This window comes from Amaranthus tricolor, chromosome 17 (assembly GCF_026212465.1).
Source record: "Amaranthus tricolor cultivar Red isolate AtriRed21 chromosome 17, ASM2621246v1, whole genome shotgun sequence".
NCBI classification, from domain to species: Eukaryota; Viridiplantae; Streptophyta; class Magnoliopsida; order Caryophyllales; family Amaranthaceae; genus Amaranthus; species Amaranthus tricolor.
The window spans coordinates 16,696,594-16,808,075 of record NC_080063.1 but is presented as its reverse complement, the minus strand read 5'-3'; the positions used below and the strand labels follow the sequence as shown (position 1 = coordinate 16,808,075).

At 32.2% G+C, this 111,482-nt stretch overlaps 15 protein-coding genes across 16 annotated transcripts; 7 read left to right on the top strand and 8 right to left on the bottom strand.

The window, feature by feature from the left end:
* Positions 1-4,998: 4,998 nt before the first annotated feature.
* On the bottom strand, positions 4,999-9,864 carry LOC130804007 (PRA1 family protein B3-like). Its single transcript, XM_057668289.1, has one exon. The coding sequence runs from the start codon at positions 9,721-9,723 to the stop codon at positions 9,118-9,120; it is 606 nt and encodes a 201-aa protein (XP_057524272.1). The 5' UTR covers positions 9,724-9,864; the 3' UTR covers positions 4,999-9,117.
* A 4,974-nt stretch (positions 9,865-14,838) lies between these two features.
* On the top strand, positions 14,839-20,662 carry LOC130804006 (presenilin-like protein At1g08700). The gene is made up of 3 exons (XM_057668288.1): positions 14,839-14,977; positions 15,071-15,148; positions 18,430-20,662. Exon 3 carries the CDS (start codon positions 18,648-18,650, stop codon positions 19,920-19,922), a length of 1,275 nt encoding a protein of 424 aa, XP_057524271.1. The 5' UTR covers positions 14,839-14,977; positions 15,071-15,148; positions 18,430-18,647; the 3' UTR covers positions 19,923-20,662.
* Positions 20,663-23,993: 3,331 nt separating this feature from the next.
* LOC130804675 (uncharacterized) lies at positions 23,994-27,109 on the top strand. Its single transcript, XM_057669204.1, has 2 exons — positions 23,994-25,115; positions 25,863-27,109. The coding sequence occupies exons 1-2, from the start codon at positions 24,262-24,264 to the stop codon at positions 26,500-26,502; spliced, it is 1,494 nt and encodes a 497-aa protein (XP_057525187.1). The 5' UTR covers positions 23,994-24,261; the 3' UTR covers positions 26,503-27,109.
* A 190-nt stretch (positions 27,110-27,299) lies between these two features.
* LOC130804317 (uncharacterized) lies at positions 27,300-34,420 on the top strand. The gene is made up of 9 exons (XM_057668710.1): positions 27,300-27,537; positions 30,328-30,516; positions 31,229-31,302; positions 31,754-31,807; positions 32,833-33,078; positions 33,153-33,215; positions 33,786-33,854; positions 33,951-33,996; positions 34,110-34,420. The coding sequence occupies exons 1-9, from the start codon at positions 27,516-27,518 to the stop codon at positions 34,169-34,171; spliced, it is 825 nt and encodes a 274-aa protein (XP_057524693.1). The 5' UTR covers positions 27,300-27,515; the 3' UTR covers positions 34,172-34,420.
* An 88-nt stretch (positions 34,421-34,508) lies between these two features.
* On the bottom strand, positions 34,509-41,261 carry LOC130804316 (uncharacterized). Of its 2 annotated transcripts, none has more exons than XM_057668708.1 (11): positions 41,131-41,261; positions 40,090-40,265; positions 39,794-39,975; positions 38,996-39,670; positions 38,826-38,903; positions 38,116-38,437; positions 37,796-37,995; positions 37,133-37,209; positions 36,406-36,507; positions 34,929-35,115; positions 34,509-34,815 (listed from the first exon to the last, which is right to left on the bottom strand). In XM_057668708.1, exons 2-11 carry the CDS (start codon positions 40,262-40,264, stop codon positions 34,726-34,728), a joined length of 2,088 nt encoding a protein of 695 aa, XP_057524691.1. In that variant the 5' UTR covers position 40,265; positions 41,131-41,261; the 3' UTR covers positions 34,509-34,725. The 2 variants fall into 2 exon arrangements, with proteins under 2 accessions (XP_057524691.1, XP_057524692.1); XM_057668709.1 differs by lacking the exon at positions 41,131-41,261 and adding an exon at positions 40,687-40,800.
* Positions 41,262-43,839: 2,578 nt separating this feature from the next.
* LOC130804160 (cation/H(+) antiporter 15-like) lies at positions 43,840-46,449 on the bottom strand. The gene is made up of 2 exons (XM_057668508.1): positions 45,877-46,449; positions 43,840-45,192 (listed from the first exon to the last, which is right to left on the bottom strand). Exons 1-2 carry the CDS (start codon positions 46,408-46,410, stop codon positions 43,951-43,953), a joined length of 1,776 nt encoding a protein of 591 aa, XP_057524491.1. The 5' UTR covers positions 46,411-46,449; the 3' UTR covers positions 43,840-43,950.
* LOC130803808 (cation/H(+) antiporter 15-like) lies at positions 46,428-47,772 on the bottom strand. The gene is made up of 3 exons (XM_057668010.1): positions 47,339-47,772; positions 46,474-46,905; positions 46,428-46,439 (listed from the first exon to the last, which is right to left on the bottom strand). Exons 1-3 carry the CDS (start codon positions 47,549-47,551, stop codon positions 46,428-46,430), a joined length of 657 nt encoding a protein of 218 aa, XP_057523993.1. The 5' UTR covers positions 47,552-47,772.
* Positions 47,773-55,036: 7,264 nt separating this feature from the next.
* LOC130804212 (staphylococcal-like nuclease CAN2) lies at positions 55,037-57,551 on the top strand. The gene is made up of 9 exons (XM_057668578.1): positions 55,037-55,304; positions 55,454-55,509; positions 55,813-55,927; positions 56,027-56,137; positions 56,228-56,415; positions 56,484-56,540; positions 56,626-56,785; positions 56,861-56,929; positions 57,021-57,551. The coding sequence occupies exons 1-9, from the start codon at positions 55,155-55,157 to the stop codon at positions 57,117-57,119; spliced, it is 1,005 nt and encodes a 334-aa protein (XP_057524561.1). The 5' UTR covers positions 55,037-55,154; the 3' UTR covers positions 57,120-57,551.
* Positions 57,552-63,892: 6,341 nt separating this feature from the next.
* Positions 63,893-65,997, bottom strand: LOC130804442 (antiviral protein MAP-like). Its single transcript, XM_057668874.1, has 2 exons — positions 65,888-65,997; positions 63,893-64,854 (listed from the first exon to the last, which is right to left on the bottom strand). The coding sequence occupies exon 2, from the start codon at positions 64,837-64,839 to the stop codon at positions 63,982-63,984; it is 858 nt and encodes a 285-aa protein (XP_057524857.1). The 5' UTR covers positions 64,840-64,854; positions 65,888-65,997; the 3' UTR covers positions 63,893-63,981.
* A 2,237-nt stretch (positions 65,998-68,234) lies between these two features.
* LOC130804437 (antiviral protein MAP-like) lies at positions 68,235-70,317 on the bottom strand. Its single transcript, XM_057668868.1, has 2 exons — positions 70,208-70,317; positions 68,235-69,196 (listed from the first exon to the last, which is right to left on the bottom strand). The coding sequence occupies exon 2, from the start codon at positions 69,179-69,181 to the stop codon at positions 68,324-68,326; it is 858 nt and encodes a 285-aa protein (XP_057524851.1). The 5' UTR covers positions 69,182-69,196; positions 70,208-70,317; the 3' UTR covers positions 68,235-68,323.
* A 2,237-nt stretch (positions 70,318-72,554) lies between these two features.
* Positions 72,555-74,651, bottom strand: LOC130804431 (antiviral protein MAP-like). The gene is made up of 2 exons (XM_057668859.1): positions 74,542-74,651; positions 72,555-73,516 (listed from the first exon to the last, which is right to left on the bottom strand). Exon 2 carries the CDS (start codon positions 73,499-73,501, stop codon positions 72,644-72,646), a length of 858 nt encoding a protein of 285 aa, XP_057524842.1. The 5' UTR covers positions 73,502-73,516; positions 74,542-74,651; the 3' UTR covers positions 72,555-72,643.
* A 2,234-nt stretch (positions 74,652-76,885) lies between these two features.
* Positions 76,886-79,036, bottom strand: LOC130804114 (antiviral protein MAP-like). Its single transcript, XM_057668445.1, has 2 exons — positions 78,937-79,036; positions 76,886-77,844 (listed from the first exon to the last, which is right to left on the bottom strand). Exon 2 carries the CDS (start codon positions 77,827-77,829, stop codon positions 76,975-76,977), a length of 855 nt encoding a protein of 284 aa, XP_057524428.1. The 5' UTR covers positions 77,830-77,844; positions 78,937-79,036; the 3' UTR covers positions 76,886-76,974.
* A 16,005-nt stretch (positions 79,037-95,041) lies between these two features.
* On the top strand, positions 95,042-99,131 carry LOC130804363 (amino acid transporter AVT6C-like). Its single transcript, XM_057668777.1, has 5 exons — positions 95,042-95,690; positions 96,583-96,735; positions 97,342-97,545; positions 97,620-98,076; positions 98,686-99,131. Exons 1-5 carry the CDS (start codon positions 95,303-95,305, stop codon positions 98,801-98,803), a joined length of 1,320 nt encoding a protein of 439 aa, XP_057524760.1. The 5' UTR covers positions 95,042-95,302; the 3' UTR covers positions 98,804-99,131.
* A 2,488-nt stretch (positions 99,132-101,619) lies between these two features.
* Positions 101,620-104,496, top strand: LOC130804378 (amino acid transporter AVT6C-like). The gene is made up of 5 exons (XM_057668793.1): positions 101,620-102,145; positions 102,963-103,115; positions 103,216-103,419; positions 103,518-103,974; positions 104,070-104,496. Exons 1-5 carry the CDS (start codon positions 101,758-101,760, stop codon positions 104,188-104,190), a joined length of 1,323 nt encoding a protein of 440 aa, XP_057524776.1. The 5' UTR covers positions 101,620-101,757; the 3' UTR covers positions 104,191-104,496.
* Positions 104,497-109,112: 4,616 nt separating this feature from the next.
* LOC130804663 (40S ribosomal protein S21-like) lies at positions 109,113-110,509 on the top strand. Its single transcript, XM_057669188.1, has 4 exons — positions 109,113-109,223; positions 109,817-109,907; positions 110,008-110,140; positions 110,229-110,509. The coding sequence occupies exons 2-4, from the start codon at positions 109,858-109,860 to the stop codon at positions 110,289-110,291; spliced, it is 246 nt and encodes an 81-aa protein (XP_057525171.1). The 5' UTR covers positions 109,113-109,223; positions 109,817-109,857; the 3' UTR covers positions 110,292-110,509.
* The last annotated feature ends 973 nt before the right edge of the window (positions 110,510-111,482 follow it).

Here is a 111,482-nt window from a genome sequence, read left to right as displayed (position 1 = left end):
GATAGAGGAAGTTTTGATTACAAAGAGGGTCGTGCTTGACCCTAGACAAGGTAAACATTTGTCTAGGGTTCAGAACTAAAAAGGGGCTTAATATCCCAATTTAGCAATGTTATCGTAAAACATCGCTTGTAAAATTCTAACTGAACTTTTGTCAAACAACGATTAAAGACAAAAGTCGACCCTCTAAAGAAACGACTCACTTGTTTTATTTTGTCTAGGACCCATAAATATCATAAACGACACTGATTAGAAACTTTATTTCTTTTAAATACTTCTATTTGCTTAAACTCAAAAAAAAAATAGTATTAAGAAATGGGCAATTCTTTCATTTTGTATAGATTCTAACGGCTACTTATTTGGAGATTAATAGCTATGTAATGTTTGATTAAAATAAATAAATAATTAATTAATTAAAATGACATTGTTAAATACATTACCAAGAGCTAAAAAGGGAACTTTTGGAGAGGATGAATCAAAGAGCTTTCTTGTGTCATTTAGGTGTTTGTAAATAGAATAAGTAGTTAAGACTTAAAAGAAATTAGTTAGTGTTGTTAACAAACTTTCAAAGTCCAAGAATAGACGTTGAGATTTGGGGATAATGACATTTATTTAAGGTTAATTCAGGTGCTTCAAAGGATGCTTTCAATCAAAATAAGACTTGGAAAGTATAAGCTATGCCTATTGCACTAAATACCTGGAAACTTGAGTTTGGAGGGTCGTTATCTTTGTTTGTACATTGTACTACTCATTTCTAAGCTTGTTTTTAAATGTGTGAATTTTAATATTAAGAAATATGGTAGCGAGATTTTTCTGAAAATTATTTTTTCTTCATTTTATTATATTTGTTATATTTTTTTATTTAATCATTTTAAATTATTTGCTATATTATTATTTTTGTTCTTTACTATACCTCATAAATTATACCTTTAAAATTGAACCTTCAATAAGATTATCATGAATACCATTATAGCCTTCAAAATTGGTTTTTATGTTAAAAACGACATTATAACCTTCAATAGTCAATTTTGTCCCGTTTTCTCTACCTATACCTCATCAACTATTACACATATTTTTTAGGCTATAATGGTCTTTTTAGCACAAAGATACCAATTTCTTAATTCTTATGAAAAACTCTTATCATCGTCATCATCCTACTCAGTATATCCCGCTCATAAAAAAAACTATGAATAGGGTCTGGGGAGGGAAGGATGACGGCAACTCATACCCATAAAAGAAAGAGCGCGACCAAAAGAGTCCCCCGGCTCGAGAAAGATAAGGAGACGTAGCTACACGGGAAAGATAAATTAAATGCATATAAATAAAATAAATAAGTAGAACCAACTACAAAATAAAAGAAAACAAAAAAACTAATAATAAAAGAAACGAGAGAAGCAAGATGGCAAGAACACCAAAAGGTAATCTAAGAGGACATCAGTAGTCTAAAACATGGATATGACGCCTCCAACTACCCCTATCCCTAGTCAGGCCCTTATAGAGGTTTAACTCATATAATTCAACTTTTATTTGCTCATCCCAAGTTCTCCTAAGTCTTCCTCAACTCATTTTACCCTCTACTATAATGCTTTCTATCCTCCTCACAGGAGCGACAAAAATTTTTCTTTGTATATGTCCAAACCACCTCAATTAATTTTTGCGCATTTTTTCAGAAATAAGGACTATCCCTATTTTTTCCCTAAAGTCTTGCTTCCTAAACTCTTATATAGCAGGTAAAATAGAATGTATGATGTACTTAAATAGCGAATGTTGCAACAAAATAAAACGGACGCCAAATATTAAAAGTACGTTAAGTTTTGAACTGTTTTAACATGTTTAATCAAAGTGGATGATATGAGTTCAATTGTTAAATAGTTGAGCGGGTTTAATGTTAAAGGTTTTTAGCATGTATATTTTCTATTAATTCTAAATATCACATTATTTTAATTTATTATATTAAATTTTCTTGTTCTAAATATCATTTATGGCCGAGACGGAGGAGTGTTTATACTTCTAAATTCACCATCATATTTACAATATTTTTTTGAAAGGACCATCTTATTTACAATCAATTTGTAATAAATGGTGTACTTTGTTTGAGCATTAATTTGTAGGGGTGGTGCATAACTAACATAATCATTTATAGTGTAGAGAAAATTTTATTGGACTCTAATGTTAAGGGTTGTTTGGCAAAAAAATTGTTCGCCATTGACTATATAAGTTTTTTAGTTGGTTGTTGGAGTTGTTAGTTTTTTTAGTTGAATAAGTCAATTAATTATAAAAATGTTTGATAAAATTTTATATTAGCTGTTGGTTGTTTATTATAAAATAAGTAGATCAACAAGACAAAAGACAATAAAAAAGTCAATCAAATTAGCTTTTTTATTTTTAACTAAAATCAATTTTTTATTCTACTAAAAAATCATTTATCAAATAAATTTTAAAGTTTTTTAACTAAATAAAAAAACTAAAAAACCAAACAAAAAATCAACTTACTTAATACTTACCAAACACCCCTAAATACAATGTCATGATGAAGGAACATTAAAAAGCAAGCTTTTGTAAGAACAGATTAGAACGTGAATTTATACGCCACAGCTGGACCGTACTATATTAGTTGCTCAATTCAAAACCCCCACCCCCACTGTTTATCTACCTGCAAAAAATAATCAATTTTGTTATTAAGTTTTGTATAAGACCATTTTATTACTAGATAAATTTTTTTAATTAGCCTATTTTTCTAAGTGGTCCTTTTAGTATCATAAGTGACCACTTTAAATTTATAAGTGATCAGTGATCACTTTAAGACTATAAAAAATAATCATTTTAAAGCTGTAAATAATCACTTTAATACGATAAATGTACATTAGACCAACCCAACAGTTTAAGTCTCACAGTTAAAACATTTCATTAAAAATTTGTGTTTTTTTATTACAAAATTAACTGATAAAAAAGAATATTAGATGAATCAAATTTTAAATCTTTTTCTAAAGAAATAATATTTATTCTCCAGCTCGGTCAAAATTCAATCCTTAAAGCAATCCAAATTTTGAAACATGATACATTTCTAAACTTGCAAGCCCAAATTTCTGACCATTTATTGATGGTATATGGAGATTTAGGGGCACAAAATGCAAGCCTATGATACAGACATACAGTTATACTGTACATCCTGGCTTGCCTATTTGACAATTTCAGGTCACCAGAAGTTGAATTCGAACTCGAATAGTTTATAATTCAATTAGAGTTCGTTTGCTATAAAGATTGAAAAAAAACACTAAATAGGCATAATTGATATTAACCCCTATTCTTATGAAATAGGGACAAATAAAGCTGTTTAAAAGTGACCCGACCCGAAAATTTGATCCGAAATCGAAAGTAAACCGACCTGAAAATGTGTTTCTTTTTTAGGTTTATCGAACCGATATTACTCGATCCGAAGCTATACCCAAACCGGTTGACAAATGAAAATGAGAAAACTGAACCCAAGCTGTAACCAATTTTTCTAACCGACACGTAATTATTAACTGAGATTACCCGAACTTAATAGTGACCGACTTGAGTCATATACGACCTGAATTATGCTCAAAACCGAACTCGATCCGGCTAAAGCCGACTTAACCCGAACGAAGTTTAGATCGAACAGCTGTAAATCTGAACCAACTTTTTACATAGAAGTATGATTGACTCATATTCAATCATCTTATTAGTTATTCTAATAAAGTCATAAATATTTTAATAAAATAAATTTTATAAATATATAATTTCATATATTTAGAGTTAATAATCAATGGTCAATGTTTATTTAACTACTTTTAATCGAATTATATGAAAATTGATAGAACTTTATAATTTTAATTTCCGGTTAAACAAGTAAAAGTAACAATGTAATAATGATCACTAATTGATTTGCATTTTCACTATTTTGCTTTAAGTAAAGGAACTTATCATCAATTAAAAAATGACTAACAACTTAATCTGATACTGACTCGATCAATAGTAATTAGTAATTCGCAATTCGTAGCCGAATTCTACTTGAAAAATACCCGAACCCAATTTGCATCCGGAAAAATCGAACCAATTATTAACCGATGACAACTTGAGACCGATTGAAACTCGACACGAACTTCAACCGACATCGAACTAATGCTAACCCGATAGCTCGAATAACTGATCTTCAACTGAACCATGACTAACCGACCCGACCCGAGTATGACCCGTCGCAACACGCATCCGAAATATAATCGATCGAAATACAACCGAATCGAATGATACCCGTTCGAAACTGACCCGATTACCTGAATGAACACTCTAGGGACAAACCACAAGGCACTATTTCACAATAATTAAGAAAATAGTGGGTACAATTTATTTGTGCAGAAAGCAGTGTGAATTAGTCTAAAAAGCAGTGGAGATATTATCCAAAACAAGAATAATGTAAATAAAAGAAAACTTAATAGGGACATAGAAAGTAATTATTTGAAAACACTAGAAATACAAAATAATAGCTCTTGGGAGTAGAGATGATGAAAAGAGGGACACAATGAAAAACAAAGAGAAGAAAAAGATTAGTATATTGTAACCATTGACGAAAGTTAATGAATAAAAATAAAAGGTATCAATTTGCATTTCGCTATAAAATTAGTTATTAATGTTAGAAAACAAATAATCAATAATGAATATATTTTCTTGAATACGTTTTCAATCTTAATTTTTAGTAAATCAAACATGCTCTTAGCTGTTACTATAAGTAGTAAGTACTTCCCCACTATTAAAAGTTTAAGAAATTCTGTTAAGATTAACGCATGACCAAAAGATAATTTTTTGCATTTGCTTTTCCCCTCAGCAACAAATTGGGCATTGCATCTTTTTTGAGTGCACGCAGTACTCTTTGTCCTTTACTTGAACGGATACAGAGATGGTCTATCTACTTCCTTCTTCCCTCCCAAACCCTAACTTATGTGGAATACTGGGTTATAAGTTAGGACTATGAGTGTATGACTATTTTCTTTCTTTCTTTCTCTCTTTTATAAAACATATCAATATATTCATAATCCAAGCACATAATTACATTGCAAATAGAAGTATTGCTCTCCATTCAGAAAGTAGAAAGCAAGTTCGGCAGACTAGAGCTTTATGATTACTCAAAATTAGTACTGCAGAAGGAAAACCAGGTCTATCATCACATCTATTGAAACTACAGTAGCTTAAAGCCAACACATTATCCAATTTTTTGATATCATAAACTTTGGATGATGGAAAAAGAAATCTTCGCAAAGAGAAGATAAGATAAATTATAAATCCCGATAACTGAAAGGAAGCAACCACTATCATTATTCACTACTCCATTTTACTTGTTTTCCCCATCTGATTGAGAAAGGGCGCGGCGCATCTATGCACGCCAACTCTAACCCGAGGATTTTAGGAAAAGCAATGAGTCTATTTCTAGGACCGTTCTCGAGCAAACGGACTCTTTAACCACATCCTCTTTATGGATATAGAATGTCATCTTCCTTCCCTCCGCACTACGATGATGATGAATAGAGTTCCTAACATCTAAAACTCAAACCCAGTCACTACCCAAGTGTCTCAACATATAAGCAAAGCAACTAGCCATTATGCTAACCTCATAAAACGACCATCTTCAGTAGCCAAATTGCATATAAGAAATATCTCATGTCACTCTTATGTATGCTTTACCTCGAACTCTAAAGCTCCTCTTTTTCACATAACCAAAAGCATCAACATAGCTTACTTAACCTTTAAAAGTCAAATTTGCAGCTTAACCTATGTAGCTAAAATCCTCTTGAACCTCTACACCCCTTCCCCCTCAAACAAAGACAAAAATCTTCTTAGGTGGTGCATGATTATGGATAATGCATGAAAAATCGACAACCAACAAATAACAACACCAACAACGCTAGAAAAAATTATTTCAGGGTCAAAGAAGGAACCGGGCTTAGCTAAGGAAACAACAACCAAACACTTCTATCGTACCACATTCCGTAGATTTCAAGACAAAGAGTAAGCCACGAATCCTACAACATTCAAGCAATCTATGAGGTAAATTGTTACATCATGTTCATATAATCAATTGTAAAACCCACATATCTTTTTAAATAGACTTCGATCAAAAAATATCAAATCCAAGCAAATAAACTATAATCAAGACCCACGTTAATCGATCAATCAATCAATTAAACAAAACATCGCAACAAAAACTTCCATCAAAAACTAAATTCACAATGTTACTACTAACTCAAACTACAACCCTTATCACAACTTACCAAAAATAACATCAAAACTTGTGAAAACTCCACCAAAACAAAATTGAAAATAAGCGGAGAAAAAGTCATGTATGAAAGACTCCTCAATTATTACCATCACCAATCTTCTCTCAGAGTCTTGAGAGAGCACTTAAATCCTCCGATTTCTCTAATAGGTTTACTATTCATCTAAGAGAAGATTGACAATCTTCCAGAATAGTAATGAACATCTCAATATGATACTACCTTGCTAGAAAAAAAACCATCAAATTAACCCAAAGCACAACATTCCGATTCTTCTTAACTACTTGTATTTAATGAAAGCAAAACTCCCTAAGGTGCGTTCCAATCTGTAAAGCCCTAAGACCAACAAATTTATCCTCAATAAATTCCCTGCTAAAAAAAGGACACAACTGTCAACTACGCATGCCACCGAGGTTTGAACAAAATAATTCAAAGAGAATCAGAGTGGAGAGGTAGAGGGTTTTGCGGGAGATTAATACTAAAAGAGGGGATAGATTATAAAAAAGTAGAGACAAATCTTGAGTAAGGAAAGAAAATTACAATTCCCATCCATTTTCTAAAAGCCCAATAAACACTCCAACAAAATTTTCCTGTTTCTACAGCTGCCTTAGATTGTTACTTTTCATTTCTATTCTATCAAAAGAAAAAGTTCCTCACCTACAAACATCAAACACACCCAGCACAAAGCATCATGGAGCTAAAAGAAAGGAACTGACATGCATCACAAGATAAAAAGGAAGAACTCCTCTTCAGTATGATTGAGCATCTCGTGCAATGGGTTGGAAAACAATTCTCCTACACTTAACTTCTCCACTTCAGCGACCTCTTTTAAGGTTGAGTCTTGCATTATAACTCTACCAACTTATCCTGTCAACTAAACTAATTCCCAATAACTCATAACTCTACCAAGCATCATGGAGCTAAAAGAGAGGAGCTGACATACATTACAAGAAAAAAGGAAGAACTCCTCTTCAGTCTGATTTACCACCTCGTGCAATAGGTTGAAAAACAATTATCCTACGCTTAACTTCTCCACTTCAGCAACCTCTTTTGAGTTGAGTTTTGTATTATAACTCTACCAATTGTGTATTCCCTAGTCTGTCAACTAAACTAATTCCTAATACCAACCCTTGTACCCAAAAAATCAATAAGGTTCATGCTACATGTCATCAATGATCCACAAAAGAATTGATAGCAGCAACAAATTCAAGAACTAACCTTAACAGAAAAATCTTGAGCACATGACATCACAATGTATTAACTTAGTTCATAAAAAAAAAACCAATTAATATGACGTGCAAGTTTCAACACAAAGCATAACAGATAACCTAAAATTGGCAAACCATCTATGCAACACTTCGTAAACCAACTCTCCCACCAAAAATATCTGGCTCAAACAAATTCACAATAACTAAGACCTGAATCAATCAAGTATGTGACAATCAGCACATCCTTTTCAATCAGCGCAACCTAATCTGTGTTTTAAGTAACACTAATTCACTAGTCTCTAACAGTCAAAATCACATATGCTTCTAACACTTGTTTCCCACATCACATCTTATGCAAGCCATGAAAATCAAGTCAAAAGAACTTTGTTGCTGCATAAATGTTGGAAACTGCATATGCCCTTGCAGCACTATTTGGTAGTCATTGTCGGTTTACAACGAAAAAAAATTACACATATGCAAATATCAAACACGTTAGCCACCATGCATCTTGTGAATTAGGGACTCCAAGTGTTACTAGCCAATTCTAATAACAACAAATACACACGAATCAATGGAAAGTATGCTCCAAATATAGATTTACCAACAAAAGTTGGCCAAATCTCAAAATGCATATCATTTATCAATTAATCATGCAAAATCTAGCATCACTCTATGCAAGCTTTACCTTGAATTCAAAAGCACCAACTTTTCATGAGAAATATCTAACGAAATTCCTTCCTAAACTCCCCCCTCCCTTCCCTTCCAAAAACAGACCAATTCACAATACATAAAAAAATCTGTTTAACTAATGGCACCAACAATGCATAAAACAACTCAAAACACTTTCACAAAACTTTCTCAACAAACAATACTTTACAGTGATGATGATTAAAAATGGACTCCTTGCCATCAAGTAAAACTACAATGAATAAACTACAACGGGTACAAGGTTCAACTACGGAAGCAACTTCAATATACTATCAGTCTAAGAAAGTGCAAGTTTTAAGGCAACGAGCACAAGTTACCTACAATGTTAGAGCAATCTACGAGGTGCAATGTCATCAACCAAAACTTCTTCAATCATAAAAAGCACATGATTATTTATATTGACTGAGTTCAAAACTCCACTTGGTAAACTATACTACAAGTATCCAATTCAAGACTTCACGAATGAACATTGATCAAAACCTGATTGAATCAATTGAACTGAAAATCACAACAAAAAATTCCATCTGAAAGTAAACTCACAGTGTTAATGGTTACTACTTCATTCCTCATCCAAAATCCACCAATTCTAATCAAATCATTCTTCAATAGAACTCCTATAAGCTAAATAAAGAATATACTTCATAATTTAATATTTAATACGAGTACAAAGCTCAAAATCGTCAAATTAAACTGTAACAATATCACATCAACATCATAACTAAAGAAATACACTTCATTACTATAAAGAAATTCAAACAAAAATGAATGGAAAATTAAACGATCTAGATCCCAATTATGACTCAAGATCAGCAGGACTAGCTAAGCCTACACAAAACAATACAATGATACGAAAAATACCTAAATTCCCCAGATTTGAACATCATGATCTCAAAATATCTAGAAAGCCAGATTTAACGTCAAACAGGGATGGAAGCCCCAGCAGAGGAAGCAGCACCACCAAGGAATGACAAAAATCCAGAATTAGGTCCAGTATCTTGATCATCCAAAAATAGATCTTCAGGAACTCTAAAAGCGCCATGAACCGCTACAATTCCAGCACCAATCAAAACCGCAGAAATCAATAAAGATCCAACACTAGTCAAGAAAACAACAACAATCGTCAAAACGACAAGAATCATGAGCGTTTCACGGCTAGAGAAAGTGCGACCAAAGATAACGACAGGTTGATCGGATGGACGGAATAAGTAGAGGAAGAACCAAGAAGCGAGGAGAGAGCAGAGGACGAGTAGAGAGAAAGGGTGAGAGATGAGAGAGAAAGCGAGGACAAGAAAGAGGAGAACAAGGTAGTTGACGCGGAAGTAAGTGGCGTTTTTACGGATGCGAGAAAAAGCGTCGGAAAGGTTTTCCGGCCGAGAGAAAGCGGTACGATCGATGAGTTCGGTCCATGGGCGGCTTTGAGCGAGGGATTGACGGAGGGACGTTGAGAGACGAGAGAGGAAACTGCGGAGTGCCGGAGTTGAGATAGGAGGAGTTTCGATAGGAAGCGTCGCCGGCGATGACATTGCCGACGGTTATGGTGGAGAGAGAAATATGGGTGTTGGAGAAGCGACGGTTTAGGGAGACGATGTGATTTCAGATGTGTGTTTGTCTGTGGCTTTTTCCAGTATGTGGGGGTTAATTAGATGGTGGAGAATGGAATGGGCATTGTGCAGATTTGAATGTGTAGTCGGTTTGGGTCCCACTTGCATAAACGGTGTCCTTTAATGGTATGATTGGGTGATGATTTTATTTTGAGGTGGGAAATCTTATTAAGTGCATTGTTATATATCGTCACCCTTTTCATTTTACCGTCACTCTCTAATAAAATTATGAATTTGCCCCCAGACTTAAAAACTTATTTAACAAATGTAAATTACATTTAATATCACTATTATCACTTTAAAAACATTAAATTTAAAGTTTAAACGTAATCTCGAACTTTTTTATCGCGACCCTATATATATTGAACTTTCAGACGCGCCCTTGTATGATATATGAATTCAAACACGGTACTATCTCTCTAAAAACACTCTAAAAACGTTAATCGATTTTAAACAAGCTGTTAGTTGGAGTCAATTAATTATGGCTAACGAAAGCGACTATGAATCGAATCCGGTACGTACTTTAATCGATTTGAATCGGTGTATTTTTTTTTAAAAAAAAGTCGCAAAAACTGGGCAAGTGAACCATGGTGGAGTCGCACAAGACGTGCGACTGGACCGTGGTCCACTCGCACAAATCGTGCGACTCCACCGTGGTATGCTCGCGGTTTTTATGCGACTTTTTTTTTCTTTTTTTTATTATTTACATTATTATTTAAATTATTATATGTTTTAGTAAATTATTATTATTATTATCATTATTATTATTATTATTATATTATTATTATTATTATTTTTTTATTATTGTCGTTATTATTATTATTATTATTATTATTATTATTATTATTATTATTATTATTATTATTATTATTATTATTATTTTTAGTATTATTATTATTATTATTAATTTTTGTTATTATTATTATTATTATTATTATTATTATTATTATTATTATTATTATTATTATTATAATTAATGTAAGTAATTTATATTATTAACATTACTATTATTTTGTTATTATTTATTTAAATAATTTATAATTATATGTTATTATTATTATTTTCTTATTATTTAATATTAATTTGTTTTATTATTATTACAATTATTTTATTATATTTTTTGTATTGTTATTATTTTAATATTAATTATTAAATTAATTTATAATTTTTATTTATTATTGAATGTTTTTATTATTAATGTTTGTATGTATAATTTTTTAATGACCTAATGTATGGTTTGTTTCATATTTCAAATTTGCAGGACTTTGAAAACTTAGGAGACAACGTAGATTACTCCGGTAGATTTGTTACGGATAGGAAATTTGATTCCTTAGATGAATTACATAGTCGGGCCTCCGGACAACAGTCCAGTCCACTAGGCGAAGATCAGGACCTTGGAACTGAACATCATCAGCATCATTATCATCATCACCAGAACCCCCCCCCCCCCCCCAACTACTCTAGAAGCTGCTAGCCTGGTCATCAAAACGAGTACGCACCTGGTTCAGCGTACTCGACCGTTGGGCTTCACTGTGTCTGGCAACCTCTTTCTGCCTAGCCCTCATAGTACTGTCACCCCCCTCTCATGAGGGTCCCCTCTGAGCAGGGTAGGCCTAAAACTATTCCCGCTCAGCAAGTTTCTAAATAAACCCTTTCCTTTTCCGTGAGTACCAGCCATTTACTACAATTTTTGATAATTTAATTAACTATTGTTAATAAATAAACATAATCAAACGTTACGTTAAATTAACCACAACAACAATATTTAACTAATCATTATCAACAAATATAATGTAAGAACATATTTATTATTATTATTAATATTATTGTAATTAATTTTCTAAATTAACAATAATGATAATAATAACAATAATATTAACAAAAATAATAATATTAATAATAATCATAACAATAATAACACAAACAATAATAATAATCATAACACTAATAACAAAAACAATATTTAAAAATAAAATTAAAGAAAAATTTACTAACAATAACAATAACAACAACAACAACATCACCAACAAAAATAATAAAAATAATATTTAAAAGAATATAAAAAAGTTAATAATAATAATAATAATAATAATAATAATAATAATAATAATAAATATATATATTTAAAAAAAATAAATTAAATATAATAATTAAAACAAAAATAAAAATTTAATAATAATAATAATAACAATCACAATAATAATAATAATAATAATAATAATAATAATAATAATAATAATAATAATAATAATAATAATAATAAATATATATATTTAAAAAAATAAATGAAATATAATAATTATAACAAAAATAAAAATTTAATAATAATAATAATAACTATCACAATAATAATAATGATAATAATAATAATAATAATAATAATAATAATAATAACAATAATAATATAAATAAAATTAATAATAATTATTCATAAAAAAACCGAAAAAAAAAAACAAATTGAGCCAGTCGCAGGAAATTCGCGAGCCCACCGCGGGTCAGTCGCAGGAAACCCGCCACTCGACCGCGGCTCAGTTGCACCCATTTTTTAATTTTTTTTTCGTTTATTTTTTAAATTTAAAATAATACGATTCGAATAAAAATTACCTCGATTAATTGTTAGCGGATTGAATTTCTTAGTTTTTGCTCCTAAAATTTTATGTTGTAATTTTGTTTTTTAAGTGTGATAAAAGAGTTATTTAGTGAGGTTGGAGTATATAAGAAATTTTAAGTCCAGTGGCAAATTCGTAATTTTTTAAAGTCTAGGGGCAAATTCGTAATTTCATTGGGAGGGGGTGGCGATAAAATGAAAAGGATGGCGATGTTTAAGGATTGGGTCTTACTAATTATCCGTAAAGTAAACAAATCATCTGGCAAGATTTGATATAGTGGGATTTTGTAATTTTAATTTACCTTTTTAATTTGTTTATAGTACTAATTTTTGTCTTTTTGTCTTTTTGGAGTAATTTACATATCACAGTGGTTGTTTAGGAAATTATGTTTAGAATGCAGTTATAATATCTGACGGCTGACATCTAGCTCTGACTAATACAAGCAAAAACTGACACAATCTGCTAATTTGCCCTAAACTTAACTCAAAATAAATGGTTTTAGGTTGAGACTTTTGACCTTATTAATTAAGTAGGTTAGGTTCAGGTCAAAATTCTAAACCTGAAATAAACATGTATAACTCATTTAATTAAAGTTAATTTCAAGTTAATTCAATATGTATAACTTAAACTTAACTCAATTAATATTTTTCTATCTTTTATAGTAAATACAGAATAAACAATTAAAAAAAAAGATAAATTTTAAAATTAAGGCCTAAAAAAGTAGGTATAATCAATGTTTAAAATCTTAAAATGAAAACAAAAAAGTCTAAACAGGTTAAGTGGGAATTCATAAACAGGTTAGGGTTGTGATTTTTCGACCCATAAACGGGTTAGATTTAAGTCAACAAGTTTTTGTCCAATTTATATATGACTCGAATTCTACCTAACCTGATATGTATGACAGACCTAACTCTTACTTTGTTCAAATATTTATATTTCTAGTGTATTTTAGACAAACTTGTATTTTTATCATTGATATAAGCATTAAATGTGTCTATTTTAATTATTGTTTATATATTTATGATTGGTGGTAGAGTTATTAGACTCCATCACAGAAAGAATTTTCCCAAGGCTTCAGCATTCTTAAAACTTTGATGTACCCATTTGAAATGCATGTTGTGAATTTGTGTTTTGATATTAAGTGGAATTTAGGCAAATCTTAGCATATTCGAATCATTAAATTGAATTGGTCGGACTATATTTATTTGTTGTATTGAATTTGGGCAAATTATAGTCTATTTGAAAAACATTATTTTTACAAGTTTGCATATTATTAAACAAATTTGATTTTTGAACAAGATGTCATCATTTGATTTTGTTGGAAGCCTATGAGCTCAAATTGAAGCAAAGTCAGAGGACATATATCCGAATTTTTCGAAGCCAAGTTTGAGTCTGAGATGAATGTGAAAATTTTTTGACTTGTATTTGAAGCAAAGTCAAAGCGTTTATAATCCGATCCTAATCCAACTTACTGTCAACCCTAAATGTAAGTATATTGTCAAAACATTTTGAGTAAAGTGTAAAGTTATTTCCGATCAAATTATTTTTGAGGTGAGTTATTTCGTGGTCAGATCGAACTGAGTCAATCTCACCATTAAATTTTTTTTTTAAAAAAAATTCTTATCATAGTTCACAAAAAAAATAATTAAATATTCTTTCTATTTTTAACAAAAAATAATTTCTTCTTCCTGAATCAATATAATGATTTTAATTTCATCAAAAAATTATTTACTCAAAATAATGCCTCAACAAAGAAATATGGCGGCATCATTTCTAACCTGAATTCATTGAAACTTTTTCTCAAAAGTAAATAAAAATTTGCTAAATGTAAAATTATCTAAAATACTAGATGAATACAAAATCAACTAATATAATAGGCTACAAATTAATTGTTCTTTGAATAAAATCTTACGTGATGTTAGTTAGAGTATGTATTGATTTTATTCATAACTAACCTGAGTTTGATTATCCTTCCCCTTTCTTAACCCCTTATACATACTCCTACCATAATTTCTTTAACTTTTTAACGCCTATAAATTTTGCTATAATTCCAATTTTGACTACATCTCACACTATTTTTTATATTTAACCCACACACTTATTTCATTTATATATATCTCACTTTTTCATAAATTTTAATTTTTAGATTTTTAATTAACTTAAAATTTATACTTGTAGCAAAAACTATGAAATAGGGGAGAAAGTCTTAGTAAATAATGATAGTTTGTGAAATTAGTAAATCACCTTTATGTGGTAGAATTTAATAGAATGAGAATTTTATAATTTTAATTTATTTTTTTAATTTTATTTATTTTATTATTATTTTTTACTTTTTTATTGTAATTTTCAAATTATGGTTATTGATCAGGACTTATTGAAAGAGGATGAGAGAGTGGGCAACAAATAGCCAAATAGCAACTCTTGGGCTCTTCAATCTCACTACTATTAGAATTTACAAGACGCGGTAGACTTCAACTAGACTATGCCCCTCTTTTCAGAACCTGCTAGTCTCATCTTTTCTAAAAATCAAAACTTTTCGACAAACTTGATTTCTACTGCTTTGTGTGGTAAACCATTGACGATCATTTATGGATCATGATATATCTATCTGTTTTTGATATCCGTATTTCTTTTAATTTGATCTTTTGTTTCAATTGCAGAATTGACTTTAAAATGGCGGAAGAACTCTTTATTTTAACCTCATATTGATGTTGGTTTTGCATCGAGAATCGTTAAAGGTAAGGTTTACATCTATAGGAATTCTTATTATTGAAGTTCTTTATCGATTTTTGATGGGTTTTTGGATTGACTGAGAGTTTGGTGAAAATAATTTTGTAAAGATAATAACTTATAATTAGGGGTTATTGATGATTCATTTGATGCTGTAAATGTTTTAGATATGCATTTGGTTAATCCATGTCCCTTTTTTCTATTGGAATTGCTTGAAATTTAGGTTAATGGCGTGTTGGGCTTGCGGTTTGCGGATTTAAGTAGTTGAACTTGAGAGTGGTCTAATGACTCAGAGGGTTCAAAATAGACCCAACAATCCAATATTCAATCGACATTATAATCGAATTCAACTTGACCCGACTTCAAAATGAATTTAAAACTATGTGAAAACCTCCTATGGGAATATGGACATAAGATCCCATTTTGAATCGCTCCAATAAAACCTAACTCGAAATCAACCCGATAGTCTCGACTAACGACTAATGAGTTTTTTTTTTGAGATATAATGACTAATGAGTTACAACACTACTTTTTTAAAAAATTATCAATTTTCAGTAAAATAGCAACTTAAGTAGCATTCCAAAATAAAAAAGTAGTTGTTTAAGATTTTCTTGCCGAATTCTAATAATTGACGCCATGTCAAATTAAACAATTGAATTTCAATCAGTTATCCACAACTATATCTACTTAGATATCTAACATCTACGCACAACTACCTTGCCCTGGACATTCCCTAAATGAATATTGTTGAGATGGGTTTTCTAATTTTGGTGGTTGTTTTAGTTTAAAGGGTTTGTTCAATTGGGTGGAATATACCATGGACTTAAACTACAGCTTTTTAATATTAAAATTAGAGAAGTGATGGAATGCTTCTGTGAAGGTTTGTTGTTCTTCTGCAAATGTTAGAATTTAAAAGTAGTTTTACGTATTCTCGATGAGGATTAGTATTTGTGGTTCTAAGTTTAGTTTTGCAAAAAAAATGTGAGAATAATCATGAATAGGCAAATATCTAAGAGGTGTTAAATACTTATTGGCATATAGGAGTTGAAATATGTTGAGTATTGGAGTGTTGAAATAGTCATTATCCCAATGTTGTTTTGTGTAATGGCCACGAGCTCGTTAGACTTCAAGTTACATGAAAATAATGGAATTTTCTTATCATTGTGGTGACATTTACAACCCGTTTGGTTTCTTGTATTAAATGGGGGGAATGTTAATGAAAATTTAATGTAATTTAGCTTAGAAAAACTATTTGATAAGGTATAGGATCATGCTTGTTTTACTCTAAATCATTTTTTTCCGTAACAAAATCCTTTCCATTTATTGCCATTTCTAAATGGGATGTTAGGTGGTTATGGAAAATTATGAGGAAAACACATGCTTAAGGGTGAGACCTTGTTAAAGCAAAATGCTCTTCTAATGAGGATTCTAACTACAAAGAATAAGAAAGATTGCAAAATGTAAAAAAAGTCAAACAAATACACCAAGATTGGAAGGTGGGAAAATTCTAATATCAAATTGATATTAGACTATAAAACCCACCCAAAAAATGAAGGCAATTGTATCGATTAGTTCTTGATTACACACACTAATCAATTCTAACAACGGAGATGAAAAACTATAGAGATTACAAGAGTAAATTGAAAACCCCCATTTTCACTCAAGAACCCTAATTTGTGGTGCTCTCTCTATCTAGATCAATCTCCCTTACAAGAGAATTACAATGTATTCCTCTCTCAATGCCATCTCTAAATGATGTATAACATGAGTATATATAGGCTATGATCACAATGGACAGCAAGTAAAATCACGTGCAAAACAGAACAAAAAACTTGCAACTGGCTGCAGCTTGCTCGACCAGGTCGAGCCAAACTGCTCGGGTCGAGTGGCCTCCAGATCTGGTCAAGCCACTTTGCTCTAGTCAGTCGAGCCAGAAGCCCTTTTGCTTCTGATCTTGCAACGACAATAGCTACTGTTTAGTACTTACAAAACAACCTTCATACTTATCCAAGCACTATATAATCCACTCAACATCAAGCTGCACATTGAGATCATGAGTCACACACCTAACAGACCTCCACTATCATGGTAACATCATAACACATTTTGTGAAAACTAAATCTAGAAATGATTTACATGATCACTATCTGATACCAATAACTAAACGCCCCCTTATTCACTTGTGTATCTTTGCTTACAGTTGGGTGGTGAGGAGATATGAGTTAGACTTCTTTTAATTTACCAGTCAAGCAAATGGGCAATCAGTTATTGCTTTGTCTACCATTTTATTAAAATAAGTTCATTGTGTTTTTAGATATGCTTCGTGTATAATAAGCCAACTAGTTAGCGGTAATTGCAGGTTTCTATATTTTATTTTTATTTTTATTTTTTTTTTGTTTGGGAAAAGAAGAGTTTTCATATTGATCTATCGTGATTTTCATTTCTTTGTCCGAGTGTAATATAGAGCTTCTAAGGTTAAGTGAATGTTTTGAAATGCACATGATTGCCGCTTGTTCTGTCAAGATTGGATATCATGATTTTACAGTGCCTCTTTCACTAGAATATATTGCTTAAGTTTCTATCAGTTATTGTAAATCTAGCCAGTTTATTGCAAGCTTTCTAAGATTAAACCAGTGAATTTGAAAGATAGTTAAGACGAAGTTTTGTTACTTTTTATTTGAATCTTGGGTTCTGGAAGGTCATTACTGGACACTGGCATTTGATGACTCATCATCATCTCACTTTATCTTGATTCTTGAAGTGCTGATGTGGTGATTTGCATCTGTCTAGAATGTGTTACTGAATGCGGTCGGCATCAGGATTTTTTTGCTAATCTTTAAGCTAATTTTTTTATCACAAAATTACTGGACACTTTCATTTTTCAGCTTCTCTAGTATGCTCATCTTCAGAATTCGTTAAGAAATTAGCAAATTTGCAAATAAAAAAGAACAAAGAAGCAAATTTCCAATAAAAACGAAAAAAATAGGCAAATTTTTTATGTATTTTCCTTGATCAAGTTTAAATTGTGACCATGATTTGGAGAAATTCATTTTGGCTTTACTCTTTATTCTACTTATCTAGGGTCCATAGGTTTCATGTTGCAAGTTATGAAGGCTTATTTATTCTTGGTGGTGATTTGTATGTTTGCAATGATTATAATTGAATTAGTGTATTATAAATTATTCCGCCTTTGATTTGATTTTGAAGGAGTACATTCGTAAGTCTAGGAAGATATCACTAACATAGATTTGAGTCTTGTGCTAAACATTTGGATTGTTATCCTTTGCAGATCCATGTACGACTCCATTGGAGGTTGGGACGTTTTCTCAGTGTTGTCACAACTTTGTTCATGGGAACATAACTCAATAAGTACAACTTATCACTTTTTGCTTGTAATTCATGTTGGTCTATTTATATAGCACTTATTCATATCTCTGTTAGAAACTTCAATGGCGTGTTTTGGACCTTCAAGCCTCCATCTCTTCTCATAAACATAAACCATCCGCCATGGAGGGCAGCATACTAGATTTCCTTGGCTCGGAGCTAATCGGGGTAATGTCCCCAGTCTCGTTCTGTATGCTCTTAGTTGTTCTATTAGTCTCCACTCTCTCTCCTTCTTCTCTTCCTTCTTCTCCTTCCCAAACCCCCATCATCACTGCTGCTAATCTTGTCTACTCTGAAAACCCATCTGATTCGGTGGTTCAAAAACTTGAAGGCGCTCTTCTAAATGCTGCTGTTTTTGTCCTTCTCATTGCTGCAGTCACCTTACTCCTCGTCCTCCTCTACTACTATAAATTCACCAATTTTCTCAAACATTATATGCGCTTTTCTGCTTTCCTCATCCTCACCACGATGGGAGGTGCTATTTTTCTCTCTCTTGTTCGCCATTTCTCTCTTCCCCTTGATGCCCCGACTTATTTCCTATTCCTCTTGAACTTTTCCATCCTCGGGGTTGTCTCAGTATTTGGAAGAGTGGTTCCCATCATCATTACCCAATCTTATACTGTGATATTGGGAATAATTACTGCTGCTTGGTTCACTCAATTGCCTGAATGGACTACCTGGGTTTTACTGGTTGCTTTGGCAATTTATGATCTGGTGGCCGTTCTAGCTCCTGGTGGTCCATTAAAGATTCTTGTGGAGTTAGCTCGGTCGAGAGATGATGATCTCCCGGCATTGATTTATGAGGCTAGGCCTACTATTTCTCGATCTGATGGCGGTGGACAAAGATCTAGAACTCTCGATGTTTTAGTTAGTGGGGTTTCAGATAATTCCTCAGTCGAGCTTCAGAATATGTCAAGAAATGTTGAAAATATTCCCAACGAGGAGGTAATTGATACCGAATATGGGAGACAAAGGACCGATGATGAGATTAGTGATCAAGGAGAAGTAACACCGTTGATGGTACCGAATATGAGTGAGATTGCCGAGGTGGATGAAGAGCGTGCAAACCTTGTGGAAATGCTTGCTAGAGAGAGGAGAGACGGAGGTGACGTTAATGAGGTAACCGTGACTCAAGGTATTAAACTTGGACTTGGGGATTTTGTTTTTTACAGTGTGCTCGTGGGTAGAGCTGCAATGTATGATCTAATGACGGTATATGCTTGTTACCTTGCTATCATATCAGGACTTGCTTGCACTCTCATTTTGTTATCTGTATATCGTCGTGCTCTACCCGCCTTACCAATTTCCATCACTTTAGGGATTACTTTTTACTTTTTGACTCGATTGTTGATGGAACCATTTATTGTTCATATGTCAACGAATTTGATGATGTTTTAACTGCACTTAACCTCCATTGTTAAATATTCGGAAGTGCTTTGCTCTCTGATCTACGACTATCAGGCAACAAATTTTTGTTCGAGATATTTTCCCTGTATTGAAGCGTCGATTCTTGATTCCTTGTGTCGATATAGAAGGATTGTACAGAAACGCATTCATCGGGTCAGGTAACTTTTACTATAACGAAAATTTATTTTTGACTTGATGACGTTTTGTATCAATGCTATCTTTCTTCATATTGTTGCAATTTTCTTTTATTCTCTAATTGTTCATCTTAACTAGTATTAGTAACAGGTTAGGTATGGCAGAAATTCAACTACTAGTACATATGTTTCTTTGAATTTGCTACATTATGCCAACTAAAGTGTGAGTTTTTTAGATATAGTGTAAACATTCAGGAGTAATTTTCTTATTTCTTATCTTTCGTTTTTCTTTTATGTCTTGTGTGGAAAGTGGAAACTATTTCCTTGTAGGAGTACTCCTTGTTTCTTGTAAAATATTCCAACCTATTTATATATTTCAGCCTTTTGCTTGTGCTGGCTGAGTTTTTGTTATTTTAGTAAACTATCTTCTTCTTTCTTATAGTTAAGTAATGTTGAATAAGGGCTATCTAGTTGGTCTACAATGAGTTGGTACCAAATACAATAATACTAAGAGGTTGTTTGGTATGAATAGTGAAAACACTTGAAAAATGAAAATGGTAACACTTGAGAATAGAGATGAATGGGAGGAAGACACAATGAGGTGTTTCTCAATTAGTTTTTTTTTTTTTTTTTTTTTTTTTTTTTTTTTTTTTTTTTCTTTATAATTGAATTTTAACTTTTGCTTTTTAGTTGGTCAAACAAAAATAAAAAGCGTTTCGTAAATAACTTTTCTTTAATAAATGGTCAATAATCATCAAATTTTTGCCAAATATCTTCGTAACAGTTTATTTACTTTTAGTTGGTCAAATTAACTAACAGTTTCAATCAATAACCGTTTGCCAAACAAACTTCATGTAAAACATAGGGAGGAAATAGATCAATTGTCACAGATAGTGGAGAAGAGGTAACAAATGAAAGAAATTAGTTTTCTTATAATGGAATTGATTATTGATATTTGAAAATTAACAATCAGTAATTGGTTTACTTTCTTGATACTGTTTTGAATTTTAATTTTTTGGCACTATCACAAAGAAAGAAATATTGTTCTTAATAAACTTTGAGAGTGCCAAAATCATCTACTTTTGGGTGCATTTAACCGGTCGGGTTATATTTTAACATGTCATTAGCAGATTGGATTAATGATGGATCGGGTCATTAACGGATCTTTATGTGAAGGGCTGGGTTAGGTCGGATAATTATAGGAATTGGTTGTAAAAAATATTTTATCATTTTTTTATACTTTTATATGATATTGCTATATATATAGTTGAATTGACCCAACATATCATAAAGTATAATAAAAAAACTATTTTGTGAATTTTTAAAAACGGGTTAAAGTGAATTGTATTTAAACGTATTTTAACCCGCTCTGTTTAAGATTTGACATGACCCGCCTTGATCGGGCGCGTTTAACGATTTGGAGTAAATTTGAGATGTATAATTACATTACTTAAATAAAAAGGGAATAAGTAATGGGGTCAAGCTAATGCGGAAGAGAAGTGCATGTAAACGATTTGGAGTCAATTTGGCCAAACTATCTTTTTAGCTCTTCACTTAGGAGTAAATTTATACTTTTCCTTTATGTAGTTGAACTTGTTAGAATTAAACCGAAATAAAAAAGAATTTCGTAAAAATTATTTAATGTGGTGAAAATAAAAAACGTAAGTGCATATTCAGTTTTTAGGGTATATATTCTTAGAGGTATTTGTATATTTTCAACTATGAAAAAAAATACATATTCATTCTCCAAGACACCAATTTTTGGTAACATTTTTGTAAATATTTAAAAAAAGTTCTTAATGTTAAAAAAAATATACATATATGTACCTCTTTAACAAGATATGTATTTATTTAGTCTATTTTACGATTTTTACCAATTTATAAATATTCATTGGATACTTAAACAATTGTAAAGCATCAGCACACCAATTTGCTTTTTGAAAGAATTTTGTGTTCACAAAAGTCAAAATTAGTTGAAAAAGATTATTCAAATTCTAAGTAGAAAGTGGTGTATATTACTCAAGAAACAAACCAATGAAAGAAATTAGTGCAATATTCTCTCTTATCCTACAAATAACCTAAGCCAAGCTAAGCTAAGATAGACTTAAATAAAAAATCTTATTAAATATTATTGTAAAATGCGTCTTATATATAAATTAAATAACCCAATTATATTATAAATTAAATAACCCAATTATATTATGATTAATACAAATATTTTATTCTAAAAGAAAATTTTTGAGAAAAATAACTATAAATTCATTAGGAAGGAGAATGACCTAACTAACATATTAAGAAGTTGTAAACGATAACCATAAAAAGTAATGTGTAGTTTTAAATGTCGTAGAAGGTTATTTTCCGTGAGAATAAATTGTTGCATATATATTTAATTGGCTACACGATGATTTAAAAGATTGAATTATAATAATTGTTAAGTACATATATGTTAGCTTGGACCAGAATCGTTGCCTAACCCTATTAGACTATTTAACCTTTGACTCACATTTTGACTAACTAATAGGGACGGAGTAAAGATTTTGAAGACTCTATTTATTTTTACATGTCTTTTAAAATGGGGCCTTTTATTATATGAAAAGATAAAATTTTTTCCTCTTCAAGAAAAACCATTCAAGACAAAATATATTGTAACATTATATTACTTCAAATATAAAAAAAGGGTTTACAAACAAATCACTTAAAAAGTATTGTTCGAATGCTGGCCTGAAGAGCACCATTTAATATTTAAAGCCTCTTATTTCTGGGGCCCTAAGCTGGCCATGCTAATTAACGTCTAATCTTCATAACGGATGATTAATTTGGTATTAAATTTATACACAACAAAACTCACAAAAGAAAAAGAAAATTGACTACAAACAAATCCAAAACTTAAAATGGACAATGCAAAATATAAGCACAATTGTAAACAGTATAGTATAAACAAAAAAGGAATAATGTTATTCTAACTTTAAAATAAGTTTATTATCTGCCAAATGAGTTTGTATTAACAAGCAAGCAGAAATTTGATATCAAAGAAGCCATGACATTTGAGATGATCACAAAATAGCTGCTGTTGTCATACATTACTATTGTTAGCAATTAGCAAGGCATGCTAAAAATTTGCTAAATTTGCTTATATAACACATTCCTATTTATATACATGTAAAAAAACTTTCATAAAACTTTAAAATTTAACTGTAGGGACGAATATAAAATATTATTTAGAGTAAGTTGAACGCGTATCTATGCATGTGTATGAAATCAACTAAATAACTTTTTTTTAATTTTTTTTATATGTGTTACGCAATTTAATATTAAAAGAATTTTTAATCAAATAACACACATTATTGTTTGAGCAGACGAGCTAAACCTAGATTTTAACAGCATATTAACTAATGACCTTAATCCTTAGTCAAAATTTGTGACTTGGACGCAATTAATTATCATTTCATTAATAGTTATTGTATCAAATTAGTTATGAGATGTCAGCATTACAATCTCAGAAGAAACTTAGAGAAGATGTTATAATTGGTTAAATAATTGGTTCAATGTTGGAATAACTTGAGCTAGAAGAATTTGTCAAAATTGGGTCTATTCATTGACCAACATTATTGAAAGCATCTCATTCTTGTATTATATCCTAATTTCTAATAATCACTCTTGTATTAGTTCGTCTCAATAAGTTACCTTTATTTGCTTTTGACAGGAAGATTAAAAAGTAAATCGAGCCGCATGTAGGACATGACATGGGGCTCTTAATATTTGGTTGCCGACACGACACGCTATACCTATCATTTTATATACAGTTTGGGATCAAATTATTAATAAAAATGTGTGTGACATGTGCCATGGAACAACATAATGTCACAGGTTATTGTTTGAAGATGGTTAGCACAACACGATACAACCCGATCATTAACATTTGTAACCTATCAAGGCACGTCACACTTACACTGACCCACTTTAACACGACCCGCAATGATTCACCACAACACGAATTTCATATCTTATTAAAAAAACTATATATGCAAAAGTTGAACTATTCTCATGTAAAGGGAACGTCTTTTAGACTTGTGCACCTTGTTGGAATCTTAGCTACACAACTTTCTTCCCCTTAAATCATTATCTCCATGTCTATAAATACACCTAAAACTCATCCTTAAACTCAAACCCAATATAAACCTAAGAAAGCACCAAAAATGGCTTCAAGTTCTTGCAAAAACACAAACATATGGGCATGGATACAAAACCTTCCACCATTAACTCAATGGAAAAAAGATACCATGTCAATATGTATATGCTCATCAAACACATCATTAGCAACCCTTAGTCTAAACATAACAAAACACACTCCAACCCAATCAATCTCCTTGGCCATTATTGTAAATTTTAACCTCCCAATATCACTTTGGATATCAAAACCAATTTATATACCAAATACATCCTTAAACATTGTAAGTGATCAAAACACAATACACAATCTCATTTCAATATTCATCCATGATGTGCTCAAATATGGGCCCACAAAACAAACTTACCCTATAAAACTACCCATAATTAGTCCTCAATCTAACATCAAACATATCTTCAATATAACCATTCTTTCACTAGTTTTTATTGTTTGTGTCTATGAAGCTCCTACAGATCTTCGTTTTAATTGTCTTAAATCTATAAAAGATGAGTTATCAACTTATCAATCTCGAGCAGCCTCAAAGCTACTCATAAGGCTTTTAGGATCGAATAATGAAGATTTATGGATGAGATCCATAAATCTTGGTATTACAAATTGGAAAATGGAACTAAAAGCAGCTAATTGTATACTTAAAGGACCTTCTCCTTTGTTTTCTTATGGATTTTCTACTCCTGGGTTGTGGAAAGTTCAATTGTATTGTCCTATTACAACCATGGAAATCGAAAACTCAAGTTCTTTAGCTGATGATCGTTTAGCCTTTTCTCTTAACTATCATCACCTTGAGGGTGTCATACAACTTAATCATAAGGTCATTGTAAGAGATAAATGGATTGAAGTGATGGTAAACATTGATAATATAAGGTATGCATATACACATGACACAGCATAAAGTAACCACTACCAAGTAACAACACAAATATTATATCTTTTCGGTTTTTTAAGATACACTTATTTCAAAAAGCTCTCACATGAAAGGCGGAGATTTAGCTATTAAAATGAAATGGATGATAGTATACTAATGAAAATTGTAGTGCACATTTAGGTTTTGGGAGAAGATTCTATAAATTTAATCTTCAATACTATGAACTTTGAAGTAGTGAGTAGTGATGCTCATTTGGTGTCAAAACATTTATCAATCTTAATTTTTTAGTTCTAAAGTTTTTATATAAACTTCCAACAACTATTATCAAACATGTCTGTAACTAGAGTCGGTCGATTTCGATTCAGGTGTTTTAGGTAGGTTTAAAATCGGCTCTTGTGTCGACATTGGTTTTTACATAATTGAATATCCATTTTAAGTCAGGTCAAATCGAGTTCGATTACAAAGTCGGATGAAAATTAAGTCGCCGGCTCTGTTTTAAACACCTCTATCCGTAACAGTTGGCTTAAACAGGTAAAACAATTGGTGATTCCGGCTGGTCAAACCAACCAACAACTCCATCTCAATATTTAAAGATTAAGTTTACTTTGAGTTGAGATTTCTACAATTAGGCTCATTCATTTATTCAGTTGGGTTTTAAAAGGTCTAAATAATAAACTTATGGATCATTCTCTCATCTTACGAAATTAAGGCTTTGACGTTGCTGTTGTTGTTCTGTTATGTCGCAGGCTAGATGTCATTCGACTTGTAAGCGAGAAACTCCTGCACGATCGAGGTGCAGGGGCATCAGAAAAGCACTTCCCATCAAGAATCTCACTACAACTCACACCATCACCTGACATAGACATTCTAAGCATTTCAGTAAGCAAATCTTCGGAGAATCCGAAGAAGGAAATCGGCATAGAGAAGACAATCGAAGGCTCGTTCGAGCCTCCTAACAAAGTCGGGCTTCAACTATCAGCAGGAGAAACAACAACAACAGTCTTCACACCATGGAAATTCGAGGAAACAGCAAAGGGTGACAGTGGTGGTTTGAGCTGGTTTCTACATGACAGCAGTGATGGCAGAGAGGTTTTTTCATCTAAGCCTTCACCAAAGAAATTGTTTCAACCAAAAGCTTGGTTTAGAAACCGGTATTCGAGTGCATACCGGCCTTTTACTAGGCAAGGAGGGGTTGTATTTGCAAGAGATCAGTATGGGGAGACTGTATGTTGGAAGGTGGATAAATCAGCAATTGGGAAGAAATCTATGGAATGGGAGCTTGCTGGTTGTATTGGGTTGACATATTGGCCGAATAAGTATAGGACATTGTATAATGAAACTAGGAGGGCTGAGTTTAGGGAAACTTTGCACCTTACTCTTGTGTAGATAGATCAATGTAAAGTATTTACTGGTCTGTTTTACTCATTTTGCATCGTTTAGAGAAAAAGTTCTTACATTGTAATCTGAAATGATGCAAAATGAGTGGGAGAAAAAGGTAGTCATGATTGAAGTTTAATTTGTGTTTAATGATGCCGTCCATTTTGCATTATTTTAGGAGGAAATATTTTTACATCGTAATTTAAATTAATGCAAATTGAGTGGAAGAAAAGAGCAACTATGATTGAAGTTTGATTTGCGAGTAATGATATGTTATGTAAATTAGTAAGTATATTCGTACATGATGAGAAAGTATATTATAGTAGTATAATATCGTGCTTTACTTGAGATTTACACTTTATTTGGATGGTTTAATACCCATGATCCATGTGCTTCTGTTTAGTTAACATATTATCTTTGTTTACAACTCTAAGAAGGAAACTTGGAAGAGCATCGAAGGATCTATAACATATCCCCTCTTCGGTGACTTTCGCTCCAGTCTCAGCGTCTGCAAACCTTCTGATTCGACTGCGGGGGTGTGCTAGAATATTATCATTACTAGAATAGAATTATTAAGAATATTTTGTAAATATTCATATCTTAGATATTATTGTGCAAATATTTAGTTTTCTAAAATTCTTGATTGTATTTTGTATATATTCTATTCTCATGAAATGAAATGGCAAGCAACATCATTTCCAATAGCTATTTTAGGTAGATATTAAATCAATAATCATGACTATGACTATAACTATAAAAAATTGTGAACTAAAAATTTATTTTTATGATAAAAAACTCATTAGTAAATAAGAATTTTTGTTGCACAATTTCCCAACCATGGGAGGAGAACAAAGACTTGACATTGAGAAAGAGTAGGCGGACATTTCTAAGAATATTTGGGCATTTCATTCATTCATCCATCCTAACTTCACCTTCTCTCTTTAGTCTTTACCCAACTTTCTATAGATCTCCCTTTCTTTCACATTTTCCTGCATTTTCTCCATCTTGTTTGATTCATTTCCATGGATACTGTTGCTTTCCGTTGTAAGTCTTGCTCTTCCTTTGTTGCAGCTATGTTCTTTTACATTTTGCTGAATTTTAGTAGAGTTCTTATAATGGGTTCATTGATTATGCTTTATATGGTGTATATTACAGCTCATGTAGTTCAATTATCAATCTTTGATAATTTAATCCTCTCCCCACTATTTTTTGATTGAAAAGTATGATACTTTTTGGTGGGTTTTTGGTGTTGAGTTGTGGAATGTGGATGCTAGCTAACTCAGAACACTGGAAATTTATGCACCCAATACTGGGTTTTTGGTGTTCATTTCTCAGAATACTGGGTTTTTGTTGTTGATTGAGAAGAATGATTCTTTTCTGGCTCTTTATACACTACATTCTCTCTGCTAATCAATTTATATGTACATTTAGTTGATGTTGAATTAGTTTATAATTTATCTTCATTTGGATGAATGTTGGGTTTTTGATTCATAATTGGACATTGATAAATCATGACCTCTTATTGATACAATTTGGGAAAACTAGAATGACAATGTATATGAATTGGGAGTTCTTTTGAGGTGATTTCAAGTATTTGAGAGAAACAATCTGGGAGTTGATAGGAGGTCGAATACTCTCTAGAGGGGGTGAATAGAGAATATGGGCGTTTAAAATATTTGTCTGAAGCTTATCTCAAGAGATTGAGGAGTCTTGTAAAATTGTTATCTGGGACAGTTTTGAGTCAATTCGTAAAACAATAACGTATGTGCGGAAAACAAACTTTAAAGAATAACACACGATATGTTAACAAGGTTCGGTTCTAAACAACCTACCCCCGCCTATGGGTTCTCTTTTAACCCGTAGGATTTCAACGCCTTTTATTAATCCGACTTTAATACAAACAAGAAGATCTCACTATCTCCTCACACCACATTCTTCCCCTTAAAGAACCGTATTACAAGTACCTTTAATAAAAGTAAATCCCAATCTCTCAATAGAGATTACAAGTTGAACACTTTGAAATGTATTCTAAGTTAGGCGTATTAAACTATGAAAATAATCTAACTCTTTTTAACACTTAAGCCTATTATAAATTGTAAGAGTTAGATGAATTAAGAATTACAACTATTTTGAATACTTAGAGAATACTAGATCTTAAGTCAAGAGAGAAAATTGTAAGAGGTGCATAGAGGTGTATGCCGAAATGAAGCCTTGTATTTATAGATGTTACGCCTCAACATCTCCTTGTAGAGCAAGAAAAGCTTCATCCGTTAAATTCTGTTGATCTGGATATTCTGTGCCAGTCTTCAAGACCTTGAGCTTTATTTCAAACTGATGTGTACTGACAGCTTATATAAAATTGTATGTGTGCTGTAATTTGTCTTTGATAACCAATGCTGTGCTGCCACGTTAGAACTCATACAAGATATTGAAAACTCAGCAAAAATCAGATTAATCAACGTGTAAACACTAATTCAAATTAATTCCTATTTTTAGCGTTAATTCAAATAGTTATTTCTTATTTTTAGTATCAATTTAAATTACCATCTTATTTATAGGAAACTCTTTAATTAGCTTAACAACTAATTTAAATTCAAATATAACCGTGTACTATAATTAACAAAACGTGTCTACCTTGTACTTTAACATTTAATCATTCAAATATCTTAAACATATATTTTAAATTCAAATTCAAATATAAAATATCCAAACGTTTAAAATAAGACGTGTTATAATATATTCAAACTTAACTTCAGATAATATCAAAGTAAATTTTAATGAACCTTGACCTATTAAAATATTTCAAATATAATTTTAATGAACCGTGACCTATTAAAATATTTCAAATATATATATACGAAACTAAACTTATTATAAACATAATTATCTTCAAGACATTGAAACTAACTTCAAGACTTATAAATTTAACCATAAGATAAACTTAAGTTATTTAAACATATTCCAATAAATCAAGCTTAAACATATATATCAAATATTCAGTTTATATCCAATATGATTTTAGATTAACATAAACAACTAAATGTAATTACTTAATTTATTTGTTTAATCAATATGTGTTTTGAATTATCATCATCTAAGGGAGTTGAGTCTTTACAATTTTCTTTTTTTTGGTTTCATTTGAGAGGATTGTACACATGGGTTATTGATTTATGGATGTTTTTCATCATCTGGTTAAGTATCTGTTGCGTTAAGCAGGTATATAATGTTCGCAAAATACTCCACTTTTGGGGTTGCATTTAAAATCATGGCTAAAAGCTCAAGGTGATCTATTTGGTTGTAGGGTGTTATCTATGAACATGTAAGTTATACTTCTGTTAGAGGACTTTGGTGATCGGTGATTGTACTTTGCAAAAAATGAGTTATACTGCATTAGAGCCTGAATCCAAATAGATGGGATTGGCAACATTAACTAAGATGTCACCATTTCGGATAAGAGATGTCGGATATTGTTAGGCAGTATTTTTCTTTTTCCCTTTAGTATATTAATATCAAGTGACGATTCATTGTCTTTCTCCCTCTCTTTGTAGTTTGGACGTACGCCCATTTTATTAACCAAAGCATATATGTGGCTTTGTTATGTACTTAATGATTATTCTTTGTTTAATCCGATGCCAGATTAATGCTCTTTTTATGGATTTCTAGTTTGTATGTGTTTTGGAGCAATGCTTATTATACTTATTTTGCCTTTGGTGGCTGGGGCTCATTTGATGAATGTTTGTTTCCATTAACGTTCTAGAATTGCATGATAGTTCATGATAGTTCCTGTTCCACACTCAAATGACACAGCTTTGACTGTTTTTTTTTGGATCCTAGTGTCTGCTGGCCGCATTTTACACGTGTGTTCTTCACTTGAAAAGCCTGCTCCGGCTGAACGGCCAGCTATAGTTCAGTCCCATTGCCAAGTTCTCACCGTTGGAAGGCTAAATTCTTCCCCAAGGCCCGCAAGATTAGTAGTATCATGTGCAAAGACACTTGAAACAACTGTGTCTTCCAAGTCCGATGGTGAGTTATACTCTTAATAGTTGCTATCTTAAAACTTCCATCCCCTTTTTTCCTTTGGGTATGATGTTCCACTTTCAACAATTGCAACTTTTCAAGTTGTTGTACGTGTCGGTAAAAAACATACTTCTTTTGGTTGGAATTAATTGGTACACTTCTTGCTTACACGCTATCAAATGCATTATTTTCATCTTTAATATTTTTAATTGCGCATATATAAAAATCATAAAAAGTTGATATTATTAAAATATGCGTTGTTGACAAAACCTACAAGATCTTATTGACTATGTGTTTTTTTTTTATACATACAAAATAAAATGTAAAACAATATCGAATGATGAATAGTAGTTACTCTGCAAGTGTGGCAACTAATCCCCACCAAAGGTAGTAGATTGCTTTATAGCATCAATGTGCAATTCTGCATTACCAATGTAAATTCAACTAAAACTAACTAATATTTAATATGCATACAAAACGGTTAGATGCCGTATATCAAATGAAGGGAACAAGTCTAAGTTAAATTTGCGAACTTGTGACGCAATTGTTACGATTCAAAATGGACATATTGATTGGTGCAAAGGATGCATAAGGTTTGCAGTTTTGCAACTATTTGTTGCCGTTCTTTTGCAGTTTTCTTGATATATATGTCTGGTAGTCACCATTACACTACGCTTTCTATTGAATTGCTTAAAATGTAGTGATCTCATTGGGACAGTTCCACTCAATGATAAATCAAAAGGCTCAATCGAGAAGCAGGCTTTACGCACCACTTTCCCCAATGCATTGGAGGTATTCTAGTCTTCTTCAAACATACTATATGATGCATGTTAGCTCGGAAACATCTTGCTATTGATGAATGTTACATTCGTGATACGTGTACAATAGATGATCTTTTAATTAGCCATTTTTCAATATCCGGTGGTTAGAACTAGCTTCATAAACTACAAGTCTACAATACTAATCATTGTCATTGCTAGACGAATTCCATGTGTTAGTGATTAGCTTCACTCGAGTGCTTCATGTGGTCTATTTTATATCTCAACCTTCCCCGGCGTCTACGTCCAACTAGGTTTCAATCTCTCATATTGCGTATTAGTGTAACTATATCCCCATCCCCTTTTCTCACCCCGCAAAAAAAGCAAAAGAGATGAAAGAATTTAATTGAATTGGGGCTTTGGCATTTTTGTTGCTACTGACTACTGTTACTGTTTATCCGTTAATTTGTTCAAACTTCTTTCAGGCGTTGCTCTTGGAGGTTAGTGATGAAACAAGTGTTGCTGAAGTGCAGCTAAAGGTAAAGATTTATCCAAACTTGTCAAATGGCTAAGAGATTTGATTTTTAAAGAAAATGCTAAGTGTATCCCTTAGGGCTATTGTAGTATATACAACATTCCATTACTTAGTGCCATTTAATGGCTCTCATCTAGACGGTTTTGGGGTTGGCTCACTTGGATGTACACAGACCTCACTTTTGTATAAACTAAGAGGTTATTTCCATCATTTGCTACTTTTCATAAATTAGAAGCTAAAATTAGAATATTGTAGTATATGAGAAGCTAAAATCAGAATTTGGAACATTCAATTACAAGAGGCGTGTGGTTTAACTATAAGTTTCTTGTGGGGTTATGTATCCTGACCTTAGGACAGCTGCTTCGTGTACATTAGGCATCTGGTTGTGGGTCTGATGTCACAACTGACAACTGACAACTCACAATTCACAACTTTGGATTGAGTGTAGTTGGGACATTGAAACTTCTTTCGCAACTGCCTTTGAACCCTATGGATATATATTAAGTTATTAACTTCAAGGTTGTGGAGAACGTTTTTGGGAACAACAACCTATAGTTTGACGGATGGATTCCCATGGAATCATTGCTTGTATACTTCATTTGGTTTGTCCCTATTTTTTCGGTTTTGACCGTCCCTTTACTGCCCTTACTCCCTCCGTCCCAAAGAAATAGTCTCAATTAAATTGGGTGAAAATAAAAAATTTGGGTACAAGTGGTAAAAAAGTATATTTTATTGGGAAATGGGAGAAAATTGTGGATCAGATAAAAGGATAAGTTAAATGTATAAATGAGAATTTAAGAAAGAGTGTAGGTCATGGACAAAAATAGATTTATCATTGGATTCATGAAACCTCAACGGGTTTATGTGCAGTCAAATCTCTCTCTTTTTATGCGGTTCTTGCTTTATAAATCCAAATAATAAATTTATCATTGTATTCTTGAAAGTTTGTTCTGTATTAAAATCCTTTTGAGGGTCGAGGGAAGGAGATTTCTTTGCCATTTCAATTTGTGCATCTTAGTAATTTTGTAGGTCGGAGATTTTGAAATGCATCTGAAGAGAAATGTTGGTGCCGTGAATGCTCCAGTTCCGATTGCACCAGCCGTTCCAAGTGAACCCATGGATCAATTAGTACCTGCAACACCTTCAACATCAGCTCCGAACCCTGCTCCTGGAAAGACCAGTCCCTTTGCTAGTGCCTCCTCAGCGGCATCTTCGAAATTGGCTGCACTTGAAGCCTCGGGAGCCAATGGTTTTAAACTAGTGACATCACCAACCGTATGTATTTTGAATTATTATCTCTATGTGTCAAGTAAGAGACTTCAATATAATTATGTCTTGCTTTCATTCAGGTGGGTTCATTCAGGAGAGGAAGAACAGTTAAAGGGAAAAAATTACCTCCTAGCTGTAAGCAGGTAACAACTAAAAAAGATATGTGGATGAGATTAAAAGAAAGAATGACTATATAGTTGAGATTAAAAGAAATAAGTCAGAACCATGCCTAAAATAGAAATGATTCAATATTAGGGAGACCGAAATGGAAATGTGTCGAGCGCCTTGGGACGGAAGGAGTATATACTATTTTCAAACGGAGTTTTTTGTGTGTTTCCCTACTAAAACCACTCTAACATGCACTAGATAGTTTTTTTCGTGTAGATATGTAACCTAACTTGAATAATGCTTTAAATTTTCTTTTACTTGTTGGAAAATAACCCATAGAGAGATTGAATAACATATAAACTTGATGGGCGACTCCTCCTTATACCAATTGGTTTTAGGATGGAACCTCATTAGGTCTGTGTGCAATAAACTCTCCTCTTGTGTAGGTTTCTATTGTGTACAAGCCCAATAATAGATTTATCACTTGTTTAATCTGGGTCTTGTGGGGAGGGGCGACAGTAATTCCTTTAATTTATGTCGTAGAGCTGGAGTTTTATGCGGGTAAATATGCTGACATGCCTGTCTTCATTTCCAATGAGATGCAGGGTGATATGATTAAAGAGGGACAAGTGATTGGCTACATTGATCAATTTGGAACTCAGCTTCCTGTCAAGGTGAGCTTTTGCCCGTGATTCTCTCTTTGCGCTTTTCATTGATAATGTGCTTCATAAGTAAGATCCGGTTAACATCTTTAATTATCGAATGAGCAGTCAGATGTAGCTGGTGAAATCTTGAACCTGCTTTTCGAAGAAGGCGGTATGTCTGTTTTTCAAATTTGTTTAACAACATAATTAAAATCGTATTATACATATGAAATCCTCCCAAAATAGAACCACAAAAGCATAAATTTTTGCGTTTTTATCTTGCAGAAGCGGTTGGCTATGGTGATCCGCTTGTTGCTGTTTTGCCATCATTTCATGGCCTCAATTAAACGATTCTGTATTGCAAACGCCCTAGTATTGGAAGTTTCATGCTCTCAATTTTTACTGGTTTTTGGTCACTTCTCTGTTCTGTTGAAAACAATTGTAGATGTAGATAATAGCTAGTTTTTCCTTTTGTTATGTTGTTATGTACTTTGGTGTTGTATGATCAATTCTTTATATTTTGGATTTCGCACTCAACAGCTCTAGGTTGATACTACACGGCATACAATCACAGTAACAAGTAAATTAGCCGCATTCCTCATGTAGACCAATATGTAGATATACAACCTTTAAAAGATGTTGCAACCATTTACAAATTCCGAATTTCCCGTAATGTGTAACAGATTTTTAAGTCAGTGCTAAGTTGTGCGGAGTATTGGAGCGACAAATTACATGTACTTTTGAACTCGACTATAGTTTTTCACTATAATGCCCAGTTTAGAATTAGTGATTACCTAGTTTTTTAATGGGTGATTACCTAGTTAGTCTGCATATTAAAGATTATGTACTAGTCCTATTAATCATTAGCTAATCATTCACGGAGTTCCATGATCTCATAGAATCACAGTGCAACAGCTGATAAAAAGCATCTTTTTCCAATAGCTTTTAGATCAGTTAGTTCCCATCCTTTACCTTCAGAGTAACACTCCACCTGCCATAGAAAACAAAGGTAAGAGAAAAAAAATTGTAATCGACGTTTCTAATTATCAATGTATTTGACAAAGAGAGCTTACACGGTATATTAAAAAAAGATTAATTGCTTACCGAGTCCAAGATTTGATCGTTCTCTTGCATCCCACTTATCACACAAAAAAAGTTTCCGAGAGTAACACATCCCATATACCCTCTAGCATATTTCATTGGCTCCAGCATCATCCATGAACCAACACGAGGCTCAAAAACTTCAGCAGTGGGCACCATTTGAACTCCATCATATCCACCGATTACATACCTAAAGGATGGACCTAACATGAGCTTGTCCATACTCCATCATGTATAATTCAAGTTGGGAAAAAAATGAAAAAGAAACATAAAGAGGTAAACCTATGTATAGCGTTCACAGATTTTACTTATAGTAGGCAACTAACAGGTATTAGAGAAGGAAACAACAATAACTGAAAGATGAGGTACAGACATATAGTGGCAGACGTAGGATTTTAACTATGGGGATCCTCAAAAATGATATTAATAATTAGACAAAAATAAAACGAAAAATTGGAGGGGTCGTAACATGTTTTACTTGAGGAATTCAGCAAATTTTATAATTTTTCTTAAGAAATTTAGTATAATTTTTAATTTATGATAGAGAGCCCATGCCCCTTTATACGTCCGTACGAGCTTGGCATCATGTAACATTTCACATTTAGAAAAAATGGAAAAGAAAAAGTGGTAATCCATGCACAACATTCAAAGGTTGTAGAAATACTGGGAGAACACAGAACATACATGGTTTTCCTTTTAATTCAGCCATGGTATTGGAAATATGTCGCTGCTAATTGCTATAACTTGATGCTGGTAAAACAAATATGGCTATGTTTTAAGATAACTAGCAAGATACATTATCTACTTGTGGGTTTTAAGAATGTTAGATGAAGTAAAGGATGCGTGACTATATTAATTCTAACAAAACACACTATATATTTCACCTATATGTTGAGTTTCAACTTCTTAAAATGGTTCTAGAATAGTTTCTTTGCAATCATAAATGCAACACTTGGTGCATCTTAGCTCCAGATTTTGCAAGTACTAAGGCACTAATTCCATGAACCATGGTAATAAAGCCATTACTCCCACCGAAGAAAAAAGTAGGTTAATAGATACATTATATTATCCCAATAATATTAAGTGGTTCCCACTAAGGTTGGAGATTTAGGAGTCGGATGTACACAACCTTAATCAAGTTAGTGATAACACTAGCAAAGAGATTATTTCCAATTAACTCTTGGCAGCAAGGGTCATTTGCACATTCACATGTATAAGAAATGCGCATGATTTGATGAGTCATTTTAATACATGTTTTCTTGAAACTATATTATGCAGTCATCTTCTTTTTGTTATCTCGCTTCCCCTTTTACTATAATCATCTTATTTGTTAACCCAAAAGATATGCAGAACTCATCTTGGATCGAATTATCAGAGAAAATCCTAGGGTGAGATCAAACTAGTCTAGACTGTCTTGTACATCTAAGATAGAACTAAACTATTCCCTGATCAACTATCACAAACAAGATGAAATACTCACAGCTTTTCATTCAGTACTGTCATGGAGTGGCATCCTCTTCGAGTACTCATACTCTTTAGCATAGTCCATGAATTTTCGCGAGGGTCATATCTTTCAATGGAGCTGCAAGAAGTTTGATTTGATATTCCATCCAGCAACGGCAGAAAAAAAAATTTCAGCAGCAAGTAGCCAAAGCTTTTGAAAAATTATACAGCAAAAATGCACAGAACAGAGAATTCCAAACAAAATCATGAAAGCAAACAAAGATGAGGAGCCATGAAAGAAAACTATTAGAAATGAACTCACATAGAATGATAAAACAAGGTAAAGTTCTGAACCGCATTCCCAACTGATCTAGAGGAAGTATGTTAGAAATATATATCCCCCAGCTTTATAACTGTCAAATAAGTAAATAAGTTGACTCTATGATTTTCTATGGTAAGACAGGGTGATATTAATGACTTGAAAATTAGATAGAATGTATATTCAGTAGATTTATCTAGATTTACCTGCGCATAAACACCCAAACTAGCAGTCTCCATAGGCCTATATATAATAAACTAGGGAATCGAGAAACACTGTTTCCGAAAACTTATAAATAGCATTCAAACATGAACACAACAGCAGAGCACAAAAACCATATATCAGCCAATGTAATACGTTAAGACAAATCATATCGAGCAAGTAAAAGATGCAATAAAAGCGAGAGAAAGAAGAAATGTAAGACCACATAAGTGAATTGACTCACCTCAGGTAATCACCTCCATCATAACCACCAACAACATAGAGCACACCATTTATTTGTGCTGCAGTCGAGGAAAATCTCTAGAAGTACACAAGGGAATACACTCTTAATTAGGCTATTTAACAATTTGCAAAGAAACAATATATCTGGAAGAGATACTATTCCTACATAGTTCCAGGCTTTTAACCTTTTCCTGCTAGTTTTGATGCCTCACAGAACACAATACATGCTTTGACATGGAAATGTATGAACCCTAAGTAAAGAATGGAGGATCTTACAAAAAGGATAAAGATCTTTGATGTACCTAATGTTAATGAAGAAAGGAAAGGAAAACCTTTCCAGTGTGAATCAAAGAACCATAAGAAAGAGAGGACAAAAGAATACCAATCACAAACTACTGAAAGTCTGCAACAATCAATTCAATTAGAAGTTTGTGACAGTGCAGCAAGTGCATATAGAAAAGACAGACACAGCACTGAAAATAAGTGAGAAGTAAATTTCTGAACAATCAAAAATTCAGGCAAAAAACTAAATTGAAAGATATGGCTTTCAAAGTGCAGTATCTATTTGCATATAATTGGACAAGAACATTTTGCTCACATGAGCATATGATCAGAGGTTGAGCAAGAACTTATTGGCTAACAAGATGAAGAATGTAACCTATACCTTTTGCTGCATAGAACTGGTTAGGAGCCACTTTCCACTACCCAGTTTAAGCATTTCTACATCTGAGAAGCAATCACCAGCATCACCACCTCCAATAGCATAAATCGTGTCATCTAGAGAGACTCCTGCCAAATTCCCCTTCTTCCTATTTAGAGGAGGGCAGCTCAGCCACTGTTGCTTCCTCAAGTCGTAGGATTCAACTTCAAACAATCATGAAAGTGTAAATTTTAGTTAATATTCATTGTTGTGATATGCAAATTAACATAAAAAAGAGGAGAAAGGAATGGAGTGAATCAAGTTCAATGACTAGTAAGTAATACCTGTGTCATACCAAGATGTACTATATCCACCTCCTAAAACATAGAGTGAATCCTTAAATTTCAACGCAGAAGTGTGTGTACGAATAGATTTCATTGGTTCAAGAGCCTGAATCACATCCTCAGAAGGTATATACAAATCCAAGTCTTGAAGCCATGAAGAGCCATTAAATCCACCTAATAAAAGCATTGAATGACCAGAATCAAGAAAATTATTGACTTGCAGCTCCTCAACATGCCCATTTAAATAAGGCGGTTCAATCTCCCCTGATCCATGACTCGGATTACAACTTTCCAATTCTTCAATTCTTTTTCTGGCTTCAACCTGCATAGCCAGTTAGTTCCACATGAAAATCCAAGGAAAATATCTTAGCCAGCACAAAACGTATGAACTACACATGCTTGTTAATCCCTAAAGATACTGATTTAAAATCACAAAACCATGTTCTATTAAGTAAAATCTCTAAAGAATCATCTGACAGGTTCATAATAGAACAAAGTTAATCAATCTCACAATCAAGAAACCATTCATTCATGCACCTCACTAAGTGAGACGGTGATGATCTCTCACAAATGACCAAACCACAGTCCATCAGAAACATACATAAACAAAGGCCAAAAATTTGAAAATATTTTTGTATCTAGATCATGGAATCTAATTATAAAGTAGATATTAGAAGAGAGAGGCAACACAAGTATGCAAAAATCACTACCAATTCTTGTTCCAGGCTTAGAACTTTTTGTGCTTGATCAACATGTAATGCATTCATTTCCCCAATTGCTTGCATCAGCTTCACGACGTAAATAGACAACAAAGATTAGAATCACGCATGAATTAAAAGGATGAGAGGAAGTTAACTACAAAAAGCATCATGTACAGTACCCTGTTTACAATAGCATGATGATCAGAGTTCATTTCCTCAACACTGACTTCTACAATGCCACAAATCTTTTCTGCTGAAATAAAAGCTTCGTCCTCGCATATAGAAGGTGCTTCATCCTCGTAAATAGGAGGAGCCTCGTAAGTAAGACAAGCTTCATCCTCACAAATAGGACGAGCTTCATCCTCGCAAGTAGGATGAGCTTCAGCATCGCAAACAGGAGGAGCTTCATCCTCATACATCACCGGATCTTTATCTTCTGAAATATTGGACGCTCCTTCACTATTGGAATCCTCATCTTCGTCGTTCGAAGTTGAAGCCAAATGCTTAAATAAGGAGCTCCAAGTTTTCCTTTCAGAGACACCATATTCTTTCTTAGCAAAATCTTGAACCACCACTTTTTGTTTCGTATTACCACTTATCCAGCTATTTTCTTGAGGAGCCACGGGAGTAACTGGTTGCCTAATTAGATAGCCCCACTTCTCTGTAGTACGTGGGACTGATGTACCTTGGCTGAATGCAGAAGCAGAGAACAATGTGATTAACCTATTGGTTTGGGTGTGGTCCAATTCAAACCAAAAATGATTTGGCTCATGGCTGTTGTAATTTTTAGCAATGATCGGCTTGAACTGTTCTTCAGCTAATGGTCGGCACTGCATACGAACCTTCACTTGAACCTTACACAAAACCACATAACAACGTGATTCTTAACTTTTACTATGATTTTGAGAAATAGCCAAGAGAGCTAAATTCTCAGCCTACAACAAAACCACAAAAATACTTCACCATAACAGAAGTACCTGTGCAGGAAACATTGTCACCTCTTCACCATCCAATGACCACGCAAATTCATCCAAGTACATTTGTCCATGAGATGTTGCCTCATAGATCCCATGAAGTTTCCTATCACTGTAGTTAAATAGAAAGAGAGGCATGCCAACAGAAACATTCTGTACATACTTGATATGAAAAGAGGGTAAACCTGTTCAAGTGCATCGCAAATTTATCGGTCAAGCTCAATAATGTGCTATGTATATTAGAGCAAAAGAGAAAACAAAAATAAAGTCAAACATTTACAAAATCACGGTCAACTAACCAAACAAGAGTTTGGAATTGCATTCATTGAATGTGGAATGCTTGCACCCGAAGATCACAGCTCCAAGGTCATTTTTCCTCAAATTGCGTGCGGTCCGTGGAGCTGCATTACTCGTCGGTTGAGGAGGTGGCTTATTCTGCATCACCACATTTTCTGTTTTCCTACCAGCACCCATCCTATCAACAAAGTAATGAACTTATTTAATATCCTACCTAAGTCGTGTTATAAATGTGAAATTCGCCCAAAATAGCCAACAATAATGCCTTTAATCGTGGCATAATTTTTGGCTCACGAGGATTGATGAATAAGGCAAAAATGGTAAAGAATTTAAGACCAAATCGAAATCAGAATAATTACATAGTTGCATAATAATCAAATTAACTATTGAATAGTATCTATGCATCTTATACGAGTATTTCTTCCATAACATAAATTCAAATGACAATTGTATGATTTTCACCAAATGCAGCGATCCTCCTCAAATAACAACAATTAATCAACCAGCAAAGTCATCCTACTTCTAAGGTCAAAGTTAAAGTAATTTTGTAGAGAATTCATCTAACCACCGTTTGATCACTAGCAAAGAGCATAGACTACCTTCAAAAAGTGAAACAGTAGTAACAACCACCGATCATAGACGAGCAATGTATCTGCAAACTACAATACGCATCCCTAAGCAGTAACCACAACCAGTAACATGCATCACACTGAGCCTTTACTGTAAAAGTATAAAATCTGACTATAAATATCAACAAATTAAACGTCAAAATTACAAAACCATCAACATAACACATAATTGAAAAAAAAAAAAAGCGTAAAATTCGAGTACAATGAACGGAAAGAACTACCACATATTCAAAAAAAAACTGGCTTCCCGTTCATAAACGTTAGACAATTCTACTTATTACAAAAACGCAAAAGATTCTTATTAAAAACGCCATTTCATTGAAAAAACAACGATTTCTTCAGCAGATTATCAGATAAAACAAGAAAAAAAAAACTAGAACAATTTAAAAATTCTAAAAATGGAAATGATTAAACCTTTTCGATGATGAAAGAAATTCTGCGAGTAAATGGAAATGTTCAAATAGAAGAACGAAAAATTTTGAGAGAGAAGGTAGAGGATTGAAGAGAGAGAAAGTAAGGTAGAGAAAAAATGGAGATTGTTGAGTGATGGGTAATGGAGGAGTGCAACAGTCAGTGCAAAACTGGTTTATAAATTATAACTTTATAGCAGTGTAATAAAAGCGCGAACGAAAATGGTGCTGGTTTCGTACATTAAGGACCGTAGTTAGTAATAAACAGTAGTAATAAGAATAAAAATTAGCGTAATTTCAGTTGAAAAATTTTTTAGCTATTTTGATAGTCATGCTTGTCCAACCTCAGTCATCTTATTTTCTTTAAAAAATTCATTCCAATGCATTATCATTGGAAGGAGTGGTATTAGGTGGTAATGAAAATTTATAATAAAAATTTTTTTTATCAAAGTTTTATCACCATAGTAATGAGATGGAACTTTTAATAAAATTTTAGACTATAAATCATTCTCATTACTACTATTTAATACCACTAACAAAATGAACTGTAAAAAGCCGATCCTGAATGGAGTAGGATAGAAATGACTACTCCTATACTATTTCACTATTTTGTCTTTAGTCAAGGAGTTCAGATTTGGCCATTTGGTGAAGAATTAAACTAAGACTTTGGGGAAAAAAATATGTAGGAGATTAAGGATATTAAGAAGACGGTAAGTAAGCATTAAACATAATGTAAGTAGGCTTTAAGAATATATTAAATAGAAATTAATTTTTAATGGATTGGGTTTGAGATACGTCTTTCAAAGAGACGGTCTCTCAAGAAACTAATAATGGTATCTTTTGATTTTTTACTCTAATGATTCCAATACTTGTTATTTTAAATAGAACTGGATTAATAGAAATAGGATATGATGCGTTTCAACAAAATCATAAATAAAAATCAAATTAGTTATCTAGATATTTACACTTGTTTGAAAATGAAATTAACCTAATATGAGATATTATATATGAAGAGTTTGTGATATTAATTTGGAGACCATATTTTTATATTTATCTCTTCTGCATCTTTTAATTTGATTTATTTTTTTATTTTAGTACTTTGTCTTATTTCATAGAAGTATTTGAAAACAGACTTTATTTTTTTTTTAATTTCACTTTCATATTTCATTTTTCTGTTGTCATTTAGAGCGTATAATGGTCATCGGAAATTAAATTAAATAAATTAATTTAAATAAATTAATTTGAGAATATCCCAAAGTTGCAAAGTTTATGTTTTTAGCAAAAGTAGTGTGTCACGGATCGTGAAACAACTCGCGGCTTGCGAGAAAGGAAGGAAAGCTACTATTTTGTGGAACAGCAGGTCGCGGCTCACGGCCCGCAAGTTTCCTTCTATTTTGCGATTCTTCTTTGCAAAGTTAGTTTATCTGTTTTGTTAGTTTTAATGTAACTACGAACGGTTAAATATGGTTATATTAACCAAATATATTGGGATAGTTTGATTGAAAGACGACATTAGTTCGTGAATCAATCTTGTGTTTCATGGAGTAACATGTTGCATCGTGAAAAGGTGTAAGTTATTCTATAAATATAAAAAGCATGTGTGGTTATTTGACACGTGAGATGCAATTTCTGATTTCTTTTCTTCTCGAGCACTTTACTTAGAGAACTTGCAATCCTCGATTGTAATTTTCCATATCTTCTTCCATTTAAGTTTTCCTTATATCGTTCTAGATTCCGTGTGCTAGGAATTTAGTGTAATTCTTTGTATCTCTAAACATATTTCCGGTTTATTCCCAAGCACCGTAGTAGGGAGGAAATGATATTTTAGGAAAGAGCATCTCGCTTAGAATTAATATCAAGTTCAAACAAAATCTTCTTGTTACTTTGTTCGGGTTTGAAGATCGGTTTCTCGGAGTTCTCGGTGGTGTACATAAGCATGATTCTTGATTGTCATATGTAATTTGTTTCCTTCTACAAACTTTTAACTTTATTTTATTATTAACTTTATTTTATTGTTTATTTAATAAATAAAGTAACATTTTACAACATTTTCAACTATCTTTTAGTTTTATTCAAAAAATTAAATCTCAATGTTGATTTAATATTAAAATTTAAAAAATAAAAATGCCACGTTATAGTAAACTTACTAATGGGATAAAGTATTATCTATGTCCCCATTTGATTGATCCCTTAAAATATTCTTTTACTAAAAACAATTTATTTTCATCTCAATCCCTGTACAGAGAATCAAGAGAGAAAGGGATGCTGCTATAGAACTTGAATTACTACTTTACTACTATAAAGTATAAAGTATGTGTGGTAGAGTACAATTCATCAATAAAAAGAGAAAAAATAATGATTTTTATGGAAATTATATGAATAAAGTATTAAAATAGAGTTTAAATATGTGATTGAGATGAAAAGAAGATGAATTAATTATGTTCAAATTCAAATAAGAAAATAATGCAAAAAAGTGAAACATTTCAAAAGAAAAATTGGTGCAAATTGAGTGAGAGAAGGAAATGAAATATTTTGTTCTTGATAACAATGCTTAATGTCTTAATATATATATATATATATATATATATATATGAGAGTGTTTTTAGGTCGATGGAGGCAAACTCAAATGGATGAACGAAATATAATATGCAACTTTTAAGAAGAATGAAGAGAAAATTCCAAGAAAAGTCATTTTTACAAATTTCAAGTACAACCTAGACTCTTGGATTGTCATCCTATGCTACTTCAACCTAGAAATTGAAAATTCTAGGACTTTTTTTTTTTTTTTTTCTAATTGGCTAATTGAGTTTATACTAACTGCTCATCATCTTATTTTGTCAATATCTATTGATATGGCCACCGACGGACTAGAATGTACACTTAGTCTATCAATGGATGATCGTTCAGAGTATTGTTCGTCATGTATAAATAGATTTCTGGTTGATTGTTGGTTGATAAGTTTGTTAGTTGTTGCAGTCATCTTTTGTTGTTGTATAACCAATACAGATGATGTTGTCTCACCATCAGGGGAGGCTAATAAGTCGGCGATGACACCTAACTCTGGACATTCACTCCACTCGTGGAGTCCTAGTAAAAGAGGTGAGTTGGGATGACTTCTTCCGACAATTATTAAATCATAGTTATCCATATTTCTTATATATTCAGTCAATCCAGTACTATCTGTTACCGATACTTCCTGATATAAAAATCGCGCATTTCCAGAATTAGACTTTCTAAACTCTTCAATGGTTTCACTTTCGTGCTTTCTTCCTTTATTATCTTGACCCAAGAGAAGGAATCGGGTGACTGTGACTACTACTCTCTGGTGCTTGACCATTCTTGTTCCGTAGGCAAGTGCTTCTGTATCATCTGCTCCTCCAACAAAGAGCACGGCAACTTGGTAGACCGACTTGCTGTTGAGAGATGAAGAGGAATTGTTTGATGGACCACGATCAATAAGAATTCCAAGTGAGCATGGAATGCACTCTAGTAGCTTCAGGTTCATCTCCCGAATGGGCTGGTTCACTGCCCCCACTGTTCCATCTATAGCCCATTGCTTATGGAATGGCAAGATTATGAAATTAGCTCTCTTATTAGCTGCCACCCTCCGTATATCGTCATGCATGGCATCGAAATGGGACATATTGGTATACACCTGTACGGAGGCTTTCCCTTCATTTTGCCTTTCATATTGCTGGAAAGCATTGGTAATGTGGTTATTACTCGAGCTGCTTGGCTCAAGGCTTCGTTGAGGCCTATACGCTAAGAGCATAGCCGCAGACTTACCAACTACTTCCACTAGGACGATGACTATTACTGCTATAGGGTTCTGCTCCGAAGCATTTGAAGCTTCTAAAATGTTTACTAAGGTAGGGACATTGTTGTGTTGATGCACACACAGCACCATTCTCAGCTCTCCATCTTTGTTGTGATTTTGGATGGTCATTCTCCTCCCTGTAGCGTATCTACTTGAAGGATCATACAAGAGTTTTACTAGTGGGCTTATGATTGCAGTCACCAACGCTGAGGAAATTACCAGCAAAGTGAAGTCCTGACTCGACATTTTCTGCAGGTAAGGGGCTGTGTTAGACATGGAAACAAACAACAACAACAACAACAATATTTCATCGCCAATGCTATTAAGTGGCTCCCACATAGGGTGGGTTTGGGCGGTCGGTTATACGCAATCTTATCCTTGTAAATGATAAGACTAACAAAGAGGTTGTTTCTGATTGACCCTTGATAGCAAACTTTATGTGCAACTTCACATACATAAGAAGTGCACATGATTTAATGATCCATTTTACTTTAGTCGCTATTATGATCTGAAGCTAAAGAACTATAAATCTTTGGAAACAGAATAACCCTTACATGATTGTGTTACAAGATTATGTAGTGAAAGACTTCAATCTGCTGGTTTGAACTTGGTTTGAGCTACATAATCTTGCTTTGAGCAACTACCAATGTAACTAGCTTGGTTTGAGCTACTAAGGTGTTGATTTTTTTTCATTACCATTTGAATTTAGATGGCAAAAGAAATTTATGAAGAAAAACATGTTTGAGAATGAAGTTAATTAACATGGAACAATTTTACTTAAAATTCATTCTCATTACCACTATCTTTTACCAGTAACCAGACATATCATCACTAGGCTACACTCCCCTCATACTCATACAATGTACAAATGAAAGTAATGTATGTACATATTGTTGGGACCTCTGAAATTTGAGATTGTGGTTAGCTTCATACCTCATCTTCTAAGAACAAATTGTAAATGATTAGCTCAGTGATGCCTCTGGTGTTCATCACGAGGCCAAGAACAAAAGCCTCCTGAAATGGTATTTTACCTTGCATTGCTGGTACCATCACTGCCACAAACCTAGCTACTACTCCAATGAAAACTATTACTGCTGTCTTCCATGCTAACTGGAAACTGACACTAAAAATGTCAGTCTTCAATCCACTGATGGCTAGGAATGTAGGATAAAGCAGCCCAGAAACAAAGGTATCCAACTTTGACACAACTGCAGTACCTAGAGGTGATGAATCTGGTAAAGACAATCCAAAAACTATAGGTCCTAGATAATAATGCTGCCCAACAATCTCGCTTATCAGGGTAGACAAAAGCAACACAACAAAAATAATACCCAGGTGCATTTCGTTCACACATGGTTCTCCAGTTTCAGGTACAGTTGTGACAGCTTTTTCTTCCGGAACAAGGATTCGCCACAGGAGAATTCGAGATACGAATACAATACCCAAGATGGATCCGATGATGGACATGATGACAGCAACGGTTTTTAGAAAACCCTCTTGCTGAGTCTCGAAATATGCAAACAATAAGGCGGTGGTGCTCAATGCAAGGAGATCATAGAACATAGATACGGCAACAGCTAAGCGGCCTACCTCAGTGTTGAAGATCTTTAGCTCAGCTAAAAGGCATGCGATAGCAGGGAATGATACTAATGATTGTGATCCAACTAAGAGAGGTAAGGATCTTTGGAACTCTTCTTCTATTTGTACTTGATTGATTATAGTAATGGTTAATATTAAGGGTATTATCAGTGTGAAAATGAATAACGACATGCTTATTGAAAAGGCTAGTTTATCTGGATTGAACATCAAGCTTGCATCCATCTTTACCCCAAGTGAAAACACGAAAAGAACAATACCAAAAGTGGCTAGTGTTTCTAACATTACAGTTCCTCGTTGTGGAAATATCATTGCTGCTATTTCTGGAGCTTGTCCTAGAACTGATGGCCCTAGAACCAAACCACCCTGCATATTATCACATCAAAGGAAATTTTAGTTTCAAATAAGCAAAAAAATTAACATATTTGTCAAGAACTAACTCAGTCGTAAGTTAAGCGTATAGTTGGAACTCAAGATTGTTATATACTCTATTACATCCCCTCACATCAATTATTTTCCTTGGAAAACCCGCAATCTTTTGTCACATTGGTTTTGTTAAAGCTTAAGTTTATAGTTACAGCCTTATGATATGTTTTATACACTATCAACATACGTAGACGTCTGATGTGCCTTCATAGTTTATGTAAGATTTGTTTGTTACAATTTTTATTATAATTTTCAACAACACACCATTATTTATTGTCATTAAGTGACATTCACCTAGACGGGTTTTGGACTATCGGAGAAAATTACATATTGATCATTTGTTTACTGGTTCTATGCAAAAATGAGCACTTACAAGAATTTGGGAGACGATGATGGATTGTCCGAGAGGTCTAAGGCAAATCTCAACAACTTTAGATGCTAAAGAAATCAAGATCAACTGAAGAAAAAGAAGGGGTACAGTAGCTTGTAAGGGATTCTTACCACTTAAGAAACCAGATGAATTGATCAACTGTGGATTGTTACAAAACAAAGTTTTATTGGTTAATGTATATGTTTCTGTCATCATTTTGAACCATTACAGCTCAGACACAAATGAATAATATTGTGTCTTCTTTGTTCTTGGTTCAAAATTCCTTAGGTTATGTTATGAAAAGATCAAGAGGAAATGAAAAAAGGGGGATAGTTTGTCTTAGTGTGATTCATATAGAAATGTGCTGATTTTTGGGGGTTGATAGAGAAGGATTGTGCAAGTGTGTGAAAAAGAGTGAAGGAAGGGAGAAATAAATGGTTTAAAGTTTGTTATAGAAGTTTCAATTAGCAAGAAATCTCTATTTACCTTGTCTTTGTTTTGATTGAGGACTAGAGGTATTGTAGTGGATCTAATACTTCTGTCAATATTACAAGAATTTTTATTTTTACACTATTTATATCAAAATAACATTTTTGAAGCTGCTTTTTTTAGAAAAAAAAAAAAAAAAAAAAAAAAAAAAAAACTTATCTATTGAGTTTTCAGTTCCATCACTTAAACATTATGATATTTGCATACTTAGTACTATGATGGCATATTTTATAAACTTTTTGTTTAAAATTTTAATAATATTTCAGCAATAAATTATTATTCACAAACTAATTTCTTATTTGATTTTGTATACTTATCAATCTACTATATTGATTTTAAACATCTCTAATTATGCTTAGATAAAAATTATAAAAAATTGATATTAATAAAATTTACATTAAGATAAATCAAATAATATTTCGTTTGACTATGCTTTTAACTTAAAAATTGAAAATAATACACAAATTAAAAGTGATCGTTGAAAATAATAATCAATATATATCTAAGCAATGGTTGCTTAATCTAAATATTGATTACATTGTAAATTGTAATATTATTTTACTTGTACTCCACAAACTCAATACCTTATCATATATTAAATATTTTCTTTCAATTTGCATATTAGAATGAGAAAATGCAAAAAAAAAAAAATCAAATTGATTATAATTAAGCATTAATAAAGTTACTTATATACTTATTTTTCTAAGAAATAAATATCATAAATAAATATAGGTGTAAGTCTAAAATTAATTTAATCTACAATATTTATATTGTCCATCCTTTTTTAATCTTCTATTTAAAAGTCTACACTCTTCACTCTCCACTTCAATTAACTACACTTTCGAATATATTAGTCTGCACTAAGTATGTGCAAGATCAATTCATAGTATAAACTCTCTCTCTTATTCTAATTAAATGTCCTATCTATTTTATGCATTTTTTTTCACCAATCACTTTTAATGTGTATATTATTTTCAATCCATAAATTAAAACTTAGTCGAATGAAATATTGTTTGATTTGTTTCAATGTATATTTATTGATATCAAGTTTTATAATTTTTAACTAAGCATAATCAGAGATATTTAAGATTAAAATAGTACATTGACAAGTATACAAAATCAAATGGGATATTTAATTAGAATGAGGGGATGTTTAACAAATTAAGGCACATTGGTAAGTAGTACCAAAATCACAAATAGAGCTATAATTGTGCTGATATATATAAATATGTTCCTTTTATCATTTTAATTCGTCCAACCTATTTCACTTTGATTTTTTACATGACCTATCACTTTTTAATATTCTATTAATATAATGGAAAAATTACCAGAAATAATACAACATTTTGCTTATTTCCCTACAATAATATTAACTTTTGATTGATCATGAATAATATCAACTTTGAAAGGTGTTTCCCTAAAATATATCTAACATGTTAAAAATAAAACTATAAGAGATTATATGACAAAAAAATTTGGTAAAATTAGTTAATAAACTAAAGTTAGTATTATTCTAGGAAATGTTGATATTATTCATTGTTAATCAATAGTTGGTTTTATTATAGGAAAATTAACAAAAAATTTTATTATTCACGATAACTAATCTAATTTAATTTATTATACTTAACTCTTTAATCTTAGTAACAAAAAAAAGGGCAAAATAGTTAAGGAGCATGGACCACCTCAACTTTCGAAAATTTGAAAAAAAATAAAACGTTTTAATGAATTTATTCAAAATACAAGCTTTGTTCAAACTTTATTCCCAAAATAAGCGTCCTTGGCTCCAAAGATAGGCTTGATGTATTCTCGCACTTGCTAACAGCGAATTAAAACAAATGGTCAAAAATTTAGTCAAGGGTAAAGTCGTTGTTACTAACAGCGACTTAAGGGTTGACTGATCAAACCTTAATGTCGCTATTACTAACAGCGACTTTACCCTTGACCTGGTTTAACTTTTATTGACTTTTTTGTATGATTTAAACTAGCCGTTGTAAAATTGAAAAATAACCGTTATGAAGTTGAAAATAGCCGTTGTTATTATGTTCTATAAATGTTAATATTATTTTTGAATGTTTACTTATTTTACTATATCATATGTGTTCCGTAGATGTCATAGGAGCATTCTATTGAAGAGCTTTGTGATTGTGGTTATGAAGTTGAGATTAATACAGATTGGAGCGACATCGATCCTGGCCGTGATTTTGTTGCTTGTCCATTATACTTGGATAAAGGATTCGGTTGCACATACTTTAGATGGATTACTCTGGAGGGTACCAAATGGCTTGAAAAAGAAAAACAAGAGCTTAAAGATAAGGTATTTAATCTCAAGAGACAATAGATTATATGGCACATAGGAAAGAAGAGACTGAAAGGATTATGAGAAAGTTTAAGAAGCAATTTTAGTTAGCGGCGGTGGTTTAACTTAACGAATGAACTATGTAATTTGATATGGATTCGTTGAACATGAATAAAATTATGTTGAATTTTCGAGAGCATTTTCCCTATTTGAGTATGAGTGTCTGCTTGATTTTGATTAAATTCATACTTAATTCTTGGCGGAATGATTCATCACCGAAAACTCTGAGTAATTAACATCATTTCATTCATAATAAACATGTGATAATACGATAAAAATATATACACATCTACATATATATTACAAAATATACACAACAGTGATGTTACAAATATTCAATATATACAAAACGTTACTAATGTTTAATATATAAAAATCGTATACTAATGCTAATCCTCCTCCTGTACCCTCTCTAACTGTGACGGTCTTTTACGCCTTCTACGATAGTAAGAGGTCGTCGCAGGACGCTCGGGTAGGGGAGGTGATTGATACTGATCCAGCACCCTGTGAGGACCCGACACCATAGTCGGGGCATGTTAAGTCTACCTCCTCAAGATGAACTGATGAGGAGATGACCCCTGCTCATCCATAGTGGTGTCAGGCACAACGACTTCTGAAATGAAGTGCTGAAACTATGTCCCTAGGAGTATGCCTTGGGCAATCTCCCATACAGGCTCCTCCTGGCTGGAGCTGATGACAGCTGCAATGCCCTGTGCCTGCATTCAATCTGGAGTTAATGAAATTTATAACATGTAAGTTCTATGGATAATAATCAACATGGAACAATATTACATGCCCATGACCTCCAAAAGTTGTCCACAACGTGTTCGTCTAGAGGGGGAACTAGTGCATAAGGTGTAGGAGCAACGATTGTTGGAATGTTGCCTATAGCTAGAGCCTCCTCATCAACACCCACATCGTCCTCAGAAGGAGCTTCAACGAATTCATTACTCTCACTATTAACATCATCCCAAGGTTCATTTGTATCTTCCAAGTTAAAAGTGTCATCATTTGAGATGAAGTTGATTGGGTTCATTAGAAGGAAAAGAGGAAGATGACATAATGGGATTTTGGGTTTCTTGGGTAGGGAAGGGCGTAGGAGAAGGAGCAGAAGAAGTTACATTCAGGAATGCATTTGTTTCTACAACATTGGCATCTTGATTCCCTATGGGTACCTCTTCTACATATAACTCTAAAGAAGGAATAAAGGTAGACTTTAAATACTCCCACATTGCATCTATAGCCTCCTCATCCTCAACCGGAAGAGCTAACAATTCTCCACTCTTGTTGTATTTAAAACTTACATTAACAGTACTTCTTGTAGTGTCAATGCCAATCTTAGAGCATATAAGATGTTTAAATTCATTCAAATCCATGTTTGAGTTGCATGCAAACAGTTTATGTCTTCCCCCAACATACTTAATATTGCTACTACTTGATCAAATTGAACCATTCCAAAAACATACAACAGTCACACGAAATGAAGCCATTTCTACAAGAATACATACAAAATCAACATCACCATCAAGTTCATAAGAAAGCAAGTATATTATTCAACAACCCTCACAACTAGAGTTCACAATATTCATAACAACAATTAAAAACAAGGCACATTGATTGTTGACTGCATAAATATACATAAAATTTTTAAATTTAGGGTTTCCATTCAATATTCTCTACATTAAATTCAAACATGTTCTACATTAAATTCATGAACAAACAACCTCATTATGAAGATCATGGCAAAACAACTACATTTGACATATTTGTAGAGTTTAAGTGTAAATGACCACTATAAATGAGATACTTTTTAAAAAACAAAAATAACTAAAAAATTTCTAATAAAAAGGTACCTTAATAAGCTGTAGATTACCAAGGAGTAGTAATTTGCAAGTTTATGAACCTACATTTAGTTGAAAGTTCATGAAGAAATATAAACCTTACTTTTCGAAAAAAGATAAAAAAAAAAAAACAAAAAAATTATTACCTGAAGTGAATGTAGGAAGATGACAAAACTAATTAGTAGTAGGAACTTGAAATTTGATGAGATTAATTGGAGGATTGAAGTTGATTTTAATGGTGGAAAGGAGAGGGAGATTTTCGTGAATTAGGGCTAGGAAACGAAGTAATGCAAAATGAGGAAGGAGGAAGAAGACTGATGTATTTAGACACGCCTAAAGTCGCTGTTAATAATACCGACATTAAGGTTTGACCAGTCAACCCTTAAGTCGCTGTTAGTAACAGAAACTTCACCCTTAACTAAATTTTTGACCATTTGTTTTAATTCGTTGTTAGTAAGTGCGAGTATACACCAAGCCTAGCTTTGGAACCAAAGACGCTTATTTTGAAAATAAATTTTAAACGAAGCTTATTTTTGAATAAATTCATTAAAATGTCTTATTTTTTCAAATTTTCTCAACTTTCAAGAGTTCACTGTGTTTGAGCATCATTAACCTCATCCATTTTCATCCTGCACTCAAAATCATTATCTTTTTGCCTCTTACCGAAATATCACAAATTCACAATTTGAAAAAATCTCAATAGCCATGGATACACTTCATCCTCAAAAACCTCCCCAATCATCAAGATTGAACCCAACACTCCTGTTATTGGGTCAATTAGCCTCAATTTGATGGGCCAAGTCAAAGAGCCCAAAAGTCTTAAAAGCCGGTCAAAGCCTCTAAAAAACCCACTTCAAAGGATGAAATTACCAAAATATCCCTTAATAAGTCAATCAAGGTCATTTATTACCCTATAAATACTTTTATTAATTACTATTTATGGTACGTTTTCCCCCTCTCTAACCTCTCAACTGTTTGCATTCATTCACTTCTTGTTTCATATTTCCGACCATTTATGGAGTAATACTACTATGTTATAAATTATTCAACTATTTAAATTATTCTCGAGCCGAGAGACTCTTTGACCGCACTATCCTCTATGTGTATGAGCTGCCGTCTTTCTTCCCTCCCCAGACCCTGACCATAATTTTCTATGAGCGGAATACACTGAGTATGATGATGATATAAATTATTCAACTATTTAAATGCTTTTTTTTAATTTAGGTATATGATGGAATGATAGTCGGTTCATCTTTGTAATTTATAATTTGTGGTTCTACACTTGTTTTTCGTAACAAATTGAAAATAAAAAAGATAAAATGGTTTAGAGGTTGAAGATTTCTTTTGTGACGTTAATACTAAAAGAATATAGCAACATCAAAAAAAATTTATAGCAAAGTACTCCTTCCGTTTATTTTTGTTTTTCTTGTTTATTTTTTTGTACGATTTTCAAAGTAAACTTTAAGTCTTAATATCTCTTAATATGCATAATAAAAAGTTATTCCAAACGGAAAGAACATTAGAAAATAAAAGGAGTAGTAAATAGAGTTTTTTTTTTCCTAAATAGAAAATTATTTGCCAGCGTTTGTCAAATGGTTGTTAAATGTTAGTTTTCAGTTGACTTTTTTTTTACAAGCGAAATGTGTTGATTGTTGTTATTTACTTTTAAGCTAATCGAAAAAGTCAAGTACTACATTGATAGACATGCTAATTAGGCTCGAGCAATTCATATGCCTTTACAAATTTTCTTAATTCTGTGCCATGGGTTGTTGCAATTTAGAGGGGACAAAGAAGTAAATGTCACATTTTGAATTTTAAGCACGGAAACATTTAGACTCAAGCCTGTCTAAATCGTAATCCGAATCATTTATCTATTAATATTAAGTTGTCTAATATATAACACCAAAAATAGATGTATACTTGATTAGGTACACATACAGGAATAAAATATTTAGCTCATCGCATACTAATTACTTGGAGTTTGATTCACATAAAGAAGGTTTGACATTTGAGGGGGCAATGTGCAAAACCCAAATACTTGCCATAATAAAGGGAGGTCGGTCAATCATTTATAGGAAGCTATTTATAATGTATATTTTATTTATATTTATCTTATGACTAAAGATCACGCTTATGTGTGATAAGATGCAGACTTGTGGAGTTAGCTTCAGTTGCACTCGGTCCCATCAATTACAGAATCTTATCTTATTCTTTCTTGAATCGGGGACTCTTTGGCCGCACTTTCTTTTATGGATATGAGTTGCTGTCGTCCTTTGCTCTTCAGACCCTGGCCATAGTTTTCTATGAGCGAAATACACTGAGTATGATGATATAAAATCAGATATTTTAATAAAACAAAGGAAATAGATGTGTAGTGTGTACGTAATTAAACATCAAAAACCTAAAACCTCACTATCAGTAATCACATTGGGTATGGTTGACATGCTTTAGTTGGCATGTCCCTCATGTTATTAGAGTCGACATGAGGTAAATTAGATAGTAAGTTGTATTGACAGTCAGGTCCTATTTTAGTATCCGCAAAAAATTATATTCTTCGGACGAGATACGGATTTGATTTTCATTACCGCATAAAAAATATTATAATTAATTTACAACTTCATAAAAAAAATTGCAAATATTCTAAAGGATATATTTTAAAAAAATCATAATATAAAAAAAATTCATTTGTTCCACTTATTTTGGCATTTGGATTATAATATAAGAGCTTTTATCCTAAATAATACAGAATGAGTTGAATAAACGAGAAATTCAAAAATTATTGCAAACTTGCTTCAATTTATCAAACTTTAAAACGTGTTTTACGGTAAGAATCTGTGAGAGTTGAGATCATTTCATATAAAAATTTATGAACTTTAAAATAGACGTACAACGTTACCCCCATGATGTATAAATTCCTCAGTTGACCAAGTGTTTAAATCTAATAAGAGTATTTATTTATTTATTTATAAAGATAACACAAAATTAAAAATCTAAACAAGCAAACCCAATCATATGTATATGACTATATCATCCCTCAGATTCCTACCTTTACTTATAAATCATCCTTTTCCAATTGTATTACTTAGACTTTCTTTTTTCTTCATTAAACTCTAAATCCACTATCATCTAAAGAATGGGAAACGTCCTGCGGTCTTTGCATAAGCATTGCTGTGAGCATACCACCGCGGAGTCACAGTCGCTTGGGCCACATGGTGTTTCCGCACAGAACGCTGGAGTATCGGCTTTTGCTCGTGATCTTCTTCACTTTGAGGTTACATCCCAAGTAAGCTCTTTTCTTTTCTTATTCCTTTACTTACAACAAATATCTCAATCATTCAGAAACTGGGAACAGAGATCAGGAAATTTTGGATGAAAAATAAAAGCAGATTTAGAAGAACAGTTGGTTGGATGCTGATGTTTTGATATTTTCAGGTACCTGAAGGGCTTGGTAAACATGTTGTATCTTCCAAGAAAGCTCAGTCTAACTGGTAAGTACCGCTCTAATCTAAGAGACACTAAAAATATACCCACAAAAACACTTCTTATTAGAACTGTTCTATTACATGAACCCTTTATACCTCTCATACCCGTGTCTAATCCTCGATATTCAGACATATGTGTGATGCTCCGACACTTCATTTTATGCCAAAATCATGGAATACCGAGTTAAATCCTAAGATCTGCACTTGTATCCAACAATCCCGTCATGTCCATGAAACATATATAAAAAATCTCCTAGATAGAAGAAACTTCACCCAATCTTAATAACTTAAAGACATTTTACCTTACAGGTATAACAAGCTTCTACAGGCATGGAAAGAAGCCAAGCCCCCGCCAAAAACTGCAGAGGAAGCGGCAAGGCTCATAATTGCAACCTTAAAACGGCACCATAAGGCAGATGTTGAGGTATCTCCTCACACAATAAACACTTTAAAACGCAAGTTTCAAGAAAACAAGGCAAAATACTAGAACCTGATTCTAACTAGGGTGGTAATTTCTGAACAGGGTTTACTTGCTTTCTACAACCTTCCACTTCCGCATACTTTAGTTGAGCTCTCCACCGGAGTTCCCCCCAAGCTACCTGACTGGGTGAAGTATGAGCTTCACACCTTACCTGTAAGGCTCTCTGTCTCTAGTTCCGAAAATTTTAGATGAGATTTAACCCGAAAACAAAGTTTAAAAAGGAAAAAAATGGCGTGGAGACAGGTGAATGCAAAGGCGGTATCAGATGGGGATTCAATAACTGTGTATGTAAGCACTACAGATCCTAGAGAGTCGTCTTCCATTCCTAGAGAAGTGCAGATTGCGGCAATTCAAAGATCAAAGGCACGAGCAGAGAAAAACTACGCTAAGGCGGATGCACTCCATAAGAAAATAATTGATCAGAATTACAGGTTTTTTTCTCTTCTGGATCTCGGTATTGAAGCAAAAGAGCACAAATAATTTCATCTAATTGTCACAGGGTTATTCCCATTCGGAATGAGGAGGTTCTGGCTAAAAAGTATCGAGTTAGATTAAGGTACTTATAATTTACTATAGAATGAGCTTCACGAAACAACTTGAGAAATACCCGCCAAATTTGACCGTCTATTAATGTAATTCAGGGGAATAGATGCACCCGAGAGTTCAATGCCATACGGGAAGCAGGCAAAAGAGGAACTAGCTAAACTTGTAGAAGGAAAGAGCTTACGCGTTCTCATCTATGGTGAGGATCGTTATAACCGATATGTAGGAGATGTGTACAGCAATGGCACATTTGTACAGGTATTTCAGTCTCTCGCATAATAAATCTACCATTAAATCTTATCGCGTTTTTCTTTGATACTAAATTTTTTCCAGGAAATGATGCTCAAGAAAGGATGTGCATGGCACTACAAAGCCTACGACAAACGCACAGAACTAGCGAATGTGAGTGAATAATTCTTTAGCCTACTACTGCACATATATCCAAACTCTTCTACTATAGATGTAATTAATGATCATCAATATCTAATAACAGTGGGAAAAAGAAGCACGGGCTAAGCAGGTTGGGCTATGGGCTTCAAAAAATCCAGAAGAACCATGGGAATGGAGAAAAAAAAAATGTCAAGCAAGATGAATAACAGCAGCTGGAAGTATTATATTTTCATGTATATTGTCCATTCTTGTCAAAATTCTTCAGTAATTTACCAGTATCTTTAATGAAAGCATCAACACAGAGGTAAGCATTCAACCGAAAAATGTACAATTTTCGTTGTGTAACTGATCAAGAATATTATATGTAACAAATTTTATATAATTGCAATTACAACATGAGCAAGAATCTTCTTAAAAGATACTATTACTGGCTCAAAATCCATGCCTTAAGAATTCGACCTAAGTCCCTTTCTAACCATGAATTCAATTGGAGCGGTGGCTTCAATATCATAATTCATAAATCATATTTACAGCACAGAAATTACTTCAGGAAGGGGAAGATAATGGGATGCCTTCACGAATATGGATGATCTATACATAAAATTAAAAATAGCTTCACTATGGAGCATATACTAAGCCCTCAAATATAGATAAATACTTTCTTGAGGTCATATGAATCATATCATTGATCAAACAACTGCTCTTCTGTCCCTCCGTATGTTGGTTGTAAGATTTTTTCAAACATTTTAAGCAATCTCTTGGATATTGATGAGTATACAAAAACAAAAACATTGTACTACACTGATGCCACTAAATGAAGTCGGATGCACACAAGAATAAATATATTGCCAACAATGGAGTTCGGATTCACACCTTGGATACAAGTGTCGGGGGATAAAAAATCTACTACCTTTTTTAATTAGACACCAAAGTAGGAGGGTTAGTTTTGATAATGTTGGAGAACCAATATTGCTTATTGGATAACCTATTCTTTACAACTTACTACTTAAACTTTTTTTATATTTATGAACTTACTAATTGTACTTATTATGCCCCCGAATACCGATACTATGTTAGTTTCAACTTCTATTAAAATTATACCATCTTATATAAATGTTCTGCACTGTAAAAACGCGTGGATAAGAACAAAAGAGAGATAGAAATCTAAAAAAATGATTTGACAAAAATACCCGAGTCTAAATAATTATCATTGCGACAAAAAAGTACAATTAATGTTTTTCTTAAGATATGAATTATTGGATGGAGGAATTATTAATAATCAATCTTAAAAGTTTACACTTCTATTAGAAAAAATAACCAACTCTTTGTCGGATGTTCTATCAACTTGAAAGAGTTTATCCGTCATCAAATATCTTACACAACCAAATGTCACCAAACATTAAATGTCTCACAAAGAAGCATCTACTTTGAGAAAAATCACCTTATTGGTTAAATAAACATAATAACAAGGAATAACATATTGTACAAAAATAAAATCTTTTAGAGAGGTAAAATGCTAAACAGAACCAACTCACAAGTATCCTCCTCATTGTGTTGCATTTAGCTCCTCGTATCTACAATGATAAACGGCATTCATAAATGCAAGTTGGGGTAACAAGACAAATCTGGCTGCTTATTTCTCATTTTCATGCAGAAGACCTTCCCTTTGTGGCCCTAATAATCCAAGTACACCCCTGAATCAATACACAAGGAGAGTAATTGGTAACGTTACCGGATGTCATTACCGAAAAACTCAAGCATACAATTAAGTGGTGCTAAAAAATATATGAATTAATATGTAACATAACGTAATGGCCCTCAACATCAAGGGTGATACACTAACAAAAAAACTATACTGGAATGACCAATACAATAGCTATATAATTACATAAAAACAAGTTAAAATTCAACGGTTTTGTTTTTAGAATTAAACAGGAAAATCCTATATTTTGGACTTGAAAAGTTGAAACGCCGTGAAAATACTAACAAGGGATGCGTGAGAATCTCGAAAGACAAGTATTCTGAAAAACTAATAGTTCTAAAAAATAATTACAAAAAACAAAATTTGTAGATAGTATGAATATTCGAACAAGAGACCAAGTTTTATTTCTACTAATTTAACCTTGCATTATCATTTCGTTTGTGATGCTTACAAAACATAACCCAATAGTTATAGAGATACAGAGAAACATGTACAAATTGGGCAAAAAAACGGTGCACATGCTGAGATGGATAGCAGAAAAAGTGCAGAAAATAATGTGCAGGAATATATCATATGTCACCAGGCTCTAATAAGAGTGTCAGCAAATATGTTCTATAAGGGCATATAAGTGTAACAGAAGTACAGAACTGTTGGTAGAATTTCATTTATATCAGATGTGCATTTTGCAAAAAAAAGGCTGAATCGAGCCAACAGATACAGATAGGTATAGGAGAAAAATCATCAGTAGATAATGTATTGAATTTTACTACTGTTTCGGAGTAGAAACAGCCTCTCGAATGCTTGTCACAATCTTCTATTTACTTCCAGTAATAAATCAGCTCTTACTTTCTGCCATTTCCTTACATACCCACAAAAATGGCTGACACAGTTCATTACACATCTCCGTTGCATCAGCAACTTATCAATTAGCATCATCGAGATCAAACATTGGACATTCCAATACAAACATGTTTTCCTAACCAAGGAAAGGATTCAAGGCAAAGCTGCAAAAGGTGTGTATCGCACATAAGAGCACAATTTTTTGTTCACAACAAACAAATAGCAAATAGCTTAACACCTCATTGATTATTGACCCTACACTGATTGCGCTTTCTAAACTCAAGAATGTATCTCAAATTTCCCAAATGGATCTAGCACAATGGAGCTTTGTGAAAAGCTTGCTTGGTAAGGAAATAATACCAAAATTTAAATCCTAATCTAAGTACCTTATAGTTGAAAATTTTCCACCACAATACAATGAGAACAGTAATATTCCATGACCTCCTCCTCAACTGAAAAGAGGAAGTGGAGAAAACAGAAGCTTGGACAGAGTGCAGAAGAAACAACTTTTGCAATGTGTATACAGAAAGTGTGGTTAAAGTTGTATCACCATTCTCCCTTCCGATTGCACAATATCAAAGTATACTTAAACTAAACTAGCCTATCACTAAAACAGTAGAAAGGGCTCTACACAAGTGCAAGCTGATGTGTCCAGAACATTTTGGAATAACTTAAAGCTAAATTTCTTCTCTTTTTGCCAAAAAGGCTACTTGAGTCTCCAATCCCATATGTGCTTCCCAAATTGCTGGGGCTGTCTAGGCCATGACCCATGCATTTGGTTAATAAATACTATAAAGTATTAAATTTGTTTAACATATAACACAGGACAAAACTTCCTTCAATCCTATACTAGTATCCTAAATTCGCCACTACCAAATTCATTGACCAACAAAAAACACAACCCTATTCAATATTGATACTCCCATATTGCTTCATTTCAACCAAACCAGTGTTACCTAATTCACCGATTAAACACAAACGAATTACAAATTCGAATAGCAACCAAAGAGCACATTGACAAATCTAGCCTGGGAGCCAAGCCAACACACCTCTAAGAAAAGCTAATCCTTTCAAGTCCTAAACTACTAATCACTTCAAGAATTTTGCGCACAAACCATTGCACATGTTTTTCTACCTTAAAATCTAATTTTTACTGTAACGCACACAACCATATATTATATACATCTTCCTCCAACTCATCCAACTCCTACTTTACATGGAAAAAAAAAAGAAAACAAACTTCATGGTATACACCCACAAGGCCACATTATTCAACAATTCAATTAATTAATCAACAACATGGGTCATCATTATCATCATACCCAATGTACTCATAAAAAACTATGATTAGCTATGCGGAAGGAAGAAAATAGTTAACTCACACCCCATAAAGGAAAATGCGGATCAACAACATGGGTATAAATCAATTAAATAAAGCCAAACCAATCAACTTAACCAAAAAAAACATAGCACATTGTAATAATGATTTCACATAAAACTGAATTGCAACAAATTCAAACTTATACCCAAAAATACTTGCTTTTTGAGTATTCTTTCTAACACCATAACCACTATTATACATCTGACCCACCAAAATCTGCATAGCTGGATCACAGGCTTTAGCCTCCTTAAGTGTATCCCGAAACCACCGTTTCACACAACTCGATACAACTTCTCGTAAGGGGACTCGGTTCTGAACCACTGAGTTGCATTCCATTTTTAGACCGAGTTGTACTGAGTCAACTAGGGTAATTTTTGTGGGTTGTTATCTGACTGTGAAATTGAGACAGAAACTTTGTTGTTAGATTTGGGTTTTACTTGTTTTAGTAGGGTAATTCTTTCTGATGAAAATATTCTAGCAATATTCTTCAATACTGCTGTTGAAGGCAAAGATTTCCCCATCTGTAAAAGAGGGACAAATTAAGGAATTTAATATAAAAGGAGATAGAGAATTTGATTATGGAAGATTTTATATGGGATTAATTGGTTTTTTTTGGGATGAATTGTTATTGTTTGTTATCTGGTTTTCATGGAGGAAAGTTTTTCTGTTCGTGAGAGGTTATTTTGAAGATGAAAGATAATTCAGCAGATGTTCAATAGGAATAGGATGTGTAAACTCGGATTACCTAACCCAGTGAGTTCGAAGTCGGTTTGGGCTACTCTTACGCTCTATTTAGTTCATCTTAAAAAAAATCATTAGTAATAATTAATTTTAATAAGTTAAAATCAGTTACACTTTAGAAAACTCTTATAGTTTATAACTAAAAATTATTTACAATTAGTAATAATTAACAATAATCTGTAAAAATTAGTTATAATCAGTAAAAAAATAATTTCAATCAGTAAAAATAGTTAAACTAAACAGGGAAATAGTCTTTTTCTTTATCAAATGTAAGCTATGGAATCTCTAATAGAAGAGTTCGAAAAATGAATTTATTTTTTGTGTAGATGATGAAAATTAAATTTTTATTACTAAGATTGAAAGGGAAAGCATTTTATCATTATACTACTATAGTTCTATTACAAGTCGTCCTTATTGTTATAATATAATATATTATAAAATTATGAACAGATATATGAATGAACAGTAAAATAATAGGCATATGAACATAATTAAAGAATAGAATCCCTAAACGGTGATGGATTGTAGTGCATAAACAGTAAAATAGTTAATTTACTCAAATATATATTGTTTATTGCTTTCTATTTTAATATGTTATCAACACCAATTTGCTTCAAAAATAAAAAGGTAGAAATATATTTTCTCTTCATAATGGATTATAAATTTAATGGTATTAATACCATACTAAACAATTTAACTTTATCAAACATTTATTTTATAATTGAATACAATAACCTACCATGTAGCACAAATCCTGCAAGGGGCTGTAAGTCATCCTCAACGTAACAATCAACCGCACCCTATTGAAATTCACAATCTCAACATACCACCAGAACCACCTATGGAAATTTGAAAATCTCCCCCTAATAAGAGAAGTAGGGATGAAGGTGAAGGTACAAGCAAACGCTAATGGGAAGAACAATTTATAATAAGGCTTAAATTCCAAACTCATTAATGTCTTTTACCATAATATTATTTCTTTATGAAATTACATTTCCTTTCTTAAATTTCATCAAGAACACAAAATACTTGTTAATCTAATAAAAAAAAATTTTAAATTTGCAGCCTTTTAATTTAAATTTTATTAATTTTATTTTGGGTTTGAACTCGTAACCTTTTAGTACAGATAAGAACCCTTAGACCCTTGAGGCTTGCATTCAGATGTGATATTAGTTTCCAAAAATTATAATATAACTTATGCTCAAATGTTTCTTATTTTACTAATTCTCATGAAATTAATATCTAATCAGAATAATGGCAAGAATTTCAAACAGAGATTTTGAAATACTTGATATTTACGGGCAAATATACTTAGAAGGGAGAGTTGATGCAATGGCATATTTAAAAGTTCCGGGCAAATATATATATATATATATATATATATATATATATATATATATATATATATATATATATATATATATATATATATATATATGTATGTATTTTTTTATTAGTTTACTTCAATGGTCTCCTTTTTATTTTAAGCCATAGATTTTTTACCAAATTGTCCTTATGAATTAAAGGATATATTATGTCAAAATACCACTTGGGAATACCATTTTATATGGTCTCCTCCTTGTCTTAATTCTTGTGCCCAACCAGAGGGGTATTTGAGGGTGTGCGAGGTGATCGATTGCATAGGACCCTTTCATACTTAGTATATGAATAAGTTAATAAATAAATAAATATATTTACTATAAATAAGACGTAAACTAAAAATTTTGCACAGGACGATTATTTTCCAAGACAGCTCTGTGCCCAACCCAAAGGATCATAGTGAATAGGAGGGAGTAAGAAATTGGATCACCAGTTTGATTGTTATAATTTGGGTTGGGAGAGAAGCTTTGAATGAGTTGTATGAGGGGCTGTCAAATTTAGATACATACAACATTTTATTATTCCAATTTCAGATCAATATAAACTTACCCTTGTTAGTAATAAATAAATCCGAAGAATCAGAGTATGAGACTGCAGATGAAGTTGAACATCTTGTGCTCAGTGAGGACGAGGAAGAAATTGAAGAAAGTGAAAAGTTGGAGTGTCAGACTCACTAAAAATAGGTAATGAGTTTCAATCAATTGAAGTTGTATCTGATTCATTAAAATGGGTTTGGGATGCATGAATTCCAAAATCATTTTGAGCTCATAATCCACAAAGCTTATTCCCTCTTTTATTAGATTTTATTTCCTATGATAGGCTCTTGCAAATTTCAGTTATTAAACTTTATTTATTATTATTATTATTATTATTATTATTATTATTATTGTAACCATATATTAATCTTTATATCAACAACGATACACATACATACATGAATACAAGATTTATTATACATAAACGACGATCATTAATGTATACATTTGATGTCTAGTTGCATCATCTATTATAGCGTAAAATTTAGTACTTGAGAATTCCAATCTCATTCCTTATCTCATTGACATTTCCATACGTAAGGAAACCAATACGAAGAGGCTGAGGAAAAGCCCCACACTTAGGAGTAGCCCCTTCTGCATTATGTATAAGAGTAGAGATTGTATCCCAACTATTTTGGAAAGCTATCATATTTTGTCTAAAATCATCTGGTGGTGCTGATATCCCTCTCTCCATGTACCTAAAACGTGCTGCTTCTGCAACCATTTGGATGGTCGTAAGAAAAAATCTTGCTTCTTCTTTCCGGCCTTTATTCAACTCTGAAGTTGATTTTCCATACACGCTTCTAAGTGCGCCTTCTAGGCTTGCCAGTCCCAATGGAACATCAAAACGATTCCTGTTTGCTGCTTGTTGAAGACTGATGTAATGTCCTTCGTAATTTGTTATTCTTTTGGTAGAACCTGGGAAAAGACGTTGTCGTGCTTCTGGCGGAGAATCCATTAGGAAGTTTGGCTCAGGTGGCGGTTGGCCTGGTGCGAAGCCTGGCCTATTGTCAGTATAACCCCAAATATACATATCTTTGGCAGCCATTCCTAGTACTACCCATTGTGTGTCGCTAAATTGTAGCCTTATGTAGACATATTCTCTGTCTATTGGTGGATTACTTTGTGTAATGTTTAAACCACATGTTCTTGTGGGAGCTGAGACTGCACTGCGCAACCTTCTCAAGAAATTTGCGTACCCATTTGGTGAATTCTCTTTATGTAATTCGAATCCCACCGTACGATATTGTTGTGCTTCTGATTGGTTAACAATGGTAGTGATCATGATAATAAGCATTATCATGCACCACCAAACCCATGTTCCTCCTCCTAATACCTTCATCTTGTTTCTCTTCACCTGCATTTTTAATTCATTCAAAAGTGAGTTTCTTGTAGAGATGACAATGGATCTTGGACTCGACTCAGATTCATTTTGGAGGATCTGGGTCTTATTTTTTAGACCAATCGGATTCGAACATATATAAAATTGACAGATTCGAATTCTGTCTCGATATATATTCAGATCTATGGATTCAAGGAACTCGTTTTCTTCTTTTCAAAAATACAAAAATATTATATATATATATATATATATATATATATATATATATATATATATATATATATATATATATATATATATATATATAAAGGCAATTTTATGTGGTTAAAATAGTATTTAATGTATTAAATGATGATTGACATGAGTTAATTAAGATTGAGACCCAATATGTATTTATGGGGGTTTTAAGGGATGCGGGGAGTTTAACTGTACAGAACCCCTAAATTTAAAAGGCCTCATATAGAAATAACATGTTAATATGGTTGAGTAGTGGGTGAGAATTTTTCTTATTATCTCAATGGTCATAAAATCAATTCTTATTAATAATATTTTTTTCTCTCTTTTTTTATCTATTTTTCAAAGCAATTCTTTTAACTCCAAACATCTTTTGTTACATCATTCAACATTTATTTCTTAACTTTTCAATCCTTTAAACGTTTACCTTTTTTTTTATTTTCTTTCAACCCATCATTTTTTTTCTCTACCTTCTTAACATTAGAGATATGAAATTTTAATTTTTAACCACTTAATTTAAGTTAATTTTATAAAATTAATATTAATATAGTTAGAAATTACGTTGAGTTTTTATTTTAGTTTAAGAAAATCTCTCTTTTGAATTATAAAAGACTCCAAATTTAGAAATTTATAAAAAATAAATTTAGCCTCGAAATACTTTGCTATGCCCTTAGATATATTACACACCTCTAACATATAGGAAGGAATTATAACAAATTTATATAGAGAAAAATTGAGAGACTAAATTGCTCAAAAATATACGAGGAAACAAGAATGAGAAGGAAACTATAATAATAGAGCTAGAGGAACTTACAGTAATGCCAAAGAGTTGAGTTAGAAAGATACAAAGAAAGAAGATAAGAGTCCTTTAAATAAGCACACAATGCCGACTATTCTTGCTTGTTATGTGTGGTTGTAATTCTAAAGTTAGAAAATTAATCGGATAAATTGAAATCAAGTATGACTCGACTTGAAAATATCTGATATACTTTTTTAGTTTTGAAATACTTGCTATATTATAGTTATTGACATTATTTATTGTTCAAGTTTATTTTAAATATAGCGGCTAATGTTCAAATACTTACATAAATATCTAAATAATCCGATGTGAGATACATCAAATATGCACCACTTCTTGATTGCCCTTTTATTTTTGTCAACTAACTGAAGGGTGTAATTAGCTAGCTTTAAAATCTGGTTTTAATTTATCATTGTGCCATGCTCTTGTTCTTTCGTATACGTCTTACTCCCATTCCCCTCTTAATTTAAAATCAAATTAAACGTACTATTGAAACAATTTGTTATGAAAACAAAATGATTATATTTTCATTATTATCATCATCGTACCCAGTGTATTATGCTCATAGAAAAACTATGATCAAGGTTTAAGGAGGAAAGAACGACGGCAACTCATACCCATAAAAAAGAGTCCAGTCAAAAAATCCCTCGGCTCAAAAACATGCAACTACTTGCAAAGCCTGTGCAACATACACTATGATCAATACCAAAAATCAAAAGAAAGTAAAAATAAGAGAAAAAAAATAAGATACAAATAAAAAATCAAAGAAATAAAAATAAAATAAAAAATGATTTATTTTAGCTGGTTTAATTTATTGTCATATATATTACATTGCCACACCAAATTGATGGATTACACATAATTATTTTATATGATCAAAATCCGATTTTATCATCAACGAGTTCTGGTCCGATGAAAACAAACTGACTTCAAGATTTGATTCATTGATTCATTAGATGTTATTTCGGCTAATTAATTGCGGCGTGTAATGAGTGATAGTTGACTTTCAAAGTAAACTAATATAATAATTTGATTAAATGTAATTAATATCTGTGAAAGACAATCTTCTTAAAACTACATTCAATGCAGCGAGAATGGAATTCTTCATAGAATAATTTAATTATAAAGGATATTATTCCCTAAGATTCTTTGAAATCAGGTAAGAATCATATCCTTTGTAGAGGTTTTCACTTAGAGATTATGGAGGAATTTTCTTCAAACTTACTGATCAAATAAGAAGGATGAGAAGGAATTTTTTTTAGTCATTATATAAACAAAAAAAATACTATGTTGTAAATTAAAAACATTCTTCACACTTATATGTGATTTTTGTATGATTTTATTTACTTACTATATATACAAAAAAGATATATTATGTCAATATACCACGTGGGGGTACCATTTTATATGGTCTCCTTTATTTCTTAATTCTTGTGTCCAACCATTCACTATAGTTGTTCTCTTTTCTTATTTAGTTAGTTTACCTAAATTGTCCCCTTTTTATCTTAAGCCATAGTTTTTTACCAAATTGTCCTTATGAATTAAAAGGGTATATTATGTCAAAATACAACATGGGAGTACCATTTTATATGGTCTCTTTCATTTCTGAGGGGTATTTGAGGGTGTGCGAGGTGATCGACTGTATAAGGCCCTTTCATACTTAGTATATGAATAAGTTAATAAATAAATTAAGGCCCTTTCATACTTAGTATATGAATAAGTTAATAAATAAATAAATATATTTACTATAAATAAGACGTAAACTAAAAATTTTGCACAGGACGATTATTTTCCAAGACAGCTCTGTGCCCAACCCAAAGGATCATAGTGAATAGGAGGGAGTAAGAAATTGGATCACCAGTTTGATTGTTATAATTTGGGTTGGGAGAGAAGCTTTGAATGAGTTGTATGAGGGGCTGTCAAATTTAGATACATACAACATTTTATTATTCCAATTTCAGATCAATATAAACTTACCCTTGTTAGTAATAAATAAATCCGAAGAATCAGAGTATGAGACTGCAGATGAAGTTGAACATCTTGTGCTCAGTGAGGACGAGGAAGAAATTGAAGAAAGTGAAAAGTTGGAGTGTCAGACTCACTAAAAATAGGTAATGAGTTTCAATCAATTGAAGTTGTATCTGATTCATTAAAATGGGTTTGGGATGCATGAATTCCAAAATCATTTTGAGCTCATAATCCACAAAGCTTATTCCCTCTTTTATTAGATTTTATTTCCTATGATAGGCTCTTGCAAATTTCAGTTATTAAACTTTATTTATTATTATTATTATTATTATTATTATTATTATTATTATTGTAACCATATATTAATCTTTATATCAACAACGATACACATACATACATGAATACAAGATTTATTATACATAAACGACGATCATTAATGTATACATTTGATGTCTAGTTGCATCATCTATTATAGCGTAAAATTTAGTACTTGAGAATTCCAATCTCATTCCTTATCTCATTGACATTTCCATACGTAAGGAAACCAATACGAAGAGGCTGAGGAAAAGCCCCACACTTAGGAGTAGCCCCTTCTGCATTATGTATAAGAGTAGAGATTGTATCCCAACTATTTTGGAAAGCTATCATATTTTGTCTAAAATCATCTGGTGGTGCTGATATCCCTCTCTCCATGTACCTAAAACGTGCTGCTTCTGCAACCATTTGGATGGTCGTAAGAAAAAATCTTGCTTCTTCTTTCCGGCCTTTATTCAACTCTGAAGTTGATTTTCCATACACGCTTCTAAGTGCGCCTTCTAGGCTTGCCAGTCCCAATGGAACATCAAAACGATTCCTGTTTGCTGCTTGTTGAAGACTGATGTAATGTCCTTCGTAATTTGTTATTCTTTTGGTAGAACCTGGGAAAAGACGTTGTCGTGCTTCTGGCGGAGAATCCATTAGGAAGTTTGGCTCAGGTGGCGGTTGGCCTGGTGCGAAGCCTGGCCTATTGTCAGTATAACCCCAAATATACATATCTTTGGCAGCCATTCCTAGTACTACCCATTGTGTGTCGCTAAATTGTAGCCTTATGTAGACATATTCTCTGTCTATTGGTGGATTACTTTGTGTAATGTTTAAACCACATGTTCTTGTGGGAGCTGAGACTGCACTGCGCAACCTTCTCAAGAAATTTGCGTACCCATTTGGTGAATTCTCTTTATGTAATTCGAATCCCACCGTACGATATTGTTGTGCTTCTGATTGGTTAACAATGGTAGTGATCATGATAATAAGCATTATCATGCACCACCAAACCCATGTTCCTCCTCCTAATACCTTCATCTTGTTTCTCTTCACCTGCATTTTTAATTCATTCAAAAGTGAGTTTCTTGTAGAGATGACAATGGATCTTGGACTCGACTCAGATTCATTTTGGAGGATCTGGGTCTTATTTTTTAGACCAATCGGATTCGAACATATATAAAATTGACAGATTCGAATTCTGTCTCGATATATATTCAGATCTATGGATTCAAGGAACTCGTTTTCTTCTTTTCAAAAATACAAAAATATTATATATATATATATATATATATATATATATATATATATATATATATATATATAAAGGCAATTTTATGTGGTTAAAATAGTATTTAATGTATTAAATGATGATTGACATGAGTTAATTAAGATTGAGACCCAATATGTATTTATGGGGGTTTTAAGGGATGCGGGGAGTTTAACTGTACAGAACCCCTAAATTTAAAAGGCCTCATATAGAAATAACATGTTAATATGGTTGAGTAGTGGGTGAGAATTTTTCTTATTATCTCAATGGTCATAAAATCAATTCTTATTAATAATATTTTTTTCTCTCTTTTTTTATCTATTTTTCAAAGCAATTCTTTTAACTCCAAACATCTTTTGTTACATCATTCAACATTTATTTCTTAACTTTTCAATCCTTTAAACGTTTACCTTTTTTTTTATTTTCTTTCAACCCATCATTTTTTTTCTCTACCTTCTTAACATTAGAGATATGAAATTTTAATTTTTAACCACTTAATTTAAGTTAATTTTATAAAATTAATATTAATATAGTTAGAAATTACGTTGAGTTTTTATTTTAGTTTAAGAAAATCTCTCTTTTGAATTATAAAAGACTCCAAATTTAGAAATTTATAAAAAATAAATTTAGCCTCGAAATACTTTGCTATGCCCTTAGATATATTACACACCTCTAACATATAGGAAGGAATTATAACAAATTTATATAGAGAAAAATTGAGAGACTAAATTGCTCAAAAATATACGAGGAAACAAGAATGAGAAGGAAACTATAATAATAGAGCTAGAGGAACTTACAGTAATGCCAAAGAGTTGAGTTAGAAAGATACAAAGAAAGAAGATAAGAGTCCTTTAAATAAGCACACAATGCCGACTATTCTTGCTTGTTATGTGTGGTTGTAATTCTAAAGTTAGAAAATTAATCGGATAAATTGAAATCAAGTATGACTCGACTTGAAAATATCTGATATACTTTTTTAGTTTTGAAATACTTGCTATATTATAGTTATTGACATTATTTATTGTTCAAGTTTATTTTAAATATAGCGGCTAATGTTCAAATACTTACATAAATATCTAAATAATCCGATGTGAGATACATCAAATATGCACCACTTCTTGATTGCCCTTTTATTTTTGTCAACTAACTGAAGGGTGTAATTAGCTAGCTTTAAAATCTGGTTTTAATTTATCATTGTGCCATGCTCTTGTTCTTTCGTATACGTCTTACTCCCATTCCCCTCTTAATTTAAAATCAAATTAAACGTACTATTGAAACAATTTGTTATGAAAACAAAATGATTATATTTTCATTATTATCATCATCGTACCCAGTGTATTATGCTCATAGAAAAACTATGATCAAGGTTTAAGGAGGAAAGAACGACGGCAACTCATACCCATAAAAAAGAGTCCAGTCAAAAAATCCCTCGGCTCAAAAACATGCAACTACTTGCAAAGCCTGTGCAACATACACTATGATCAATACCAAAAATCAAAAGAAAGTAAAAATAAGAGAAAAAAAATAAGATACAAATAAAAAATCAAAGAAATAAAAATAAAATAAAAAATGATTTATTTTAGCTGGTTTAATTTATTGTCATATATATTACATTGCCACACCAAATTGATGGATTACACATAATTATTTTATATGATCAAAATCCGATTTTATCATCAACGAGTTCTGGTCCGATGAAAACAAACTGACTTCAAGATTTGATTCATTGATTCATTAGATGTTATTTCGGCTAATTAATTGCGGCGTGTAATGAGTGATAGTTGACTTTCAAAGTAAACTAATATAATAATTTGATTAAATGTAATTAATATCTGTGAAAGACAATCTTCTTAAAACTACATTCAATGCAGCGAGAATGGAATTCTTCATAGAATAATTTAATTATAAAGGATATTATTCCCTAAGATTCTTTGAAATCAGGTAAGAATCATATCCTTTGTAGAGGTTTTCACTTAGAGATTATGGAGGAATTTTCTTCAAACTTACTGATCAAATAAGAAGGATGAGAAGGAATTTTTTTTAGTCATTATATAAACAAAAAAAATACTATGTTGTAAATTAAAAACATTCTTCACACTTATATGTGATTTTTGTATGATTTTATTTACTTACTATATATACAAAAAAGATATATTATGTCAATATACCACGTGGGGGTACCATTTTATATGGTCTCCTTTATTTCTTAATTCTTGTGTCCAACCATTCACTATAGTTGTTCTCTTTTCTTATTTAGTTAGTTTACCTAAATTGTCCCCTTTTTATCTTAAGCCATAGTTTTTTACCAAATTGTCCTTATGAATTAAAAGGGTATATTATGTCAAAATACAACATGGGAGTACCATTTTATATGGTCTCTTTCATTTCTGAGGGGTATTTGAGGGTGTGCGAGGTGATCGACTGTATAAGGCCCTTTCATACTTAGTATATGAATAAGTTAATAAATAAATTAAGGCCCTTTCATACTTAGTATATGAATAAGTTAATAAATAAATAAATATATTTACTATAAATAAGACGTAAACTAAAAATTTTGCACAGGACGATTATTTTCCAAGACAGCTCTGTGCCCAACCCAAAGGATCATAGTGAATAGGAGGGAGTAAGAAATTGGATCACCAGTTTGATTGTTATAATTTGGGTTGGGAGAGAAGCTTTGAATGAGTTGTATGAGGGGCTGTCAAATTTAGATACATACAACATTTTATTATTCCAATTTCAGATCAATATAAACTTACCCTTGTTAGTAATAAATAAATCCGAAGAATCAGAGTATGAGACTGCAGATGAAGTTGAACATCTTGTGCTCAGTGAGGACGAGGAAGAAATTGAAGAAAGTGAAAAGTTGGAGTGTCAGACTCACTAAAAATAGGTAATGAGTTTCAATCAATTGAAGTTGTATCTGATTCATTAAAATGGGTTTGGGATGCATGAATTCCAAAATCATTTTGAGCTCATAATCCACAAAGCTTATTCCCTCTTTTATTAGATTTTATTTCCTATGATAGGCTCTTGCAAATTTCAGTTATTAAACTTTATTTATTATTATTATTATTATTATTATTATTATTATTATTATTGTAACCATATATTAATCTTTATATCAACAACGATACACATACATACATGAATACAAGATTTATTATACATAAACGACGATCATTAATGTATACATTTGATGTCTAGTTGCATCATCTATTATAGCGTAAAATTTAGTACTTGAGAATTCCAATCTCATTCCTTATCTCATTGACATTTCCATACGTAAGGAAACCAATACGAAGAGGCTGAGGAAAAGCCCCACACTTAGGAGTAGCCCCTTCTGCATTATGTATAAGAGTAGAGATTGTATCCCAACTATTTTGGAAAGCTATCATATTTTGTCTAAAATCATCTGGTGGTGCTGATATCCCTCTCTCCATGTACCTAAAACGTGCTGCTTCTGCAACCATTTGGATGGTCGTAAGAAAAAATCTTGCTTCTTCTTTCCGGCCTTTATTCAACTCTGAAGTTGATTTTCCATACACGCTTCTAAGTGCGCCTTCTAGGCTTGCCAGTCCCAATGGAACATCAAAACGATTCCTGTTTGCTGCTTGTTGAAGACTGATGTAATGTCCTTCGTAATTTGTTATTCTTTTGGTAGAACCTGGGAAAAGACGTTGTCGTGCTTCTGGCGGAGAATCCATTAGGAAGTTTGGCTCAGGTGGCGGTTGGCCTGGTGCGAAGCCTGGCCTATTGTCAGTATAACCCCAAATATACATATCTTTGGCAGCCATTCCTAGTACTACCCATTGTGTGTCGCTAAATTGTAGCCTTATGTAGACATATTCTCTGTCTATTGGTGGATTACTTTGTGTAATGTTTAAACCACATGTTCTTGTGGGAGCTGAGACTGCACTGCGCAACCTTCTCAAGAAATTTGCGTACCCATTTGGTGAATTCTCTTTATGTAATTCGAATCCCACCGTACGATATTGTTGTGCTTCTGATTGGTTAACAATGGTAGTGATCATGATAATAAGCATTATCATGCACCACCAAACCCATGTTCCTCCTCCTAATACCTTCATCTTGTTTCTCTTCACCTGCATTTTTAATTCATTCAAAAGTGAGTTTCTTGTAGAGATGACAATGGATCTTGGACTCGACTCAGATTCATTTTGGAGGATCTGGGTCTTATTTTTTAGACCAATCGGATTCGAACATATATAAAATTGACAGATTCGAATTCTGTCTCGATATATATTCAGATCTATGGATTCAAGGAACTCGTTTTCTTCTTTTCAAAAATACAAAAATATTATATATATATATATATATATATATATATATATATATATATATATATATATATATATATATATATATAAAGGCAATTTTATGTGGTTAAAATAGTATTTAATGTATTAAATGATGATTGACATGAGTTAATTAAGATTGAGACCCAATATGTATTTATGGGGGTTTTAAGGGATGCGGGGAGTTTAACTGTACAGAACCCCTAAATTTAAAAGGCCTCATATAGAAATAACATGTTAATATGGTTGAGTAGTGGGTGAGAATTTTTCTTATTATCTCAATGGTCATAAAATCAATTCTTATTAATAATATTTTTTTCTCTCTTTTTTTATCTATTTTTCAAAGCAATTCTTTTAACTCCAAACATCTTTTGTTACATCATTCAACATTTATTTCTTAACTTTTCAATCCTTTAAACGTTTACCTTTTTTTTTATTTTCTTTCAACCCATCATTTTTTTTCTCTACCTTCTTAACATTAGAGATATGAAATTTTAATTTTTAACCACTTAATTTAAGTTAATTTTATAAAATTAATATTAATATAGTTAGAAATTACGTTGAGTTTTTATTTTAGTTTAAGAAAATCTCTCTTTTGAATTATAAAAGACTCCAAATTTAGAAATTTATAAAAAATAAATTTAGCCTCGAAATACTTTGCTATGCCCTTAGATATATTACACACCTCTAACATATAGGAAGGAATTATAACAAATTTATATAGAGAAAAATTGAGAGACTAAATTGCTCAAAAATATACGAGGAAACAAGAATGAGAAGGAAACTATAATAATAGAGCTAGAGGAACTTACAGTAATGCCAAAGAGTTGAGTTAGAAAGATACAAAGAAAGAAGATAAGAGTCCTTTAAATAAGCACACAATGCCGACTATTCTTGCTTGTTATGTGTGGTTGTAATTCTAAAGTTAGAAAATTAATCGGATAAATTGAAATCAAGTATGACTCGACTTGAAAATATCTGATATACTTTTTTAGTTTTGAAATACTTGCTATATTATAGTTATTGACATTATTTATTGTTCAAGTTTATTTTAAATATAGCGGCTAATGTTCAAATACTTACATAAATATCTAAATAATCCGATGTGAGATACATCAAATATGCACCACTTCTTGATTGCCCTTTTATTTTTGTCAACTAACTGAAGGGTGTAATTAGCTAGCTTTAAAATCTGGTTTTAATTTATCATTGTGCCATGCTCTTGTTCTTTCGTATACGTCTTACTCCCATTCCCCTCTTAATTTAAAATCAAATTAAACGTACTATTGAAACAATTTGTTATGAAAACAAAATGATTATATTTTCATTATTATCATCATCGTACCCAGTGTATTATGCTCATAGAAAAACTATGATCAAGGTTTAAGGAGGAAAGAACGACGGCAACTCATACCCATAAAAAAGAGTCCAGTCAAAAAATCCCTCGGCTCAAAAACATGCAACTACTTGCAAAGCCTGTGCAACATACACTATGATCAATACCAAAAATCAAAAGAAAGTAAAAATAAGAGAAAAAAAATAAGATACAAATAAAAAATCAAAGAAATAAAAATAAAATAAAAAATGATTTATTTTAGCTGGTTTAATTTATTGTCATATATATTACATTGCCACACCAAATTGATGGATTACACATAATTATTTTATATGATCAAAATCCGATTTTATCATCAACGAGTTCTGGTCCGATGAAAACAAACTGACTTCAAGATTTGATTCATTGATTCATTAGATGTTATTTCGGCTAATTAATTGCGGCGTGTAATGAGTGATAGTTGACTTTCAAAGTAAACTAATATAATAATTTGATTAAATGTAATTAATATCTGTGAAAGACAATCTTCTTAAAACTACATTCAATGCAGCGAGAATGGAATTCTTCATAGAATAATTTAATTATAAAGGATATTATTCCCTAAGATTCTTTGAAATCAGGTAAGAATCATATCCTTTGTAGAGGTTTTCACTTAGAGATTATGGAGGAATTTTCTTCAAACTTACTGATCAAATAAGAAGGATGAGAAGGAATTTTTTTTAGTCATTATATAAACAAAAAAAATACTATGTTGTAAATTAAAAACATTCTTCACACTTATATGTGATTTTTGTATGATTTTATTTACTTACTATATATACAAAAAAGATATATTATGTCAATATACCACGTGGGGGTACCATTTTATATGGTCTCCTTTATTTCTTAATTCTTGTGTCCAACCATTCACTATAGTTGTTCTCTTTTCTTATTTAGTTAGTTTACCTAAATTGTCCCCTTTTTATCTTAAGCCATAGTTTTTTACCAAATTGTCCTTATGAATTAAAAGGGTATATTATGTCAAAATACAACATGGGAGTACCATTTTATATGGTCTCTTTCATTTCTGAGGGGTATTTGAGGGTGTGCGAGGTGATCGACTGTATAAGGCCCTTTCATACTTAGTATATGAATAAGTTAATAAATAAATTAAGGCCCTTTCATACTTAGTATATGAATAAGTTAATAAATAAATAAATATATTTACTATAAATAAGACGTAAACTAAAAATTTTGCACAGGACGATTATTTTCCAAGACAGCTCTGTGCCCAACCCAAAGGATCATAGTGAATAGGAGGGAGTAAGAAATTGGATCACCAGTTTGATTGTTATAATTTGGGTTGGGAGAGAAGCTTTGAATGAGTTGTATGAGGGGCTGTCAAATTTAGATACATACAACATTTTATTATTCCAATTTCAGATCAATATAAACTTACCCTTGTTAGTAATAAATAAATCCGAAGAATCAGAGTATGAGACTGCAGATGAAGTTGAACATCTTGTGCTCAGTGAGGACGAGGAAGAAATTGAAGAAAGTGAAAAGTTGGAGTGTCAGACTCACTAAAAATAGGTAATGAGTTTCAATCAATTGAAGTTGTATCTGATTCATTAAAATGGGTTTGGGATGCATGAATTCCAAAATCATTTTGAGCTCATAATCCACAAAGCTTATTCCCTCTTTTATTAGATTTTATTTCCTATGATAGGCTCTTGCAAATTTCAGTTATTAAACTTTATTTATTATTATTATTATTATTATTATTATTATTATTATTGTAACCATATATTAATCTTTATATCAACAACGATACACATACATACATGAATACAAGATTTATTATACATAAACGACGATCATTAATGTATACATTTGATGTCTAGTTGCATCATCTATTATAGCGTAAAATTTAGTACTTGAGAATTCCAATCTCATTCCTTATCTCATTGACATTTCCATACGTAAGGAAACCAATACGAAGAGGCTGAGGAAAAGCCCCACACTTAGGAGTAGCCCCTTCTGCATTATGTATAAGAGTAGAGATTGTATCCCAACTATTTTGGAAAGCTATCATATTTTGTCTAAAATCATCTGGTGGTGCTGATATCCCTCTCTCCATGTACCTAAAACGTGCTGCTTCTGCAACCATTTGGATGGTCGTAAGAAAAAATCTTGCTTCTGCATTCCCTTCATCCATTTGTGAAGTTGATTTTCCATACACGCTTTTAAGTGCGCCTTCTAGGCTTGCCAGTCCCAATGGAACATCATTTCGATTCCTTCCTGCTGCTTGTTGAAGACTGTTGTAATTTCCTCCGTAATTTGTTATTCTTCTGCTAGAACCTGGGAAAAGACGTTGTCGTGCTTCTGGCGGAGAATCCCTTAGGAAGGTTGACTCAGGTGGTTGGCCTGGTGCGAAGCCTGGCCTATTGTCAGTATAACCCCAAATATACATATCTCTGGCAGCCATTCCTAGTACTACCCATTGTTTGTTGCTAAATTGTAGCCTTATGTAGACATATTCTCTGTCTATTGGTGGATTAATTTGTGTAATGTTTAAACCACATGCTCTTGTGGGAGCTGAGACTGCACTGCGCAACCTTCTCAAGAAATTTGCGTACCCATTTGGTGAATCCGGTTTGTGTAATTCGAATACCACCGTACGATATTGTTGTGCTTCTGATTGCTTAACAATGGTAGTGATCATGATAATAAGCATTATCATGCACCACCAAACCCATGTTCCTCCTCCTAATACCTTCTTCATCTTGTTTCTCTTCACCTGCATTTATAATTCATTCAAAAGTGAGTTTCTTGTACAGATGGTAATAGATCTTGCACTCGACTCACATTCATTTTGGAGGATCTGGGTCTTATTTTTTGGACCAATCGGATTCGAACCTATATAAGATTGACGGATCCGAATCCTGTCTCGATATATATTCAGATCTGTGGATTCAAGGAACTCGTTTTCTTCTTTTCAAAAATACAAAAATATTATATATATATATATATATATATATATATATATATATATATATATATATATATATATATATATATATATATATATATATATATATATATATATATATATATATATATATATATATAAAGGCAATTTTATGTGGTTAAAATAATATTTAATGTATTAAATGATGATTGACATGAGTTAATTAAGATAGAGACCCAATATGTATTTATGGGGGTTTTTAAGGGGTGCGGGGAGCATAATTGCACAGAACCCATAAATTTAAAAGGCCTGATATTAGTCATATAGAAATAACAAGTTAATAAGGTTGAGTAGTGGGTGAGAATTTTTCTTATTATCTCAATGGTCATAAAATCAATTCTTATTAATAACATTTTTTTCTCTGTTTTCTTTTATCTATTTTCAAAGTAATCCTTTTAACCCCAATCATCTTCTGTTACATCATTTAACATTTATTTTTTAATTTTTCAATCCTTCAAACTTTTACTTTTTTTTTTTCTTTCAACCCATTATTTTTTTTCCTCTATCTTCTTAACATCTTCTTAACATTAGAGATATGAAATTTTAATTTTTAACAACTTAATTTAAATTATTTTTATAAAATTAATATTAATATAGTTAGAAATTACGTTGAGTTTTTATTTTAGTTTAAGAAAATCTCTCTTTTGAATTATAAAAGACTTCAAGTTTAGAAATTTATAAAAAATAAATTTGGCCTCGAAATACTTTGCTCCGCCCTTGGATATATGACACACCTCTAACAAATAGGAAGGAATTATAACAATTTTATATAGAAAAAAATTAAGAGACTAAATTGCTCAAAAATATATGAGGAAACAAGAATGAGAAGGAAACTATAATAATAGAGCTAGAGGAGCTTACAGTAATGCCAAAGAGTTGAGTAGGAAAGATACAAAGAAAGAAGATAAGAGTCCTTTAAATAAGCACACAATGCCGACTATTCTTGCTTGTTATGTGTGGTTTTAGAGACCCGACCCGAAAATCCGAACCGAAAGCGAAAGTAAATCAAACCGAAAAGGTGTTCCTCTTTTAGGTTTATCGAACCAACATTACCCGACCCGAAGTTATAATCGAACCGGTTGACAACCAAAAATGAGAAAACTATATTTGAGCTGTAACCGATTTTTGTAACTGACACATAATCGTTAACCGAGATTACCCGAACCTAATAATTACCAAACCGAGTCATATCCGACGCAAATCATGCTCGAAACCGAACTCGATCCGGCGAAAACCAATTTAACCTGAACAAAGTTTAGATCGAATTGCTGTAAACCTGAACAAAATTTCTACATAAAAATATGATCGATTCGTATTCAATCATCTTATTAGTTATTCTAATAATGTGATAAATATTTGAATAAAATGAATTTTATAAATACATGGTTTCATATATTTAGAGTTAATAATCAATGGTCAATGTTTATTTAACTATTTTTGATCGAATTAGATGAAAATTGATAGAGTTTTATAATTTTAATTTCCGGTCAAACAAGTAAAAGTAATAATGTAATAATGATCACTAATTGATTTGCAATTTAACTATTTTGCTTTAAGTAAAGGCAACTTTATCATCAATTAAAAAATGACTAACAACTTAATCTGATACTGACTCGATCGATATTAATTAGTATTATAGCAAAATTCTACTTGAAAAATACCCGAACCCCATCTGTACCCGATAAAACCGAACCAATTATTAACCGATGACAACCCGAGACCGATTGAAACTCGATACGAACTTCAACCGACACCGAACTGATGCAAACCCGATAGCTCGAATAACTGATCTTCAACCGAACCGACCCAAGTGTGACCCGTCGTAACACGCTTCCGAAATATAAACCATCCGAACTACAACCGAACCGAATGAAACACGTCCGAAACTTATCCGATCACCCGAATGAACACCTCTAATGTGGTTGTAATACTAAAGTTGAATATTAATCGGATAAATTGAAATCAAGTATGACTCAACTTGAAAATGTCTTATATACTTTCTTTGTTTTGAAATACTTGTTATATTATGGTTATTGACATTATTCATCGTTCAAGTTTATTTTATACATAGCGGCTAATGTTTAAAAAAAAATATAATCAAGCAAAATCTTATTTTATATATTGCGGTCAATGTGCAGAAAAAAATATAATCAAGCTTATTTTATTTTATATATATTTTTATTTTATTTTATATATTTATAGGAGATTAACTATTTATAATTGTTAGTTATGCATAATTTAATATATAAATGATTAAAATAACGCATTAAATTGCATAAAAGTTCAAATATAACAAGAATAATTGAATGGGAAATATAAAAGTTAAATTAAATTGTAAAAATACTTACATAAATATCTAAATTAATCCGATGTGAGATACATCAAATATGCACCTCTTCTTGATTGCCCTTTTATTTTAGTCAACTAATTAATGGGTGTAATCAAATATGAACCATTTCTTGATTGCCCTTTTATTTTAGTCAACTAACGGAAGGGTGTAATTAGCTAGCTGTTAAAATCTGGTTTTAATTTATCATTCTGCCATGCTCTTGTTCTTTCGTATACGTCTTACTCCCATTCTCCTCTTAATTTAAAAATCAAATTAAACGTACGTATTGAAGATTACATCTAATTTGTTATGAAAACAAAATGATTATATTTTCATTATTATCATCATCGTACCCAGTATATTTTGCTCATAGGAAAACTATGATCAAGGTCTGAGGTAGGAAAAAACGACGGCAACTCATACCCATAAAAAAGAGTGCAGTCAAAAAATCCCTCGACTCAACAACGTGCAACTACTGGCAAAGCCTGTGCAACATACACTATGATCAATACCAAAAATCAAAACAAGAGAAAAATAAGAGAAAAAAAAATAAGATACAAATAAAAAATCAAAAAAATAAAAATAAAATAAAAAATGATTATTTTAGTTGTTTTAATTTATTGTCATATATATTACATTGCTACATCAAATTGATGGATTACACATAATTATTTTATATGATCAAAATCCGATTATCAACGAGTTCTGGTCCGATGAAAACAAACTGAGTTCAAGATTTGATTCATTGATTCAATATGTTAAGTTCAACCCATGTGTCAAAGTGAATAAAGTGTACAACTTAACCAAAACAATTTTTCCTAGTTAACATATTGTCAAAGTTAAAATTTATTATTAGATATTATATCTGATTTCGGCTAATTAATTGTGGCGTGTAATGAGTGTTAGTTGACTTTCCAAGTAAACTAATATAATAATTTGATTAAATGTAATTAATATCTGTGAAAGACAATCTTCTTAATGCTACATTCCATCCAGCGAGAATCCAGCGAGAATGGAATTATTCATAGAATAATTTAATTATAAAGGATCTATTAGAGTATATAACATATCATCGACTTAATTAATCATTCCCAAAGATTCTTTAAAGTCAGGTAAGAATCATCTCCTTTGTAGAGGTTTTCAATCAGAGATTATAGAGGAATTTTCTGGATCCTCTCCAAGTTAGATTTGAATTTTACATTATCATAAACAGTATAGATAAAGACCCTCAACACATATATATATATATATATATATATATATATATATATATATATATATATATATATTTTGTTGTTTATGGTGACTCAAACTACTTAAGTTGCCAAGGGAAGAAGATGAATCACGTACTGGGTTTGCAAGCAATCCAGTTGCAAAAGCCTAGTCGGCTTTTAGTGATCCAAGGTTGTAGACGAGTCGTCGCGAGTGACGGAATTGAAAGATTTTTCCAGAAGCTTAAGCCGACTCGGCGTCAGTGGTGGTGTGGCTGACAGCCGAGTCGGCGGTGGGTACTGATAAAAATGCCAAATTGTCCAGAGTATGAAGCCGACTCGGCTGTTTGGTGAGGAATAGAGTAGTCGACTCGGCTGCGAACTGCGAGAAGTACGGAGCAGTTTTTTCTTTCACGTTGTTGGCAGTCACTACTTCTTTTGGGCCGGTTACTTTGTATTGATTAAGCCACGACCTCTTTTATTTGAGTATTAGTATAAGTACCCATTTTAGGGTTAGGCTTTTAATATTCACAAATTCCGAGAGATTACAAGAGAGTCATTATTTGTGAGTGTTATTGTGATTCATCTTGTAAATTCTTCGCGCTCATAGTGAAAATGTTTGATCTCGGTGCTGGTGGACATAGTTATTATATTGATAGTGAACCACGTTAAATCTCTTGTGTCATTTTCTTATTTTTTTGTATGAATTTCTTTATTGTTTCATTATTATTCATCGATCTTTCTTCTACTGTCGCAATATATATATATATATATATATATATATATATATATATATATATATATATATATATATATATATATATATATATATATATATATATATATATATATATTGATCCAATAGGCTACGGAGTTTGCATCAACAATTGAAAGAAAATTTGAAAATAATAAGTTTATAAAAAATAGTTCTCAAAATAAGCTTTTGAGAAATTTTAATTCCTAAAATAAACGTTTCTATGTCAAAATTGACGTCAAGTATTTGTTTACTGTTATTAACAGCGAACAAAGAAATTGATAAAAAAATGTCAAAACCATTTGTTTGTTGTTACCAACAGCGAAAAAAAAGAAAAACAATTTCATAATGTTTAACAAGACAAAAAATAAGCAAATCATAGTTGGCTTTTTTCAACGGCGAACAAACAAATGAATTTTTTTTCCTTACAAACGTAATGACACTGTCTTCCTCGAACAAAGTCGTGTTAAATTTTTTTCTTGTATTTACTATTAATAACAGCGAACAAGCCCCGACATTAGGCTCGGGCTTATTAAATAAAAATTTTGGAATCTTACTTTGGAAATTTTATTATAAAAAAATCATTTAATTCAATGTTTCAAATATAGAAAAGATCATAAATGAATTATGAAAATGTTCTCTTACTCTATTCTCTTATTTTCAAATGAATTTATTGTTGTGAACATCAAGTTGTGATCAATATTTATTGAAAGTTAGAATTAATGGCTTGAGTATCAAAGATGGAATTTGCAAATTGCAATGGCATATAACTCAATGAAGTAATGTATTGCCTAATTTACCAAAATTTCTTTTTTTACAATCTGAAGAACTGTATTTCAGTTGGTAAAAAAACTCTACAAAAAATATTGCCTCAACCTACACTTATTTAGTCACACTTAATTAAGTGTGATTAGAAATTTCATTTAGGCACGCTTAACAAGCGTAAGAATAATAGCCATTCTTATAAGTGTGACCGGATGATAGGCACGCTTATAAGCATGACTAGAACGCAAAATAGAAAATTGAAAAATATAGTCACATATAAGCGTGGCTAAACTTGTTAAATAAAAAATAAAATAAAATATGAAAACTTAAATTTTGTGAACCTGGTAAACCATTTGCCTTCCTCTCTTAATTCCTTTTCCTCGACACTCAGAAGAACAAAACTTTGTAAACCTAATTTTTGTAAAAAATAAAGATCAACCCTAATCTTCCTTAATCATCAAATGTACATCCATAATCCTCTAAGATGATCTTTCACCTTCTTCTATCAGGTAAAGTTCCCTCTCTAAATCGCTATTTTTTTACTTCTTTTTTTTAATGGTTTTTTTCAATATTTTCTCCCTAATTGGACTTCTTTATTTCATGGTTTTGTGTTCAGCGAAGGCTTTTCTCTAATTCACCATTATTGAAGATACTACTTCTATTGGTGGTAATTGAAGGTGTGTAATTTAGATTCCTTTGTTACTGTAAGAATGATTCGGGTTTATATCCCGATGGACTAAAAATAGGAGATGTCCACAAATCACTATGAATAATATCAAAAGGTTTAGTACTCATAGACATAGAATCAACAAAAGGTAATTGAATGTGTTACCTGAAGGACAAGAATGACAAACAAAATGAGGATCTTTATTACATTGAATTAAACGAGAAGAGTACAAGGAATTTAAAATCGCATTGCCCGGATGTCCTAAACGGGAATGCCAAATACTAGAAGAAAAAACGGAAAAAGCCGATGATGTGGAAGACGAAGGAAAAGCTTCATGTGTAGATGGGAAAGAATAAAGATCACCCGTGCTATTAGATCTCAGAACGATGCTCCCCGTGGCCAAATCCTTCACAAAAAAGCCAAAAGGATCAAAGTCAATAGAAACCATATTATCATGAGTGAATTTACGAACGGAAATAAGGTTTTTAATAAGTTTAGGTGCATGTAAGACATTTTTTAGAGTAAGGGATTTTTGGGAGGAAGGAAAAAAATATGCCCGTGACTAAAAACTGGAATTAAATTACCATTACCGACAATAATAACATTATTGAATTGATGCTTTAAAGGAAAATAAGGAAGTAAAGTACTTTGAGAGCGAGTCATGTGGGATGTGGCACCTGTATCCATATAAAATTGCTCATCCGGAGTAGACAAAGAAAGAGTGTTCATAGCATGATCGATGTCCGTAGGAATATAATTCATAGAAGCATTAGTCCCGGTGTGATAGCTTTGTGCCGGTCGCGGACCAAGAAGACCAGCAGAAGATCCATTGCTTGAATAAGGAGGAGCCCAAGATGTAGTGGGAAAGGGGGCAACAGGCTGGGCCCAACTGTGGCCGGCCCAAGAAGGCCATCAGAAAACGAATCTTTGTTTGTGGTAATAAGGGTCGAATCTTGAGCGGGAGAATTATGTTTATGGTTGGAGCATTCTTCCAATTCTAACATAGAACGAAGAGTATCAAAGGAGGGAATGGGATTCATATGTTGAACCAAAGACCGAAAAGTTTTGTATTCCGAAGTCAACCCATGAAGAACTTGAAGAGCCAATCGAGTATCAGTGATGGAAGTGCCAAGATTATTAAGAGAAGTAGCAATAGTTTCAAGTTCATTGCAATAAGACTTAACATTGGAAAAAGTGGATAGAGAAATGTCATTAAATTGAGACTCAAGATGAAGAATTCGAGATATCTTATTATTTTGGAAATTATTCTCAAGACGATTCCAAGCATCAAAGGCACAATCATCAGGACGAACTATAGATTGAAGAAGAGAGGGACTAATAGAGCCATAAATCCATGTGCGAACAATGTCATCAAGACGTTGTCATTCGGAATCTTTAGAAACTAAAGCTTTAGAGGAGTCATCGGGAATAATATGAGAATCCACAAGGTGAGCTCGACAATGAAGCTTGAATAAAGTGACCCAAGTATGAAAATTGGAACCATCTTCATTAAGTTGAATAGGGATACTTGTTTTTATGTTAGTAACCAAAGTGGCAGAATGGATTTTGGTGGGAGAGGCCATGGAGAAGAAAGAATAAAGAGAGGAAGGAGGAGATAGGTAGCGGCAGCCTTGAGGGGTGCTGGCCGGCTGCAAGGAGGAGGTTCGGGATCAAAAATCGAGGCTCTGATACCATGTAAGAATGATTTGGGTTGCCTTTCTCATTATGATTAATGTTAATATATACAAGATTACAAACTATACTTTAGGAAACTAAATATTTTCCTAATATTCTACACAATCACAAAGATTATACAAAATATGCAAGTAATCAAAATATATTATTCTAAGATATTCTAATAGTTACAACTTTATAATTTTTTTGTCGGTTATCAAATTGTTTATGTTATTGAAGAATTTAGGGTTGCATTTGTGATTTTTAGTGCTTGATTTCAATTTTGAGTTGTTGGTTTTTACTCCTGCTTCTAGCGTGGTTATCATAGTTGTCGAGGGTTAGCTTTAGGTATAAATGGATGAGTGGGTACTTTTTTTGTTGTTGTTTTCCCTCTCATAATAACAGTAGGAACAACAACCCCTGTCTCAGGCTTAAAACAACAACACGGAATTGTCCAAGCTGCAAATAGCTGCTAAAATTGGAATCTCAATTTCTTCGCTAAAGATAGATTTTCTCAACCTCCTCCTGACATGGACACTTGCTGAAACATCTTTAGGTTTCGATCCTTTCCCTCTTTCTTTATTGACTTTTCTGTATTTTTTCATAAAAAAAATTGTCTTTCATATCGATTTTTGACTTATCAGTTCTTTTGGTTGATGCTTTATGAATAGTTGATGTTGAATGTTGATCGATTTCTTGTTTGCAATTGAGAGTAATATATCTTTGGGTTTCATCTGTATAGGGATAGCTGACAAGCATAGAACCTTATTATATTTGGAAAAAAGTTCCAATTTTCTTTTTAGTAGCTTTATTAGTTCCATCTTTGTAAAAGAATCAGTTGATTTTTGTCTGTAATGGTTCTTTCCCATTAACTTGTTATCCCCATTTTTGACACCACAATTGTGCTTGTTCGTTGATGCTATTTGTTTTTTCTTATTTAAATGGACTGCTTAAAAAAATATAATAAGTCATTACAATATGAATAACTAAAATCATATGTTTGGGTTTAGTGCTAGCTTGTGGTCTGAAGATACTGTGTTCTGCACCGAAATCATATGTTTGGTCTGTTAGGTCCGTATGCCTAATTATTGCATCATCTAAATTAAGGACATTCGAGATGTTGAGCGATCTTGTCACACTGTTTTATGTGCCATCTTTTACTTACTTTCTTTTGTACTCCCTCCTATTCAGCTTATGTGTCTCATTTCCTTTTATGGTCAAGTCACCCCCATTTCTATTTTTGATATGGATTTTTGACTTTTATGTCCTTAGTAACTTTATCTTATTTTCAATTATACCCTCTATTACCCATACTAATTTTCCTCCCTTACATTAAAAAAATCCATAATACCACTCTCTTTTCTACCCTTAGGGTCCCACTTTTGACTCTCCTTAAAATCCGTAAAAAGTCAAATGGAACTCCTAAGGTGAATAGGAGGGAGTATTATTCAATACTTATTGATTTCTTGTTTTCATAGGTTTCATCATTAGGAAACGAGAAAACTACTTTGTCGACTGACCATAACCTTACCTGATTGGTGACGATGAGCTCTGCTATTACATGTTATCTCAAATGAAAATGGTTTGTGCTGCTGTTTTTGTTCTGTTGTTATTGATGCCTTGATCAAGGTGCTGCTTTCGATTGTTGCTTGTCGGGTTGTTGTTGTCCAAGCGTGGCCTACAGGCAAATGTTGTGTAATTTTGTGCTACGATATTACATGTTGTCTCAACAACTTTGTTTTACTTAGGGATTTGTTTACTTTCTTATCATAGTACATTGTATAGGCTTACTAAACTTTTACGTTATATGTTTTGTTTTGTGTTGTATCCTGGCTTTGCTCGAATTTTATACAGTGTAATTTATTTTTTAGATTAATAAATTTTAATTGCCAAAAATAATAATAGTAGTAGTGATAATAATAATTATTATAATAATAATAATGATAATAATAACAATCTAAAATAATTTACCGCCATAATTAGTTAAAATGCTAATTATGTTCATTAGCCACACTTATTTGTGTGGGAAACAAGAAAAACAATGGTCAACAAAATCATACAGCCACGCTTATTAAGCGTGCCTAAAAATTTACCAAAACAGAGACCACGCTTAATTAAGCGTAGCTAAATCTATCAGTCGCATTTTTAAGCACAGGTAGGTGCAACTTTTTTTGTAGTGATAAATTGACTTATTCATTCATGGATAAATGTATATAGGAAATGAAATTCATAAATTATTATATTAATGACTGTATATTTGGTAGCAAAATAAAAATGAAATTCAAATATTATTTTACCAAAATTTATAGCATTTTAAACTTTTGTTCATTCTGCAAATCTTTTTAAGAAATGATTTGTATAATGTGAAATTTTATTTTAAAAAACTAATCCTTGTAAGTAAAATTTAAAAATTGATTATCAATTTTTTTCCAAACTCATCCTACAAATTTTTTTAATCATCAATTTTTTTTTCCATGGTAACAATTATATTCAACAAATCTTTTCTTTGACAAAAAGTCAATCATTGTAGGTTAATGTCTAGGGTTTGCATTAAAAATGTATGCTTGCAAATATAAATGTAGGTTAATGAATTTTTTCTAAATAAGCTAAAGAATAGCTAAATGCAAATATAAATGTACTTGCATAAATGTTATTGTTCAATTTGTTTATTATCAAATTGTTATTATATTATTATATCGATTATAACATTTTAATAGAATTTCAAGTATATAACGATAATTGTTATGAATGGTAGTATACTAATGTGATTATAAATGATAGTATACTAATGTGTGACTTGAGTGCACATTAAAGGGTTGAATTCATGTGTGTGACTCTTGAGTTGTGGAATCCAAAAGGGTGTAATAAGGTGAAGAGTATTCATGGGAATTATTGGTGTTAATGAGAAAAATGATGATGTTCAACAAAGGTCTCCTCCTTTGTCCACAACTAGGTAAAGAAGGAAGATCGTGGCTCCAAGGAGGTACATTGAAGAGTGTGATTATGTTGTTTATGCTCTCAACATTGCTAGCGAAGTTGAAGGGTCAAATGAACCAAGTACGTACAAGGAGGCTATGGCCTCAAATGACTCAAGCAAGTGGTTGATTGCTATGAAACAAGAGATGGAATCTCTTGCGAAGAATGGAACTTGGGATATCGTTGTTGCACCAAAGAAAAAGAAGATTGTGGGGTGCAAGTGGATATTCAAGAGGAAGGAGGGTCCTTCTAGTGATATTCCTCCCATCTACAAAGCAAGGGTTGTTGCAAAGGGATACTCTCAAATTGAGGGTATTGATTTTCACGAAGTTTTCTCTCCGGTCGTGAAACACTCTTCTATTAGGGCATTGCTTGCTTTGGTGGCGATGGAGGATTTGGAGTTACATCAATTGGATGTAAAGACGGCTTTTCTTCACGGTGAGCTTGAAGAAGAAATCTTTATGAAGCAACCGGAAGGTTTTGAGGTAGCCGGTAAGGAGAATCATGTGTGTAGATTGAAGAGGTCATTGTATGGGTTGAAGCAATCTCCAAGGCAATGGTACAAAAGGTTTGATTCCTTTATGATTTCACATGATTTTGTTAGAAGTTCTTATGATAGCTGTGTTTATCTTAAGAAATTTGAAGATGGTTCTTTACTATATTTGCTCTTATATGTTGATGATATGCTAGTAGCATGTAGCTCTTTGCTTAAGGTGGAGGACTTGAAAGAGTTGCTTTCAAGTGAATTTGATATGAAAGATCTTGGTGAAGCCAAGAAGATTCTTGGGATGGAGATTTTGAGAGATCGGGCTAAGGGTGTCTTATACCTTAGTCAAAGGAAGTACATTGAGAAAGTTGTTCAACGTTTCTCCATGGATGATGCTAAAGGTGTGTCTACTCCTCTTGCTTCTCATTTCAAATTGTCCAAGAATTTGTGTCCACAAACAAAAGAGGAAGAAGAGCAAATGGTAAGAATTCCATACACTAGTGCCGTTGGTAGCGTTATGTATGCTATGGTATGCTCTAGGCCCGACATTGCTCATGCGGTGAGTTTGGTGAGTAGATATATGTCTAATCCGGGTAAGGGACATTGGGAGGCACTAAAATGACTATTGAGGTATTTGAAAGATACTTCAAATGTTTGTCTCATGTATGGGAAAAATTCAAGTGAGCTAACCGGGTTTTGTGACTCGGATTATGGTGGTGATCTAGATAATAGAAAGTCCACAAGTGGGTTTGTGTTTACTTTGGGTGGTTCGGCGATTAGTTGGCAATCATCTTTGCAAGATGTGGTTGTTCTTTCTACAACCGAAGCGGAGTACATAGCCGTGGCCGAGTCATTCAAGGAAGCAAAATGGCTTAAAGGTCTTGTTGGTGAAATGTGCAACAAAGTGTGTGAGGTAAGTGTGCATTGTGATAGTCAAAGTGCAATTCATTTGGCTAGGAATCAAAACACATTTCATAGAAGGTCCAAGCACATTGATATTAAGTATAACTTTATCCGGGATGAAGTTGAGCACAAAAGGGTGTTATTGAAGAAAATTGACACTACGGAAAATCCGGCCGACATGATGACAAAGTCATTACCTACTACCAAGTTTGAGTTATGTGTTGACTTGGTAGGTTTAGCTCCTTGCTTGAGATAATGCCCTCTTGGGCATTTTGAGGTGTGTATGTTTTTTGAATATGAAGTGGATTGATGAATGTTGTGACTTGGGTGAACTCAAGTCAAGGTGGAGATTGTTATGAATGGTAGTATACTAATGTGATTATAAATGATAGTATACTAATGTGTGACTTAAGTGCACATTAAAGGGTTGAATTCATGTGTGTGACTCTTGAGTTGTGGAATCCAAAAGGGTGTAATAAAGTGAAGAGTATTCATGGGAATTATTGGTGTTAATGAAGATTAAGGTGAAGAGTCTCATGTGTGTGACTCTTGAGATAATGCCTTTTCAAGTTCTTAGAGTTATTTCATAGTATTCATTACCCTAAATTAACTATGTATTTATGTAAGCCATTCATCTTCAAGTACCTAGCACTATAAATAGGGCTCTCATACCCACACTTCAAGTATGCAAAACACATCAAACACAACCCTTAAGCCAAACACATAGCCTATTGTTGTTATCTCTATCTCAATTGTAATTCTTCATATTGAAGTGTTGTTTGTATTCATTTGATATAATATAAACATAAACTACACACCACGGAGGACGTAGCCATCATTGGGTGAACCTCCTTAAATCTTTGTGTCCTTGTTTGTTACTTTGTCAAACTTATTTTTGCTCATTGTTGTTTGTTCTTAACATCGTAAGTATTTGGCGATCGTTTTCAATAATATATATAGTTACATAAATGTTACATCATTTAAAAGTTATATCTTTTGACACAGCGTTTTAGTTTTGGTATCATATAATTTAATAAAAAAATCCTAAAATTTCAAATGTCACGATTAGCAAAGATTATGTGCCACATTGAATGCATTTACCAAGTAATTGATACTCGCAAGGCAATTCATTTTGATAAAGCGTTTCATGGCAGTATATTTGACTATGTAATATCACCGGGTGAAATTAGGATTTTAAATTAGGGGGTCATATTATCGATATACTAACAAATTATTTATAATATAAGGTACTCATAACTGACATGATGATCCGAAGTTTATTCGACATTGTAACCAAATTGACTTGAATTTAAAGATGATTTACAATTATGTAAAAACAATATGGACACAAAATCCGATTTTAATCCCACCCAAAACATCTAACCCGAAATCAACAATGACCCCACAAACCATTAAACACTAGATAAGAAAAAAAAATTAAAAATCATATACACTTAAATGAACTTGAATCATATAAATTTATTGGTCTATAAAAATAATAGTTTAAATTAGCGTTTGATCTCTTAACCTTAGACTACAAATGTGTTAGACCAACCAATGAGCTATAGTAATTTTTGTTATATTTTTACTCTCTTTAAACTATATATCATATTAGTAAGGGGGGCCAAAATCAAATTTACAAAGGATCACATTTCTGTAAGGGCATATAGCTTCGCCCATGCTTATCAATAGAATTAAAATTACTTTATAATATAATTATAAGTGTTTATATTGCACTAGTATAGAAACTCGTGCATGCACGATATTATTAGCGTAAAAGTATATATAAATATAAATTTTAAATAAAAATGCAATTATATGTTATTAACATAAAATTATTATATTTCTTATAAAATCAATAGAGAATTTTAGTATTTTTTAAGGTAAATTTGGGTAATCTTCCAACAACTTTATAATAATAATTCTTTGCCATTCTCAAAGTAATTTTTGATTATCATGTATATCTTATTTCTTGATGAAATGTTTTAGAAATTAAAATTTTAATGTAGAAATTATATTAATTAGCAAATTTTTCAACATTAAAAAGCCAATATATATATTCTAAGAAGCTTTAATCGGAAATATTATGTAGCTTTTAAAAATATAATTATATTTCAAGAAAATTTAAATTAAAAGAACATATCATATTGTAATATAGTATTCATATATTAAGAAATAAGTTGATGTTAACTTTGGTAAGAATTATTTATTAGTTTGTATGATTTTATTATTTCATGAAACTTACAAAAAGCAAAGAGAAAACAAAGAGCATCTTTAATCTATAAACGAATAAAAATCAAAATATGATCTTTCAATTCATTCTCAATTATATTTTATTTTATTCGCCCTAAAACATCTCTAGTTCCCCAATTTATCTTCATAAATTTCTTTAAATTCGTTCTCATAATAAAATCTAACACATTTTGCCCTACTCTACTTGAACATCAATGGAAGAATTCGTAAATTGATTGGGAATTAATGCCTAAAGCTAACATTGAATTTTCACATCATCCTACTCAGTATATTTTAATAGAAAACTTTAAGCGGGGTCTGGAGAAGAAAAAAAGACAACAATTCATATCCGTATAAAAGAGCGCGGCCAAAAAGCTCTTCAACTCCAGAAAAACTATAAAGATAATGAACCATTATGCTAACGTCTATTATGCTAAAAATTTCTACCAAAGTAGAACTAATTTATAAAAACCGAACTCAAAAAATTAATCATATAATTAAACTACGAAAATAGGACTATTTAGTGTAATATACGCTACTATAATTGATGGATATTTAGCACTGCGTTTGACTAGAGCATGTGTTGTTTATTCCTTTTTTTTTCTTTTAATAATACCTAATTTATTAATAAAAAGTCATACAACATCTACATCAGAGATAAAAATTAGCAAGTACATAACTACTATAATCAAAGATAATTCAAAATTAACAAAATTACGATCGTTGTGTATGACATTTGACAATTCTAAATATCATCTTCCACATCGCTGTTTGATACAGCCTTCAATGGGGGTATTTCAATCTGTTGTATTCTTGAGATAGAATTGAATTTGATGTAGTTGATGGTAATTATAAGTTTGATGTCTGCTTCATTATCGCATTAATCTCTACCAACAAATCAACTAGAGACTAAAATTCATAACTTTAACTCTCACGACGAGAGATATTAAAACCCAATATATGGGTAGAATCAACCTAATAAATGGGTAGAACAAATTTTTTATAAAGAGAGGACAAAAATTTATTCTAATCATATTAAAGAAAGCTTAAAATAGAGAAATTAGGAGCTTAACCAACTATGAAGATTATAATTTTTTTAGAGAGAGATAAGACTAAAAACGGGAGTGCTTATTCCTTGTTAATGCAGCAATAACTCGTTTTATTTTTTTTCGAGTTTGTTTCTCAATTAATATTGGAAACCAAAGTGACATAATTTATGAGAGACGATTTTTTTGAGAAATCATTTCTAATTGAATCGGCCCTTAAAGAAAAATGTAGGATAAAAGCATGTATTAAGTTTTGATGGATTGGGTCTGAGAAACATCTCTCAGAGAGACGGTCTCTCAGGAGACCGGCTGGATAAAAGGTCATGAATTTGACTCTCATTAGTCTTTTAATTAGTTTAAATTTTTTATTGAGATAAGTCTTAAACAGAAAAACTCTCTGTAAACTACTCCCTTCTATCCACCTTAGGTGTCTCGTTTCCTTATTCGATCAAATCAATCTAAATGTCTAATTTTTATTTTAAGTATGTTATCTTTACCAATGCAATTACCCTTACTAAACTTAATTTTTTTTATATTTTTACACCAACTAGCCCCACTTTTTCTTTCACACTGGTCCCATTTAACCACCTAAAAAATGCTGAAAACTTCAAATGGGACACATTGAGAATACGTGGTCCCATTTAACCACCTAAAAAATGCTGAAAACTTCAAATGGGACACATTGAGAATAGAAGGGAGTATAATACTATATTAAAAAAAAACTTTAATTTCAATTTAATGTAATTTATCAAATTATTTTCAACAAAAATAATTAGTTTATTAGGAAAAACATGTGAATCCCAATTAGTTTACATCAATATCACCATCAAAGAGAAAAACTCTACTAAAATTCATTTTATGTCACACATCACTAATTTAAAAGAACAAATCATGTTTGTTGATTGTAGCCACCAATTGAAAGTCTCCATCGTGTTTCACATGGTTCATTAAGACGTCCAAATACATTACTCTCCTTCTCTCTCTTCGTAAACCTTCCACGTGAGGTCCACGTCCAGGTACACTCTCCATTAATTTACAACATTTCCACAAATATCCCTACATTTCCGGTTTCTTCTACAAATTATTTCCCACCATATAAAAATACATGAATACCCTCTATTTTAATCATTAAGTGACTTCTACTTGGATAAAAATTAAATGTATATAATCTTATATCCAACATTTATAATAGGATAACAATCAATCAAATACATAACAATTTTAATCAATTAAATTTTCACATAGAATAAGTTACGATCATTATAAAGGAAATCCAACACTAAATCATTTCCTCTCACATCAGTATTAGATCTTTTTTATAATGATCGTGACTTTTTTATGTTTGGCGTAGTAGTTTATTCATTCGTTAAAATACTACTCCCTTCAATTTAAAGTTAATTTCTCATTTGCTTTTTGAAAACTATTCACATTTTATTCTTAATTTGTATTTAATTCTTAATCTATAAGTTTAAATATAGTCAAATGAGATATTGTTTGATTCGTTTTAACGTGAAGGTTATTAACATCAATTTTTTATAATTTTTAATTATGTATAATTAAAGATATTATGAATTGAATTAGTGCATTGACAAACATGCAAAAAATAAATGAAATATCAAATTTGAATTGAAGGGAATATTTTTAAAAAAAGCGTTGTACGAAAAGTAGTATTTTGACTGACATTTTAATATTTCATGTACTTAAAATTAAAAATACTCTATTATTTCTATTTTCTAAGGGATTGTAACACAAACAATTGATACAAGAATTAAAGAAACCTAGATTAAAAATAAAAGAATATAAAAAAAATGTAAATAAAAATTTTAAAAAATAATGAAAAAACAGCTCAAAAATCAAAATTAAAATATTACAAAATTTAAAAAAAACACACTAAAATACAAAAAAAAAAAAAAAAAAAAAAAAGCGTAGCAATTTGGATAGAAGGACTAGCATTCTAAAATTTTCCATTTTCTTAGTAAATTATTTTCATATCCAAGTGAACTCCTTTTATCATTCATAAATTAACAATTTTATTCCTTGTAATTACGAAATTATCCTTCAATTCTTTCTATTTTCTCCCATTTTAATACCCACCTCACCTGACCAACAAAGTCGAAGCCAACTGCAAATCGCGCGAACTTGTGGAAGGGTACATTAGTAATTGTATCCTCCTCGTCGGAAAAATGTCTTCCGACACCGGAGTTCCATTACTTCCGACGAACATTAAGATCGAGAAAGAAGTTTCTAATGAAGCGTCAATTTCTGGAGCAGTATTTAATGTTTCAACTAGCATTATTGGCGCTGGAATTATGTCGATTCCAGCTACATTGAAGGTTCTTGGAGTTGTTCCGGCGCTTATTTTGATTGTTATTGTTGCATTATTGGCGGATTTATCGGTTAACTTTTTGCTGCGGTATAGTTACTCCGGTGAGATGACGTCATTTTCTGGTGAAACGGTGACGTATGGTGGTGTTATGAGAGAATCATTTGGTTGGGTTGGGTCTTTACTAGTTCAAGTTTCAGTGGCGGTTTCTAATTGGGGCTGCTTAATCGTTTATTTGATTATTTTAGGTAATTACTTTTACTTCATTTATTTTTTCTTTTGTACAATTTATATTTATTTATTTTTTTACTGCAATTTCATTTTTGGAGTCTTAGTTTTTGTTTTAATTAGTTGAATTCAAGAAGGTTTAAGAAAATTTATGGTAATTGTGGTCTTTGAAGTTTTAGATGGATATTCTAAATACACATGATAAAATCAGCTTTGATTTTTTTTCGTTTAGGATGTTCAAACAATTTGTTTCATCAAGTGAATGGTATAAACGTATAATTATGCAACGACTTTGAAATAAAATTGAATTTGATCTGTTCTCAACAAAAACTGATCGTTTTTGTTTTGTTTAAGGTTTAAGAAAATGTCAAATATGTTCAAACAGATCAGACCCATTCAGCCCGTCATGATCACTCCAAACTAATGAAGGGCTGTGTTAGGAGCAAGTCAGAGTGAAAGAGCACAATAATTTTTAAGGTCCTATTTTGTAAGAATTTTCAACAATTGAGGCTTAAATTTTATTAATCAAAGTTTAATTCTATATTTGAAATTACAATACTTAGAATCCATTGTGATCAAATACCTTAAATAACAGTTTTGGCATACGGCAACACAATCTTTAGTTGTGTTGGATATTCTCAAATTCTTGGAATTCATTCTGTAGATTAAGCAAGTTAGCTAAAAAGATGTATTCTGATGAGTATGAACTCATTTCGGATCTCGTCTATCAGTTTAACTAACGGGTTCTTATGTAGGGGTACGATTTAAATCAATTTTATATTTTTAATCATCGACTTAATATTTGGTTGATTTTATCCTCAACATCTTCCATCGTTATCAATTGATACTCCTAATTTAACAGCATTTCGTACTTTCATGTGCATAATATCGTCCATATATTGTGTGCTGCAGGGGATGTCTTCTCTGGAAATGAGCACGGAGAGTCCCTCCATTTGGGTGTCTTACAAGAGTGGTTTGGTGTTCATTGGTGGAATGCTCGGCCTTATGCCCTCCTTTGCATTGTCGTCTTAATTCTTCTCCCCTTGGCTCTTTATCGACGTGTTGGTAAGCTCGTTTCTAGTCTTTTCCAGCCCTATACAGGATTATTATGTTTTTGTTACCTTGTGCTTTCAAGACAAATAAGTCAACTTAGGGACAATGAGTTTCAAATTAGATCTAACCACATTCAATTTTCAGTTGACATATGATAGAAACTATAATTTATCATAGACTACAACCGCCCCAACCATCAGCTTAAACTTATGTTTGAGCTGGTTCGTTGACATAGTAGCCAATATGATAGCACCATGTATGAAGAGATCGTGTGTTACGTGACGTCTACACTCCTAACCAAAGGGTCCTCATTTGAGAGGGCATGATGCAGAATATAACATACATATTAATATGTTATGGGACTATAACATCAACTTAAATTTTTGGTTGAGTTGATTTCTTGAAAAAATAAGTTTATGAAATAATCGTCAAGTCAAGTGACAAAAACTATGTAATTAAATCCAGATTAATGATAATAATTCCTGCAGAATCTTTGATTGCAGATGAAGTTAAACTGTACTCTTGCATGATCAGCGTATTTTATAAAATTGAACCTTATTAGATTGATTGCATTGAACTGCAAATTACAAATTCAAGTACAATCTTTGTTGTAAACAGAATACTTGAGGTTTTCCTCTGCAGTAGCAGTTCTCTTAGCTGTGGTGTTCGTTGTAATTAGTTTCGTGATGGCAATTTATGCGGTTTTTCAAGGAAGAACTCAGAAACCTAGACTGTTTCCGGACTTGGATGGTCAATCTTCATTCTTCAATCTCTTTACTGCTGTGCCAGTTATAGTCACAGCGTTCACATTTCACTTCAATGGTGAGTGAAAAACAGCTAACACTAGTAAAAACAGAAAACAACCCATGTACTAAACTGCTTTTTTTTGTGTGCAGTTCATCCAATCAGTTCAGAACTCGGCAAACCATCAAAAATGGCAAAAGCAACAAAAATTTCTCTCATATTATGCATTATAATCTACTTCTCCGTTGGCCTATTTGGGTACCTTTTGTTCGGGGAATCCATTGCACCCGACATACTAGTAAACTTCGACAGGTCTTCAGAGCGCCCTTGGCTCAACGATATGGTACGATTGAGCTATGCTCTTCACCTGGTGCTAGTCTACCCTTTGCTTAACTTCTCTTTAAGGGGAAATATTGATGAACTTTTGTTCCATAAGAAACCTAGTTTGGCCAATGACAATTTCAGATTTGTTACTCTCACTTTAATCTTGCTAGCCTTAAGCTACTTAGCTGCCATTGCTATTCCGGATATTTGGGTTTTCTTTCAGTATGTTGGATCAACTACCATTATCTCTATTGCATTCATTTTCCCTGCCGCGATAATTTTGAGGTAATTCTTTCTGTTATTTACTCACCTTTCTTAAGCATCATAGATGGTAATGTCAATGAACTAACTCAACCAAAACTTAGCTAATAATGGTAGAAGTCCCATACATACTCTATCATGTCCTTTCACACGAAAGCCTTTTAGACTAGAGGTGTAGATGTAATTGTTAATATATACTATTCTTCACCTTAAGAAGTTGTAATAATTGATCTCTTAGGTTGTAAATTCTGTTATCTTGAAGCAGTTATTATTGTGTCTAAAAGTTGTTATTGTTACTAACTTTGGATTATATTTCTACCTCTTCAGTCTATATAAAGAGGTTGTTAAGATGAAGGCATTGTTAGTTAAACAATTCAATAATATTACACCAGTTTCTTCCTTTCCTTCTTACTCTTTCTAAGTCATCTGTAACTTGGTCAGAGCCAAATTCCATCCTCTGCCCTACTGTAGGGTGAATGAGATTTGAATCAATGACCCTTTTGTCAAGCTGGCTTCTGATACCATGAAATAAACCAAATTAACCCAAACACTTAAGCTCATGTCCAAGATATTTTATATACTCTATCTGGTAATCATGATTCCTCACGGGTTTCGTTTTGTTTTACATGGCAGAGATGTTCGTGGTATATCTTCAACAAAGGACAAAGTCATCGCTGTGATAATGTTGTTTTTGGCAGTAGTTACAAGCACAATCTCCATTGCAACCAACATTTTCAATGGAATCGAGTAAAGCAAAGAGCGGATGATGTGTGCTTATCCTTTTGTTGATCCGGGCCAACAAATTCCCTGAAGTATGAGTATACAACGAGTCATTAACTTATATGATAGAATTGTGCACCTCTACAATTCTATGGATTACTCCAATATCTGTACAATATACCACAGAATTCCACAAGTGTATGCGACAAGAAAGTTTTGTTAATGTCTTAGATTAGTATTAGTTACCTATCAATGAGAAGTGTAAAAGCTATTGGCCATAGTTTTGTGGCTAGATTGTAGTGTATGAATTTTCGTGTATTTTAGTGTAATACTGTAATATGTTTGTAATAGTATGTGCATATATGTGGTGAAGCTATGGAACAAATTATCCGAATCAGCTCAGTAGACTTGGCTTTATATTTTGTAATAGGTTATGAGAACTATATTTGAACTGCAACAGGTCTTACTTTCTCATTTTTTAGATGTAAGCATGTATGCCTATGAAACCCCATGTTTTCCGGTTCTTACATGAGTTAAATGAAGAAAAGCATGAGTTGAAGGGAGATAGAGGACGAAAGAGTGTCGAAGGAAGCAAAATGAACAGAGATGAAGGAAGCGTGTTGAAGAAACAAAATGAATCGACAGTTCACCGTTCACTTTTGCAAAAATAAACCGTGAAAAATACTTTCCTGTTTTTTATATTGTATAGATATAGATTTTACTCTATTTTGATTTATAAACTTGATATATGAGATGTTAAATTTAGATTTTAAGGCTATGCATGAAAAAAAAAAGTAAAAATATAAAATACCTTTACAATGGTCAATGCATAATTTGATAATAATATAAATCTCAACTTCATACTATATTTAATGTAATCACCGTTTGAATGCATACCATCATAATTTGAAATTTCTACTAAATTATAGACAAATTCTCATGTTTAAATTTAATGTTACGAAAGGAAAGTCATCTTTGGCAAGTAATTTAGTAGCATATGCTAAATATCAATTATAAAGGTCCTATAAAAATACTTGGGAGTTGGGTGTACAATTAAGAAGATTTTTAAAAATTCTTAATTTGAATAAATGTGCTTATCATTTGCCAAATGGTGAAGTAAAAAAACGTATGAACTCTATAATGATTTATGGTAAACTTGTATTGATGCAACTTTATATTGAAAATTTGAAAACAATTCTACAAAAAATAAAAAAAATGAACTAAATAATCCAACTTTCAAACTTATTTCAAAATTAAACGTGAAAATCTCAAACTTGAGGTTTGGGTTGTTCGCAGTTAGTAACTGCAAACAGGTCAAAAAAGACAAAAATAGTTGTTCCCACATAGTAACTGGGAACAACTTTGACATTTTTTTTGACCTAACTGCGAACAACTATTTGACTTGTTTTGAACTGTTCGTAGTTAGTAATTGCGAACAACCTCAAACTTCAGATTTGAGATTTTTACGCTTACTTTCAAAATAAATTTGAATTTAAAAGTTGAATTATTTAGTTTATTTTTTTATTTTTTGTCTTATTATTTTCAAATTTCCCTTTATACTCCTACTACGCTACTACCCATTGAACATTATTGGTTTTAACTTTTAAGGAGTAGCTATGAGCCTATGACAATTAAAATGTTGATCAAAAGGATTTAATTCTAATCTCCACTCACTAATGTAAAATAAAATTGAGAAAGTACTTCACATTACTTTAAATTTATATTCTTGAAATTAGCTTAGGTCTAAATCAGAGGCAGTTATAAGGTGCGTGAGGTGCCCAACCGCATAAGGCCCTCAAATCTAAAGGCCTCATATTAAAAAGTTATATTAAATTAACATACTATTAAGATAGAGTAGTTGGTTGGAATTTTACTTAATATTTCAATGGTCTGTGTTCAAATCAAATTCTATTAATTATTTTTTTTCTCCTTTTTTAACTCTTAAACTTCCAAAAAATTATCTCTTATATTGTTTAATATTTACTTATTTATTAAATAGGACTTCAAAATTGTTTACTCCGCCCCTAGTAAATGTGGTTCTTTATAGGTTGGTAGTCGGTTCCTAATCTCTTATTTTTGTTTGACATTTTTATTTTACTTTTGTTTTTGTTTTTTTGAATAAAGTTAAAGAGTTTTTTGCTCCTAAATTATTGTTTTTGTTGCTCTCTTTTGAAAAGCTTTTTATTTTGTTTAATCTTTAGGTTAGGTGTATGGTTACGTGTTTGGAAGATCCGTCTAACAACTTTCTTGATATGGTATATCTATTGTCATTATATATCAACGGAGCACCTTCGGAAAAGATACAAAGACCTAAATGTGTTACAGGAGAAGATCCAAATCAATGCAATTAGTATAAAGGTGATTATTATTTGTATTAATATTTCAGATTTTATATTTGATCACTCTATCATATTAAATACGAGTCAACTCAATATAAACCGTCTTATAATCATACTTCATCTGTTCCAATTTACTTGCAACGTTGGTTTTTTTACGCAGTCCAATGCATTAATTCAATCCTTAATATCTCTGATTACGAGTAATAAAAAATTATAAAAATTTGATATTAATAATCTGTACAATAAGACAAATTAAACAAGATTACTAAATCTTCACCTATAGATTAAAAACTAATTATAAATTAAGAGTAATAAATGAATAATACTATTTTTAATAATGTTGCAACTAATTTAAAATGGAGGAAGTATTATCCCATATAGAATTTGTCTTATTATTATGACTTTATACCTTTATATTGCGTGAGAAAATGTCACTATCAGTAGCAACTATAATGGAACGCTATTAGTACGTGACTACTAGGGGGCCGGGGCCAATGAGTATTGAGTATACTAATGAATTATGCCCTCTATAAATCATTGTACTCCAATTAAGGATAAGTACTAAGTTCTTGAACTAAAATTACCTCAAATACCCCTCCTTCATATTTTCCCACCGCCTTCCTAAACCTCAAATTTCACCGGCAAAATGACCTCCGACGCAGGAGTTCCATTACTTCCGACTAACTCGAACAACGATATAAAAATCTCCGATAAAGCTTCGATTTCTGGAGCAGTTTTTAATGTTTCGACAACTATGGTGGGTGCCGGAATTATGTCCATCCCGGCGACTTTTAAAGTTCTCGGAGTTTTCTCGGCCTTGTTTCTGATTGTCGTTGTCGCTTTTTTGGCGGATTTATCTGCGAACTTTCTGCTTCGCTTTACTAATTCAGACGATACTAAGTCATTTTCCGGTGAAACAATGACCTATGGCGGTGTTATGAAGGAGTCGTTTGGGTCGATTGGATCTTTGCTTGTTCAGATTTCTGTGATCATCACTAATTGGGGTTGCTTGGTCGTTTATTTGATTATTTTGGGTAATTATTTGAACTTTTCCTCAAATCAATGCAATATAGACTTTTTGAATCACTATATATTTTGATTTTTTCTGGTTTTTTGATATTTTCATATCTTTTTTAATTGTTCTATGAATTAATGTGATTCTTCCGCTGGGTATAAATAGCGAAATATAAAATCAAAGCTGTATTGTAAAGAAATGAAAACGAAACTACAAGAAAGTTCATGGAGATGAAATTTGATCAATCCAATTTCTTAGACTATGTCATGAACTGTTGGGTTTGATAAGTTCAATTTGGAATGATAAATTCAATTCAATTCGGAGTGATAACCTACAAGAATGTTAATAGTTTTTAGCATCAAAATTATAATTTGCATTTTGCAATTATGTATTTATTCATCTTTAGGAATTCCTTTTCATCTCTTAAAAAAATCAATGGAGCTTTTAAAATGCTAAATTTCAACTTGATCATTAAAGCTTGATCAAACTTTACAAACTTGGACTCGTATACTTGACTCTTGACAGATACATGTTTAACCGTCTAACAGACTATTTTATGAAAAAATTTAGTGTATATTTAAACCAAATTGAGAGTCCAAATGTTGTATTTATGTTCGAGGGTGAAGGATTCGACACAATCATACCAATAATTACGATAAAATTAAGAGTTTGAGCAACATAGGTGGAACATGTGATTACCTCAATGTCAAGTTTTAAAATTTCGTTGCAAATATATAGGAAGAAGATTATGATTGACAAGTTTATGTACTCCACATTTCTGTTTGTTAACGTAATTTGCAGCTCTAAATTCACCCCATAACTTATCAATGCTGCAGGAGATGTCTTCTGTGGAAGCGAGCGTGGAGAGACCCTACATTTGGGTATCTTACAGGAGTGGTTTGGCTCTCAATGGTGGAATACTCGGCCTTATGCCCTTCTCGCCATTGTTGTTTGTGTTCTTCTCCCCCTAGTCCTTTTTCGTCGTGTTGGTAAACACTTTTCCCTCTTGATAAGCCTGTATTATTCTAATTTGGACTGTGAAACATTGTGTAAGATTATGAGTATTATCCGTTTTTTTGTCGCAAACAGAATCCTTGAAGTATTCCTCTGCGTTATCTATCTTGCTAGCTGTGTTCTTTGTTTGCATTAGCTTGGTGATGGCAATTTCTGCACTAATTCAAGGTAAAACTGAGAAGCCTAGGTTGTTCCCGGACTTGAATGGTCAATTCTCATTCTTCAACCTCTTCACCGCAGTTCCAGTAATTGTGACTGCTTTTACATTTCATTTCAATGGTGAGTGATCAGTAAAAACATTCATTTTACCACGATAAACCGTTTAAAACTTGAAGTCAATCTGAAATACTAATCTGGTTTTGTTTGCTTAATTATAGTCCTTCCGATCACTTCAGAACTTGGGAATCCGTCTAAGATGGAAAAAGCACTGAAAATTTCTCTGATACTATGTGTAGCAATCTATTTTTCCATTGGCTTATTCGGGTACCTTTTATTTGGAGATACAATTGCATCAGATATACTTGTGAACTTTGACAGGTCGTCCGAGAGCCCTTTACTCAACGATGTGGTACGATTGAGCTATGCACTTCACCTTGTGCTGGTTTACCCTATGGTTAATTTCCCTCTAAGACTGTTCATCGATGAACTCGTGTTCCCTAAAAAGCCGGTTTTAGCCAATGACAACTTCAGATTCTTTTCTCTCACTTCAGTCATACTTTCCCTGTCCTACTTAGCTGCCATTGTCATTCCTGATATATGGATTTTCTTTCAGTACGTTGGTTCTACTGCTATTGTTTTGATCGTATTCATTTTCCCGGCCGCAATCACTTTGAGGTATGTACTCAGTATGCTCTACTCCTTATTTGTTCCTCTGCTTAGACTGATAAAATCTTCTCATGATCCTGATGACCATCAATTTCTTCTGGCAGAGATGTTCGCGGTATATTCTCATTACAAGATCAAATTATTGCTGTGATAATGGTGATTTTGGCAGTGCTTACCAGCACAATTTCTATCTCGACAAACATATACAGTGGAAGCGAGTCATAGAACGAGGGTTGATAGGTCGATCCCAACCGCCCTAAGCAGCCATGTAAGGCAAGCTTCTACGGTACATGAACCACCAGAACATGGCGTAGGCCTGTTTTGTTGATCTCGGATACCAAATTATACTCCATTCGATGGTGTTATTGTACACATTTTTGTATACTTATGTATTATATGTGATCTAAGTGGTAAGATGTAGATATGGTTGATTTTTAGTACCAAATGTTATTCCATTGATGGCATTATTTTCCGTGTGTAATTGTAATTGTTTCATATACAAGAGCGAAAAGAGAAGATGTTTACTTACTGTATTCTTAATGTCTACTTTTAATATCGTAAATGTCTACTTACATCATTCTTAATGCTTACTTATAATATTTTAAAAAATATATAATGGGCCGGTTCAATTAGAGATAGTTTTTCAAAAAGATCGTCTCTCATAAGAATTTGTGATAATAAATAGGTTGTTTTTGATTAACTCTTAAACATACAAAAATTATGATTCATTTTAAGTGTGTTCTACTATTATAATCCAAAATCAAAAAATATATATATATTTGGCTTAAATGAAATAAAGGTGAGCTCATCAATCATTGAACTAAAATTTTCTTTTTGCTAGAAATTTGGAATGGGTGGACCTTCTAGCTAGGATACAACTATCTATTCTCTTGTTATTTAGCTAACTACCCCAACAAGATTAGCAAAAGTCACATATGAGCAAAATGAGCCACCACTAATAATCTTTTAATTTTAAAATTTTGTACTTCACATGCCAGAATTATCTTTAATAACTTTTATTAGTTTATTATAACTATAAATAATAATTCATAACAAGGCCTAAATGTATAATGGATATTATAAAAGAACCCAAGTTCCAAAAGATTACTTCAATGCCATATAACGTGAAGGATAGCATCAACATTACGAAAATTACGCATGACACAAGAATGCATATATATATATATATATATATATATATATATATATATATATATATATATATATATATATATATATATATATATATATATATATATATATATATATATATATATATATATATATATATATAATCTCTCACTACCATTCATTTACATTATTTATTAATTTGGTTTTTTTATTTATTTTGTACCAGTTTTATTTTTAAACACTAATTCAACATTCTATTTTATTCTTATCCAATACATTTTATATTTTTTTATTTCAATTATATAATTCAATCTCTCCTCATTTATTATGATATACTCTTATTTATCTTTTCTAAGGGATTGTTTGAATCCCTAGAAACACTATAAGGCGTAAATAGTCTAAGAAAAATAATACTAAGTGTTTCGGTTATGAAACGAGAAAGTGCAGAAGACACTTACAGTACTGTGAATGGAAGCGTGGTCTGGAACGGCGACTTGTGGAAGGAAGCGACTTGGATTCCTACAACACAACACGTTAGCCTTGTCCGGGGGATGATCTCCCGGAATACCCCTCCGACGCTCAAGTTAGAACGTAAATCGGAAATTAATGAATGAACGATTGCTGAATGAATACAAGAGGGAATGTCGAGATTGAGATTGCTAGTGTTATTGTTTGGGTAAGCTTAGGATGTAATGTAAGCAAGGATACTAGGAAAGCTATATTTTTTCAGATGATCCTCCCTCCTTGGTGGTAGCCACTATTTATAATGTTGAGGAAGGGAAGTTGCATCTAAGAAGTAAACTATCATGGGAGTAGTGGGAGTAATGGGAGGTGGACTGGTCATGGGAAGAATGGAGAGTTATTCATCTTGAAACAAAGAGAGCCATACATTGTGGGAAAGTGGGGAGTTAGGGTTTTTTAGAGGTAACTGGACCATGGGCCATTCAAGGAAAATAGTAATTCCAGAAAAAGCCCATTGACCGAAAGTCAAGGTCAACTAAAAAGGTCAAAGGGTATTTTAGTAATATGATACTAATTATTAAATAAATAAATTAATTGAATAAAAAGTACCATGACACTTAGCCCCACGTAGGAAGGAAGATGTGAGGGGAGAGCCCCAACAACCAGAAGCATCTTCCTTTATGCGGAAAAACACGTGCCCGTCGGAGTTGATTTAGTGATGGAACACGATCGTAGAGAACATTCGAAAGCCCCATGCGGATGAACACATATCCAATCTGGCGAATCTTCTAACGGCTCGTGAAAATTGAGCTTGTAAGCTTTGAATCGACTGTTTATATGTCAAGTTCTGAGTTGTGACGAAGAAGATACGACCTTTTCAAAATAATCGTGTAAAAAGAACAAAGTCGCGGCTTGTAACGTGTCGCGGAGTAGCCCCAGGCATATTATACCGCAGCAGCAAAATCGTAAATGCGAGGGCCTGATTATTTCTCGGAGAACATCCGCGCATTTGGCTTAACCATGACGCGAACTAAGAGTCCGCGTCTTCAATTCACACATTCATCATGAAAATTCTCCCATACTTAGAATTTTTCAAAAATGGTAAGGGGTACCAGAGGGTCCGACTTGTCGATCATACGGTAATATTTCACACTTGGAGTATTATGGAAACGATGAGGACCACCTGGGGGTCCGACTTATGGACCATACGGACAAACTCGTCGTTGCGGAAAAGTAAAAATGTTCCCAATACCTAGTCATGGCAAGCCCCTTGTTCTTCCATGATACGGTATGAGCACCGTATTCCGTGTCTTCGATCGCACGGTCATACAAGAGGTATTCCATGATACGGTATGTTCATCCAAGTCGCTTCCTTCCACAAGTCGCCGTTCCAGACCACGCTTCCATTCACAGTACTGTAAGTGTCTTCTGCACTTCCTCGTTTCATAACCGAAACACTAAGAAATATTAAAAGGGAAAAAAATATATTAGAGAGCATTAAAAATACTTAGTTTGACAATTTTTCCTTCATCTCTATTCTTCTGCCATTTTCAACAATACTTTCTCCTCCTCTTCTCAACCATATCTCTCCTATGAACCTTCAATTTTAGATCTCTCGTTTCTCTCTTCATTCACTTGCATTAAATCCCACAACTACTATATAATTCTTCAATTTAATGTTTTGATTTTAGCATTTTCAATATTATTTCAATTTATTTAATTTTATTTTTGAAATTTAATTTGAAAACCTTTATCATCTTATTATCTTAGATTTTAGAGTTGATTTTAATTGAATAAACTAAGAAAATATAATATAAAAAGAGGTGAAATAAAAATGAAGAAGAAAGCTTAAATTCTGCGAGTTAATTTTAACAAGGAAAAAATTTACTTTAGTGGGGATTAGTGTAAATATTTATCCACTAATTGAGGGTATTAGAATACCACTGTTGCATTTGCTCTTAATTCAGGCATATAAAAAATTATGAAGTATTAGTGTAAACATTACAAGGACTTCACCTATATATAGGCTAACGGAAGAATACAAGAAGTACATCATTAACTTAATACTTCCTCCGTTTCGTTTTAGTCGCTACATTTGCATTGGCAAGGGAATTAAGAAAAGTGATTGACCTACACTATAGCTGATTGTTTACTTTATAGAGTATAGTATTTTATTATTGTTAATTAAAAAAGAAAAAGGAAAAATAGATTGTTAGGTTACTTTATAGAGTATAATATAGTATTTTATTATAGAGTATATAGTATAGAGTAGAATAAAAATAGGGGTAGGTAGAACTTTAAATGATCGTTTTATTACTATAAACAAAAATATAACAAATAATATGAAATTGCCAAAAATAAAAAATATAGCGGGTATTATAGATATAAACATACAGGAAAAACAAACTAGGCTAACAACTAGATGAGCTGGCACCTAATCCTAATAAAGAAAACACGTGGCAGCATTGTAGTGTACTCAACAAGTGGACTCCTTTGATGATAGATTAGTGTGACTCTTCTTATGTGCCATCTGTAATCTCAACAATATTCATGATAAAAATTCGACATTGTTAATGATAATGATCGATTGATGAAGTCAATAACTTTGAATTAACGAGTCATACATACTTCTTATTGATCGGATTACTTTTACTTACAATGTTTAACCAAGTATATAATAATAAATTATTATGTTTATTTTAATAAAAAGATTATTATGTTCAAAATTAGAGTTGATGTGTTGGCTAGCCGATTGAGCTTGTAAATGGAGTAGTGTATTAATTTAAGATAGCGTGACAAATTAAGCAAAATTAGCGTATCGTACTTGAGCTTTTTAAAACCTAATTGAAATAGTGTTACCAAAAATTCGTATAAGGCGGTATCACCATGACATATTTTTTATATATGGACTGAATAGCTCAACTAATACAATATTAACGTATGTGTTCCTTGTTTTGAGTCATCTCATCGAGAGACGATCTCTCACAAGAGTAGCTCATAGTATTATGTCGAACCAATTTACACCCAACTCTTGAGTTTATTTAGAAAATATGTTGTTGACTAGTTTAACAAACTAAAAGTATTAGTAGTTCAACTGTTTAAACCAGTTGTTATGAAGGTTTTCAAGAAAATTAATTTTCGATTATTGGTTGTTTATTAGAGCAAAAATTGGACTAAATGCAAAAAACTAATGGAAAATCAATCCTAATAGCTTTTTAGTTTTGGTTTAAAAAATAATTTTTACCGAATTAAAAGTCATTGACCAATATTTTTTGAATGTTTGACAAACAAAAAAAGCCAAAAACAAGTACAGTCGGTCTAATGAGAAACCGTCTTTTAAGAGATGTCTCTCAGACCAATCCCATTAAAGCTTAATTAAACTATAAAATAAAAATGAACTCACCAAATTAAAGATAGCCTCTCAAAAACACCGTCTTTTATAAGAATTTGTGAAACAAGTATCTAACACACCCCTAGGCCTTAGTAAAAGAACTACGGATCTAATATAATTATGAGATGAAAGCCCAGCCCAAAATCAAAAGCCCAACAGATTAGGTTAGTTGAACATCAACCTGCTCTTAGGGTTTATATTCATTTAAGCCCTCCTCCTTCCATTTTCTCAAAGTCTCGCCCTTACCGCCGTCTCTTTTCTGCATCCTCTTCAGGTGTCTTTCTCATTCCTTCTCTTCTCTGCATTCTTCTTATCTTATAGAACTTTATTGTTGATTAGAAGTCGATTTAAGTTCTAAATCCAGTTTTATGCTATAAATCTTAGAAAATAACCACAGGAATATATAATTTTTTTTTCCTGTTTCGTGTGAAATTTCATCTACGTTGCAAGTATTTCTAAAATTGATGTATTAGATGTTGTTTTAGTGTTCTTTTTTTTTTTTTGTTTTTTTTCTCTTTGTGAAATGGCTATCGTATGTGTTGAGATTGTTTCTGTTAAGTGTAAAAATTGATAGAAAATTTGTTGGTTTTATCGAAACGCCTAAAGATTTGGTGTTAAATTGTTCAGATTCTTGCTGTAAATCTTTAAAATTGGTAGAACGGTGTAAATTGATTGTTATTGGTAGATGATTGAGTTTGTTGATCAATTTAATGTAACTTAAATTTAAACAGTATTTTATATTATACAAGACATTTTGGGCTGTTTATAGTTCAAAAATCAAATTTCTACCAAAATATGAGTCAATATAGAACAAAATGTTAATCTGTTTGAGCAAATGATTCTGAATTTTTAATTGTGACAACTCAGGTATTTACATTGTTGTGTGATCACCTCAAAACTAAGAAAAGATGCAGAACGACGAGGGAGAGATTATAGATCTTTACGTCCCCAGGAAATGGTATTGTTGTGCTCCAAAATAAACTTTTTACTTTGTTAAGAGTCATCCCATAGTTTGTCTGGATAATGACAATGGTTTATGGTCTTGCGGGTTATTTCAGCTCGGCCACTAACAGGCTGATCACTGCCAAGGACCATGCCTCAGTCCAAATTAACATTGGTCACTTGGATGACAGAGGTGTTTATACTGGTACTTCCACCACTTTTGCTCTTTCAGGCTTCATTCGTGCTCAGGTAAGGATTGTCGTAACACAAGTTTTGTAGTGTTCTTTTATCATAAATGCTGTTAGCGCGGTGCATTATGTTTGGATTGGCAATGCAGGGGGATGCCGACAGTGCTCTAGATCGTCTTTGGCAGAAAAAGAAGGCCCAAGTTGGTCAGTAAGGAGTTCAAAATAGTGCCCTAGGTAGACCATAAACCAAGAAGGTTTTGAAAGTTTTATGCAGTATTCTAAATTAAGACTCGGACAAGTAATTTTTGTTGAATTTTTGCTCACTGCTTTAGTCTATCTTTGTATTTGAGAACTTCACATATGCTGGGTTATCATCTTTGTTCTTGAGCTTGATGGAACATCTTTTATTTATGTGATAAGTTATTGTTTATGGTTGTTTTAGTCCTGTATAGGGCAAGTTCTATGCTATGCAGCTTCTCCATCAACTGGATAAGTTCAGACATACGGTTATTTGTGTGTCGATGTAATTAAATGTCAATATTGTTAGCGAGAAGTTACGTGTGGGCTAAGCTTCTCCATGAAAATTGAGGGATGGCTAAATGGGTAGGCGGATTAGGAACTAAAACGTTCAGATGTTCACCATTCAAGGCGGTTAAATGTTTTATACCTGTTTCCCGCCCCATTCGTGTCGAGTTACTGACTATCGTGCCGAGTTACTGACTACATTTTGCTTTCTTACTCGCTTCCTACACACCATATTTATTAATCTAAAGTCTAATTAAGTAATTTAGTGTAAACAGTTTTGATTTTTTGAAAGTAAAGAAGTTTGTCTAAACAAAGTCCATAATCCATGGTACTTCATAGCAGTCTGCATTGAAAGTTTAATTTGATGGCTTTCAGCCTTTCACAATCACATCATTCAATTAAAACAATTCCATACTAGAAAGTTCGTTCTCCGATGTTCAAATGCATAAAAATTCAACACACTATTGTAATTTTATGAGAAAAAAAAAGATCATCGATTATTCCAAACCCAAAGTCAAAATGACAATATTTTGTTTTGCATAAAATGACAAAATTTCGGGAGGCCAAACTCCATACGATGGAAAATTCGCTATTGAATGAAATGAGTTTTTTTTTATTTTTTTTAAAATCTCAAAATAAGTTTTTTTGTCCGTTCTAAGGTAAGGTTTTCTAGAGAAAAAAAATTATCATGATTATGTTTGTTGTTACTATTAGCGAACAAAAGAAAGATAATGTCATACCGTTTGGAAGGATAAAAAAAAATGTAATTGTTTGTTCGCCGTTGATAATAGCGAAATAACACGAGTTATTTTTTGTCCTTTAAACGTTATGACAATGTTTTATTTGTGTTCGTTGTTACTAACAACGAACAAACATAT

What these genes read in the sequence shown, in the direction of transcription:
- LOC130804007 (XM_057668289.1), bottom strand. Translation starts at nt 9,723, where the DNA reads ATGTCATCGCCGGCGACGCTTCCTATCGAAACTCCTCCTATCTCAACT.
- LOC130804006 (XM_057668288.1), top strand. Translation starts at nt 18,648, where the DNA reads ATGGAGGGCAGCATACTAGATTTCCTTGGCTCGGAGCTAATCGGGGTA.
- LOC130804675 (XM_057669204.1), top strand. Translation starts at nt 24,262, where the DNA reads ATGGCTTCAAGTTCTTGCAAAAACACAAACATATGGGCATGGATACAA. An exon ending in GTAAACATTGATAATATAAG is followed by an intron (nt 25,116 to 25,862) that starts GTATGCATATAC and finishes GTTATGTCGCAG; the next exon opens with GCTAGATGTCATTCGACTTG.
- LOC130804317 (XM_057668710.1), top strand. Translation starts at nt 27,516, where the DNA reads ATGGATACTGTTGCTTTCCGTT. An exon ending in GGATACTGTTGCTTTCCGTT is followed by an intron (nt 27,538 to 30,327) that starts GTAAGTCTTGCT and finishes TTTGGATCCTAG; the next exon opens with TGTCTGCTGGCCGCATTTTA. An exon ending in TGTGTCTTCCAAGTCCGATG is followed by an intron (nt 30,517 to 31,228) that starts GTGAGTTATACT and finishes TCATTGGGACAG; the next exon opens with TTCCACTCAATGATAAATCA.
- LOC130804316 (XM_057668708.1), bottom strand. Translation starts at nt 40,264, where the DNA reads ATGGGTGCTGGTAGGAAAACAGAAAATGTGGTGATGCAGAATAAGCCA. An exon ending in CCAGTTCTATGCAGCAAAAG is followed by an intron (nt 37,210 to 37,795) that starts GTATAGGTTACA and finishes GTGTACTTCTAG; the next exon opens with AGATTTTCCTCGACTGCAGC. An exon ending in GATGGAGGTGATTACCTGAG is followed by an intron (nt 36,508 to 37,132) that starts GTGAGTCAATTC and finishes AACTTCTTGCAG; the next exon opens with CTCCATTGAAAGATATGACC.
- LOC130804160 (XM_057668508.1), bottom strand. Translation starts at nt 46,410, where the DNA reads ATGTCCATCATCGGATCCATCTTGGGTATTGTATTCGTATCTCGAATT. An exon ending in ATTTGTTCTTAGAAGATGAG is followed by an intron (nt 45,193 to 45,876) that starts GTATGAAGCTAA and finishes CCTTACCTGCAG; the next exon opens with AAAATGTCGAGTCAGGACTT.
- LOC130803808 (XM_057668010.1), bottom strand. Translation starts at nt 47,551, where the DNA reads ATGATGACAGAAACATATACATTAACCAATAAAACTTTGTTTTGTAAC. An exon ending in TCATCGTCTCCCAAATTCTT is followed by an intron (nt 46,906 to 47,338) that starts GTAAGTGCTCAT and finishes GATAATATGCAG; the next exon opens with GGTGGTTTGGTTCTAGGGCC.
- LOC130804212 (XM_057668578.1), top strand. Translation starts at nt 55,155, where the DNA reads ATGGGAAACGTCCTGCGGTCTTTGCATAAGCATTGCTGTGAGCATACC. An exon ending in AAGAAAGCTCAGTCTAACTG is followed by an intron (nt 55,510 to 55,812) that starts GTAAGTACCGCT and finishes TTTACCTTACAG; the next exon opens with GTATAACAAGCTTCTACAGG. An exon ending in GCAATGGCACATTTGTACAG is followed by an intron (nt 56,786 to 56,860) that starts GTATTTCAGTCT and finishes AATTTTTTCCAG; the next exon opens with GAAATGATGCTCAAGAAAGG.
- LOC130804442 (XM_057668874.1), bottom strand. Translation starts at nt 64,839, where the DNA reads ATGAAGGTATTAGGAGGAGGAACATGGGTTTGGTGGTGCATGATAATG.
- LOC130804437 (XM_057668868.1), bottom strand. Translation starts at nt 69,181, where the DNA reads ATGAAGGTATTAGGAGGAGGAACATGGGTTTGGTGGTGCATGATAATG.
- LOC130804431 (XM_057668859.1), bottom strand. Translation starts at nt 73,501, where the DNA reads ATGAAGGTATTAGGAGGAGGAACATGGGTTTGGTGGTGCATGATAATG.
- LOC130804114 (XM_057668445.1), bottom strand. Translation starts at nt 77,829, where the DNA reads ATGAAGAAGGTATTAGGAGGAGGAACATGGGTTTGGTGGTGCATGATA.
- LOC130804363 (XM_057668777.1), top strand. Translation starts at nt 95,303, where the DNA reads ATGTCTTCCGACACCGGAGTTCCATTACTTCCGACGAACATTAAGATC. An exon ending in CGTTTATTTGATTATTTTAG is followed by an intron (nt 95,691 to 96,582) that starts GTAATTACTTTT and finishes TGTGTGCTGCAG; the next exon opens with GGGATGTCTTCTCTGGAAAT. An exon ending in CCTGCCGCGATAATTTTGAG is followed by an intron (nt 98,077 to 98,685) that starts GTAATTCTTTCT and finishes TTTACATGGCAG; the next exon opens with AGATGTTCGTGGTATATCTT.
- LOC130804378 (XM_057668793.1), top strand. Translation starts at nt 101,758, where the DNA reads ATGACCTCCGACGCAGGAGTTCCATTACTTCCGACTAACTCGAACAAC. An exon ending in CGTTTATTTGATTATTTTGG is followed by an intron (nt 102,146 to 102,962) that starts GTAATTATTTGA and finishes TCAATGCTGCAG; the next exon opens with GAGATGTCTTCTGTGGAAGC. An exon ending in AGTCCTTTTTCGTCGTGTTG is followed by an intron (nt 103,116 to 103,215) that starts GTAAACACTTTT and finishes TGTCGCAAACAG; the next exon opens with AATCCTTGAAGTATTCCTCT.
- LOC130804663 (XM_057669188.1), top strand. Translation starts at nt 109,858, where the DNA reads ATGCAGAACGACGAGGGAGAGATTATAGATCTTTACGTCCCCAGGAAA. An exon ending in CTTTACGTCCCCAGGAAATG is followed by an intron (nt 109,908 to 110,007) that starts GTATTGTTGTGC and finishes GGGTTATTTCAG; the next exon opens with CTCGGCCACTAACAGGCTGA. An exon ending in CAGGCTTCATTCGTGCTCAG is followed by an intron (nt 110,141 to 110,228) that starts GTAAGGATTGTC and finishes TTGGCAATGCAG; the next exon opens with GGGGATGCCGACAGTGCTCT.